The sequence below is a fragment of the Populus trichocarpa genome, chromosome 14, assembly GCF_000002775.5.
Source record: "Populus trichocarpa isolate Nisqually-1 chromosome 14, P.trichocarpa_v4.1, whole genome shotgun sequence".
Taxonomy (NCBI): Eukaryota; Viridiplantae; Streptophyta; class Magnoliopsida; order Malpighiales; family Salicaceae; genus Populus; species Populus trichocarpa.
Window position 1 is genome coordinate 2,474,990 of NC_037298.2, and position 120,659 is coordinate 2,595,648.

At 34.0% G+C, this 120,659-nt stretch overlaps 13 protein-coding genes and 2 long non-coding RNA genes across 38 annotated transcripts; 7 read left to right on the top strand and 8 right to left on the bottom strand.

Moving 5' to 3' along the window:
* Nucleotides 1–5,425: 5,425 nt before the first annotated feature.
* On the top strand, nucleotides 5,426–6,211 carry LOC18104977 (uncharacterized). The gene is made up of 2 exons (XR_002977915.2): nucleotides 5,426–5,652; nucleotides 5,690–6,211. It is a non-coding gene; the product is annotated as an uncharacterized LOC18104977 (long non-coding RNA).
* A 6,583-nt stretch (nucleotides 6,212–12,794) lies between these two features.
* LOC18104978 (wall-associated receptor kinase-like 14) lies at nucleotides 12,795–16,420 on the top strand. Of its 2 annotated transcripts, none has more exons than XM_006374974.3 (3): nucleotides 12,795–13,842; nucleotides 14,806–14,880; nucleotides 15,044–16,420. In XM_006374974.3, exons 1-3 carry the CDS (start codon nucleotides 13,131–13,133, stop codon nucleotides 16,315–16,317), a joined length of 2,061 nt encoding a protein of 686 aa, XP_006375036.2. In that variant the 5' UTR covers nucleotides 12,795–13,130; the 3' UTR covers nucleotides 16,318–16,420. The 2 variants fall into 2 exon arrangements, with proteins under 2 accessions (XP_006375036.2, XP_024440220.1); XM_024584452.2 differs by having other exon boundaries at nucleotides 14,812–14,880.
* Nucleotides 16,421–22,341: 5,921 nt separating this feature from the next.
* On the bottom strand, nucleotides 22,342–24,279 carry LOC18104979 (allene oxide synthase 1, chloroplastic). The gene has a single exon (XM_006374975.3). The coding sequence runs from the start codon at nucleotides 24,198–24,200 to the stop codon at nucleotides 22,620–22,622; it is 1,581 nt and encodes a 526-aa protein (XP_006375037.1). The 5' UTR covers nucleotides 24,201–24,279; the 3' UTR covers nucleotides 22,342–22,619.
* Nucleotides 24,280–29,984: 5,705 nt separating this feature from the next.
* LOC18104980 (uncharacterized) lies at nucleotides 29,985–32,504 on the top strand. 2 transcript variants are annotated; one of them, XM_024584660.2, is made up of 6 exons: nucleotides 29,985–30,163; nucleotides 30,253–30,313; nucleotides 30,406–30,484; nucleotides 30,539–30,789; nucleotides 31,561–31,901; nucleotides 31,982–32,504. In XM_024584660.2, exons 1-6 carry the CDS (start codon nucleotides 30,083–30,085, stop codon nucleotides 32,198–32,200), a joined length of 1,032 nt encoding a protein of 343 aa, XP_024440428.1. In that variant the 5' UTR covers nucleotides 29,985–30,082; the 3' UTR covers nucleotides 32,201–32,504. The 2 variants fall into 2 exon arrangements, with proteins under 2 accessions (XP_024440428.1, XP_006375039.1); XM_006374977.3 differs by having other exon boundaries at nucleotides 29,986–30,163; nucleotides 30,406–30,789.
* Nucleotides 32,505–33,940: 1,436 nt separating this feature from the next.
* LOC18104981 (pentatricopeptide repeat-containing protein At2g15690, mitochondrial) lies at nucleotides 33,941–35,763 on the bottom strand. Its single transcript, XM_006374978.3, has one exon. The coding sequence runs from the start codon at nucleotides 35,527–35,529 to the stop codon at nucleotides 34,240–34,242; it is 1,290 nt and encodes a 429-aa protein (XP_006375040.2). The 5' UTR covers nucleotides 35,530–35,763; the 3' UTR covers nucleotides 33,941–34,239.
* An 8,859-nt stretch (nucleotides 35,764–44,622) lies between these two features.
* Nucleotides 44,623–47,118, top strand: LOC18104982 (uncharacterized). The gene is made up of 5 exons (XM_006374979.3): nucleotides 44,623–45,045; nucleotides 45,735–45,812; nucleotides 46,145–46,244; nucleotides 46,352–46,485; nucleotides 46,573–47,118. The coding sequence occupies exons 1-5, from the start codon at nucleotides 44,683–44,685 to the stop codon at nucleotides 46,795–46,797; spliced, it is 900 nt and encodes a 299-aa protein (XP_006375041.3). The 5' UTR covers nucleotides 44,623–44,682; the 3' UTR covers nucleotides 46,798–47,118.
* A 4,092-nt stretch (nucleotides 47,119–51,210) lies between these two features.
* LOC18104983 (exocyst complex component SEC3A) lies at nucleotides 51,211–60,362 on the bottom strand. Of its 2 annotated transcripts, XM_024585424.2 has the most exons (25): nucleotides 60,051–60,358; nucleotides 59,898–59,968; nucleotides 59,531–59,611; nucleotides 59,344–59,411; nucleotides 58,874–58,976; nucleotides 58,352–58,503; nucleotides 57,560–57,677; nucleotides 57,229–57,333; nucleotides 56,852–56,953; nucleotides 56,629–56,766; nucleotides 56,103–56,231; nucleotides 55,926–56,006; nucleotides 55,748–55,822; nucleotides 55,406–55,579; nucleotides 55,158–55,317; nucleotides 54,982–55,046; nucleotides 54,512–54,682; nucleotides 54,340–54,419; nucleotides 53,733–53,814; nucleotides 53,495–53,592; nucleotides 53,260–53,368; nucleotides 53,050–53,118; nucleotides 52,467–52,532; nucleotides 52,289–52,378; nucleotides 51,211–51,560 (listed from the first exon to the last, which is right to left on the bottom strand). In XM_024585424.2, the coding sequence occupies exons 1-25, from the start codon at nucleotides 60,223–60,225 to the stop codon at nucleotides 51,450–51,452; spliced, it is 2,673 nt and encodes an 890-aa protein (XP_024441192.2). In that variant the 5' UTR covers nucleotides 60,226–60,358; the 3' UTR covers nucleotides 51,211–51,449. The 2 variants fall into 2 exon arrangements, 1 of the variants encoding a protein (XP_024441192.2); XR_008057301.1 differs by lacking the exons at nucleotides 51,211–51,560; nucleotides 52,289–52,378; nucleotides 52,467–52,532 and having other exon boundaries at nucleotides 53,078–53,118; nucleotides 53,260–53,378; nucleotides 60,051–60,362.
* Nucleotides 60,363–64,582: 4,220 nt separating this feature from the next.
* LOC18104984 (uncharacterized) lies at nucleotides 64,583–68,419 on the top strand. 2 transcript variants are annotated; one of them, XM_024585771.2, is made up of 3 exons: nucleotides 64,583–65,645; nucleotides 66,386–67,070; nucleotides 67,808–67,954. In XM_024585771.2, the coding sequence occupies exons 1-3, from the start codon at nucleotides 64,787–64,789 to the stop codon at nucleotides 67,821–67,823; spliced, it is 1,560 nt and encodes a 519-aa protein (XP_024441539.2). In that variant the 5' UTR covers nucleotides 64,583–64,786; the 3' UTR covers nucleotides 67,824–67,954. The 2 variants fall into 2 exon arrangements, with proteins under 2 accessions (XP_024441539.2, XP_006375043.3); XM_006374981.3 differs by having other exon boundaries at nucleotides 64,584–65,645; nucleotides 67,837–68,419.
* Nucleotides 68,420–70,340: 1,921 nt separating this feature from the next.
* Nucleotides 70,341–84,869, bottom strand: LOC18104986 (uncharacterized). Of its 18 annotated transcripts, none has more exons than XR_008057198.1 (4): nucleotides 80,435–83,213; nucleotides 80,296–80,352; nucleotides 71,325–80,181; nucleotides 70,341–70,542 (listed from the first exon to the last, which is right to left on the bottom strand). It is a non-coding gene; the product is annotated as an uncharacterized LOC18104986 (long non-coding RNA). The 18 variants fall into 18 exon arrangements; XR_008057202.1 differs by having other exon boundaries at nucleotides 71,325–77,831; nucleotides 78,257–78,321; nucleotides 79,208–83,213; XR_008057201.1 differs by having other exon boundaries at nucleotides 71,325–78,163; nucleotides 78,257–78,321; nucleotides 79,208–83,213.
* A 2,155-nt stretch (nucleotides 84,870–87,024) lies between these two features.
* On the bottom strand, nucleotides 87,025–88,795 carry LOC18104987 (30S ribosomal protein S9, chloroplastic). Its single transcript, XM_006374984.3, has 2 exons — nucleotides 88,339–88,795; nucleotides 87,025–87,469 (listed from the first exon to the last, which is right to left on the bottom strand). The coding sequence occupies exons 1-2, from the start codon at nucleotides 88,681–88,683 to the stop codon at nucleotides 87,182–87,184; spliced, it is 633 nt and encodes a 210-aa protein (XP_006375046.1). The 5' UTR covers nucleotides 88,684–88,795; the 3' UTR covers nucleotides 87,025–87,181.
* A 1,468-nt stretch (nucleotides 88,796–90,263) lies between these two features.
* LOC18104988 (F-box/FBD/LRR-repeat protein At1g13570) lies at nucleotides 90,264–92,621 on the bottom strand. Of its 2 annotated transcripts, XM_024584588.2 has the most exons (5): nucleotides 92,457–92,584; nucleotides 92,228–92,283; nucleotides 91,282–92,127; nucleotides 90,892–91,047; nucleotides 90,264–90,750 (listed from the first exon to the last, which is right to left on the bottom strand). In XM_024584588.2, exons 3-5 carry the CDS (start codon nucleotides 92,092–92,094, stop codon nucleotides 90,469–90,471), a joined length of 1,251 nt encoding a protein of 416 aa, XP_024440356.2. In that variant the 5' UTR covers nucleotides 92,095–92,127; nucleotides 92,228–92,283; nucleotides 92,457–92,584; the 3' UTR covers nucleotides 90,264–90,468. The 2 variants fall into 2 exon arrangements, with proteins under 2 accessions (XP_024440356.2, XP_006375047.2); XM_006374985.3 differs by lacking the exon at nucleotides 92,228–92,283 and having other exon boundaries at nucleotides 92,457–92,621.
* Nucleotides 92,622–96,528: 3,907 nt separating this feature from the next.
* LOC18104989 (type IV inositol polyphosphate 5-phosphatase 11) lies at nucleotides 96,529–100,321 on the top strand. Of its 2 annotated transcripts, none has more exons than XM_024584733.2 (8): nucleotides 96,529–96,838; nucleotides 96,956–97,103; nucleotides 97,296–97,426; nucleotides 98,306–98,382; nucleotides 98,513–98,638; nucleotides 99,488–99,699; nucleotides 99,783–99,920; nucleotides 100,022–100,321. In XM_024584733.2, exons 1-8 carry the CDS (start codon nucleotides 96,804–96,806, stop codon nucleotides 100,181–100,183), a joined length of 1,029 nt encoding a protein of 342 aa, XP_024440501.2. In that variant the 5' UTR covers nucleotides 96,529–96,803; the 3' UTR covers nucleotides 100,184–100,321. The 2 variants fall into 2 exon arrangements, with proteins under 2 accessions (XP_024440501.2, XP_006375048.3); XM_006374986.3 differs by having other exon boundaries at nucleotides 96,533–96,838; nucleotides 99,512–99,699.
* A 3,084-nt stretch (nucleotides 100,322–103,405) lies between these two features.
* On the top strand, nucleotides 103,406–109,008 carry LOC18104990 (protein DA1). Its single transcript, XM_006374988.3, has 13 exons — nucleotides 103,406–103,602; nucleotides 103,707–103,880; nucleotides 104,513–104,664; nucleotides 104,886–104,976; nucleotides 105,283–105,433; nucleotides 105,595–105,715; nucleotides 105,851–105,934; nucleotides 106,520–106,639; nucleotides 106,764–106,976; nucleotides 107,446–107,508; nucleotides 107,617–107,735; nucleotides 108,036–108,094; nucleotides 108,322–109,008. The coding sequence occupies exons 3-13, from the start codon at nucleotides 104,554–104,556 to the stop codon at nucleotides 108,627–108,629; spliced, it is 1,440 nt and encodes a 479-aa protein (XP_006375050.1). The 5' UTR covers nucleotides 103,406–103,602; nucleotides 103,707–103,880; nucleotides 104,513–104,553; the 3' UTR covers nucleotides 108,630–109,008.
* Nucleotides 109,009–109,050: 42 nt separating this feature from the next.
* LOC18104991 (lysM domain receptor-like kinase 4) lies at nucleotides 109,051–111,516 on the bottom strand. The gene has a single exon (XM_006374989.3). The coding sequence runs from the start codon at nucleotides 111,062–111,064 to the stop codon at nucleotides 109,235–109,237; it is 1,830 nt and encodes a 609-aa protein (XP_006375051.1). The 5' UTR covers nucleotides 111,065–111,516; the 3' UTR covers nucleotides 109,051–109,234.
* Nucleotides 111,517–114,384: 2,868 nt separating this feature from the next.
* On the bottom strand, nucleotides 114,385–119,610 carry LOC18104993 (uncharacterized). The gene is made up of 6 exons (XM_006374991.3): nucleotides 119,041–119,610; nucleotides 118,255–118,730; nucleotides 117,959–118,082; nucleotides 117,382–117,612; nucleotides 117,172–117,296; nucleotides 114,385–115,901 (listed from the first exon to the last, which is right to left on the bottom strand). Exons 1-6 carry the CDS (start codon nucleotides 119,169–119,171, stop codon nucleotides 115,228–115,230), a joined length of 1,761 nt encoding a protein of 586 aa, XP_006375053.3. The 5' UTR covers nucleotides 119,172–119,610; the 3' UTR covers nucleotides 114,385–115,227.
* Between the last annotated feature and the right edge of the window lie 1,049 nt (nucleotides 119,611–120,659).

Genomic DNA, 120,659 nt, shown 5'->3' on the forward strand with positions numbered 1-120,659 from the left:
ATCATATCTCATCTCCTCCATCACACACTATTAATATGTTTTGTTTGGTTTATTGTTTTTATTGAACATGAAATCACCTCTTCTTTAGCAGCTTGTAGGTATAGGGATTGCTCCTGCCACCAGATACATCACAGCGACAGGGTGATCTAGGGCCCAAGAGTTTTGTGTTCTACATTTTAGTTTGGACAAAATCCAATAATTCTTTCTTTCTCAGTTCATTAAAGGCAAAGTAACATTGTTTGTTTTTCTAATGATTTGTCCAACTGTCTTTGGGTTAGGACCAGTTCTGGATCTCTGAATTGGGATAGCAATAGGGCATCTTGACAGTGTTTCATCTTTACCGGGGTTTTTTTTCTGGTTTTGCTGGTTTTTTAACTACATAAATCGAACTAAAATCAATCGTTTAAACTGGTTTTATTTCAGTTTTGATTTTGAATTAAAAAATAATAATTTAATTATTTTTAAAAAATAAAAACTAAATCGAAACCGAAACCGAAAATAGTTGCCCCTACTGTAAATTGTTACCTTCTTCTAGTTGAGAAGTTGTGTAGCCACTAACTAGTACAGTCCTTAATTACCCTATCGTTATAATGCTGTTGATTTAAAACGGCAGTGCTCGAAGCAAGCATGCTCATCGATCACAGGCTACCTAATTACAAAAAAAAAAAAAAAAAAGTCAAAAACATCTCTAACTTAGCTACATCGTTGCCCAATTTGTTAGGGTTCTAACCTTCACCTTGAAAATAAATATTTTAATGTACTATAGAGAAAGCCATGGCTAACAGGAATCTTCGTCATTAAAATCAACATTGGCTGGGTTAGATCTCGAAGAGGAGCTAGCGGGCTTGTTTTGCAATGGAGGCTAGCTGGAGCAAATTTTCCATTATATTTATTTTCCAAAACCACTGTCCTGGCACCTCTACCCCCCCCCCCCCCCCCTCCCCATCTGTCAATATATAATATAAAATCATTTCTGTAATCTCATTTAATAATTTCAGATTTTTTTTTGTTGTTGAAATTGTTTTTGAACATGATATTGATTGTAGTCTTACTATTTTTATTTTATTTTATAAAATCAAGTAATTGTTTTTTACTTTACGGAATGTGTTATGGTTCTTTAACAATAATTAATTAACTCTACCACCTTGTTGAAATGCTAAGGAAAAGGGAAGAAGTGCAATCCCGTTTGTTTATTGGAGAGTAGCTTCATTTTAAAAAATAATTTTTATGAAAAGTTATTTGATATTTGATAGTGTTATGAAAAATAAATTGAAAAATAATTTTTATTATTTGGCTATGTCATGAAAAATAAATTAGAAAATAACTTATTGATGTTTTAATTTTTTAAAAGTTTATTAAAAGAATGAGGATCAAATCTTATAGATAAAAAAGTTAAAAGTTGATGAAATTGAAAAAAAAAATCTAATTTCATAAATTATTTCAAATAAAATAAATATTAATTAAAATAATAAATACCAAATTTTACAGATAAAAATGTTGAAAGATGGTGAAACTTAAAAAAAAATTATAAATTATTTCAAATAAAATAAATAGCAATCAAAGAATGAAATCAAATCTAATAGATAAAAAATTTTAATTAAAAAAATAACAATTAAAAAAATAAGGATCAAAGTTGATATAAAAATCAAATTCTAAGGAATGAAATTAAAAAAAAAACAAAATAAAATATATAGCAATCAAAAAATTAAGGATTAATTTTGATATAATCAATAAATAATAAGACATTTATGAATTTTTCAGAACTTTTAAAAAGTACAAAAATATTTTCCGCAAAAATATTTTTCTAGAAATCAAGTTGAATTTATTTAATTAAAAAATATTTTTTTGTGAATAACTTTTCTAGTACTTAAACAAACACCAAAAAAAAATTAAAAATAGTTTTTAGTAAATTACTTTTGATGGAACAACGATAACATACATACAAAAATGAGATCGTAACATCAAACTGAAAAGATGTAATTAAGACATAAAGAAGTGGAAGATGATGATCGATCGAGGAGAGACAAGATCCGATGCTTTTGCTTTCTTTCTTGAATGTGCTTGCTTTTTAACAAAGCTGCAAGCGCATTATCCAGCTGAAAGTACGAGATTCTCCGAGAATGGTGAAGTCTGTACTTCTAAAATGTAATTTTACAATGAGTTAAAGTTTTAATTTATTCTTCTATCTTTAATTAGATTCCATTGAGTTTACAATCTATATTCAAAAAAAAATATTGTTTAAATTAATTGAATCAACATGACTTAATAATTTATTAAAAATAGCCTTGAGTTTTATGAAAATATTTAATTGTGATATTTTCATATGTTCCAAAGACATATGTCAAAGAAGTGTTGAAAATGGAAATAAATGAAAAAATAAACATTAGAAATTTTAATTTTATAATTTCTCATGTATTATAATGTAAACACTTTTTTTTATAAATAAATATCCAATGTCATTATAATGATAAATATTTGTCTCTTTATTAGAAGAAAAGGAAAAATAACTAGAATTTAATTAAAATAACTAGAATTTAATTATGGTGAAAGATATAAAAAATAAGTTTAACATTAGAGATGTCGTGGGACCTACATCTCATGTATAGTTCGACCTCTAAATATAAATGAATGAAATTTAGCAATACAAACACAACTTGTAAATACTTATAATATTTATATAAAAATTTAGTTCAATTCTATATATTCACAACGTTTAAGTAAAAAAAATAAAAATTGAAGCTTATAATTTATAAAAAATAAAAAATAAAAAATAAAATTGAATATAATTATTATAACAAAATCAAATTTACTATATCCATAAATTATTAGAGAGAGAGGGGGGGGGGGGACTCATGAAGTTTGCAAGATGTTAAAGAGTATTATCATACATGAATATTCAATCGATCAGATAGAAAACTGACACCAATAAATACCATTTCAATTATGGATTATTTTTTAAATTCAATGAATCTGTAGGGACAAAATTCAGTCATGGCTGCTCTCAAAAACAGTAAGAATCTTTGTTGGGCACAAAGGCAATGGCCCTTGAGACATGACAAGTGTAACAGTACAGCAGCCACGTACTAGGATTGAGGAGTGGTGATTTCTCTGTCTCTTTCATTGAAGCAGCCCCATCAGCTCACTGCTTACATCTGCACATTACTGGTTCGAGGACCATATAACAGACCACTGCTCCTCTACCACGTGTCCGACGGCAACAAAAGATATGATAGCATAATGATGCTTGAAATCACAAAAGCTGAGTAAAGTACAGTAACCTCAAGTACGGGCACCTATGACAAAATTCCTGATTCATCAAAACCTGTAGACATTGATAAAAAAAAAATAAAAAAAATTCACAGTTCATAATATTCAATAAAACTTGATTTATTTGTTTGAGTTATTAACAACCCCACCAAAATTAGACAAGTTGATATCATGATTTCTTTATTAAAAAAAACAAAACATTGTTATTTAAGTAGAAATATTGAATCACGTTGATCCAACTATTCACTAATTTACTCGATATATATATATATATATATATATATATATATATATATATATATATATATATATATATATTGGTTTTCTTCGTCAATGATTGTATTGCATTTACATGATCAATGGGTGGATGCCAACCACGTCTCTCCATTGATATAATTAAAAGTAGTCACCTGCACGTATGAGTCTTGAATGTCATGCATGATCCTTGTAATATTTAAGTGCACGTCTTCGGAGGAGGTCGTGAACAGGGTTCGTGGAACAAGATCATCGAGGAAGCGGTCGATCGGTAGGTGAGTTTTAGTTAATGTTCACTTGGCGATACACGATAATTCTTAGATTTTATTTCTATTTCATCCAAATCTTCAACCTGCACTGCAGCTAGGCTAGAATACTTCGTACGTAGCTGTGTTGCTATTTTTGCCATTTTTCTTTTGACAAATATATTAAAATAGAGGGGGGATTAAAACACTATGTTGGCCAAATCTCAACCATAAATGGCTGAAGCCTAGTTTTAGGCCACATTAAAAAAAATTAAAAAAATATATTATTTTAATATATTTTTTAAAAAAAAGCATATTAAAAAAAAAACTATTATCCCCAATTAATGTTATTGCAAGAGAGGTCATTTGTGTTTCCATAGTGTTTATCAATCCCCTTTTTAAACAATTTTCCTTAGTCTTATGAGAGCTATTAATTATTATATACAAAAAAGAAAAAAAACTTTTAAAAGATAAAAAAATATTATTTTAATGCATTTCTGAGTTAAAAAATACTTTAAAAAGTAACCACTACTATACTCTCAAATACCCTCTAAGTATTCTTGCAAGAGAGGCCATTTGTGCTTCCATAGTCTTTATTAATCCCTTTTTTAATCAATTTTTTTAGTCTTACGGGAGCTATTAATTATCATATACAAAAAGAAGAAGAAACTCTTAAAATATAAAATAAAAATATTAATTTAATGCATTTTCGAGTAAAAAACATTTTGAAAAGCAATCGTTACCACACTTCTAAACACCCTCTAAATATTCTTGCCAAAGAGGCCATTTGTGCTTCCATATTCTTTATCAACCCCCTTTTTAATCAATTTTTTTTTTCTCATAGGAGCTATTAATTATCATATACAAAAAAAGAAGAAGAAACTTGCATTTTTCCTTTTCAAAAATTAAAAAGTTGTAGTAGATAACCTTTTTTCCATCTAGAAGAAGAAGGATGGAATGATGTAATGATATGGTAAGTGATAAACAATCACAAACATAACATGATCAAGACAACCACTTCTAGAAAAGATAAAAACATGATATGTTCAGAATCTTTGTGTTTCTTGACATGAAGATTATAATCAAAGACTTTGTCGTGGGAATCAGGTTCCTATAAAGTGGCACCACAACTTTACCAAAAACAGAAGCATCCAATTCCATGTAGATCTTTGCTTTTGGGATGAGGCCCAAAGGGAGATACTGTCACTGTATAAGCTCTAAGGCGACTACCCTATGCTGATCTCAATATTTATTAGCAGTCAACTAAGGGAAAACAGCAAAGCCCAATATTCACATGACGTGGAAGGAATATAAAAAAGGCCCAATCCAATAAAAAAAAATCCTATCTATTTTAAGCATAATTGTCAGACCAATTTTCAGTAATTAACTAGAAAAAATACTTGGGTTGCTGTATCAATAGGTTAATTTGTGAATTATTGTATCAATTATTTTTATTAAAATAATTTTGTTTTGATTTTTTTTTTTTTGAAGTTGATTCGATTTTGTTTTGGATTAAACCCGCCAAACCGACCAAAACTAAACCCCCTCCTTGCCTTTTTTTTATATATATTTAGGGTTAGCTTGCACGCAATCAAATATATACCCTAAATAAGGCTTATAAAACAGAAATTACACTTTGCCTTCAATATTAATGGACAGAGATAATCGAATTGGATACCGTCGAGGAAGCATAACTCTTATAAGTCCTCGTATACTTTACCACCCGAGTCACCCACGTATCTCTTGTATTCTATTGACCAAGATTGGGCCGAGCAAGAGTCTCTTCTATAAATAGACCGCACCAAATGTTCCACTACTCTGTCACACTCTTCCATCTTTCTCTCTATCTTGCTAAGATTCTTTCTAGAATTCTACCGGCAAACAGGTTTTTTTTTTTTTTTTGGTTATTTTGCTATACCAAGTAGTAATGTCTTCTTTAGCGTCTAAAACCCAATCTACGCTCTCAAAATCTGAAAAAATCACAAGCAACACCAGCACTGCCACTAAAGATCAAGAAGACCCAGAAATCTTCAACTCCGTGACTAGCTTTGTCTATATAAAACCAGTACACTCCACTAAAACACGAGATAAGGAGGAGGTTTTGCAGAGGATACGACAACGCAAGGGCGCGAACAAGGTACGAGGTAGTCTGCAAGGTTTTCTTGGATGGTTGTTTTCGTCGAAAAGTGAGAATAAGGTCTCTGCCAAGTGGGTGGATGATGCTTTTGCTGCCCCATGATTCCTACTATCAAAATAAATAGTAGTTATTTCAGGTTTTACAGTAGAGGAATTGATGTTCTTTGTGGATAGAATCGCGAGGGACTAGTGGTGTTTTGCGAATTGATAGTCAGAGTTGTTAGGCAAATCAAAGATCATGTCGCTTAATTTGTACAGGAATCCAATTCCTCCGTCTTCTCTTAATTTTACGGGTTTTTTTTTTTTTCCTTTTTGAAGTTTATATTATTCTTTTACTATTCTATAGCATAAGGTTAGTTTTGGGCTGGCAGTCAACAAATACTTCCTTGATTCAAAGCTTCGAGACGCTGCCATATATAACGTTGATTATTACAAGTTAAAAATTTTAAGAATTAAAAACACAGTAATTATGAGAAAATTCTTAAAATGCTTAATTTTTTTTTTTATTCTAGTTTCACTTCTCAAAAATTATTACAATGTAGAAACCTTTATTAATACTAAATAGAAAAATAGAAAATAGAAAAACTCTCTTAAAGATGAAGGATGTTGTAACTTTAAGAAAAACCAAGACTAAAATTAAAATCTTGGGCTAATACTTGTGGGAATCCCTTTAAATTAAAGTTATAACCAAACATACAAAGTAAAGTTGCTTCTTCTTTTTTTCTTTTTCAAGATGTTCTCTTTTTCATGGGACAAATCTACTTTTAATGAAGCATTAGATTTAATCATATATACTTTTCTATCCGATCATTTTTAATATTGATAGATAAGTGCTAAAGGATGTCTCTCTCCTTACTATTAATTACTAATCAAATTAAATACTAATTGTTTTTGGGATTATCGAGAGTTATACAACTTTGTTTATGCGTTCTCTACCTTACTAAAAAGTTGAGACGTAGGACATATAATTCTTATGAAGATAAAAGAATCTAGTTTGGTTGTTTTGAAGCCCAAAAGCAAATTGAAATACAGAGTCCGAATCAAACTTGAAATTCCTGTGAGCTAGATATTCTATCAGTTTTTAGCCTATATCTCAAGTTTCATGTATCCAAAAAGTACAATATCAGTTTTGTTGGAAAGAAAATTTGATTTTCTATAATTGTTCCAGAAATAAAAAAAGTCTCAATTTACATGTTTTCAATTTCAAAATTAGCTAGCAATATCAGAAAAGAAAATAAAGTTAGAATTTGTGACATAATAATGATAGAGTAGGAAAGTGATTTCCTTTTCTTTAAAGAATAAAGCCAAATTATAAAAATCTTTTTAGAAAGCAACCAATGAATTTTTTTTTAAACTCCAAACATACCACAAAAGAGAGGAGGTAAGCATTTAGGAGCAAAAGCAATCAGAATTGAAAAGAAAGAAGCCAATAGTCTCTTTAGGACGTCCAACTCTCTAATCTTTCAATACTCTTGAGTGATATTCATTATATCATGTTTTTTTATATATTTTTATTTAGTTATGGAATAGTTCTTTATTCTAAGATTTTTGATGTAGCCTAACTATAACTATGCGAATACTTCTTTGATTGAATTAATTCAGTATTTGTTGAGTATTTCATTATAAACTTAATGCTTGTTTACACTTGATCATAGCTTGCATGATTTGGGATTCAGTTTGAAACTGAGAAGTGATAATTGTTTCAGCCATTGTTTGAAATACCATAAAGAATTTATAGAATAGAGATATCTGTGAAACTTGTGTAATCCTTAAAGATTTTATCGTTCCTAATAAATTTTGACTAGTTTAGAATTTTCACAGAGATATAGAAAGTTTGCTTGCTAAAATAATACGTTGATCATCAAGAGAGTTTAGTGATTAAATTAGTAAAACTTGATCATCAACAATAATAAAAAAAATCTCAATAGGATTAATTTAATGGAGAAATTCGCATAGAATTAGTTACAGCGAAGTCAAAAATCCTAGGATCTGTTAAACTTGATTTCAACGCTGTTTAATTATTTGCTTGTTTGTTTTAATTTTTTTAGTTTCCAAACTTTTATAATCAAATCATCAAATAAAAATGGATTTAATAATTTTGGTACTTGTTGATAATTTTTGCAAATCCTCATGGGATAATACTTTACCCATCCACTTTATTACTCATTACGATTAGTGCACTTGCGATTTTGACCAACAAAAACACTATTAAATAAAAAATTATTAATGTTGTTCAAGGGATTAATTAATTAATTTTTTAAACTAAAAGAATTATTCAATTTATATTAAAAAAGTAGAATGATTAATTTATGATTTACTCAACTTTTGATGCAAAATGATTGGGCTAGTTTTCTGCATAAAATCACTAACACGGGTTGGGTCCAATGTTATCCCACAAACCTTGCTTTATAGCCCAATACTAATCCATACCAATATAATACATGCGACCTTCAATTTCAATACTCATGAGCATTCTTCTCTAAGAACCAAAACAAAACAAACAAAATAAATGAATGAAAGAATATAAAATTCCCGTTTCATTCTGTATAGATATAAAGTCTATTATTTTTAATTGAATTAAATTTTTATCTTTACACAAAAGAAAAAATCTAGTTATAAACACCAAAAAAAAAATCACAATAATCAATCCAATCAATTTTATCCTGAAATATTTTTTATTCATGAAAGATTTTATGTAAAATAACGGAGTCTAATTATTCCATCACATTAATAAGAAGAGAGGCGACTAATAGATGGATCAATTATTGGTTATGATCATATTTAGTAGGTGATCCAGTGGTAAGAATTTGAGATTAAGAGGTTTACTCCTCCTGTAGTCTCAGATTCAAGTCTTGTAGTTGCTAATATGATAACCACTGGAGGCTTACATAATCATTAACTTCAGGGCCCGTGGGATTAGTTAAGGTATATGCAAGCTGGTATGGACACCCACATTAATATTATAATAATAATAATAATGGTTATGATAACATTTCAATTAATCCAACCTAGCAAGGCCTGGTTTATGGGAAACTTATTCAACCATTTCCCTAGCATGTCGTGATAGAGCATCCAACACAGCTCCGTGTAGGGTAAGAAATCCACGTCCCTAATCAATGTTTTCTTTTTGGTCAAATGGTTTTATCCATTAATTACTACTATTGCTCGTGACAAATAACTGCCCCCTCTTCTGGTTAATATTATTTAAGTTAAATCACATTAAAAAAATTACTAAGTCGTGGTTCTAACATGATTTTCCATCCCTAATTTCAGGCTTTGGCCACATACATAGTAATGACTTCTGATGCGGTTTTGTTGAATAAGGTTCAAGAAACAAGCAACGATCCGATAGCGACAAATGAGAGAATTAGCGCTCTGCCAGGAAATTGAAAGTGACAAATTCTTATTCAACAACTATAATCTCATTCAAAACAAGACTGATTCACATCAAATTTGTCCCTTTATAGTATGGTCTTCTCTTATGGAATTTTATACATGCCAGCAATTGTTCTTTATGATGTCGTGGTACAGGAAAGAGTGAATTACTCTTCAATCCCTTCGTTTTCAATGGAGTTATAACTTAGCCCTCAATATCTAAGAATCTATGGAGTTATAGTATTTAGTTATTATTTCGAGATAGAAAAAATAGAAAAAAAAAACATGTCTCTTGTACCTTTTGGTTTTTTAAGAATAAAAATTTATTTTATGTCTCTATTTCTGTCTCTTCAACTTTAACCTAAGTGACTAAGTTATAGGTTTTTAAACTTGCAAGACTATGTTGTAACTTCAATCAAAACCTAAGTGACTAAAGAATAACTTACTCTGAGAAAAACGATATTATATAAAAAGATGACACAACTGGGGAGAAAAAAGAGGTCAGATTAGGTTGTGTGTTGAACTTTCAAGACCAAGCGAAGGAATAATTTTGATTTTGGAAGCAATCGTGTGTTTCTAGTCAAGATAATCAATAATGTGACATTATGAATCAATGGTGGGGTGTGAATATTGTGTAATTACAACGATATTTTCAAAAAATGGATGATCAATCTGCTTGCATGTGCTCTGCTTAGATGATCTAGTGCCGTGTATGACAGGAGTGCATGGTATTTAATTATATTTATAGCTTACCTTTTACCCATATTATTTATCATGTGGAACCCAAGGGCTCATGGTCACGGGAAAATATTTGTTATATTGTTCGAGGCATGCTCAGTTTGGGATTTGACTCAGAAAAACGTTTCGCTAGAGGTTAATTTATGAGATCATCGTATCAATTCGGATATATAAACGCCACATTGTTCTATTTTTTTTATTTTTACTTGATTTTATTTTTATTTAAATCATTAAGTTTGACTATATCATAATTACTTGATTTTAACCCAATTAATATCAAAATCAAATCGAACTTCAAGTTATGTATTTACATATTAATTCATCAACCAAATCAAGTTTAATAATTATATTTCAAGTAAATTTAGACCACCCTCAGTAACTAGCCTTCATGGCTGATGAAGCAATAATTAAGAATCACTATACTCTATTTAGTATATGAGAACTACTAATTATGTTTAGGAAAAGAATAGAAACGGGGAATTCATTTATTTATTTTTTATTAAGGTGGTGTTCGGGTTAACTTGTACGTATCTCGACTAATCCTACAGGCTCTGAAATTAACGACCATGTAAGCCTCTAGTAGTTCTAAGATTTGTAAAACTCAAACTAATAATTTTTAAAAAATAAATTTAAAATATAACCAGTTAAATTATACTTTTAGAATTAATTAATTTATTGATGGCGCCGTGGAGCGTTCCATTCAAGATACACGTTTGAAGTAGGTATAGTCGTACAGATATTGATTTCTATCTTACTAATATAAAGTAGTTTTTTATTCCCCCCTCAGTTGCCTTTGGTTAAACGACAAGTGATCTTTAATTCTGCTTTGAGTCATTATGTTCCATTGACTCTTACGCTCCATTTGTTTACTGGAAAGTAGTTTTTTTTTGGAAAGTGAATTCCGGGAAAGTATTTTCTGATGTTTGGTAGTGTAATGAAAAATAAGTTGGAAAACACTTTCCAGTGCTTGGTTATGTCATGGAAAATGAGCTGAAAAGTAACTTATTAATGTTTTATTTTTCTCAAGTTTATTAAAATAATAAGGAACAAATCTTACAAATTAAAAGGTTGAATGAGAATGAAATTGAAAAAAAATATAATTTCATAAATTATCTCAAATAAAATAAATAATAATCAAAATAATAGAGATCAAATCTAAAAAATTAAAAAAAATGAAAGGTGAATAAATTAAAATAATAATAATTAACATTTCATATATTATTTCAAATAAAATAAGTAACAATAAAAAAAATGAGGACCAAATTTGATAGATAAAAAATTTCAATAAAAAAATGATAAAAAAAAAAGCAAATAGCAATTATAAAAATAAGAACCAAAATTAATATAAAAAATAAATTTTAAGAGATGGAATTGAAAAATAAATATTCAAAACAAATTATATATAGCAATCAAAAGTTTGAGGATTAAATTTGATATAATCAGCAAATAATGACATTTCTAAATTTTTCACAACTTCCGGAAAGTGTTTTCCGCCTAAATTTTCCAGGAAAACACTTTCTTGAAAACCAAGCCAAATTTTCCTTTGACTAGAAAGTGTTTTTCATTGACCAACTTTTCTAATGGCAAACAAACACAGGAAAGTTTGGAAAGTGGTTTCCTGGAAACCACTTTCCGGAAAACAAACACAGCCAAAAGGGAAAACATTTTCCTGGAAACCAAACCAAATTTTTCTTTGACTGGAAAGTGTTTTCCGTTGACCGGAAAGTGTTTTTCGTTGACCAACTTTCCTAATGGTAAACAAACACAGGAAAGTTTGGAAAGTGGTTTTCCAGAAAGTGAATTCCAGGAAACAAACATGGCCTTAATTACAATTTGGTTAAAGTAGAAATTTTACTATGCTCAAGCCTTGGCTACTGGGATTTTATAATTTATAGTTTGATTTTATTAACTAATATGCTACGTCATCGTCTAGGTTTTTTTACTAGGATGATACAAAAACAAAGCTTGATATGGATAGTCAATTCTTATTCTAGTTCTGATGTGGAAGATAAAAAAATAATATGAGGATCTAAATAATCAAATGAGAATAAGATTTAAGAAAATCATGGAATATAAATTTATTATGCTTGCCAAAGAATGTAATTATGACTAGTAAAAAATCAGAATCACCCATTTAAAAGAATCCTGGTTTCAAAAAAAAAATTACCCAAAACACAGAATTCTAAAATCTTAATTATATACATCACATTCTTGGACTTTAATCTAGTATATGCACAAAAAGAGAGAGGTTTTCTTCGTATTTAATCCCTTGTAAATGCAAAAATAATGGAAGTTATGCATACAAAATTTCATAGCTAGCGTTGGTTTTCCCTTCATTCTCTTGACAAACCCTACAAATCTCTAATTCTTCACCAATCACCAAAGTACTCTACAATTCTATAAGCACTAGATTAAGCTGTAAACTTAGATGGACGTTTAAGAATATAATTCATGGGGCTTTTAGAAATTTGTTTCTTGTTTTGGAAACTTTTTTCTTTGAAAAATTGAGATTTTTTATAAGGGTGATCTTGATTTCTTATTAGTCATAATTACATTCTTTAAAAAGTTATGTTACATAATTTTCTCAACTCTTTTTTCCTCTTTAATTATTTGGATTCTCTTTCTAAAATAAGATTTGACTATTCAAGCTTCCCTTTTATGTTCATCAACGTCAAAAACTAAAAGATAACGTGACGTTAATGGCAGCTCCATGAAATTTCTTAAAAATTTAACAAAACAACAGTCGATACGAAGATGAAGAATATACATATTGTTATACACACATGAGAAAAGGACAAATAGAGGTGTGAAAAGAAGAAACTCTCTCTCTTATTGCATCTCTTCTTGTATAGATTCCACAGTTTCATCCATCTCTAACCTTAGTTCTATTGTCAAGGCAGAATCACTAACTCAAATGTCCTCAAGATCTTTACTTCTAAAAGTCTCCCCCAAAATCTCAATCTTTCAAGAATTTCCATTTTCTTATCCATTATGAGCACGGCGTCCTTGCTTATGTCTTTCATCTTTAAACACCTCTCCTTTCATTTCCTACCTTTTTTTTTCCTGTATCAGTTTCAGCTGGTTAGTTTCTTTTGAGGCCTGCACAATAAAAATATGATCCTACAACAACATACTATCCTCTTCTTAGCAATCTTTGTTATTTCATTAATCGGAGGTCATGCATCCATCAAGTTCAGCTGCAACAGAACATGTGGCACCAGCCATCTTCCATACCCTTTTGGATTCTCTGCCAATTGTGACATCCATTTAAATTGTAGCCTAAATGGTGAAATGCTTATCAATGATTTCCCAGTCCAGATTGTAGGCCAAGATACAATAAAGATCAATCTTGAACCCAGATGTTACCGTCCTGTCGAAGCCCTTTACAATCTTTCTACCAAAAACTATGCTCCAAAATCAACAAACGCAATTCTTCTAAACAACTGTACCTCTGGATTTTCACCGTGCAATATACCTTCCATAAGCGTGCGGACTCATTTCGAGTCACTTAATTGTTCAAATAACAGCAGCGTAAGTTGTTTTTCTAAGGCGGATACAGCAAATGGATTCTTTGATTATAACATGGCCAATATTAGCCAGTGCAAGTATCTTTTGTCATCGATTTCAGCGGAGTCTTTCACTGGTTCTGGTGTTTCCTTAGAGACTCAGATGATGGAGCTATGGTGGTGGCTTCAAGGGGACTGCCAGTGCTCTAAGGATGCCATTTGTACTAAAGTTGAATCACCTGCAGGGTCAGGATTTCGGTGCCAGTGCAGAGATGGACTAATTGGTGATGGATATCTTGCCGGGGTCGGCTGCCGGAAAGGTCGGTCAGTTTTTGTTGCCAGAACTTACTTGTTACCAAATTAAGTTAAAATATACTTTATGCATTTACTTTTGTCCATAGCTGCCTAGGGTCAAAGATTAGTTCGCTAATCACATCATATGGTCAAGTCTTATAGTTAAAATAATTGTGATTATAACTAAATGATTTCAACATTTTTGTTTTTATTGAGTGGTTAGAAAATCATAAAATAAAATGATTTTCATTTATATGATAGAATTCTTTCAATTATTTTAACTTGAAAATTTAAATTGTTAAATGAAATCTTAATTTAAAAATTTAAGGTATTAGATGAGGTTTCAAGAATAGTTTTATAAACTCACAGTATCTTATGTTTTATTCTTATTAATTAGAATAAAAATGGTGAGATTTGAATTTGTAACTAATTGGTTAAATAAAACTTTGATATTATATCAAAAAATTATCTTAATTTAAAAACTTAAACTATTAAATAAGATTTTAAAATTAATTTTATATTATTTTTTAATATGGAATAGATTCCTTAATAAGCATTAACTAAAACAAGTAGTTTCATCCGATGCATCTCAGGGCCCTTTAGGTATTCTAAAACATGCCCACTTTTGGAGGAATGTAATTGTCCTAATGTGTTTTGAACCATAGAAAATTTCCAATTTAAACACAGTGAAGGAAATGATGGCTTGAATCTCATATTTTGTGTCATGAATCAAGGTTCTGTTCAAACATGAAATAGCTAACTGTTGATGGACTAGTGTTGATTAAGTACAGAACAGAGATCTAGTGCCTAGAGGTTTGGTTTGCCAAAACCTAAAGCAAAATGTCAATGACAAAAACCTTAAAGCATTAAATAGATATTGCTTCTAGAAATTCTTTTAGTTTCACAGTGATACTGTGTATGGGATATGTTCGAATACCGGGAAACCTCCATGTCACGGTTTTAGTAATGTGGTTTTTGTGATGTTGAAGCTGCAGGTTGCAATCCTGCAAAGTACTTGTCTGGTCAATGTGGAGCAGGGGCTAGACCAGCTGTTTTACTTGGAGGTAATCATTTCTTTCTATCACCTATAACTTTCCTGGACTATTCAGAAAGAATAACTCACTACTGATCAATGTGATGAGAAGAATGCAAATGATCTTCGGCATAGAGAATTTTTCTTATATCACAACATAAATTGCAGTCCTAAATTTTGAAATTCTTTCCCAGGCATTGTAGCTGCAGTAGGGGTCGGTCTGGGTCTATTTTGCTGTCTCACGAGGAGGAATTCCATTTCAAAAGCCAAAAGCTTCAGAAAACTCCACCGCGCTGAAGCTGCAGATATCAGCATTCCCATCTATCCTTATAAAGAAATAGAGAAGGCCACAAATAGTTTCTCTGAGAAACAAAGAATTGGGACCGGCGCTTATGGAACTGTTTATGCTGGAAAACTTAGCAGTGATTCATGGGTTGCCATTAAGAGGATCAAACATAGAGACGTGGACAGCATTGAGCAGGTCATTAATGAAATCAAGCTCATTTCTTCTGTGAGTCACCCGAATTTAGTCCGCCTCTTAGGTTGCTCCATAGAAAACGACGAGCAAATTCTTGTCTACGAATTCATGCCCAATGGTACATTGTGCCAGCATTTACAAAGAGTAAGAGGTGATGGACTTGACTGGCCTGTTCGCCTCGCCATTGCTACCGAAACTGCTAAAGCAATAGCCCATCTCCACTCTGCTATTGATCCCCCGATATACCATAGAGATATCAAGTCGAGCAACATACTTTTAGACTTCGACTTCAAGTCCAAAGTTGCAGATTTTGGTCTTTCTAGACATGGCATGACTGACATGTCGCACATCTCTACGGTCCCACAAGGAACTCCAGGGTACCTTGATCCTCAGTACCATCAAAACTTCCATCTTTCGGACAAAACTGACGTTTATAGCTTTGGTGTAGTTCTCATTGAGATCATAACAGCAAAGAAGGTGCTGGACTTTTCGAGGCCTCAAGATGAAGTGAATTTGGCTTCTCTTGCTATTGACAAGATTGGCAGGGGGCTATTGGATGAGATCATAGATCCATTCCTTGATTTACATAATGATGCTTGGACCTTTTCTTCAGTGCATAAAGTGGCAGAACTGGCATTTAGATGCCTCGCTTTTCATAAAGACATCAGGCCTTCGATGATGGAAGTTGCAGCAGAATTAGAGCAGATAATGCTTACCAGATGGCCACCTTCAGAGGAAATAAACTGCACAACTTCATTAGATTTTTCCCAATGCTCTTCTTCATCCCATGTCAGCGAGAAGGCTCTAAACTTAACGGTTAAAAAAACAGAAATAGAGAGAAGAGGTTTGTTGGTTTTGCAGACACAGGCCAGTAGAAAGTCAACTGAAAGGACCGATCATAATTCACCTATGTCTGTTCAAGATCCATGGTTAAGTGAACAAAGCTCTCCTTCATCGAGCAGTTTGCTAAATAACGTTATAGTTGAGTGATTTGAGATCATTTCTTCCTATGATACCATCAATGTATATTAGTTTTTTTGTTCGACAGTTTTGTTTCGCCCCAGTTCCTTAAAATCCTCCTCGTTTAAGCTGCCACTGCTTATCATTCTGTTTCTTTCCAAATCTGCAAGATTGTGCTGGTAATTGTTTCATTGGATAAACCAACAGCACACATCCATATGACAATGGTGGCAACTGGAAATTTTGTGGCATCTTCTAATGTTGCCCTCCTACAATGCCAGGAAGACAGCATTCTTGAGAGTTTAGCTCCGCTTCTCCAAGTCCGAGAGCTTGGTTCTTTGTTATTCGACTCTGTTTGGTTAAGTGGTTGCGTCCACGTTTAGCTGCGTCAATAAGTTGCAATGTGTTTGGTTAACAGAGACCACAGTTTTTTATACATGGATCCCACATAAATATGCGTTCGAAACGCTGGTGTAGGAAAAGCAAGTCTGACTTGCTTTTCACCGTGGTTGCTGTTCAGAAAACGTTGCTTACAATTAATGTTCATTATCCAAAAAATAATTAGCCCAATCTGTCCTCCTCCACTGTCTCCTCCTCCACTGTGGCTTCCATCGTCTGTCCTCCTCCACTGCTTCGCCTCCTCCACTGTGCTTCCATCGTCTGTCCTCCTCCACAGCTTCGACCTCCACTGTGCTTCCCTCGTCTCATGGATTTGTCCTCCTTCACGCAGCTTCCCTCTCTAAACCTCACACAGAACCATCTCCTTTCTGCTGCATTTTCCTCTCTGCAATCTTCCCCTGCTTTCTCCACTCTGCTTCCCTTTGTCATGCCAAGCTCAACTGAGCAAGGTAAGAAAAAAACCAGTAATGTCAGCAGTGGAAACTTCAATCTGGACCAGCCAGAGAATGGAGCATACAAGAAAGCTAAAGGCACAAGCTCCTTTAACTCAAGTAAGAAAGAAAGGAACGACGCCCAGACATGTTTGATGATACTTCCAGACACCACCGAGGAGCTTGAAGTGGACCTAGAAATAGAGCCAGAGGAGGAGCCCGAGTTGTATTCAGAACATCACTGTTCACTAAATAAATTTTTTTTTTTTGAAAAAACCAGTGCAGTTAATTGATTTTACTCGCACTGTTTACGTGAACGTGAACAAGAATTGTTTTTTGTTTTTTTTTAAATTAGTTTAAAGTGAATTAAATTCACTCATACTGTAATCTTAATTTTATTCTTGATAATATTTTATCTAATTTTGTAGTTCTTGTCGGATGAATTTTATACGTAATAGAATTGTAGATAGTTTTTTGTTAATGGAATTTTTTTTATATAAAGTGTGATTTATTTCATGATGTAATAGCAATAGTTAAATCCACAATATTTAAATTAAAAACCATCAATATTAATATATATTTTTTAAAATTATTTTATAACCTCAATTTCAAAAGCATTCTTAACCAAACACATTAAAATTACTTTTTCTACAACCTCAATTTCAACCACAGTTTTAACCAAACACCTATTTTTTCGAACCAACCTCAACTAAAAGTACTTTTTATAAAACAACTTTTTTCAAACCACAACCACAACAGCTACCGCAATACCAAACACACTCAATGTTAAATCACAAGATAATCTAAACTTGGTGCTTACCGGCACTCAGGGTGGTCTCTTTACTCGTTGTTCAACATACAATCAGCTTCATTTAAATTTAATCGAGTCACCCGAGATAATCTCCAAATTAATTCAAAATAAAATAGATTTTAATTCGGTAAGTTATAAAGTTAACTCGACCAAGTTTGGTAAGTATGGCAAACAGTGGTAGTGTGATACTATATCCTCGAGGTTTTTTTTAAAATAATAAAAGAATTTGAGTTACAAGACACAGGAATTTAGTACAAAACCTACATGATTTAGACTTCACGGGCTTTGCAGGCCCATAAATAAAATTCGGAGCATGGAGACACAATTTAGGGAGATGGGCTTGGCATGACTGATCCATAAAACTGCCAATCAGATCATAGTTTTCCTGCTATCTAAACTTTTGTAGTGGATTGCATCACCACACAGTCAGCCCACCAGGATCCTTTCCACAGGATGCATGATGCAGCCTCTGCACAAAGAAGCTCATTTTTTTTAAGAAAGGAAAATCATGATATTTTTTTCCACTTTGCTCAGCGGCTTGACACCCATCCATAGAGACCTAATTTATGGACTAATTAGGGAAAAACAAAAACATGGTTTTTAGATTATTAGAGTAATTCACGGGTAAGCGGTTTATTTTATTTTATTAAAATAGGAGCGTTTCCATGTTTTTTTATCTTGTTATAGAGAGGCTAGGTTTAGAATAAATTTGATAAAGTTTATGAATTTTATTGGATTAATGTTTTTTTTCAATTAAAAAATCAACTTGAATCAGACTCGAAATTAATTTATCAAACCAAGTTAGGTTTAGTGATTATAACCTAAACAAATCCCCACCTGATCCAAGATATTCTTCGCATGAATATGATTGGTAATTTAAAATATTTTTTTATATTTTTTTATATTAATTTATTAAAAATATTAAAAAATCAATTTAATATTTTTTCAAGTAAAATATACTTTAAAAAACCAATAATAATAATAATAAAACACATGAGCCACCACACTCTCGTAATCATTTGCGAATCAAGGTTCTAAGGAAATTCATGATTCATGAAGGTGGGACTTCCATTAGAGTCCTCCACCAAAATGAAAAGCACGTTAAAAATGGGGTGCAATAAAATAAGATTCTGCATATCCTTCAGAGCCTTCATTGCAAACAAGATAATGTTGTTTTTTTCACAGGCCAGGTTCCAGGACATTCGACTATCCAGGATCCAATAAAAAGTTCGATTTCAAGAATCTTTTGCGTGTTTAAACATGATTCTTTCTTAATCCTTCAACTTGTCCTTTGAAAATTATTTTCCAACCTGGCAAGTATTTGCCAGAGGTGGAAAACGTTGTGATCAGGGTTATTATAAAATTCAAGATTGTCGTTGGCTGGTCAGAGCAGATGCTATTTCAAATAGATAAATTGATAAAATAATATTTTAAATAATATAAATATAATTTTTTTTATTTTATACATTTTAATAGAAAAAAACCATTTTAAAAGCCAATTCTATTAAAGTGAAATAAATAAGTGTTTTAATTTTTTTTAATAATTTTAATGTTATTTTTTTCCACATGGCTAGATTTAATTGGCTTATTCTTTTGTTGGCTTCACTTTGTTAGTTTTGGTTTTTTTAAGAGATATGTAGAAATAGCATTTGTGAAAAAGAAAAGATATTTTAGTATTTTATTTGATTTTTTCCTTGAAATATAAAAAACAAACAAATTAAAATTAAAATATTAATTTTTTATTTTTAGCTACCCATTTAGCTAATCCATTAAAAATTTCAATCAGAACATCCACCCTGCTGCCGCAGCATCCAGCCCACCGCTGGCAAATGATCTTTCGTTGACCTTTTTTTAATCCATTTTCCCCAACAGGGAAACATTTTGTAGAGGAGAATCAGTCTTTGACAAAAAGAAACTGTTCCACTGAATCACTGTTAACATATTTTATTTACTCGCAATCGGTAGCAGTGTCCCATCACAATCTCCCGAGCCATAATAGTATCTGCAGAGTAATTACTTCCCTGAATCTCCCCTGGGATAGCTCGAGGGCTACGAATGGAGGAGATGCATAAAAATTACATACATTTAACACACACAAAAAGATCTCTAGAATAAAAATTATTCAAAACTTTACTTGTCAAATATATATAAAAAATAATAAAAAATATTTTTTAAATATTTTTAAATACCTTGTTTATAATTTTGTCCAAAGCTTTCATTATTAAACAAATAGCATAGTAACATGAAGAGTCAATTTAACTCATGCGTCAGGTCATGGATCATGTAAGTTGATTCATAGGTTAACGTGTAAACTTAAACTTTTGTATTTTTGATAAATAGATTGGTTCTTGGAGTTTACAACCAGGCAAAATAATAAGTTTTTTTATGAATAAAATGTGTGGTTCAAGAAAGATCGAAACCAGGAAAAAAAAAAATAGTTGGTGTTCTCCGATTCTTAAAATTCCAAGTTCCAACAAACCTTAAAATTCTAAATGTTTTCACATCTCTGACATTTTCCTAAACACCGCGTGTCGCCGAACTTCAATCTACTCGGTTTCAAGGCTTTTAGAGGTCGCATTGAACTTTAAAAACTGACCTGAAGATGAAAAGTCAATTCAGGACGTCGAAAGAAGTGGAGAACAAAAGGAAGGGGGTCTTGAATTTCAAACGAATCCTCTCAAAATCAAATTGGTCTTTGATTTGACTTTTTGGGCAAATTAAAAAATGTCTCACGACTATATATAGATAGTCTCAGTTTAATCCTTTTATATCGATTTTACTTTCAATATTTATAAATTCTTAATCAATGACTTCCATCCATTTTTAAGGCTTTCCATCCCTGTTTTCTTTCAAAATATCTTCTTCTTCTTTTAAGAAATACATCATTTTATAGGGAATCTGACATTTTTGTTAGGTAATTTTAACACAAATCTTTAATATAAGAATCAAAATAATTCAAAGACAAAATTGATACAATAATAGTTTCGGGGTGAAATTAACACTATCATAATTCTACTTTTCTTTTCCTTTTCACTTGTTTTTTTTATAGAAACCAAAATCACTATGAATTTCAAATAAATTTGATTCACAAAATGTGGGCTTTTTTTTTTGGATTGTGTGTATGAGAGGGAGGGAGGGAGGAGGTGAAATTTTTATCTCTCTCTCTCTCTCTCGCTTTTGTTTTCCAAGTTTTATACTTCTATTAATGAATGGTAAAGTAATGTGTAGTTCCTGTAGTCTCAAAATGTTTCAATTCAGTACTCATAAGTTACCTTTTCAATGTCAACTCCATGGTTTTTGGAAAGGTTGTTGTTTTGATATTACTTTTGTTCTTGTCTTATTTTTATATTTTATATTTTCTTTTTATTTCTTGAAAATGGTACTTATTTTAATAGATTTTTAAAATGATGAAATTAAGATATTTTATTTGATTTTAACACTTAAATTCCCATTATTGAAGCCTCTTTTCCATTCAAACTAGCACCAACAAAACTCACAAGTAATCTGATTTAAGTCAAGTTTATCAGCCTTGTATTTATTGCATGTGTCATCCCTGACCCAATCATCACTCTATTATCCACAACGATTCTTAAGTGCGTTAATCTCAACTCATCCTCCAACTTAATTAATTTTAATCAATCTTGAGGTTTATATTATGTCAATTAATTCAACCAACAAGGTTGTTGGCAGCATTTATATTTCATGCACTTGTTGAGCCTAGCCAGCTTTATGGTACGTAGTTATCTCGATTTTTATCCTGAAAATATCTAAATTTACCATTTTTTTTTAGTTCTTGGATCACTTAATTTTCATCTAATTCGAGGATATTCATTCCACTCTAGATCACCTTTCTATCTAACTTCTAATCGCACCTTATCAGTCTCAACCTATAATGCTTAAATCCATTCTTGCTCTCAAGATAGTCGAAGTCATCCCTCCTTCGAAGTTTATTGTTAACTACCAACATAATAATAAAACAATTAAGGAGAAATTTATTATTTTTAGGTTTAAAAAATAATTTGCTAATTTTCATTTATATGTAAACCAAAAACAAAAACAAAATGTATTTTGTTTAGATTATTTAATTAATAATGTTAATGTATTGCAAGTTGCGTTTTAATAATGATTTTTAATAGAAAATATATTAAAATAATATTTATTTAGATTTGTTTTACATTTTTACATTGTCACGTGAAAATTATATATATAAAAAAAAACAGAAACCACACATCTCAATGCTGAACAGGTGAGGGCATACAACGACAACGGACATGTTTTCTTTTAGACTTATTGCATAATATTAATTAAACCGGGAAATGATATCGATGTCATTATGGAACGCACAAAAAGCTACGGGCACAAGAAAGCAGGACCGCTCCCTCCTCCACCCACATTATACACTTCAAGAACTCCTTTTTCAAAAAGTCACCATTGCAAAAGAGCAAAGCCTCCAATTATCTCAAAAGGAGTGGTGCGACTCTAGCAACATGCTTCTTATTTCATTATTCACAGAATGCAGTACTGTATCATCATTGTTTTTTCTATCGACTTAGCTAAGAAAAGGACTACAACATGATGATATCAATGCCATTATGCATTACAGAAAGCTACTGCCCTTGAAAGCAGGCATTGGCATCCCCACTACCCACGTTATACTCTTCCCACAACAAGAAACCAAAATCTCTAATTATCTAAAACCTTGCCCTCTTTAATGAAGTGACCGTCACAGCAGCTCCCAGGGATGACTTGCCAACCTCTATCTCAAAAGAATCATACCTTAAAAACAATTCCACGACAAGCAGCCTAGCCACGAGTACAACAAAATCCTTCCCTGCACACTGTTTATTTCCCAACGTTGGCTTCTCTGTCTCAGGCCCATTAGACCACAGCACATGCTTCAACAACTCCTCTCCCTCCCCAATAAACCTGTCAGCAACAAACTCTTCAGCCCGAGTAAATATTTTCGGGTCTTTAGTAGCAAATGGTTGAAACCCGAATAACAGCTCCCCTTCTTTGACTTCGAAAGCAGCATCGTGGCTTTCAATTATCAGATCACGCTTTGCTTTACCGTACTGTAGAGGGACTGGTGGTTCAATCCGGAGTGCTTCATAGACTGCTGATTTCATCAACGGCATCTGTTCCATACCCCTCATTGTAACATTTCCACCGTCGGATTGAACAACTGATCTGATCTCTTCGGCTAACTGAGCGTGGAGTTTGGCCCCGGCACGGCCTAGCCATTTCATCATGTTTGGAAATAAAATCTTCATTCCACCGAACGAGTTAAAGCATGTGGAGAAGAGAAGATTATGGCATGCCTCCTCTCGTGAAATTCCTAAATTCTCTGCTTCATCGAGCAGGAAGCTTGACGAAGCATAGAAGAAATCGTAAAGGCGCTGGTAGTTTTTTTTAATCATTGATGGTGGTAGACGGAAGGAGTGGATTGTAAGATCTTCGAGATATTTTGGAAGACCGAGAGAAAGGACCGGACCAAGGTTAAAGAGCACCCATTTTGAAACTAGACCAGGTCCGTCAAGGCCAAGACTGGTCTGTGCCGGTTCAGTACCAAACCAAGCCCGAGCCAAGAAGTTAAAAGCTGCTTGATCATTAGCAGCGACGAAATTAGCTTTCCCTTTGAGAGCCAAATCTTTTTCAAGACTCGTAAAGAGTTCTGTGTAACTGGCTTTGAATTCAGGGATTACGTGATCACGGCGTGACTTGAGGAGATAGAACATGAATTTCTTCAATTTGGCGTGCATTGGCTCGGATGGATCGAGATAGGACAGAATTCGATAGCCACCAGTGAGTTCTGTTGAAGGCATGTAAGTACCTGTAAAAAGGTCTTTCTTTTCAACTTTTGTCACGTCAAATAGAACCGGAAAGCTCTTGCCGTCAAGTAAAACCACAACCTGTGGATTTGGAGCAATAAAAGGACCTGGTCCCATGTTGGCTCTAAACACCGTTGATCCGTATTTCAGAACTTTGGATTTGAAGAAATTGTCTCTGCCCTGGTTATAAAAATAATCCATACGATCTTTAAAGGGACCGACAAGAGGAAGGCCATAATCACCAGGGATTTTACGGATCGGGAGTTTGGTGTTTTCAGGTGGTGAAACAGTAACACCTGGAGCCGAAACTGATGGTTTTTCTGATACTGATGCTCTGATGGTACGGAAGGACAGTCTACGAGTTGAGGGCTTGGAAGTAGATTTGTTTTTTAGTGACTGGAATTGGGGTTGAAGGGTTGGAAAAGCTAGAGAAGATGAAGCCATGTTTGTGCTTTGGCTAATCTACCTGGCTATTCTTGAGAAAAATGGGGTGTGGGGAGCAAGTGGAGTGCCGAGTCTTTATTTATAGCAGTACTGGGTTTTATGAGTGCGGGTGGTCCATTGACGACCACCACAAGCCTAAAATTTGTGCTCTGATAGAGTCGTGAAAAGAATGCTTTAATAGTAATTAATACTCGGTATCTGTTTTACTTTTCGACTTGGATTTTTTCCCTTCTTGAATGGCACCTAAAGAAAATTCTCGAGGAAAGGAAGCATGCGTGTATACATGTCATTTCCTCAATTTTCTTTTAAGTCTGAACAGTGCATGTGTTTTACCATGGATCAATATTTATTGTTTTATTCTTAGATCTGCCTTTCAAAAATTGATTAAAGAGAAAGTAATAATTAATCATCTTTAGTCTGAGGCTATATTTGTTTTTATATTTTAAAAATATTTTTTAAAAAATTTGAATTTATTTTATTTTTTTGCTTCAAATTAATATTTTTTTGGTGTTTTTAGATCATTTTAATACGCTGATTTTAAAAATAATTTTTAAAAAATAAAAAAATATTATTTTGATACAAAGTGAAAAACACTTTGAAAAACAACCGCAACCACATTTTCAAACAAGCATTTAGACAAGATCTTATCCATCTATATACGGACCGGGCATGCTGTTAGATTCATTATTTCTAGGTTTGGCCTATCCTTGAGTTCATGTTTTTTTTTTTCATAAATATATCATAAATATTTTATCCACACAAGTTAAAAATATTTTATTAATACTTTAATAAAAAAATTTAATAAAGAGTAAGGGTATAAAAGAGGTATACTTTAATAATTTAAATTTATTAAAGTATCCTTTCAAATAAGGTTTATTTTTTTTCATGAAAAATAACATATATATTTTAAAACTTTCTTTTAAATTGTAACATTTTTTTTTAAACAATGCTTATTTAATTATCGAAAAATTTTCAAATACATAAATTTTTTTTTACAGGTATTAAACATGATCCACCAGCCCCTTTGCAAAAATAAATAAATTAAATTGTTAAAATTAAGAGATTAATTAAACATCTTAAATACCAACTTGGCTCACAAACCGACATCATGACTTTGAAAGATTTTTTTCTTTTGATAAATCCAATAGATGAATGATAGCATCACTTTGTTTCTTTAATTATCCATTCACCTTTCTTGTTGCATTCTTTACACTATTTTTGTTCTACATTTGATGTTAATTGATCACCTAGCAGGATGAGTTGTCTTTAGAGAATACGAGTAATTATAAATCCTTGTCTATGTTCATGTAAATCATATTGTCAATTATATGAATCATAGAATAATTGTATTAATGAATCTAATATCAATTTTTAAAAAATAATATGATGTGATGAATAGTGTGTTTATAATATTAGTTGTAAGATGCTTTGCAAAAATATTTTTTATTTAAAAATATATTAAAATGATTTTTTTAAAAACAATATATCAAAACTATAAAAAAAACACTAAAATAATATTAATTTAATTTTTTTAAAATAAAATATATTTTTATAATATATTCAAAAACAAAAACTAACACACTCGCTAAATGGCTTGATCTGCCACCTTTGCCCATGCGATGGTCGACTCTCTATTGTTCAAATTTGATAATGTATTCTAATTAAATATTCAGTAATATTTTGTTTTTATAAAATTAATCCAGTTAGATAAACAATTTTCACATGAAATGAGACTAAAACCACATGCATATATCATATGATCTACGCGTAATCATCTACACACGTAATCAATGAAAAAAAACGAATTCTCTTATATAAACTTTAAGTTACTTGTACGCTAATCATGTGATCAATCCGTCCCTAATTTTTTATTAGATTTCGAGACTAGTCAACTTTATCTCAAAATCTAAAGCCTAATTTATTCCTTGAATTAATTAAAAACTCTTCTAAATTTCATCAAATCGCCATGCGACTTGAATCCATGACTTTTGAAGAATATTTTTATTTTCATGAAAGTGATTCCACACAAGTTCAATCCATGCAACATCATTTATTTAGTATATGAATTTATTACTGAAAACATATTTTTCGACCAAGGTATTTCTATTATTATTTGCTAATTTTTTGGCCGTGACTAGTGACTAGAAGTGAATTAAACTACAGCTAACTATTAACTTCAACTGAGCCAATTTTATTGTTTTAAATAAATTATTAACACAAAGATATATAATTTTGAATAATCTAAACAAACATAATAGTAAAATGATCATAGATTGAGCCATAATTAAATCAGTAAGTTCCTCGTAGTTAATACTCCTGAAGTAGCAGAGCCTTTCCCAATCTACCATAGTGTATTTTATGAAGGTCTAATCTTATTTTAACCATGATGGGCATCCATAAAAGATAACCGATCTGCATCGATGATTCGTCAATGGCAGTCTAATTCTAGACTACACAACAAGCTACCCCACCCCATCCCATGCTTTCCCATCCCATGCTTACTGGGCAACTATCGTGGTTAGCTAGTTGCGACAATCCATCATCTTATCATCGTTTTCTTGGAACCAATAACTATCCATTTTGCAAATCATGTGAAGACAACGAACCCCAAAAAGAGGCCGTCCTTCGATTCTCATCCACGTTGGGGATTTAGTTTCCAGAGAGCGGGTCGTCACATCCTGTGGACTGTGGCCGCCTTGTCCACAGTGACAAAGGAAAGCCAAAATATGCTTCATAATTACATTGATTTGCTTCTTACTCGTGTTGTCGAGTTGCAATATGCCATTTCAAGTTAATTAAGCAACATGTATAAAATCTTAGAAACAGAAAGTGCGGCTGTTAGGGTGTCACGGTCACCGGCTTTATGCTGCGCATGTGTTAAATTTTGTATGGAGTAGCCAGTAGCTGAGATGAATGGGACATGACGGTGGTTGCGGCTGCGGCTGTGGCTGTGGCTGTGGCTGTGGCTGTGGCTGTGGCTGGGCTGTGGCTGTGCTGTGGCTGAGGGTTGAGGGTCAATTTCATGAATATTTTCAATGCCTAATTCTACCAAAGAATGGTAAGGTTAAGGTCCACAACATACTGCCAAAAGCAGGAAAGAGTCAAACCGTTGTCCTTTCAGCTTCCGACCACTGTTACTATTACCGCGTTTTCTAACGGTCAAATGCACGTGTGTAGTAACCTTAAAGCTATTCCAATAATAATAACAAACAAGCATTTAGCTGGATCAGCAAGCATTTAAGGATTGAAAAGGGACAAACTTTATTTTATAATTCAAAATTCATTACACCTTGCATTAACTGGAAAAAAAAAAAAACAACAACAAAGAAACACGATAGGTGCTGCTTCCATTTGTATAGTTTCCATGCAATATATAATATATATTCAGATTATTGACCATTTATTCAGATTTTTTTCAGACAACTTCAAATTTACTATTCAAGTTAATGCTATCTGTACATTCAAATAATTTCTGTATTAATTGTGCAATAAATTAAAATATCTTATTTTTCTCAAGAAGATACGTGATGTGAGAGAAAGATACCTGAATGAATACCATTTAGAGAATTTGGGATTTTAGAAACTCAACAATTTCATTACTTATATTTAATAGAATGATCCATTAAAACAAAAAATTCTTTAATAATATAAGTAATTTGAAAAATACCTTTGATGTTTAATCGAGACAGCCCTAATACCTGAATGATAATTTCAAGCTTCATCAAGAAGAATTTATGTAAAAAATGGACAGGACAGTAAGGATTTAGCTCATTGAGACGTGGTTAATCCCTACATGGATTCACAATTTAATATGAATTTGTTTCCATAGAAAAGGTAAGATATAGGCGCTACTGAGACAAATCAACAAGGAATCCCATCAACGCATCAATTTTGCTTTGATAATCGAAGCAAAAAATCTTCTTGTAAAGGACCGAGAGGTTCAGATTCAGCACATATAACGAGAAGTTGCGTGCCGTTTGTAACCGCGTTTTAAAGGTGTTCTATCAGATAAAAAGTTTTTACTTAAATTTTTATATATAATCTTGAATTATTTTAATTTATTGATATTAAAAATAATTTTAAAAATATTATTTTAATATATTTTCAAATAAAAATATTTTAAAAAATAATTACCTGAAATTCCCAAACACCCTTAACTAAAATCTTTTAATAAAATACTTCATTATTGTTTTTTTTCTTGTATGGTTGTATTTAATTTTGTATTATAAAATTAATTGAGTCTGCTTTACCTTTTATATATATATATATAGCATGGCCTGATTTCTGAAAAGAAAGAAGTAAGGAATTCCATCAACGCATCAACTTTTTAAGTAGAGCTTTTTTATAGAATTCTTAAAAAAATGATAAATTGTGTGCTAACAACATCGTGTATTATGAAAAAAAATATATTAGCCTAGTGATAAGAGTTTGAGATAAAAAAATTTACTCTTTTATAAACTCAAGTTTAAATCCTGTAGTTGCTAATATAATGATCACTGGAGGTTTATGGTCGTTAATTTCAGGGTTCGTGAAATTAGTCGAGGTGTGTACAAGCTGATCCAGACACCCACGTTAATAATATATATATATATATATATATATATATATATATATATATATATATATAAACTTGAATCGATTCTATGATTGAATAGCAGAAGTGCTACTTAGGCGAGTGAAAAGAATTGATAAATATTGATATAATCTGGAGGATAGAAAAAATTGTCATGGCAAAAAATGATTGTTTTGTTTTTTAATGCGTTTTTACTTTGAGATGGGTTGGGGTTTTCGAGTGTTTCCAGGCCTGGGTATGCATACTTGTTTCTCGAGGCCATTTTGGCATTTCTATGCTTCTGGGTATAGCATGGGCCTTGGCCGATATTTTTATTTAATGAAACTCTTGTTTGTTCGAAAAGAAAAAAGAAATGGAGATTCTTCGGCTGTGTTTCAAGATTTTAAAACTGTAACTCGTGAGATTTTATATGTTCCGGGATTCTGACAGTAATTATGGTTAAAAATATTTTTTTAAAAAAATATATTAAAATAATATTTTTTATTTTTTTAAAATTATTTTTGATATATCACATCAAAATTTCAACTGCGTTTCTAAAAATATTCTTAATTAAACTCATGTCTCATAAATTAACATGTCATGTCATTAATTCATTTCACATCAGTAACTCTATTTAAACTTATATTTTGTTGATTCTGAGTATATTTTATAAATATATTTGGTTTTAAAAAATATTAAATATTTTTTTAATATTTTCTAATAATTAAATAATAATGCACTACATACTAAAAACACTATAATTTATGAGTTGTAATTCATAAAATGTCACTAATTATATTTTAAACATTATAAAATTTCTCATGTTTCATGATGGATGGTGTTTTATATAATTCTATATAACATGTTTATGTAGTGGAGTTTTATAATATATTTTTCTAATGAAAAAAATAAAAATAAAAACATGTACACACAATTACAATTACAATATCATTTTATTTTATTATTTTTTAACCAGAATAATATTATTTCAAAATTAAACTTTTTTGCTTAACTTAATTGTCCCAGTAATACATAGATTAACCCGGACTCTGTCATAATCCAGCTACGATCTGACAACTATAGTTAGTTTACATAAATTTTCGTTCTGTTTCATTTAGGTTGGGCTAGCTGAATATTAGATATTGGGCCAGAACAAGTTGTGATGGGCCCAATGGATGTAGAAAAAACATCCAATCACATATTAACAAATAACACACACGTGTTCATCTCCTTAAAAGGAACAGACTTTTATTGAGGTTAGTGGATTAGGCCTTAGGGTTTAAGCACCTGTAAAACCTTAAAACCTAACTTCCTACCAACAACACAAAACATGGAAATGCAATCAGTTTGCACTGGAATTACTGCCCCAAAACTCAGATTATCAACTAATCGTTTGTTATCAAACGAAATTGTAAGTACATTTGCTCAAATTTATGCTTGGATTGTGTCTTCTTATACCTAGACTTTTTCTAACTCATCATCTATGTTTCGAAATTTAAGATATCTGCAAGCCATGTTGGGTTGAGATGTCCAAGAATCCTGCTTAAGAACCCATCAAAATGTATGTTTCGCTTTCTCACACTAGTTGGTTGATGATTAAAATCAGTTTCCATGTTCTAAGTAATGGGTTTTTTTTTTTTTGTCTTATTGCAGTGTGTGTGAAGCCTGGTTTTAAGAATATATTTAAGGGGATTTCTTGGTCAAGCTTGAACAGAGGAGTTGTGATATGTGGTTCTTCTATTTCTAATTCTAATGCTGATGCGGATTTAAAGATTTCGAGAAGGAAAAGTTCGGGTGTGCCTGCTAGTAGTTCTAATGGGGTGGAGCCATTTAATGGTAAATCAGGTTCTGTTTCTTTTCATGGGTTGACTCACCAGTCTGTGGAAGAAGGGAGATTGGTCTCAGCACCTTTTAACGAAGAAAAAGGCTCGTTTGTCTGGTTATTGGGACCAGTTGCGTTGGTATTGTCTTTGATTGTGCCTCAGTTTTTCCTTGGCTCTGCCATTGAGGCTTTCCTCAAGGATGAAGTTCTTGTAGGTACTTATCAGTTTGAGTTCTTGCAATATTTGCTCTTAAAAAGTGGCGTGGAACTGGAATATTTGACTGAGCACAAAAAAGAAATGCGGAAATTAACCGCCTCTTAATTTTCTTGCTTGCTTCATATGTGTGCGATGCTCTTTTGGTTTTTAGCCAATTAACTCGATTTGAACACCATTAATTTATCATGACAGATTATGTTTAATAGGAATATAGATAGCATTGCAAATTGTAAGTGCCTATTGTCAATTTCGAGCATGATTTATTTGGATTTCAGTGATATGTTTTTTAGGGTGGGGGAGTGGGGAGCCTAGTTGCTCCCACATTTGTGTACACTAACTATCATTAGTGAGTTTGTGGGAAGTGCTTGTGCTCAATAAGAACCGAGTTCGCTTTTAAGACTTTGGAAGACCCTAACCAAGCTAGTCTGTGAGGTCCGGGAAAGTCACCGAGGTTATTGGATCAATATCAGAGTGCCAAACTGGTGTTACAGGAAAATGCAATGGATTTCACTTCTTTGATTAGATGTTTATTGTGCTATGTGGCCTTGCAATTGAATTGATTGTTGTCTTGTCAACAACTTTCAGGGTAAACCTGGTTGGTCATTTCAATATGATGATCTACTGTTGATACTTTGTATGGGAAAAAAGAGTACCCGAATCTTGTCAAAATAATATCATGATTTATTTATGCTGCTTCAGTGTGCATTTATTATGATTAAGATGGGAAAAAGAAATCTACAAAGCATCTTATATGCCAATTATTTTGCAGAGATTGCGACATCATTATCTTTCGAGGCCATGTTTTACTTTGGTCTTGCAACCTTCTTGACTGTGACTGATCGCATTCAGAGGCCTTATCTGCAATTTAGCTCAAAGAGGTGGGGTCTTATAACAGGCCTCAGAGGATACCTGACATCTGCCTTCTTTGTCATGGGCTTCAAGGTTATTGCCCCTCTCTTTGCTGTGTTTGTGACCTGGCCAGTTCTTGGCTTGCCAGCGTTGGTTGCTGTGCTTCCCTTCCTAGTTGGCTGCCTTGCTCAGCGTCTGTTTGAGACTTATCTGGACAAGCGTGGTTCATCTTGTTGGCCTCTAGTCCCCATCATATTTGAGGTATATGACTTCATTTACTGCAATCCTACGCTCTTGAAGCCAAAATTTGTGGGTTTTAACAGTTTGAATTGGTTTGACAGGTTTATAGGCTATATCAGCTGACAAAAGCTGCTCATTTTATTGAGAAATTGATGTTCACTTTGAGAGGGGTTCCTGAATCTGCCCTGCTACTGGAAAGAAGCAATGCCTTAGTTTCGATGATAGTGACCTTCCAAGTCCTTGGTTTGGTTTGCCTATGGTCATTGACGACATTTCTTTTGAGGCTCTTTCCTTCTAGACCTGTAGCAGAGAACTATTGATGTTTTGCAATGAAGATCGCATATCAGTTCCAATTCCAAAGAATCTACATCTGTACTTGATCAGGCTTTATCATTCAGCTCTTTAGCTCACTCCAAACGTTTCCAAACCCCAAAAAGTGAGGACACCAGCTAAAAGTTTAGTGAAAGTTTTTCATAGAACTGTACTGTAAAGTTCCATTGCATCACTTTATGATCAGCACATAACAAATTCTTCTTTTTCTTTTTATTTTTTTTCTAGACGAGACTTGTTGTACATTTTTTTAGATTGACAATTAAATCAATCAGCATTCATCTTGCTTGCTACTGTCTTGTGCATCTTATTCTGGGTTTCCTACCTTTCCTTAATAGCATTACTCCATGAACAGATTATCAATGGTATAGTTTGAATCACTCTGGAGTGCAATCAAATAGTCTATCTCAGCTACTTGTTAAATAGAAACCGTGTTTACTGTTTACTACTGATAAATAATTTGTAATTTTAACATCTTGTCATTTTCAGCTCATCTTTTAATTTGTACCTTGGGTAAGAACTCGAAGGTTGAGTCCTGCACTCTCACAGATAAATAACCGAGTCCCTAGAATCTGGAAACCCAGATTATTAGGGGCTGGGCTATTTTTTATGGTATTATATTCGTACAGTTAAAACCTTGTTTGGTTGTGGGTTGACTCGAAAAAACTAGGGACTCGGAATCTAAATTGGACTGGGTTTTTAGTTAAACTATAAAATATTAATTTAGCTAAACCTATTTGATTTGATTGACATGGTTAAATTAATCCAAACTAAATTAATTAACCTGGGTTGATTGGGTTGAATATACTGGATTAATGTTTTCGGGTCTATGATGTGCACTGTTTACTCAAATTTTTCTGAATTTGTCGCTAGATTTCAATCTCGGGACAGAATTCTATGTGAAAAATCTTCTATTCAATGATTAACCTTTCTTTATTCAGCATTCTACTTCATGGTGAATCTTCTTTAGAATGCGCCACTGTGCACTATAACCAGGTCGTCGCTTGCTGTCTCAAGTTCCAATTCTGGAAAATGATCCAATGGCTCTCGCAACGAAGGAAGTTGATTGCTATAAAAAAATTTAGTACTTGCATCTCGTAGTTCTGCTTTCAAGAGATATAGAGGTTAGTGTAGTTGTCATTGTAAATATTAGTATTTTTTTTCTGTTTGCATACACTCACATGATCAATGTATGAAAGAAAAAAATTAACAGTTAAAACGATTTTTCTCATAGAATTATGTCCCAAGATTGAAATCTTGGAGTAAATTCAACGAAAATTTGAGTGAACAAAGCACATCAATGACCCAAAAAAGCATTGATCCAACACACATTTAATAAAATCAGAGGTTTGGATTCCCAAGAACCCTTTTTTCTGTTAAAGAGAGAGTAATCAGTCAAGTTGATACAAGAAATTAAAAGGACAAAACCCAAAAGACCAAGATCCCAGAACTTCTCAAGAAAAAATGCCTAAGAAATTATCTTGTGTAATGCCTCCAATTCAAATTCAACCAGCACCGCGCTCTGAATTTGTGTCAAAGAAATCAGGAAAGTAATGTATATCTTCTAATGATTGATGCTGTAAAGTAGGACGAGAATTAGAGACAGGTTATGCCAGCAGGATAGCGAAATGGATGAGATCATGAGACAAGTTAAGGCCATGGGATTGAAAAGACGTGCAGGGGCACATCAACTTGTGGGGGGTGAGAACAAGTTGATGGAGATGCAAATATTCTATGCTGAACACAAGGAGTTTTTTTCTCTTTTATAACTTAAACTTGAACACAGCCTTGAGTAGAACAGAACTTATGGCCAATCTCTACTGCACTGCAATGCCAAGAGAAAGAAAGCCAAGTTGTTGTCACCCATGTGATGATCATGTTGATGACTTATGAAATACAAGCAGAGTCTCTATTTGAGTCAATAACTTGTAATGAACCAATGTGAAGCAACATTATGCTTCGTTATGCTAAGACAAAACCAGTTTGCCATCACCAAATCATAGAGTAAATATTGTGAAGATTTGGTAGTCTACCAGTAATCCCGACAGGAACAGTTTCCAGCCTTGAAATGATGAAACCTCTTGTTGTCTCTCACGATAAACTCTCGGTCCTCGATTTTGGAGAGGATCTTGATGAAATTATGACAGTCCCCACAAATCCTTAGGTTTTTCATTATCCTTAAAGTGGTCCCAGGAGATGTATTGATAAGCCCATAAGCAATGGCTAGCCTTTCACTGTGGTAGAACAATGCCTTCTCCTTCGCTTCTTGGTCAAGATCATGAAGCACAAACCTTGTGTCCGGCACATATCCAGCATCCCTTACCTCCTTACTCAAAGACCTCAACTTTTCATATGCCTTGCTTCTGTCTGAAGTCACTCTTCTATGATTTGTGTTGATGTTGTCCTTTGCCCTTTTCATATCACCAAGTTTCAATCCAGGTGGTGATACTGGATAACCCAGTTGCCCTTGTGTTCTGGCTTTTGAGTACTTCTGTAGAGTCTCCCAAATTCTGGAGTTTGGATCAATTGGCATATTTGAAACTAACTCCTTTGCCTCCGCTATCTTTCCTGTTCTTCCAAGAAGATCAACGAAAACTTCATAATGCTCTACCGTGGGAGTGATTCCATAATCCCTGCTCATTGACTCGAAATGTTTCTGTCCTTCCTTCTCTGCTCCTAAGCATACACAAGCCATTAAAACACCAACAAAGCTAGAACCATCTGGCCTAATCCCATCTCCTTTCATCTGGGAAAAGATTTCAAGAGCCTTTTCTCCTTCCTTGTTCTCTGCTAAACCCAACAGCATCTTGTTCCAAGAATCCAAATTTCTCACTCCCATTTGCTCAAATATTTCTCTTGCTCCATTTGTATCGCCCAGTTTACAGTACATCTCCACTAGATTATTCAGCACAACAACACTGGACTTGAACTTTGATGAAGACCTCATAACATACTCATCTACCTTTTTCCCTGCTTCCAGCAATTTCAAATCAGCACAAACTTGTATCAACTTTACAATATCGAGCAAGTCTGCATAATCTCCATTCCTCTCCTTTTCATCCATGATTTCAAGAGCTGCCTCCACTTTCCCCTCTTTGCATAAACGCTCAAAATCTGGCCTCACCAGATTCTCTCCTTGAACACCAGCAATTTCTCGTTGATAAGCTCTTGAAACCACAGCTAAATCTTTATTCTTTGTTACTTGTAAACTGTTACCGCTAACACTCAATAGTTCAAGAAACGAGCTTGAGGGATTGGGAGGACGTTTGGTTACAGGTCTAATTCTGGGCTGTGACAAGAAGCTCAGAGAACTAGCCATTACATGAGATATGGCGAAAACTGAAGAATATATTTCTTTGGGTTCTTGGTTTTCAAATTCCTTTTAAGCTTCAATTGGCGAATTCCACTATCAAAGGTGTTCTAATTTAGAGCAAGGCACAAACTCTGCTTTGAAACCATAACTCCAAGATGCTCAGGCCTTATCCACAAAGGAGCAGCCCCATCTCACAAATATCTTCCTGAAGCCTCACATGATCAGTGCTATTGAAAAGGCCCTGGGACCCTAGGGCCTGAATTAGATAACAAAAAAGAAAAGAAAAACGGAAATTAGTAACAGTGATGTGACTCTTATAGTCTAAAGGTGTGAAAACTTTCATAACCGATGGAGTAAATGGTGAGTGGAAGATAATACATGGTATACATCTAGAAATAACCGTGTAACATGTTGATAGATGTATCTAATGCAAGAGCATTCTTAACAAATCCAAAATCCACGTGGAAACATGTAGATGAGATAAGAGGTGCTCAACAAGGATTGAGCAAGCTGAAAATGCTCATAACTCAGAAATCAAGAATGTCATTAAAGGCAACCCTGTATCGATTCTGCAGAGAACACTAGGCAAGCCATGCATAGCGAGAAAGATATAGGCGTCTAGTTTCCAAAGCATGAAACGGTGCATGATTTAGAGCTTTCTATTAAGAGTTATGGTCATTTTACTCCCAAGAGCAGGCTGTCAGCAGAGCTGAAAATCCTGCTGCCATATTTTGCAACTTGCAAGACTGCCATCTTCTTCAACTAGCATTTAATGGAGCTTTTACAATCTTGCTCCCTGTTTAGCTGCGCATGAAAAGCTTTGCTAGGCAATAAAAAGATAAGATTTCCTTCCATAAATCTTATCTCTAGACCAAACAAAAGTGACTTCCTTTAGGAAATCATTGGATGACAGATTTTGCAGAAACTTGTTTCCTACAACTATGTTAGCCACTCTAGAGCTCTAGCTAGACGATAAAACGTGTGTAGGTGTAGATAATCTGGTCTTCATGTTTTGTGATTTTACTGGCCTTACTAGCTTGGAGGGATTATTCCAATCAAAATTAGTGTGTACTCATTGTAGAAGATAGAGACTTGGTTGAAGTTAAGATCAAGTTAAGCTTGTTAGCTTCTTTTACTTTTATCTCTTTGGTAGGTTCCATTGAGTGGTGAGCTATCCTAAACACTAATTTCTTTATAATGTCTCTGTATCAATGAGATTTGAGAGTTTAAATCCTTGTTCATCCTCTCTATAGTGGTATGTCTGTATCTCTAAAGGGTTGAACATCATCTATCCGTCCTCCCATCCATTTCCACAACCTTCCCTGGTTAGAATTTTGCTGTCATCAGCCTTTGAAATTTTACTGTATCAGTATCATCATCTAATATTATTTGATATTTGATAACCATTTCCTTGAAAATGCAATGTCACTTTTTTCCTGATAAACTAACACAGGTCGCTAATGATATGAGTTTAGGATTGTGGCCAGGCACCATAAAGGTGACACAGCTAAGCTTTGAGGAACCTCTCACACTATCAGAAGACAGAAACTCCCAGAGATTTTTAACCCAGAATGGGTCCTATGACAAATCTCTGGTATTGATTATTTTGAAGAAGGGAGTTTGGATCAGAGCTATTTCTGAGCCTGTAGACCTTGACCGGATAAGGGCTTGGATAAAATTTTCCGGCCTGATAAATTGGTCCAATTCCCAAAGCCCAAACTGCATTTCAAGTCCTGGTCTTTGCCTATCTCCAAGCTGGAAAACAGGACATATATTCTTTTTAACGATCACCATACTCTAGCTGGTCAATTCTTAAATTTGAAAAATCAACATACAGTAATTAGAATTCCAAGAGCAAAATAAAAGGAGAAGAGAGAAAAGCCCGATTTTTATAGCTGGAATAAAAATCAATCTAGAAGAGCAATAATCGTGTTTCGAATCCTTGGTACTTCGACATGACATCAGGCCTTCACGGGAAAAAAACAAAAGAAATCGTAAGATAAGATAGGAGTTGGCACTTTTTTGGGCCGTAAATGACAATGGATGGTGAATATGGGCATGCGCGTTCGTCTGGCACCGTAAATCACTCTGTCCCATGACTGTACTATGGGAAAGGTCCGGATGTTCACACTTGGCTTCAGTATGATTGTTTGCCAACACAAGATGATATGCTTGGGAGAAGTGTTTGTTTTGATATTGCTTTACCTTGATTGCCGTTTGGAGCTCATAGATTTCATGAAATAAAAATTCTTATTTATAAAAAGTTTCAGTTCTTGTAAAATTATTTTTGATTTTTTTCTAAATGATGATCCACTGTAGGAGATTGTAAAAGAGTTGAGCTGTCAAATACAAAATTGATGATATTAAATTAAGTAAAATGTTTAACAAATATGTTTATGTAAATTAAAAAGATTAAGGTTAAAAAAATATATGAATATGTCAAACTAATTCACAATATGATGTAGGAGATTATAAAAGAGTTGAGTTGTCATATACACTTGATGATGTTAAATTAAATGAAATGTGTATCAAATATGTTTATTTACTAATTAAAAAGATAAAGGTCAAGAAAATGTTTAGATATGTCAAACTATTTTTTTTTTTTGACAAAAACATACCTTGAAATTTTGAAGTGAAAAGATTTTAGTTTCAAATGAAAGGATGGAAATTTGGCAATCAAGAGAAGATTATTTTTATTGTGTAGTTCAAGATTCTTTTCGTTATTATTAATATTAAAAAAAAAATTGGCTACTTTTCTTTTTATGAAGTGTTGTTGTGTCTTCTTGAAGACATGAATTTTTTTTCCTATTAAATTTTGAAGTCACTTAAAAAAATGATATCAAATCACTTTTAAAACAATAAAATTCTATAAACATTTCTAAAAAAATTTGTATTTATTTTTAATTTTTATTAACGCATAGATCGTATTAAGAACATAATGGACATACAATCCGAGCGCATCAGTCGAACTAATCATTTTGCCTTTCCTTGAAAAGAGTAATAATAATCATATTTTGATGTGACTAGTAGTCTTCCCTAACGTTAGAGAGAATAATATAAATTATATCATAGGATCTCATCTAAAAACTTAAGCTTTTAAATTGAATTTGTTTTTTGACATGGTATCAGATCCTTACTTACCAAGCGATCACGAGTTTGAATCTCACCATCCTTATTTATCTGATAGAAAATAAGCACAAGGTAGTGTGGACCTGTGCAAGTTTCAAGCCCAAAGAGCTTTCACTTGAAAGGTGTGCTAGAGAGAATAATATAAATCATATCATGGGACCTCACCTAAAAACTTAAGATTTTAGGTTGAATTGATTCTTTGAAATGGTTCAAAGTCTTGCTGACCAAGCGATCACGAGTTTGAATCTCACAATCCTCATTTATCTGATAAAAATTAAGCACAAGGTAGTGTAAGCCTATGCAAGTTTCAAGCCCAAAGGGTTTTCACTTGAGGGGGTGTGTTAAAAAGAATAATATAAATCATATCATGGAACCTCACCTAAAAGTTTAAGTTTTTGGGTTGAATTAGTTTTTTGACATCTAATCCTTAATCCTAAGGAAAAAAAAATAAGGAGCAGCTACCTTTGGTTGTGCTCTCAAGCCATCACAACAAATATACGAGATTGCTGAACAAATGATGCCATAACTAATGTTCTTGTTCCTTCAACTATGGGCATGTGCGCTGATAACTATTCCTCGACGAAAGCATTTTGTTCATTCTGCAAGTTAAAATTAGAAGAACTATACAAGATATTATTTTTCTACTTATGTCTTTATCTCCTTTATTATAAATTTCTAGAGAGTAATATAGAACTACTACTGAAAACTCATCTAAAAGCTTAAGTTTTTAAAATGAAATGATTATTTGATATGGTATCAAAGCCTTAATAATCAAGTGATTTCGAGTTCAAATCTCATCTTCTCATTTTAATTAATAAAAATTAAGCACAAGGTAGTGTGAGTCTATGTAAGTTTTAAGCCTAAAGAGCTTTTACTTGAGGTGATATGTTAAAGAGTAATATATAACTATTCTTCACCTAAAAACTTGACCTTTTGGGTTAAGATGATTTTTAATGTAAATATATAATGATTACAGCTTCAATATTATAAAAATTTTCATTAATTGGTTGGCATGCCGAGAAAGACCCGAAACTTGAAATTTGTGCAAAGATCATAACTTTGCTTTTAGAGTCGAGAATATACATTTTTATCTTATCGATCATGCAATTATTTTAAAAAGAGTCTGGATTAGAACTCATAAAATCTCTGCTCTTGATTTTGAGCTTGTAGAACTTTATTGTATAAGGGCCTGGATAATTCTATTTATCCTCATAGACTAGTCCAATTTCAAAGCCCAAGCTACATTTCAAGTTCATGATAGAATATAAACACTCATTATACTCTTTTCAATTGTTAAATATCAAGTTTCAACATAATTATCATAATTATAAAATACATGTTTACCCATCAATAAAATTGAATTGGTAAAAACCAGGTGACATGATAATTTAATCCATAATTATAGTTAAATTTAGTTAAACTCAAATGATACTCGACCAAGTCATCTTCAAGAGTATTTTTTAAAAAACTATTTAAAATGATATTGTTTTAGTCTTTAATTATTATTTTTTGTAAATGATGTTGTTTTATTTTAAAAAATTGAAATGACATTCTCTTGAGATAAATCTGAATTGACTCATCAACCTACAATCAAGTCGAACAATTATGACAATTAGAATTTATACTGTAAAATAAAAAGGAGAAGAAAGAAAAAACCAATGTTTTAGCTTTGGAATAAAAATCAATATAGAAAAGCAATATTTGTGTTTTAAATCCTTGATATTTCAACATGACATAAGGTGTAAGACCTATATTTTTGACTTATCAGACCCAAGCCCAAACTCAACCCAACTAACCTAGATATTTAAAGAAAAAATTGTTAGGGAATTGTTTTTCTCTCTTTTTCTCTTTTATTCTCTCTACCGTAACTTTCTCCCAAAATACCAAGAAAATAAGCTTTGAACTTAAGTTTTAGTTCAAGGAGGGTTAAAGAAACAAATATCTTCCTCTTTTGTTATTTTTTATTAGGAAATTGATTAAGAATCAGTTTGGCTTTATAATTATGTTTTGGTCTCTCAGTTTAGACTTTTAATCTTTTATGTTATTTTTTCTTCAAGTTGTTTTTTAGTGTTATCCATCTTCGTTATAGGTTCTGTAATGTTCTTCTTAATGATCTTTAGTAATTTCCGATTATGTATTTGTTTGTCTTTTGCTTTTGTTTTCTGGGTGAGTGAGATAATCTTTAATATGCATGTAATATAAATAATATATGTACGTTGATTATATGATGACTACAATTAATTAATTCTTGAATATTTATTATGTTATTTTATTATCTAAGTACTCATCTATTTTTGAATTTACACTCGCATTCTGTTGAATTAAATTCTATTCAATATGACATTCGTTTGCTTTGATAATTATACGAACATCTATTATGTCTTGATATAGGACTTGTCAGTAACTCCATACTAACATAACGTAATTAGTCTATGTGCACATAGTATTCTGTATACTTAGCTGGTAAGAGAGGCATCAGCTTGTGGCGACTGATCCTTCTACGGTGATCATTTTCGGATGTCATCTAGTCACTTTCGAGTGTTAACTAATCTTTGACATATATTTCACTATTTTATGTTAATATGTTTAGTATGTATATTTATATCAAGATATGTATGACTTGCAAATTATTAATATCTAAGATGTATATTAAATGTTATTCTCTCATTGAATTGATTGAACTCACCCCTCTATTTTAATATTATTCTAGACTCTTAGTTTCTGTTAGCAAGGAACTTTGTTGAGTGTTCCTGGTTTTTTAATTTTGGTATGTATACCTTGCTTGTTCCGCGAGGTTTTCCTTTTAGTTTTGATTCGTTGTCTTAGACGTTCCACTATTATATTTTTCTTTGTTTAATGATTGGATTTTATCTAATGTAATAAGTTTTATGGATTATTTGATTTTTCTATTTTGATGATAATGAGTTTTAAAGTATTATTTGATTTTATTACTTTAAGAAATATTATATTTTAAAAGATTATGAAATGTTGTAAAATTCTTATATAATTTGTTTTATGATATGTATGTTATGAAGCTTAGCGCAGGTATGGTGTTTTTATGATATTGTTTTTGCGTTATTGGTCATGGACCTAGGATCTAGGTCATGACATAAGGCCTTTAATTTTAGAAAGAAAAAAAAAAACAAAAGAAATTAAAACAAAAGAAATTGTAACATTAGGTAGAACTGGGGAAAAAAAATTAGGCTATAAATTACAATGGAGGGTGAATATGGATATGTGTGTTTGTCTCTGGCACTGTCAATTAATCTATAACATGATTGTACTATGGAAAAGGGTCGGAGGTTAACATTGAAGGAGTGTTTGACACAACTTTAATTTATGTTTTTGTTTTTAGATGCTCTTTAAAAAAAAATTATTTTAAAAAATTATTAAAATGACATTTTTTTTTTTAGTGTTTTCTAGTGGTTTTATTGTGTTAATGTCAAAAATAAAAAAAATTATTTTAATATATTTTCAAGTAAAACATTATTTTAAAAAACACTGCATCACAATCTTAAATACCACCCTCTTGGTAAGATTGTTTGCCAACACAAGATGATATGCTTGTGAGAAGTTTTTATTTTGTGTTTTATAAGATATTGTTTTAACTTGATTATCACTTAGAGGTCATGGATGACACAAAAATTCATAAAAAAAAAGGGTTCAATTAGCTCTCCTTGAAGAGTTTTGTTTTTATTATTTTGGCTATATAAGTAGTGTTTGGTATTGTTATATAACGGTAATTGATTTTTAAAGTATTTTTTACTTGAAAATATATTAAAATAATATATTTTTTATTTTTAAAATTTATATTTTTGATATTAACATATCAAAAAGATAAAAAAAAAAAAGACACAATTTTTTTTTAATTTTTAAACAAACATGACATGGCCACAAACAGGGTGTTTCAATTTTTAAAAATCAAACTGCATTTGTTTTTATGAAGTGTGCATACATATATATATAAATTATAAGTTCATTAAATTATCATGTTGGGTTTGTTTTTAAACTATGTCAGAGTCAAATTAGTTAATCTAAGTGATATGATATATTAATCTATGATTTAATTATCATCAAATTTGAGTGAGACTTGACCCCTTTAATTTTAGGTTTTTTTGAAAAACTACTACAAAAGTAGAAAGAAAAAACCATTTTTTTAGCTGGAATAAAAATAAATATCTAGAAGAGCAATTGTCGTGTTTTGGATCTGTGGTACTTCAACATGACATAAGGCCTTCTTAGGAAAAAACAAAAGAAATCGTAAGACAAGGTAGAACTGAAGAACATCTGGGGCCGTAAATTACAATGGAGGGTGAATATGGATCTGCGCGTTCGTCTATGGCACCGTCAATTAATCCATCCCATGGCTCTGCTATGGGAAAGGTCCGGATGTTGACATTGGCTTGTGCATGTAGCCAGATTTTTTTGCCAGTCCAAGATGATGTGCTTGTGAGATGTGTGTATAGTTTGCTTTCTTGTAAGAAATTGTTTTAACTTGATTACTTCTTATGTAGAGGTCATGGGATTCATGAAACAAAAATTCATAAAAATGGTGACTGTTGTATTTTAATTTAAATCTTGTGTCTAAGTGAATGCCTTGGGACTTGGGAATTTCAAGGGAGTGGATGGAAATTTGGAAATTAAGAGAAGGTTTTCTCTAGTTCAAAAATTCTTTTTTCCAATGATTAATATTGAAAAAAAAAATGACTTTTTCTTTTCTTTTTATAGAGTGTTGTTTCTTTTACGCTTGAAATCTTTTTTTATTTAACTTGACTTTTGAAGACACGAAATAACATGATATTAAACCACTATTTAATCAATAAAATTCTATGACATTTCTTAAAGAAAAATGTTATCTATTTCTAATTTTTAATTTCGCATACATGGTGTTAAAAACTTAATACACATACAATCCAATTGCATCAGTCAAGCCAATTCTTTTGTCTTTTTTTTTAAGAAAATAATAGTTTGATCGACGAGTAGCCCGGTCTTGTTTGGAAACGTTGTGCAAACCATATTACCTTAAATTTTAAAAATTTTTTGTTTAAAATTAATTTATTTTATATTTTCAGATCGTTTTGATTTACTGATGTTAGAAATAATTTTTAAAAAAATAAAAAAATTATTTTAATATATTTCTAAATAAAAAACATTTTAAATCACAAGACTATAATTCCAAACTTCCCTTAAACATTAATCCTTAATCCTAAGGGGAAAAAAAACAAGGAACAGCTAGCTTAGCTTTGGTTGTGTTCGCATGCCATCACGACAAGTATACGAGCTTCCCAGGCAAATGGTGGCAAAACTAACATTCTTGTTCGTTCAACTATTGGCATGTGCGCCGACAACTATTCCTCGACGGAAGCATCCTGTTCATTCTGCACGCCAGAGTTCGAAGAACCAAACAAATTATTCTTCTTCATGGAAAACCGACCCCGAGTACTATACCCTGTAAAAGTCCCCAAAAAGATGCTGTTTGACAAGTGTTCGGCTAACAACTCATTTGAACCCACACGTTGTAGAACGAAGGTTGAAACTTCAACAAATCAAACCCAACCTCTCCAAGGAAACAAGGGGGACAAAAAAATCTCAAATTTATTACGTTCTCAATTTTATCTAAAACTAAAACATTCATCAATTAGGCCCCTGATTACTCAGGATTTTATACTTTTATTTGTACTCACCGATATTTTCTCGAGAGATCACCGTTCTATTGAATAAAACATGCACACTAGATAGAAAATGAAGGAGCTCGAGAAAGGTGTGAGAACGTTAGAGGACCCAATTGGTAAAAAAACTCTTTATTTCAGAATGAAATTAAAAGAATTGATTATTTATAGGTTATGGGCAAAATTGTGGTGTCCTAAAAGAAAAAAGTGTAAAAGCCCCACCTTCATGTAGCGACACTAAGAGCTAATATGCCTCGAATCTTCTCTTCTCAACGTTCTACATGCTTATATATAGCCCACCGAACCCTCAAAAGCCACCAAAACATAATTAAACCCAAAAAAGAGCAACCACGTAGAAAGAATGATGTCAACCACAAGGTTGTTACGTTCGTCTAAGCCTTTGCGTCATGTTGGTCCTCCTAGCGCAACTTCTTCACCATTTTCTACGGTAAAATGTGCTGGCAAGGCTACAGGGTTGAATGGGGAGAAGATGGTTTCTGGGGATCATGGTGATCATAAAAGGAAATCCACGGTAGCTGTCAAAGCATCTGTGGCTACTTCACAGGGCTCTTTGCTCACCGTAGAGCCACCAAGGGTTGAGCGAGGATTAATAGATTTGGCTTCTTTACTTGCTACAGTTAGTAATGCTTTGCTTAAGGTGTTGAGGCCACCGGCTTCGAAATCAAAGCAGTGGAAATTCCAGGTCCAGAAGCTCATTGAGAAGGTAATTTCTTTTTTATTAGTAATTAATTTGTAGCTTTTTTTTCTTCTAAAAAAATTAATCAATGAACCTTTTTGGTTTGATTTATTTATTTTTGGTAAGACTTTTTCATGTACGCTTCACAATTTAGTTGTTAAAGACCCAAAAAGTGTGGAGGTGTGAAAGGTTCAAAACTTCAATGGGAAAATCTTGCAGAAAATCATAGTTGTATGATCGCCCATCTGGCACCCTTGTGTTTCTTTTTGTGTTTCTTTTATATATATATTTTATTTTTTAAAATTATTTTAATTTACTAATATTAAAAATAAATTTAAAAAAATAAAAAAATTATTATTTTAATATATTTTTAAATAAACAATATTTTAAAAAACAATCATTACTAAAATACCAATTTAGCTATTAAAGATTTTACACTTTCAGTGCACACTCTATTCACACACATGCTTTCATGTTACGTTAGGATAGCCTTTGACCAAATACAATAGCGGGGATCTGCAGCTTTTTCCTATGCATTCATTATATATCATATAATTTCTGAGTTTCTGCAATTGATTTTATTTCCTCAATATGCTTGCATGCAAACTTTATTTTAGTAAATTTGCTTGGCATACATGAATTTGCATTTTGTGGGGCAAAAAACTTATGATTATAAAGCAATGATAAATTTAAATTGATCGACTGCAACTGCGCAGGCTATAATTGATTGTCGATTCTTCACGTTATTTGCTGTTGCGGGGTCTTTGCTTGGTTCAACATTGTGTTTTGTGGAGGTAAATATTATTTTCTCTATCTTATTTCTATTTTTGATTGTCCTAAAATATTTGTCTAATTATATTACAAAAGTATTTATTTTTTTTTATTAAAATCTTATTTATTAATTATGTTTTTTAATCTTCGGTAAAGTTAAAATATATATGTAAAAGGATATTAGTAGAAGGTTGGAGCAATTTTGAATGATATGGTACATATTTATTGGTTTTAATTAATTCTATTTTTGAGTGATATTTTCTTTCTTGTAAACAAGAGATATTTTCTTTGAACATATATTCCAATATTGCTGATAATTAATTAATACCACCTTTTTTGAATCTTAATATTGCAGGGTTGCTTTCTTATTCTGGAGTCATATTTTCAGTATTTCAACACACTATCTCGAGTTTCAGATCAAGGACACTTGGTGCATCTACTTATAGAAGCCATAGGTAGATATTCTCCCTCTTGTTTTCTTAGAATTAAAACCAAGTTTATGCTTCTGTTTCTTCTCTCTTTTTTCTAACTACATCGTGCTCCATTATTATTTTGAATGCAGACTCGTTTCTGGTAGGAACTGCCATGCTTATTTTTGGAGTCGGGCTGTACGTCATGTTTGTGGGATCAAAGAATCCAAAAGATGAAGCGTTATCGCTGCCAGACTCAAACTTGTTTGGCCTCTTCTCTTTGAAGGTGAGTCTTTTTTTTTTTTTTCAATTATTAATCCAAAATAATTCATTCATAAATTCCAAATATTGATTTTTTTGGTTCTTCTTGCAGTCCCTCCCAACATGGGTTGAAATGCGATCAGTTTCACAAGCAAAGTCTAAAATCGGGCATGCCATTATGATGATACTTCAAGTGGGAATGTTGGAGAAATTCAAGAATATACCATTGGCTACCAGTTTGGATCTTGCCTGTTTTGCTGGAGCAGTCATGTTTTCGTCAGCTTGTATATTCCTACTCTCAAGACTCTCTCCTGGTGCCATGGAAGATAGGTGGTAGGCAGGTAGCTACAGGATGGATGGATGGATGGATGCTATGTCTTTTTGCCCCTCCTCATAGCATGCATAGAATTAAGGAAGCATAGATGAGAGCAATTTTTTTTTTTTTTTTATCTTAACCCATTCTTTTATATGTGCTGCCACTATGAACTATACAGTACTAAAATTGTCAGGAAGTGAGCTAAGGGGACCTGAAGTTACATGCATGGGACTCGTAGTGGAAAAGCACGGTGTTCCTTGTATGCAAGCTTCTTTGATGTATGATTAGCAGTTCCTTTCTTTAATTTGAATAAAATTCTCAGTACTTGAAGAAGTTGCAAAATCAGTGATTGTTTCTTCTTCAATAGATACCATCCCCCCTTCCCCAACTCAATTCCCAAAACAAATAAAATGCATTCTCCTAGAAATATGAACAATTTATACTGATAGCATTTTGGCTTCAAATAGGCTGTTTGTCTACGCGGCTGCGGTTGTGTTTTATTTAAAATGCAGTCCGCAGCCGTTTGGTAATAACAAAACTTACTTTATTGTGCATGGGGTCCACATGTTTTTTGCGTTTAAAACGCTGGAAAGAAAAGGCAACGAAAACCTGCTTCGCATGCACTGTAGAAACCTGCGGACAGTGCAATTCACTGCTGTTCACGAGTGAATTGCACTGTTCACGTGAACAGTGCAATTCACTTGCACTGTTCTCGGTTTTTTTTTTTTTTTTTAGTGTGTTAATTGTATTAATTTTTTTTAAAAAAAAAACTAGTTTAGAAAATATTCATTCGCGATGTGAACAATATTTTTTTCTCGAAAAACTAGTATAGAGTGAATTAAATTTACGCGCAGAGTAATATCAATTTTATATCTGATAATATTTTATCTAATTTTATTACACGCTCAAAAAGTTATGAAAACTGTAGTTTTTATCGGATGAATTTTGGACGCAATGGAATTATAAATAGTTTAATGGAATAATAAAAAATATTTTATATAAAGTATTATTTTTTTCATGATGTAATAAGAGTAATTAATTTTACAATATTTAAATTTAAAACCATCAATATTAATATATTTTTTAAAAAATTATTTTATAACCTCAATTTCAAAAACATTCTTAACCAAACACATTAAACTACTTTTTCTTAAACCTCAATTTCAAACACAGTTTTAACCAAACACCTATTTTTTCAAATCAACTTCAACTAAAAGTACTTTTTATAGAATAATTTTTTAAAAATTATAACCACAACAGCTACCGCAATACCAAATACTCTCCTTGGTTGACACCAAACGTGAAAGTTATGGTTCCAACCAACAAGCCGACTTTTTCACGGACGTGAGACTCATCAGTAAACCATTAGCCATTAACTTTACTGACAGACCGATTGTAATGTCAGAGTAAGATGCTTGCCTCACCTTCTGATATAGAGAGGACGGGAGATATACAGTCCAGCGACATCATGCTCCATGCAATGACGTCGAAATCTCTGCTGTGTTCAGGATTTTGTAGTCTTGTGTTGCTTCTGCTTGAGGAGATCAATTTCATCCTCTTTTTTATCTTCCAAGAGGGCATCGACAGCACCATCGTCATCATCACCAGCAAAATCTTCCAAGAAAATGGTTTATATTATATTATGAAACAGTAATCTTGAAATTTCTTTGTATTTGAAACTGGTATATAACTATATTAAGAAAAATCCAGTACTCTACTATAAAACATTAAAATATGATTTATATTGTGTTCTGACACTAAATATCATCAAACCGATCACTGTAGCACTTGATGGTTAACTCCTCTTTGATGCTGTCGCTTGAAGGGTTTATTTCGTTCATGGCTAGGAAATTCCTGGAAGAAAAATATTAAGAGCCTTAAACTACTCCACTATAAAACAAAACCCTAAACTAACTACAATTTATTAAGTTATTACGGTGGTTCTATGGTCATATTAGTAATTTTCTGTAAATTTCTCTCCATTTGTGATCGTGAATTTCTTTTTCAGAGGGCCTTGGAAATTCTTTTCCTACTAGAAGTCTTCCCCTCCCTGTAGTCATTAATTTTTTATTGCCTCCCGAGAAAATCTTCTCTGAAAAGCTAAAAAAAGCCCAACGTCACATCCCATGTAACGTAAGCTCTCAGCATCAGAAGTTACTGGACATTAAACACAAGTTTGGCTTGTTCTTTGTCCAGATTCATAGCTAATCACTTTGTCGTAGACCCAACTCAATTATCAGTTGCAACTTTTAAAAGTCGGGAATGAGCTGTACTCCATAAATATGATGACTTGTGAGACAAGCATGAATATAGGTGTACTCCAGATTCATAGGGAATGAGTTTAGAGCTCATTTGGTGCCCATGCCGCTCTCTCTAGAGGTCTTACACATGCCTTGCATTTCTCCTTTCTAACGAAAAGTAGATAGCTTATAGACTTTTCAAAATGACCCAATAATTGAGTAGACCAAAATGCAATTTTACACGATCGTTGGTCAAGTCCCCAAACCATTTCTCCATTTTGAGCAATAATTCAAGAGGTGAAGCAAAGTACTATTTGCCAGTCCCTGGTGGAATAGTATTAGAATGTTGAAAAGGCAATTCAAATTCGCGAAAAATATCGATGCCCAAGTCTTCTGCCTTCTTATTTCCACTTGCTGCAAAACACCCTCTGCTCTTATATAGCGAAACCAACTCTTTGTCGTCAAATTCGTGCTCTTTTTGGAAAAACTGCACAGTAAGCAAAGTATTGCTTCAAATGGGAAGGAAGATCACGAGAGCTCAATCCTTGAAACAGAAATCCAGAACTAAAGGAATGCAACTCTACTCTGAAGACAAACATGGCATTAAGCGACAAACCAAGTCCAGGGCAATAGAGATTCATTTCCTTACATGCTGAAGCGAACATAACACTAAAATGGGAGCAAACCTAGATCCGTGGGCCAACAGTACAAAAAATCACAGTTATAAAACTTGATATAGGATCAACCAGCACAAGTGCAGGTCACTTGGGTTAATCCAGGTTAATACAACTTTTAGAAAATCTATGTAACGTGACATCCCAAACGCGGACTCAGAACCAGCTATAGGTGTAAATAAACAAAAACCTTGCCCTAATAAGAATGGAGCCCATTAGCCGAAGCACTCATACCAATCGAATTAACTTTTATAACATTTGCTCAATAATTTCTGTTGCAAATTTAGTTTTTTTTTTTTTTTTTGGCAACCTAAACTCGGAGAAGACACCAATTTCCTTCAAACATCATGAATCAGTTCACTTCCATTGTGTCCGCCTTCATAATTTCATTATTTTCGTTCGTCCTCTGTTACTCAAGATTACAGAACAAAGCACACGCCCCCAAATATCTATGGCTTTCAATTGTAAACCAACTTCTCATTCCAAGGCTACTTGCTGAGAGATGTCGATGGTGAGAAAAAAGAATACGAGGTATGATGCATTCGTGGCTAATAATACATAAAAAAAAATTTCCCGTCCACGACTCCTCGAACTCAGTTAATTGAATATAGATATTGATGAGCCAACAAAACTTGTTTGTGGTGAAAAACTACCGAGTTGAGAAAGACAGTTTCATGATATTGCAAACATGCCTATGGAGTCTGGAACTTGATTCACAATCATTGTTTTCCAGGAGCAATCATAATGACTGGGGTTTTAGGGCACACGACATCAACCTCCACAACTGTTAATGTGTTTTGCTATATATGGCAAAGAAGAGCTCACGAACCAAAGCTGCATTGATGATTCTAAGCATGTAAATCTTGCCATATTCCACAATGTATGAAATTATCTCCAAAATAAGATCAACAAACCAATTCAGATAATCCTTGTGCATGTAAAATAAGCTGTTATCCCTTTAGTTCCTGAAAAATGTAAGGAGAGTGATGTTACTTACAATCAGTGAGGTTGAGCAGGAGCATGTCCCCTCTCTCTCCGCGATTCAGACAACACAAGATCCCTTTTACCCTTCCCGTCTATTTTGAGCTCGCACCATGCAAATAAATTTGAGAAACCTTTTTCCCTCATGCGGATCCCTTTTTTCACTTGAGTTTTTTTTAACAATAATGGTCAGACTTGAATCAAAATATGCAATTTATATTTGAGTATTAATCGAATCAGACAAGCATATATTTGAAATAAACAGTTTTAGATAAACGCTTTCAATAAGGTGATTTATTTATTTAGCTTCTCATCAAATTATGTCGGGCGGGTCTCGGTAAACACAACCGGATAATCTCCAGTTGTAAAGCCTTTGAGCCCAAATTCAATCTGATCAAAGCCCACTCGGCTGCCTCTCCCATCATACACTGGAAACTGGAAGGGGAACCTTATAGGCCGAGTATCTAATGTCCCACTGGCTGTGATTTCTGTGCTTCGACTACGACCAAACGAATCAAATACAAGATTGAGACATGACATTACAAGAAATCAAAATTTGCTAGACAGAAAAGAGGGACGTCTACAAATTGGATCCGTTTATATAATGCACCAGGAACAAAGTTCCACTCAACCCAGTTCAACTAGAGACTCTGAGATTGGGAAAATGAATCGAATAAGGGGAAAACTAGAAAACAAGAACCAAAAAGAATAATTACAGTATGTTAACATAGTCCTATTTAAGAATAAGAATTATACAGCAGAAAACCCTTTACAAAGTTCACATGGAAGCCAGAAGCTCTCTCATTTCTGACACTGAAGGGATGCTCTCGTTGGGATAGATCTTTGCAACGAGTTGTGCAAAACTTTCATACTTGTCCAAGAACTCTTTCTGTCAAATTAAGATAAAAGTAGATCTATTAACTATATGGCTTTATTAGCAGTTTACTGAATGAGACGCAAAACACAATTAATTATTTCATCAGAAGATGAATCCGAGCACAAACTGTTTGCAATAAGAAAAAAAATGATTCCCTTGGCCAGCATCAACAAGTTCCATAATAAGGAAGATTTTTTCAGGGTAAGGAAAGGAAATAGTACCACTAGCATTCCCCTGTTTGGATGTGCAAGGGAAAGCGAGCAAACGAGAAAGGAATGCGAGTGTTAATAAATATATGATCAATTACTGAACTACAAAAATATTCTTAATGAGGGGGCTGTAATTACTATGTAATTTCAAACTGAGGGCATTTGTTTCATTTAAGAATCTAACAAACCTCAACACCGAAAGGGTAAGATGGATGGATGACAATTTCTATTATTTGTGGGTTTTCTATCCTCCAAAGTGCTTACCCTCCCTTCATCAAGAATGAAAATCGAATAAAGGTTGGGGGTTCTAAACCCACCTTTCCCTTCCATTACCCCCAAAAACTCTCAAGAACAAACTACGTAAGTTGAGTTTCCATTTGTAGGTTACTACATGCTTTGCTCATAACTCAAATTCTTTGTTGATCAAGAACTTTCCAACGATCAAACACCCATTACTTGCTCCATGCTCCACCAGATGACTTTCAAGAAACATTAAAGACCTAATCCTCAAATATTAAGCAAGTGAATTACCTTGCACTTATCCCACAGAGAAGGTAATAGTTCTTCTGAAGTTAAGTTCTTCTGTAACCTCTTATACATTGCACTAATAGACTTGTCAACCTGTGGCAGAAAAACAATGTTATCACAACACTAGATTCGAGACCAGACTCCAGAGACAAATCAGATTATAGTGGATGCGTTAACTTACCCCAGATAAACTAGATTTTAACATCTTTCGGAGATCCATTTTTGACAATCCAAGCTGGAATGGGATCTAAAAGGAAAAAAATAAAAGGCAAAGACATTAAGCATTTTAACAGTTTGAGCTGAAACTCGTAAATCTTAAACCATTGACAGTGATGTGATAGTATGGCTTCAAGCAGTTCTTTGCTGGAACCATGTTAGCATCAACCGTATCCATATAACTGGCAAACTTCTTGCCAAATCAATTAGATCTTAGGAGCTGAGCATGCAACACTGCAATTCTTGTGCTAACCAGCAGAGGCTTGCAGAACTCAAAAACAACATTTTGAGTATAGCCACAGGTTGCCCAGCAAGCAAGGCCAGGGAGAAAAGATGTAAAAAAGACATGTTTTTGTTCCATTTATCATTGTTTTGATGACTGGATTAGTATCTTCCATCTTATGCAAATCATGGCAACAAAAAGAAAAGAAAGAAAGGAAAAGGAGGTATAACACAATATCATATCTTTCATAGAAGTTCATAACAAACTCTGGGAAGCTAATATGATGGGGTGTACTATGTATGACATTTGATCACCACAAACTAACCTCTTCTGGTGTTATGGTGTACATCAAATCCTCAATCTTGCGAGCAAACTGGAAAAGTTTCTCAAATTGCTGCAGAAACCAAACTTGATGAGGACAAGCACCATCCAAAAGTTAAGGCAAAAATCATTTAACTTTCAGCGAAACATTAGAAACCAGAAAGACAACTGGAATAAAGACTGGCAAAAAGAGACCAGGAATACGATTGCTTACATAGAAAATAATCATGCTGATATGACGTGTACAAGCTTGTTCATAAGCTTCGCTTGCCTGGTGATAGAATTTGGCTAAAGTTGGCACAACATTGGCTAGGTCATACAAGCTGCATGCAACTGTTTCTAATCAGCAGACTTGATGATGAAGGGGAAAAATATTTTTCCTGAATCAAGATTTTTCACAAAAAGAGGAAAGTTTCCAAAACAAGAGAGAGAGAGAGAGAGAGATGCACCTATTTTGAAATGCTGCATAGTTTTCCAAAAGGAAGACATCCGCATATTTTGGATCTGTTTGTGCAATTTTCTCCAAAGTCACAAACATAATACTAACCTGTCAAATAACATCCACATTGTAAATTTCATTTCAACTTGTACTTAAAAGAGGGGGGGAATAAGAAACAACACCACACTGTCTGATTCTCTTTATGAAAAAAAAAAACACAAAGAAACGCTTAAGAAAAGACTACTCACAAATTTTGTGTATGCCTGATCAACCAAATCCCTAGATTGTCCCTGGATATACTGCTCCATACGAGTTGCAAGAGTTGCAAATCTGTGCAAGACAAGGTTACATCATTTTTATGATAAAAATAAAAGTTCAATCAATGTTACATATCATATAGCATGAAACAAAAGAACTTATCATAGCACGCAATGTAAACAAACTGCAAAATCATTGCAAAGATCCAAGTATAGTTAGTTTAAAATACAGCTCCTGCTGTTAATCGTAAACATAAGCAGCCAAGCACATCCAACTTGAACTCAGTAAAATATGCAAGTCAATTATAGTCACAGGCAAGAGTTAAGAGTAGCAATTAGTTCCTGAACACAATAGCAGTGAGCATAATACACTTAAAGAGTTCACAGCAAATCACCAAGTGAAATAAGTATCATAAAAGTTGGCTACTTTGATCATTTCGCAGCAAATGTTAGCTAGATGGTCCATATCTGTTAGGATACACATTTATAATTAATTAGTTCTTGTGGCATATAATATTCTTGTATCTTAATTTGACAGACTGAAAAGATGCAAGTTCACCCTGAACAACATGAAACACATCCATCAGATCCAAATTACCTTGGGATGTAGGATAAAACCCCTGTCTGCCGCACATTACGCTCATTTCTTTCAATTTGGTGGCAAGCTTCATCAACAAACTGCAATATAGATATCAAGGTAAACAAGCTATTAAAGAAGCTTGGAATGTGTATGGATATCACTTGTTTTAAGTTGAATGTTAAGCACGTACACGACTGAATTGCATAGAAATTCTTGACTCTAGGTCACCAAGCAAGAGACGCACAAATCCTGCAGCATCAGCTTTCTGACCAGAGAGATAGCGCTCTGTAATCCCATGCATTGATATGCAGCGCAGGGGATCTATCTTGTATGCCCAATCAACCACAGCATAAAAATCATCCTAAAAATCCATGACCCTCCACAAATCAGCACTCGGAGGTTATAATAGTATTTAAAATTAAGCAATGAATCACTCAGCAATACCTACTGCTAGTAAGCAATATAATAGCCATAAAAAGAGGCGTGAAGATGCTGAGAAGCACCAACCAACAACAAGAAAAGTTTAAACATGGCATACATACATTCATTCAAAAAATAAAAAAGTGCACATGCATATGCAAGGGCATCTCTCTTTATGTATGTAAGGTGCATGCAAGAATGCATACACACATATAAGGAACGATGCAAAGTATACATTACTTGGATTCCATTAAGCAAATCCTGAAGAGATTCATTTAGTGCTGCCAGATCTGCAGAATTTTTACCTACAAAATCAAGTAAATTATCACTGTTTAACTTCTAGAAGTGACAGAGCTTTCATGGCAAACTTCTATACATATTTGAAGTGGGATGAATACAGATCTAAGAGGTGTTACCAGCTTTGCCATCATTCTCATCAATGTCCATAATACCCAAATCATCATCGTCATCGTCATCAGCATCATTGTAATTCCCACCTTTATTTCCATTAACCACACCTCCTGGGGGAACAAGTGCAGGAACCTCGAAGCACATGAAGTGTGCAAAAAAAGAACTCTGCAGTTTGAATTGCAAAGCAATAAATCATTCATGGAAGAGGCAACAACATTAATGATTTCCAACATATGTATGCAGATATTGTAACCTCATCTACAAGGAGTGGGATGAATATTGTCAGCATTTTTGCATAAGCTTCAGAAACTGAAGATGTATCTGTATTATGTGCACTTTGACTCGAGCCTGTAGAAGCTTCCAGCCAGACAGTTGGATTTCTTGATGCTTTTGTACTAGCACGAAGCTCATTAGCAAATTCACGAGCCTGCATATGAATGAGATAACTCTTAAAATGGTATATTTGAAATACCATAAATGCAGCAAAAAAAAAAACAGAATAAACTAAATGAAAATGGCACCACTAAACCCAAATAAATTCATAAACAATTAAGTAAAAACTAAATGTTTAGTCAATAAAAAGATGTGGCTTGACCTCCCGGCGAAGAAGCAGGTTAAGGGAGCTACAATATGCTTTCCTCAAAGGACCCAAGCAATTCTTATCGAGACTCTGGTGACAGAAACAGGGAAATGTTAGTAAAGAGCAACTGAGAGAGAGAGAGAGAGAACACAAGTAAACTTATGAGATTTATTGCAAAAGGTTTGTCATGAACCTTTAAATGCTGTAGAAGGCGAGCATATGTCCTGCATTTGTACCTTAAGTCAGCATGATCAGGCCTCTTCAACTGTCCACGCTGTTTCATGCAAAGCACACAAGCAAATATTAGAATTCCAAGACCCAATAATAATCTTTGTGATCTGTATAAAAAGATCAGAAAGCTGAAAAATACTTGTGAAAAATAACTCTTGTCGCTTATCATGAAATCCACCAAACTTGCGAAGTAGTTTCTCAAGAACTCAGAAGCTCTCCTGACAAATGTAGTTTTTAATTTTTCAAGTTCTGTCCGCTTTTCTTTAACCTGTAATAATATCATCCACTATTTTAGAAAAAGACAGTACACAAAATGTACTCACATTAACAAATAACTCTGTTATCTAGCTCCATTCTAAAATCTGAATTCAAAAGAATGTCAAAAATTACTACCCACCAGACAAGGGTCCTTCAATTTGTGTTCTTGGGATCATTTTGGAAATCATAAAGCATGGTGCATCACATCATTAACAATAGGAGAGAGAATTGCCATGCATGTGTAGTGAGTAATTCAGATAACTTTTACACAGATGACTAATCAGCAAAAAAAAGCTCGTGCATCTAGATGCATAGCCAATTATTCTCTTACATAATCTTCTAAACAACCTAGTTAATCATTTTGTTAGTAGAAAAAATCAGGGAGAAGAAAGTGGCTCGGAGCATACAGCACACATATTTGCATAGATTGGATCCAAATTAGGCACTTGAAGACCACGTAAAGCACCAGTCAACCACTCACATGCTTCAATGTTTTGAAGCATGCGTTCCTCATCAAACGAACCCCCTGTTAGACAAGCTGCATACTACAACCAACAGAACATGATTAGAGGAAAGCAAAATTTGAATGTATTGCCACTAAAAGTGATATCAAAGTGATGAACAACATACTTCAGAAGGGACACGCAGTCGTTCAAGAAGCTTATCGAGTTCTTCAATGAGTGATACATTATTTACAGACTGCATCTCCAACTTGTTATTGCGGGTTTCTATCTGGATTCATAAAATGGATAATCATGCAGCAGCAGAGAAAGATGTAGGGCATACGTTTGAATATATGCATGGATCCAAAACATGTGTCTTGCTAGGTAATTTGAGATATTTTTTGAAGCAGACATATGAAAGTAACGAAACCATTAACATGCAAGTTGAACAATTTCTCCTCATAGCATGCACATTTTCCTAGAAAACTGACATGGTATAATAAAAACAGGGGGGGTACTATAGAAACCCTACTTGGGCAGACTTTCATGTAAGCATACACTTACCGACTCAATGTCTTCTCTCATATGTCTAAGTTTCACGTTGAAGATGCCTAGCCATTCATCCATGTCATCAACACAATTTGTTGCTGCCTCAAGCCCTTGCAACACCTGAAAGGACAAGCAATCAATTTACAAGAGCAAGAGCTGTCACTATGACAGCTCCACAGGCTGTGGCAAAGCACATCACAGACTAATGAAAAAGCTTAATCTTCAAAAAGTCAACCAGATAAAATTTCACGAAGTATAATACAGACCAAGAGTGAAAGGGAAAAGGACTCTGCAAGAGAGAAACAACAATAAACTCATACACAAAATTAAGTCTTTGTGGACATACCTCTTCTACTAAAGGTTCACTTTCTAAAATGGCATGCACATTTGCAGCTTCCAGGGCAAGAAGCTCACGCTTCAACCTTTCTGAAAATGCCTCTGCTTCACCAATACCCATTACATAACTGCATTTCATTGTATCTTGAAATCATCAGGTAGATTAAAAAAAATTAAAAACAAAAGGTGACACAAAAGAGTTACTATTGTTTGCCATTATTTCCATAAAGGAGATGTATTTGATACCAGGAAAAACAATCATATTTAGCATAAAGAAAAAGTAAAAATAAAAAAGCACAAACAGACTTTCACAGAACCTACACATGCTAACCTTGAACAAGAATACTATTTTGGTTGTGTTACGGGATCTAAGAGGATATTCATTAAAAAATTTGATCAACACAAACAGAAGTCATATAAATGCAGGTCATAACCAGCGTGGGCCATTTATTGCACGGTAACGAGCACTTTCTGATGTAAATTAAGTTTTGAGTTTTTTAAATTAAAATATGGAAAATTTTCAAGCAAATGAAACACTTGGGATAGATCCACTGCCCATCTACTGAAACTTTGGAGGGTGAAAGTGCAGACAGTAAATGATGGGTGAGTTAAAGGATGTTTGCTTTTTAAGTCAGAAATCAAGGCTACTCGATAAAAATATTCAAACATCTAGACCAAAAACATGTTGTTCCTTTCCCTCCTTTTGCTAAAACCTTTCACAGTATAGTGCTTTTCTGTCAAAAATATGTGTCAACTCTCTACCTGACTGAAAAGCTTTGGAATAAAGAAAGGAAAGACTTACGTGCCAAGAAGAGCCTCCATGTCCTCTTCCTCAGCTTGAGAGACCAGTTCTCTTTCAACAGACACTTTCAAGTCACTTTCTGTAACTGTAGCTTCAACAGGCCCTCCTCCATCTTGCTGATTCGTTTGCTTGGGAACGGTGGGTGTATTTTCCTTTTTTCAAGTATTAAATCAAAAGCAAGTTTGAGAACAAAGGCATCCATCATGATCTAAGATAACCAATCATTTCTAAGTTTGAGAGCAACATGCGCTTCAATTCAATCTCACCAATAACATCCAAAATGTGAAATATTGCTGTGCCAATTTGATTATACATTATTGCATTCAGAACACAGTGTCTAGAAAGTTGCTGCGACAGCAAAATAACTAGCAGCACTACTGATTCAACAGGCAAGAAAATCAAAAAGTTCCCTTCGAGTAGGTTAATCATAAGATAGAACACTGTAATACTTAAAGATGGAGAAGAAACCAATCATCACTCTTAAAACAAATAAATAGAGAGGTAGAAAATCATCATTCACACCTTAGCCCAAAGTGCCATTTCCACAACATCTATGCCAACAACTTTTGGAAGACGTCCAAGTACATCCTTACAGATGTTTAGGATGCAAAATAAAAGGCGGTTCCTTCAACAAAAAAAATAAGAAAGAAAATGAAAAATGAAAGCACTAGCCAGTTAGTAAAATAAATTCATAAAAAATCAGTATTAAACAGACAAAATCTTGAATTGTTTATCCATTAGGTGTGTTTAGTAATGTATTTTTGTAAAAGTGCTTTTCAGCAGAAAAAGCATCTAATTAATCCGTTTTGGGATGCTTTTTTATAGTTTTGACATCCTCGTATCACAATCATCCAAACGCACCCAAAAAAGCACTAATTTTTTCAGCCCCAAACTGACTTTGAAGAGCACTTTCAAGAGCGGTGCAACCACACTACCAAACAAGCACTAAGAAAAGAAGCAGAAAATGAAGTGGAGTTTCCAACCCCGCTCACCTATCATCAACATTGCGCATAGTCCATTGTGGCGGAGCAACACTCTGGCTTCTAAGGTTATCAAATCCCTGTGAGAAGTTCAGTCAGAAATATAAAAAATAAAAAGTTCCCCATTTCCTCCCAAAGTCCTTCCTTAATGCAGCAAGTCAGTAAACAACAACCCCATGTAAGAATGCTGAAGCATTACCAGGGTAAACGTGCATCCGCTGGGATCATTAGCTATAACCTCAACTTTCGAAAGATGCTTGAGTTTGTATAACTTTGCCGGCTGCATAATTAAGTCAAAACACAAGCTTGAGACATGTATCTATAACCTTTTGAATCAAAATCAGTAAGATATCATATACAACATTTAAAATAGCTTTCCTTTTTTATATACAAATTAAATTTATTTTCCTTCCCAACCATTTACAGCCCATTATTTCTTTTTCAAAACCACATATTGATCACCTACGCTTCGCTTCGTTCGTAGTGGATAAGACATGTAGATAATATTTACTATAATAACAAAAAAAAAGAACAGGCATATCTCCATAAAAGTAAACATTATTCACCTCGAGGACTCCTCCATTTGAATATTTTAATACTCGAAGAAAGGCTTTCGTCCTCTGACCCTTAGATTTTGCTGCAAAAAAAAATGCTTTCAATTGAAAAGAAATTAATGAATGATGTGAAAATGAGAGAAAGGGGGGTCGGGTTTGGCGTACTGGAGAGAGCGAGAACCCTAGGTTTGGCCATGTGACGGCCTAATTTGCCAGATTTGCCCCAGATCCCTTGGCTCTTGGCGACACGGATCGACAATACGATCTTCTGTTTTGTGCCTTCAATTGCTGCTTCGCAGGCTCTCCTGAGCTCCTCGTCGTCGGCGCTCGATTTCGCCATTTCTCCTCCTCTTTGATTTTTCTTTCTTTTAGTTGCTTAGAGAAAGAGAGAGATCAGCATGCGCGTCAATTTGTGGATGTTGTTTTCTACCTTTCTTTTCTTTTCTTCTGTTTCTCTTCTCTGGTTAATAATTAACTTTGTTTTTAATGATTTGCTTATTCTCTCTCATGGACCATTTTCTCTCTTGTTATGGGTCCCATAACCAAGTCTTTGTGGGCATAGTTTTCCCCCATAGTTTCGAGAACCGTTCCGGATCACTACTCAGATGGGTTTCCCTGGAAACTTGGTTCAATTTATTTATTTTTATTTTATATGAAAGAAAAGTAAAAATGACATTGTCTTAAAAAATTGACATTATATTAAAAAATTGACATTATATCTAAACCTATCATCACTACAAATATAATCTCTTTACCATTAAATTTGGAACCCCCTCCACAAAATCCATATAACTCTAAGTTTATATGCCACTACATCTATGTATTTAATGATTTTATAAGGACCATAAACATCAAAAAATCAAGAACAACTGCTAGATACAAGTGAGAACAAAAATAATGACAATGACCAGTGACCATTTGAATTTGAAAGAATCAAAACACACAGCATGACCATTGGAAGAATTGGAATTACAAAGCTGCACTAAATGAGTCGTTTCATTTATTCATCCACACGCACCGTTTTGTTATGTTCTTTTCAGTTAGTAGAATTAGTTAAGTTGTCTTTCCACGTGTCCATCGAGGCATAAATCATGTAATGTCTGGTATTTCCTTGGCTTATATGTAACAAAAATGATAGAGGAAAAGGGCATGGAAAAAAAATGAATTGACCAATTATGTCGTCTTCTCCATTCTCTTATTCTATTTTAATCTATAATGTTCTATTATGTTTTTCTTCCCTTCTAAGTTTCTTGATTTTTGGTCTACAAACTGTATTGTTTAATCAGCTGCAACATTACTCTACTAGATTCCTTCTTGGTTGGGGATCATTCCATTAAACTTACAACAAGCGCTACAGTGGGAATATGCAAGAGTTGTAGCAAACTAGGGCTTAAGACATTTTCTGGCTTGTTCTTCTAGCAAATAAGGCATTCCTTTGTATATTACCTCACATGCTTTTATTGTTTATTCCAATAAAAAAAGACTACATGCCCTCTTTGTTGTGACTGTAGCTCTGAAGTGTCCTCTAACAATCGAGTCATTGTACATTGTCACCAGTTTGTTTTGCAAATCCTCATTATTACCCATAAAAATCTTGTCTTTCTTGTTGAAGTGATTGTTCATCCACTTATAATATAGGTGTGTTCTTGGGTCATGTTATAAGTCCCTTATAGTAGTTTGAATAAACCAATTATTTGCCCATGACTCCCTGATTTGCTCTATAATGTTGGTGGTTATAATAGATATTGCCATAATAAATACCTCACCACTTGAATTCCTAAACAATGTATCAGCTGTAGCATTGTCTTTTCCTTTTCTGTACTCAATGTCAAAATCAAATCCCAGTAACTTAGCTAACCAAAAGTGTTGAGAGGAAAAAATTACCTTATGTTTTAGGATGTATTTGAGGCTAACTTGATCAGTTCTGATTGTAAAGTGCATTCCTCAATGATATTGTTTCCATTTAGCCGTTACATGTAGTATGACCATCATCTTCCTTTTATAGGTAGATAACACTTGTTGTCGTGGTCTTAGAAACTTGCTGATAAAATAATAGGGTGCCCCTCCTGCATTAGAATAACTTTGAAACTAGTTCCTGAGGCATCAATCTCTATGATGAAGGGCTTATTGAGGTTAGGTAGTGCCAGCATAGGAGGCTTGGTCATGGCTTTTTTTAAGAGTTTGAAGACCTTTATTGCTTCCTCATTCCAGTTGAATGCTTCCTCCTTGAGTAATTGTGTTAGTGGTTTGCAAATGGTGTCATATCCCTTCACAACCCTTTTGTAGTAGCTTGTGAGCCCTAGGAATCCTCTTAACTACCTAATATTCTTTGGTAAAGGCCATTCCTTTACTTTTTGGATTTTTTTGTAGGTCTTTAGACACTCTTTCTTTAGTGATTATATGCCCTAGGTATGTCATTTGGTAGCTACCAAAAACACACTTGCTTTCCTTTGCCATCAGTCCATGAAGCTCTAAAAATGCAAACAACACCTTCAAATGCTCTAGATGTTTCTTCATTGACTTACTATATATCATAATATTATCAAAGAACACCAACACGAACCTCCTAGGATGTGGCCCGAATACATTGTTCATTAGACTTTGGAATGTTACAGGTGCATTAAATAACCCAAAGGGAAATTCACAATGACCATTATAAGTTCAAAATGTAGTTTTAAATACATCTTAGGGCCCATTCTGATATGGTGGTATCAATATCTTAAATCCATCTTAGAAAAAACAGTAGCCCCTGTCAACTCTTCAAACAATTCATCTACCAAAGGAATTAGAAATTTGTCCGTAACAGTAAGTCGATTAAAAGCTTTGTAGTCCACACATAATCCCAAGGATTTATCTTTCTTATTTACCACCACTACTGGTGATGTAAAAAGGTTGTTAGTAGGTCTAATGATTCCCGCTTCTAGTATTTTTTTGATCATTTTCTCCAGGACATTTTTCTATAAGCCTGAATACTTGTAAGGCCTCGAGTTGACAGGTTATAAACCCTTTTTTAGTTGTATTAAATGATCTTGGCCTCTCTATGAGGGCAACCTTTTTGGCTCCTTGAATACATCTTGATGTTTCATTAGCAGTTCCTTCAAGGCAAGATCCTTTTTCTATCTTAGAAATAAGCATAGTTTTAAAACTAGGCCCGGCCCGGCGGGTTGACCCGAGACCCGGCTGACCCAAGGCAGAAACCAGGCCGAGTTTATGAAAAAATATGTGGTATGCAACACAAGGCGGAGTTGCATGTGTAAAACATACAGAAGAGGTTCTTGTATGCCTATGAAAAAAATAAGTATACCAAAGCACAAATTGCTGTAAATTTGCTTAAACAGTTACACAAACACAAAAATTTTTTCTAAGAAAACCATCAAAACCTCAATAATAAATGACTTTAGGATTTCCTTCTAGAAGCCTGTTTGTGAATATAATAGAGGTTGTTTTTCAAAGTGTTTTTCACATTAAAATGCATCAAAAATATATATATTTCATGATTTGTTTTTCATTTTTTACATTAGTACATAAAAAAACACTAAAAAATATTAATTTTAAGTTTTTTTTTTCAAAAATAAAGACTAAAAACTTGAAAAAAATATGATTCAATCATACTCTCAAATGATGCCTTCGAACAACACTTTGACTGTATTTATAACACTTTGAAAATAAAAAATTGTTTGCTTTAAAAAAAATCAACAAAACTACAAGATGGATAGACTCTTAATAGCACCATTATAAAACTTGACTCGACCCAGCCGGCTAATCAAATAACTAGGTTAAGTTATAAAACAAAAACATTTAATAAAAAAATAATGTTATTTCAATTTTTTTATTTTAATCAAAGTTTAAGAGTCAACCTAGTTATCTTAGTATATGTTTGATGTTATAGTAAACACATATAAAATAATATGTATATTAATTAATCAAACAATTTCAAATTGATAGTTGAATGCTTGAAGTAAAATACGCACCGCACCACATGAACAAATAAACCTGCAACCCGAGCCAAGTTTTTTTTTTTTTTCACTACACTTAAAAGCCTAAAAATACAACCCGTACTAAATACAAGAGAATGAGGAAAAGCAGAGAGAGGTACTCTTTGTTTTTATAGTGGCATATGTTTTTGAAAAAAAGTAAGATTTTTTTATTTTAAATTAATTTTTTTTATTTTTATATTATTTTAATGTATTGATATTAAAAATAAAATTTAAAAAATAATAAATAATATTTTAATATATTTTACAAAACATTCATCATCGCGTATGATATTGGGTGTTTGAGAGTGATAGCTGTTATTTTTCAAAGTGTTTTTTATTCTAAAACACATTAAAATAATATTTTTTTATTTTTTTAAAATTATTTTTTGACATTAGCACATCAAAATGATCTAAAAACATTAAAAATATATTAATTTAAAGCAAAAAAAATAAAAAAAAATTTCAAAATTTTTTAAAAGTACTTTCAAAACGCAATGTTATAGACTATTTAAGGGTTTGTTTGAGATTATGGTAGCGGTTGGAATTCAAAATATTTTTTAATTAGAAATCTATTAAAATAATATTTTTTTTATTTTTAAAAAATTATTTTTAATATTAATACATTAAAATAATTTAAAAATATATAAAAAATATTTTTAATTAAAAAAAATAATTTAAGATTTTTAGGAACACGGTTGATGTTACAAAACAGGCACTAAATCCGTACTTCAGGTAGCGAAAGAGACTGAAACCCACAAGAAAAGAACTCTTCATTTTCCAACACTAAAAACATGTAAAGAAACACCTTGAACCGTTGATTATCTCTGTTTTTTTTTATGAATGAAAACATCTGACTCTGTTCTGGGTTTTCTTTAAAATTGCAAAGACTCCAGCTTTTTGTGTGTTTGTATATTTCTCTTAAATATGGCTTCTGGGTCACATTCACAAGGTGTTGAAGAAGGTGTTACTGATAAAAGTATAAAGGAAAAGGTTTGGTCTTTAAAATCAGCTTTCATGTCTCAGCATTTTGCGGAAATTGAAGGACTTTTGCTGGCCATGAAAGAAGAAACGGAAATTGAGAAGAAGTCATTGAAGAAAGAGAAGGAATCGATGGAAGAAAAGGCTCGGAGCGAGAGATCGGAGAGATTGAAAGCTGAGATTGAGCTGAAGGAGTGTAAAAGAGAGTGTTTGCAGTTGAAGAAAGAGAAAGGAGGGTTTAATGAGTTATTGAGGATTAGTGGAGAGGATAAGAGGATAATAAGAGAGCTCAGAGAGGAAATTTGTGAGTTGAAGTGTGCGAAATTGAAGGTAGAGACTGAAGTTGATGCGTACAAGAGTAAGTTTCAGGAGCTGGAGATGAGGGTTTTCCTTTTAGAGAAGGATTTGATGTTGTTGATTCCCGAGGAGCCTGTAAATAATGTTAGGGTTTCTAGGGGGGTTGTGGAAGAGAAGGTTATTCTGAATGAGAATGTTGTCACTGTGAAAACTGAGGTGGTTTGCAGTGATTCCAATGATACTATTGCCGTTGAGGCAAATGGTGATCCTAGGTCTCACTCACCAGAGAGCAGAAACGGTGATGTGGGGGGCCCAGGTTCGGTTTCTGGTGAGGGTGAGGGTTTGGGAGAGAGGGCTATGATGGAAAATGGAAACGGCAGTGACAGGGTTGGTAATGTGAAAGCTGAGACGATTGCTGTTGATAATCATGAGAACATGGTTTTAGGGGCAAGTGGAGGTTCTGGGAGCAACTTGCCGGAGAATGGAGATGGAAACATTGGTGCTTCAGGTATCGCTATGATCCTTGTATCTGTATCTGTTAATTTGATTATATTTGTTTATATTCGTTTGCTCGTGTTTTGGTCAGAGAACTATAAGAATACATTAGTTAAGTTGATTATGCATGCTTTAGTTTTTCACTCATATTTTGTTTAGAGAATGTGTGGTCCGTCATATTCAGTGTACTGTTTCTGTCATATGTGATTTCGGAACTCTATTGAATTTAAATTTCTCCGTGCGACTCCACTGAAGTTCTTTGTCAAAATAAACTATGCTGCAAAATCCTTTGTAGTCCAAGAAAATTCTTGTTCATCTCTGACTCCCGTGAGCAAATGAACTTTAAAAGAACTATGAGCCTTAAAGAGACAGAGAATAAGTGAATTGGATTAAACCATCTCAATCTCATCTGGAAAAATATCTTTCAAACTACTCAGAACATTAACATCAGGGAACTAATCAAACAACCTGTATATCTACCTGGATTACCAATAACTCATGACAACCTCATACAAGCTTAAATGCACTAGCAATTACACTAGGCAGACTACTAAACTGACTAGTATATGTGTGATACTACCTACTGGGTATCAGGGGCACATCAAATTATGGAATGGTCTAGTGTTGCGTGGGGTATTGAGGGTATCATCTGCCACTTGAACTGGAGAGCATTTCTACAAGATGATATCACGTGATTATAATTAGCAATGTTTATGACAACCAGATATTGATAGTGCATTTTTTTCTTGCCAGGTGGATGGACACGTCAGTCACCAGACATTATAGAGATTAATGACAGTGATGATGACTCTTCTTCGAGTGCAACTTTGAGTAGAAAAAAATTGACCAAGCAAGGATATCAGCATGAAGCAGATTTAGGTCTGGAAGATGTCAACAATGAGACCATATTGCTCAAAAGAAAACGAAACTCCCCTTCAAATTCTAAGGATGATAGTGGTGGTATCAAAGAGCCCAGGGCAACAAAATGCCAAGTGTTGATTCAAGGCCCTGAAAGTGCTCCTGTCAATTATTGTGCAGCAACAACCATGTTTTCTGGAAGTGATGACAGAAGAAATATTTTTAATCAATCAAGGCAATCTCCAGCAATTTTGAGACAATGTGGGGAGAAAATTACGGTTGGACAGAATTCCCAAATACAGCGGGAGCTTGTTTTGGATGGTTCTGATGGTGAGCAGAGTTCCGGCTCCTCCGACTCTGATGATTTTGATTTTCCAACTGACTTCTCTACAACGCAAGCAAATAGAATCCATAAAAAGTGGAAATCTGAAGCCGACATGGTTGCTGCTCTAGAGCAAGATGTAGAACTACGTTTAAGGGCTGTTTGTGCTCTGTTCGGACAGCAGGCTGCTGTGCAGAAATCATCGAACTTCGCGTCAACTTTCCAAAATCAAGGATTTGACGAGGTTGATGCAGCCAGGTATGGCAAATTGTGCACATTGTTCTGTCTTTATGTGCCACTGGGATTATATGATTGATGGTTTTTTATTTCAGAATCATTTTCTACAATGAGGATTATTTGACCCTACTCTGTCGTGTCGAAACATTTCTTTCAGCGATGAACTACACATTCGTTCTCAGGAGTTTCTCTATGTTCTGAAGCAATTAATTTTGTAAAATAATAGAAGCAAACTGGCTTGGTGCTCATTACTCGACTGACACAGGAAAGGCTTGGACATATATGCATGTGTGCCATTATTTTTTCTGTTTTGGTCGACAACTTGTACTCTTGTAAATTAGAGAGAGAAGGAATTGGGGCTTTTGGATTGAAATTTGAGTTGAATGTAGAAGTGCAAGCATAAATTGGGTGTTACTTTACCAGGAGCAAGGAAGAGAGTGGAAAAGAATATGATGCTAGTCCTTGTAAGAACCCCACATGCATAAGTAATTGTATTGATCAACTTGCTATAATCAGCTGGTACGTTTTAAAATTCAGGTGGTCTGTTTGACAAATGGATGAGTTAGTATTTCTCTCAGTAACCCTAGAAGAAGAATAAAATCTGCCGCTAGTTGTACTCTTAAGTAACTGCTCTATCTTGGTTTGTGATCATTATTTACGGCTCCTGCACCAGTATTATAACTTCTCTGAAAATATCTTTCTATGCTTTTCTATTTTAACTTCCACTTGTTGCTTGTTACCATTGTTCATAATAACAGGCTTTGCTATGCCTAACACATTTCTCCAGGGGTACTGCTTTGGTTGAGTTTCTCACCAATGGGGATCCCCAAGGGAAGCTGAAGAAATCAACTTTGGAGTTGGCTGCAGATGACCCAGGAGGCTTCCGTGATTGCAAGAGACTGGCCATCAAGTATTCCAAGCAATTATTTGAGATGTGGCAGGTGAAAGGGGATCCTCTGTTCTTCAAATGAATAGCAAATGCTGTTATCAGAAGTTCGCCGCGATGGTAGCTGCTAATCCAGTGACCTAGAAGGATTGATCTTTTAGGTATTTAACTTTTCACCGTGCCGTCACCTTGAGGCATTTACAGTCTGGTGTGCATAACTATATGTTTTACCAGCTACAATTAGCAGTACTTTAGGTATGACTGGATCCATCTGCATGTAGGTCAGTCTTGAGATCTTGAAAGGAGTAAGGAATAGAAAAGATGGAGTGCTGATGTTTATATGGATCTTATTTTGCTAATGAATCTTGAAGTTATTATAGTAATGTCCTGTACTTGGTAATCAAGCTTAGTTACATGGATGTCTTGTAAAGTTTGAAATTATTTCGCTGATGAATCTTGAAGTCATTATAGTACTGTTGCTCTTCGTTATTTCTTTTTAACCCTTTTAAAAATCATTTTAAAACTAAGTTCATGTTTTTATAGGGTATTTAAAGAGATTATTATATATTAATGCATTGTTTCTACTTTCACATAAAAATAAGATCTGTCATGATGATTACTCATAGATTATCAGTGTCTTTTGTTCAATCAATTTTTTGTTATTATGAAATCTACATGTATAAATTACAAATTCAAATGAACACATTTATCATTAATCGTATTTATTTTAAATTTATAATTTATATACCAAATTTGTCTTGTTATTATTTTTATATTTTGCATAATTTTGGTTCATGGATTGCTTGAGGCAGTTATAAGATCCAACTCAGTTGAAATCCAAGTTCAAGGAATCAAATCAATTTTTGACATTTTTTTTTTAAAAAAAGTCTGAAACTACATTGTTTTAATAAAAAGAAACCAGGTTTTTTTTACCGACATACTCTTTCGAGTTAGGGAACGTTTGGGAACTGCGTTCTCAAAAAATTTGAATTTTTTTTTTTGCTAAAATTTAAAATGGTTTGTATGTTTTGGATTGTTTTGATGTGCTGATGTCAAAAATGATTTTTAAAAAATGAAAAAACATCATTGGCATGTATTTTGACACGAAAAGTTATTTAAAAAGCACTCGCAACCACACTTCCAAACACGCTCTTTACCTACTTGCCTGGTCGAATCTTGTAAGTTATAACTTGAGTAGACAACTTGGATTCTCTGAAAGTCTTCATTATATAAAAAAAGGTTCCATTCATGTCTATTCTGAAACACCAAAGCCTCTCCAGTCTAATGGAAGTCAAGAGGAATTGGGTGTCCCATGGGTGTCTGGGACAGGGATATTACTGTCAAAGGCAGCGAGTTCCACCTACTCATTTGAAGGTTTTTAGATTAATACAAAACAAAATAGACCCAAAAATATTAAATAGTTAGGTCAAAATAATTATAAGTTTGCAATTTTGTTGATTATAACAAAGAAGAAATGGACCGAATCATCATGTTTGCCTCCATAGATTATTATTAATAATCTTAAAAAAACTTTTAAAGTTTAATAAAGTTGAATTTAACTATTCTACGGTGGTTTTACAATTGCCGTCATAACCAAATAATAGACTAGTAGTTAATCTACAACATCTTTCTTCCACGTCTCAATCACGATTTTACAATTAGGAGAACTTCTGCGTTGACTGCATTTTGACCGGAAAGGCTTGAGGGTAACTTGGAAAACCTTTTTTCTTTTTCTGATAATATACATGAAAATGGATCTACAAAGATACTAATTCTTCACATAATGGGGATAGCCCAGAAAGAGTAGGAAGAGGTCTATTATCCTGAAGAACAATTAATATTGTGAAGCCTAAAAAAGGCAATATTTCAATTCTGACAGGAGCTGAAACCCGCTTTCAACCATCAGGGCCCTTCCTCTTTCTTTTCGTTCAAAACCTGCAGAGTTTGTATTGTCCAGTAGTATATTATTGCGCTTCCAGACTGCGTTTGATTCCATTGGGAACTAAAACTGGAACACGAATATTCTTATATATTCTGAAAACCAACTAAAAAAGATAGATTTTTCCCTCATAAAATCGAAATAGTGTTTATTTAGAGAGGGAATCATGGCAGCACAAAACCCTTTTCAAGCAAATTTAACGACTCTTAAGGAGAATCTTTCGTCCACCGCACCAAGCGGGACAGAGCTAGATCCATAAACAATTGGAGGTTCTCGCTCATCTCTTGGGGTCCATATCATCTGAAAACTTTTCCTGTTCCATTAGCATAGCTAAATTTGAATAGGATGACTCAGTGTCAGGAAAAGTAAGCCCCCCTTGCCTGGGCTAAAGCTAAAGCAAACGACAAGGAATTGAACAAACATAAGATCAAATATTCAAATAAAAACAAAGAATCTTCCAAAAGAATAAGAAAAAATTACTTTCTATTGATTTAATCGTGCGTGCAGTGCACAGATAAATACAACAGTAAATCGAGTATTAATATATACATGGAAAAAAAAAACACGCCATCGCCTTCAAGTTCCAGCATCACGGTCTTCCATTACTTACTGGTTGGCAGAAAGAGCCTTGACCATCCCATGAGTTCTCATCCAGTGAGCTGAATCAACTGGAAGCAAAAAAAATATTGTCAAGGCAAAACCACGGATAAGCCTTGGCAGAAAAGAAAGAGAATATATATAAGCAAATACATTTACATGCAGGGTAAAAAGGGGTATCACATTCTTTGTAACTGAGTTAAGAATGCGCAGAGTATAGAAAAAGCTGAACAACTCTTTCCAGCAAAGCATACCCCTTCTAGGCGAGGACACCACATAAGTTAGCCCCCCAGACCAAGGGAAATCTAAAGAACCCTGATGCCACAAATTTGAATCAAGATATTTAAAGGCCAATCTATAACCCCAGCAAAAGATTTAAAGATGCCATGGCCATTTACAAGAAAAAATCACCCAACAAACTGGTGACTTGACCACTCATGCGGTGACCCAAATCAATTTTAACATCTCGTTATTCCACATTTAGTGTCCCAAATCAATGGGGACATATAAGCAGCAGACCAGACATGCCCTGATCCGATATATCCACAAAGCAAAAGTAAAGATAAGCACTTGGGTGTGCAGCATGGGTTAATAATAATATAACTCCATCACCATACATTACATGGCATGCATCTCTCCTCCTTAACCCGGGCTTGAGACCGGCTGTGTGCTATGAAATGCAGCACAGGCGGAGTTACATGCATTCAACCACACACAGGTACCAACAAGCACTCAACAGAGAAATAAGCATGCAGAAGCAAACTCTTCCAAAAAGACAGGCCTAAGCACATCATAAAAGCAATGGATATCAAACGAACCCCAGTACAGATTATAGAATCGAGCATTCAAAAACCTTGAGCTGTAAAATCATATTTGCTGCATACTTTGCAAAACTGTAGCTCCTCTTAGAACAACACTTTGACAGATCAACGTTCACTACCACAATCTGAAACCACGGAACCAAAATTCAAGGACAAACAGAAACCTCGATCCATGCAAAGCAACTTGACAATTCCAACAACAATAGCTTTGTTTTTCACACGTACTTAATGCGGGAGATATCAAACACCTTCGAAAACCATCAGATTGGTACACAGGTATTCAGAAGTGAAAGAATATTTTACAAGATCCAACACATTACCAAAGGCAATCTTAACCCAAACCATGAAGTAAATTCAGTATTTGATATGGCAACATGATTCGACCACAACTTCAAATAGCAGAAGCTCAGGCAAAAAACAAAAAGCCAAAATACCAAAGTGAAGCACAGCTGGTAATCCCTGCAAACCAAATTCACCAAACAATAACCAGCCATCCATCAACAACTCCAACAGCCAAGTAGACACTGCCATTTAATAGGAAGACTAAGCCAGACTCAGCCATAAACTGAGCAGCCAGCAAGACTTTCAATGGGTCAATAGCCATCCACTGGTTCCTAAAACACAATGAGCATAGGCAACAGAGACACAGGTCTGCAGGTCAAGCCTACCACATGCGTCAAGTATAGCCAACATCAGAACACCACCATTACTTAGCAAAGACAAATGGACATGAAACTACCATTTCTAAAATTCACAAACCCGAAACATTGAGAATATCCAAGACTTGACCAGCATCCGCTGATCCAAAAAAAACACAGTACAAGGCACCGCATGGTAGACAAGTGTTTTAACGAGAAAGGAGAAGACATTCCAGCTGTTGAAATGTCAGTAGCTAGCAGCTTCATCCATGTTCATCAGCCCCAGAAAAGACTCAAAGCCAAGAAATATTGATGAAAAGAACAAGAGTTGACGCAAAGGAAATCAATTAAAAGCAAAGGAACCTTCTAGAAACACTTGCCATCTGATCTTTACATGTATCTCCAAAAGAAGCTGATCCATCAATTACCCTCCTATAAAAGAACAATTTCGCAGGAAAGATTACAACCAGAACAGAAACTCATCTAGTATCCCAAAGCAACCCCAAGCATCAAGGACTCGCTTCACCATTCTCATTCCTGTTGAAGTTTCAGGATTTTATAAAAATAAACTTAAACAAGAGCACACCAACAAAAACCAACTTGACCTTGTTACTCAGAACTTGAAAAGGAGGAGCCATTTGGAAAAACCTATAACAGCACAATGAAGGCAGAGCAGATAGCAACATGGGAAAATTTGCAGATCCATAGCATTAGTGAAACAATAGTTGGCTCACTTGTAACTTTCTAATCAAATTGCAAAAGCAGAGGATCAGACAACTTCGAGAGAGAATCTGAAATAAGAGCTTTGAGGAAAAAATATGATTAACCAGATGTCACATCACCAAGACCCTGAAGAAACACTCCTCATAAATGAGCCTTGGGACCCTGAAAAGATGAAAGGTAAAAACAAATTCAGCCAATCACTTCATATGTACAAAGAGAGAGTTAAAGAGGATGAACCCAAAGCAAACTAGACGCGTATAGAACCGAGTTACACACACTCCCCAGTCTGAGAAAGGAAAGAAGTACTTCATGTATCAGCAAAAGCAAAAGACATTACTCAATGCCCAACAATTTTGAGCTTTGCCCTGCCTGCAAAATAGATGGCCCGACAATTTTGAAGGAACAAAACCTAAACCAAGAGCATATAGAAGAAAAAGCAGAGCAATCAGAAGTCACACATTACTAAGACCCAAAAGCAACAAATTCCCTTGTAAGTTTAAGACCACCCAAAAACACAGAAAAGCTTAGAATCGATGTAAGTAGAAGCGGATTATTTTCATTTATATTGCACAACCAAAATTAAGGAAACAACATGTTTACAAGTTGTTGGGAAAATAATTATCTTTGAAAACATCTGTAATGTGTAGAATAAATAACCGCTGACAGGGGAAAATATTTATGAGAGAATAACATGTCAAGACAAAATAATTGAAAACAAATTTCCATAAAAAATGCGCAAACCTAGTTACAGATTTTACCTCTATTTGATAATTAGTAAGCATAGATGTAAAGCAAATTAAAGCAAATTAAAACGCATCTGGTGCTTTGCCAGTTGTGGAGAGCTGTTATCATTTGATTACACTTGAAAACAAACCATTGTAATTCTTGAAGACACCCTGAGAAACATAGTCAAAGAGATCCTCCTTGATGCTGAAACAAATGGGTATGTTGTCGATGGTACAAATAGAAACAACAAGAATCAAAAGCAAGAGGAACACTCCTTGGTATATCTTGGCCGGAATTTATTTAATTAAGAAAAACAAAGAGATCCTATAAACATGCAAACAGAGCTTAGACTCTAGTTTTGTTAAGTAAAAAAAAAGGTGATTAAAATGCAAAAACAATTTTGAACAGACAATTTAACAACTCACAAGCTTCTGAAAGCAAAATAAGAAAGAATGCTCAAGAAATATTTAGCAAGAAGATATAGAGGAAGAAGCAGGGGAAGAAGCAAAGAAAAACCTCAAGAACAAGGCAAAGGAGACCTGCTGTAGTAAGACAAGCATACTAATAACCTCCCATTCACTGAAAAAACATACAACCAAATCATAAGTTAAAAAACACAACTTAAATGCAAAAAAACACATGCTGGCATCACAATTAGTGATATAGCAAATCGCATATAAAGTCACCCTGTTCACTCTTTAACTTAATTTCATTTTAATAGGAGATTGTATAAAGTCAAATACTACTTACTACTATTACCACCACCACCACTACTAGTAATAATAGCAGCAGTAATAAAAATAATAAATAAATAACAGAAGAACAACAAACATGAAGAGAGTGCAGAGAAGCTCTCAAAAGCATCAATCATCTGATCACAAAGAATATAAACACCCTCCAATCCATGCCCTAAAAATGCTTGATGAGATCCCATTAAAACACACAATTAAAACACAGACACTAGCTCTATTGTTTTAGAATCAAAAGAAAAGTGGTGGTTTAAAATGTAGAAACAAGGTAAGAAGACACTTGGCATACAACATCATCTAGAAAACACCTGCACAAAATAGAATTAAAATTAACGAGAATAAAAGATTTCGATATACTCAAGGAAGAATGTATCAAGAAAACAAGAGTACAGAAAAATGTCCCCTATTGGAAAACAACTGCACAAAATAGAATTAAAATTAACAAGAATAAAAGATTTTGATATACTCAAGGAAGAATGTATCAAGAAAACAATAGTACAGAAAAATGTCCCCTATTGGTAAACCTTTGACTTGGAGCTGGTAGAACCTGCCTTGAGCAGACTGCACCGTGTTACAATTCCTTGTTTAATTTTAGTCCATGCCCTAAAGGGTTGATGAGATCCAACAAAAACACACAATTAAAACAAGGACTCTAGCTCTATTAAACAGGTGGAAATTTAATACGACAAAAAGGAGTTGAAGAGGGACTTAAGTAGCGCAAAATTCTGAAACATCATATATAAAAGACTAGTGTTGCTTGAACTTCATGTTCCTGGAATGACACAAAATAAGGTTCTTAGACCAAACACTCAAAATGCAATGCAACATAAAAAAATACAAGAAAAGGCAAAAAACAAAAGCAGGTAATGAATTAAACAATCCTTGGTTGATTCTAGTCCAAATATGTTCCTTCATTTATTTGGAGAGATCCTAGATGAGAAGGTACCACTAAAGGTCAGACACTAGCAGCATGAATAAACTTGGGACTGTAGCTCCATTACACAAATGAATGTGTTTAAAACAGCTACGCAGAAACTTAGCTCACTGCAAATTTCAGAGGCTCAAGTGCAGAAGACTCCAATGTTCGAAGTCCTAACACAAATTGGAACTGAAACTTAAGACTATATATCATAAGCAGGTGAAAGAAAGGAGTAGGAAATATTATCAAGCACTCCCCAGCTTAAGCCTGATTAGCATATATCCCTTGACACAGCTTAAGGATCCTGAAAAAATACACAAGCAAGCAGCAGAACAGACACCAGTCACAATTTCACAGAATCAAGGATTAAAATGTAAAAATAGTCACAAAATACGTGTACATTGTTCTTGAAAACATCCTTGCCTACAAACCACTACACCGAGTTAAAAGAGGACTGCAAGCTCAAAAGCCTCATGTAAGAAAAAAAAAATACAAAAAACTCATTATCAACTTCATTCTCCAGAAAAGACACATCTTAGTAAAAGACAAAAATACTAGCAAAGAAAGGAAAGGGTAGGTAATGAAATAAACACTCCCAGATAATTGTAGTCCACATCCTCGTTAAATTGGAAGGATCCTAGAAAAAAGTTTAATGTCAGACACTAGTCATTCTCCAGAAAAGACACATCTTAGTAAAAGACAAAAATACTAGCAAAGAAAGGAAAGGGTAGGTAATGAAATAAACACTCCCAGATAATTGTAGTCCACATCCTCGTTAAATTGGAAGGATCCTAGAAAAAAGTTTAATGTCAAACACTAGTTATATTTTAGTGAATATAAGAACTTACTAGAATGAAAAGGCAAAGTTTAACAAAAACTCGTTTTGATCTAAAATGGAAAGGCATCTTAAGAAACTCTTTATGTAATCTTGTTGAAAACACTATCAGCCAGAAAGTATCTGCACAAAATAAAAGAAAATTAAGCAAGCAGAAGAATGGTCAGAAGTTGAAATGGGGAAATAAGAGAGATAAAAAACAGCACCATTGGTGAAGTTCATTTGAAGTTGGTAAGAAAGTAACAACAAGCCAATGCAAAAGGCACAAGCAAACTACACCAAATTTCCTCAAAACAGTTGATGATAGATTAGGGGGAGAAGACACGATTAATATCAAAAGCTAGCTATTTAACCCATATAAATTATATAAGACTTGGAAAAGGAATTAAAGATGAATTTAATCTCCAGTGGAAGTTTCAAAAGCACCATTTAAGCGCTCTCATCGCACGGAGTCGATGACCCTGAAAACAAAACTTGTACATTGTTCTTGAAAACATCCTTGCCTACAAACCACTACACCGAGTTAAAAGGGGACTGCAAGCTCCAAAGCTTCATGTAAGGAAAAAAAACTCATTATCAACTTCATTCTCCAGAAACGACACAACTAGCAAGACAAAAATACCAGAACATAAAGGAAAGGGTAGGTAATGAAATAAACACTCCCAGATAACTGCAGTCCACATCCTTGATAAATTGGAGGGATCCTAGAAAAAAGTTTGCAAGTAAAGGTCAGACTCTAGTTATATTTTAATAAATATAAGAACTTGTTGACTAGAATGAAAAGGCAACGTTTAACAAAAACTTGTTTTGATCTAAAATGGAAAGGCATCTTAAGAAACTGTGTAATCTTGTTGGAAACACTATCAGCCAGAATGTATCTGCACAAAATAAAAGAAAATTAAGCAGGCAGAAGAATGGTCAGAAGTTAATGGGGAAATAAGAGAGATAAAAAACAGCACTATTGGTGAAGTTGATTTGAAGTTGGTAGAAAGTAACAAGAAGCCACTGCAAAAAGCACAAGCAAACTACACCAAGTTTCCTCAAAACAGTTGATGATAGATTAGGGGAAGAAGACATGATTAATATCAAAAGCTAGTTATTTAACCCATATAAACTATATAAGACTTGGAAAAGGAATTAAAGATGAATTTAGTCTCCAGTCGAAGTTTCAAAAGCACCATTTAAGCGCTCTCATCGCACGGAGTCGATGACCCTGAAAACAAAACTTGTACATTGTTCTTGAAAACATCCTTGCCTACAAACCACTACACCGAGTTAAAAGGGGACTGCAAGCTCCAAAGCTTCATGTAAGGAAAAAAAACTCATTATCAACTTCATTCTCCAGAAACGACACAACTAGCAAGACAAAAATACCAGAACATAAAGGAAAGGGTAGGTAATGAAATAAACACTCCCAGATAACTGCAGTCCACATCCTTGATAAATTGGAGGGATCCTAGAAAAAAGTTTGCAAGTAAAGGTCAGACTCTAGTTATATTTTAATAAATATAAGAACTTGTTGACTAGAATGAAAAGGCAACGTTTAACAAAAACTTGTTTTGATCTAAAATGGAAAGGCATCTTAAGAAACTGTGTAATCTTGTTGGAAACACTATCAGCCAGAATGTATCTGCACAAAATAAAAGAAAATTAAGCAGGCAGAAGAATGGTCAGAAGTTAATGGGGAAATAAGAGAGATAAAAAACAGCACTATTGGTGAAGTTGATTTGAAGTTGGTAGAAAGTAACAAGAAGCCACTGCAAAAAGCACAAGCAAACTACACCAAGTTTCCTCAAAACAGTTGATGATAGATTAGGGGAAGAAGACATGATTAATATCAAAAGCTAGTTATTTAACCCATATAAACTATATAAGACTTGGAAAAGGAATTAAAGATGAATTTAGTCTCCAGTCGAAGTTTCAAAAGCACCATATATGCCTCCATGAACCTGAAAACCAAAAGCTTACAAATAAGCACACTCTAGTATGTCCCAGTGCCACGCAGAAAAATACAAAAAGCATTAAATTGAAGGGTAATCCTAGTGTTATATGTTCCTTTCAAACTGAACAAATCCTGAAGAAAATGCAAACAAAAAGCAGACACAAATTTAACGATTGAAATGAGAAAACAAAGGAAAAGGCACTTGATCCATCACTGTTGAAAACTGATAATGAAAACAATAGGAAAGAAAAATGGATCCTCTTGGTGGAGCTTAGCTTGGAGCTGGAATTATAATTCCTTGTTTACTTTCAAACCATTGCCTAAATGCTTGATGGCATCCTAAAAGAACACAAAATTAAAACTCAAAGCCTAGCTCCTTTTAAACAAGTACAAATTTTATTAAAAGATACAAAGGCAGAGAGAAAGAATCACTTATGAGCACTCCAAAGTTTGAAGCATCACGTATAAAAGACGTTCATAGTTCCAACTTCATGCACCTGGAAAGACAGGAAGTTGGAATCTTAAATCATACATAAAGGAAAAAAAATGTAAGCAGAGAAAGGAAAAGATGTAGGCAATGAATCCGGATCTAATTGTCATCCAAATATGGTTCTTGATACATTTTGGAAGGATCCTACACAAACATGCAACTGAAGGTAAAATTCTAGTTACACAAGTAATCTGGAACTGTAGCTCTATTAAACAGATGGAAGCATTTAAAACAGCAAAGCAGAAACTTAGTTCACTGCAAGTTCATGAGCATCAAGCAAAAGACTCAATTGTTCACTGGAATAACACAAACAAAAACTTACTACAGTACAATAAAGCACGTACACCACTCCCTGACTTAAACTCGAGTTCATATGCATTCCTTGACAACAAGAAGGATACTGGAAAAATAAACAACAGTAATATTTTGTAGAGTCAAGAAAAACGGTGGATTGAAATGTAAAATAATATTACAAGACACTAGATGCATTTTTCTCAGAAAACTCCATCTAGATGTCTGCCCAAAATGGAATTAAAGTAATGAACATAAGAAAATGTTGAGAGAGAGATTCCAAAGCAAGGCAAAAAAAGAATTTATAAGAAAAACAAGGTAAAGCAAGATGGCTCCTACTGATAAAGCTTAGACCCAGTAACAAAAACCATTGCCTTGAGCAGACAGCACCGAGTTGCCCATTCCCTAGAATGCTTGCTACTATCCTAAAAGAATTAAAGAAGAAATTGTATACACAAATACAGATTTAAAATAGAAGTGCAAGTTGCAAAGAATCACCATTGTCCAACTATAAGCTTCTAGAAAAAAAAATCAATCAGAATGTTCGTCTGAACACTCAAATTTAATGCAAGGCAGAGGAAAGAGTACTCTGAAATAAACACCTCCAAGCAATCATAATCCATATATGTTCCTTGATAACTTGGAGGGATCCTGGAAAAACATGCAAGCAAACATCGGACACAAGTTATATTTTAGTATAAATTAAAACTTGTTGACTAGAATGAAAAAAACAAAGTTAAGAAACACTAATTTTGAAATAAATGAAAGGGAAAAGTTAGGAAACACTTGGTGCTATCTTATTGAAAATATTATCTAGAAAAATCTGCAAAAAATAAAACAAAAATAAGCAAGCATAACTACTGTTGACACAGTTGTCAGAAGTTGAAAGTGATGTGGAGAGAAATGAGCAAAGAAAACAGCCCCATTGCAAGTAAAATTTGAAGCAGCTCGGAGGTAACAAAAAAACCACTGCAAAAATCTCAAGCTCTTGGAAGGACACACAATAATACCCAAATGCTACCTATTTAACCAGTGTAGATTATACAGGACTCAGAGGAACTTAGTCTCCAATGCAAGTTTCAAAAGCTTCATAGCATAACTCTCATTGCACGAAGTCCATGACTGAATGGATCCAGGAAAAACATGCAAAGAAAAAAGCCAAGACAAAAGTATTGATTGAAATGAGAGAAGAAAGTTGAAGACACCTGATCTATTACTGTTGAAAAGTTATTGGTTCAATCAATGTCAAGTTAGTTCCAGAACTTTGCCAGCCAAACATTCATTACAGCAAGCCACACTTTGTTTTCCATTACAAAACAAATGGGGTCCTAGGAAACCTCAAACAAACAGAATCTAAAACAAATGGTGAAAAATAAGAATGTTGACTGCAATACCAAAATAAAGTTAAGAGACACCGTGCCCTCCTGAAAGCAACATGATCAGTACAAATGCACAGAGTATAACAGCATTCAGCCAAGAATAGCTTTATTTAATTCAGAACAGTGCAATCTGAAGAGAAAGAAAGGAAATCAAACCAGCTAGGCTAGAATTTCTCCCATGGCAAGCACTCCAATCACTGTCAAGTAGGGTCCAAAAAGAATCTGACTTGTATGAGAATAGCAGAATAATCTTTCCAAAATAAATCTGACTCGTATGTTTTCTCAAATTGACAGCTTGATTAGCCTCCTACCATTAATTCCCTGTTAGTCAGGGATTCTCTTGAAACATCCAATGCCACTGAGCGAAACTAGGACAAAAAAATTGATGAAAGCATATGAAAAACCGGGTAAGGAAGATCAAGGACACAAAACTTGTCAAAACTGTTATACCATTCTCTATCACAAAAACACATGGCAGAAACTTCTCCACGCCAAGATTCCAATAGAATATATATATCCAATTAATTTCAATCCTGGAAGTAGTAGAATCAAAAGCAAATTAAACAAAACAGCCTCACGATGATCCAAACTCCATTCATAAGCAAAATGAACCAAAAATATTCATCATCACTAAAAAAAACTTCATAGTTCAAGAAACCCTAAATTTCCTTCATCACTGAAACCATGGTCTTCACAGTTTGCAGAAGATTGCAGAAAGCTACAAAGACCAAAAGAAAGAAACGATGAAAAGAGAGAAGATGGCTGCCAAGAATCTGAAACCAAAAGGGTAAAGAAAGACATAGTTCCATAATTTTGCAGTTGCATGTAATGGATTGTGAGGATGATGATCTCTATTTATAGAATGAAGACTGGCCAGGGTTAATTTTTTTTTAATTAATCTTGAACCAGACACTCATTGCTCGAACATCATGCTCTTGGAAAGACATAAATTAGAATCTTAAACCAGACACTCAAAATCTTGATGCAAGATAAAAGGAAAATACAAGCAAAGAAAGGAAAAGAAGTAGGTAATGCTTCCTGGGTTGAATGTAGTTCAAACATGGTCCTTGATAAATTTAAAAGGATCCTAGAAAAGTGTCCAACTAAAGGTCAAACACTAACATAAATGATCGAAGCAAAAACTTAGGTCACTGCAATTTTGTTAGCACAAGTAAAAGACTCAAATGCTCAAAGTCCATGCTCCTGGAATAACACAAACTCAAAACTTGAGACTAAAATATAATAACCAGGTAAAGAAAAGGAGAAGTTAACATAATGAACACTCCCAGGGCTTAACTCTAGATCATGGTTTCCTTAACAAGCATGAATGGTCCTGGAAAATAACACAAACGAGGAGATAAAAGTTACTGTTTTGTAAAACCAAGAACAAATTGTAGATTAAAATGTAAAAAAACAATTAGAAGACACTGGGTGCATTGTTCTTGAAAACATCATCATCTAGAAACATCTGCACAAAATGAAATAAAATTAACATAGAAATATTTTAAAAAAACGAGAGAATATAAAAAATGGATCCTAGTGGTAAAGCTTTGAAGCTGGTAGAACCAGTAACAAGAAACCACCTCCTTTAAGCAGCCCGCTAGGAAAAGGGTAAGGCAGCTCAAAATGGAGGCTTGGCTTGAAACGACTGCGCCAAGTTATAATTCCTCGTTTACTTTGAGGGCATTCCCTATAATGCTTGATAGATCCCTAAAAGAACACACGATTACAATTCTCACCCAACCTCTATTAAAGTAGTAGAACTGGGTAATGTACAAATATAGAAACTGAGTAAGTTACAAATACAAAATTAGAAAGAGGACAGCAGGTTCCAAAGCATCATGTAATAAAAAAAAAACCCCATCGTTCAACTCCATGCTCCTGGAAAACACATAATTGGAATCTTAGGCTAAACAATCAAAATTTAATGCAAGACAGAATAATACAAGCTGAGGAAGGACAAGGGTAGTTAATGGAATAAATACTCCCAAAAAATTGCAGCCCATATATGTTCCTTGATAAATTGCAAGGATCCTAGAAAAACAAGTGGGAGATGGTTAGACCCTAGTTATGTTTTGGTAAATTAAACTTGTTGACTAGAATGAAACATTTGTTTTGATCTGCGATCGGAAGCTGAATCAGAAAAGCAAAGTAAGGAAATACTTGGTGATCTTGTGGAAAACATAATCATCTAGAAAATATCTGCACAAAATAAAACAAATAAAAGGATTGTTGAGAGAGAGCTGTCAGCAGTTGAAAAGGATATGGAGATAAAAGAGCAAAGAAAACAGTCCTGTTGCTGAAGTTGGAAATAGAGATAAAACCACTGACAAAAGGCCAAGAAAACATGCAAAACAAAAGGCCAACATAAAATTATTGATCAAAATGAGAAATCGAAGTTAAAGATGCTTGGTCCATAAGTGTTGAAAAGTGATCAGCTATAAAAAATCTTGGCGGGGTGAAAATGAAAAGAAGCAGCCCAAGCAACGCCGAGGTAATTACGAAATATGCCAGCTCAAACATTCCTTACAGCACTGAAAAAGCAGACGTCATTTTCCATTCGAAAACTAAAGGGGTCCTGGGAGCCACAAACAAACAGCATCTAGGATAAGTGGGTTAGGAATGAGAATTGTTGACTGCAATCCAAAATAAAGTAAGGGGACACCATGCCCTGCTATATAAGCATCATGACCGCACAAGTGTTGATTCCGAAATATGCCAGCCCAAACATTCCTTGAAGCACTGAAAAAGCAGACTTCATTTTTCATTCGAAAACTAAAGGGGTCCTGGGAGCCACAAACAAACAGCATCTAAAATAAGTGGAGCAAACGAATGAAAATTGTTGACTGCAAGCCAGAATTAAGTTAGGGGACACCATGCCCTGCTATAAGCATCATGACCGCACAAATGAGGAGGAAGCCATTTGCAAAAAAGACTAGTTAAATTAATTCAGAATCGTGCAAACTGAAGAGGAAGTAAAGGAAGCAAACCAGCCAGACTACATTTTCTCACATCACTCGCCTTCCAGAACTGTCACAGGTTCCCAAAAAATATTATAAAGTTAAGTGACACCATGCCAGATATAAGCATCATGATCGCACAAATGAGAAGAGTATGATACCAATTTGCAAAAAAGACTAGTTAAATTAATTCAGAATCGCGCAAACTGGAGGAAATAAAGGAACCAAACCAGCCAGACAAAGTTTTCTCACATAACTCGCCCTCCAGCACTGTCACAGGTTCCAAAAAGATTAATTATAAAGTTAGGGGTCACCATGCCCTGCTATAAGCATCATGATCGCACAAATGAGGAGTGGGTGACACCATTTTGCAAAAAAGACTTGATAAATTAATTCAGAATCGCGCAAACTGAAGAGGAAGTAAAGGAACCAAACCAGCCAGACAAAATGTTCTCAACATAACTCGCCCTCCAGCACTGTCACAGGTTCCAAAAAGATTAATTATAAAGTCAGGGGTCACCATGCCCTGCTATAAGCATCAAGATCGCACAAATGAGGAGTGGGTGACACCAATTTGCAAAAAAGACTTGATAAATTAATTCAGAATCGCGCAAACTGAAGAGGAAGTAAAGGAACCAAACCAGCCAGACAAAATGTTCTCAACATAACTCGCCCTCCAGCACTGTCACAGGTTCCAAAAAGATTAATTATAAAGTCAGGGGTCACCATGCCCTGCTATAAGCATCATGATCGCACAAATGAGGAGTGTGTGACACCATTTTGCAAAAAAGACTTGATAAATTAATTCAGAATCGCGCAAAATAAAGGAACCAAACCAGCCAGACAAAGTTTTCTCACATAACTCGCCCTCCAGCACTGTCACAGGTTCCAAAAAGATTAATTATAAAGTTAGGGGTCACCATGCCCTGCTATAAGCATCATGACCGCACAAATGAGGAGTGTGTGTGTCCATTTTGCAAAAAAGACTTGTTAAATTAATTCAGAATCGCGCAAACTGAAGAGGAAGTAAAGGAACCAAACCAGCCAGACAAAATGTTCTCAACATAACTCGCCCTCCAGCACTGTCACAGGTTCCAAAAAGATTAATTATAAAGTCAGGGGTCACCATGCCCTGCTATAAGCATCATGATCGCACAAATGAGGAGTGTGTGACACCATTTTCAAAAAAGACTTGATAAATTAATTCAGAATCGCGCAAACTGAAGAGGAAGTAACGGAACCAAACCACCCAGACAATATTTTCTCACGTAACTCGCCCTCCAGCACTGTCACGTGTTCCCAAAAAAATATGATGTAGAAAATAATTCTTTGAATCCATGTTTCCTCAAACATTAGCTTAAAGCTTCCAAATAGAGCCGCACCAAAAACCAAAAGCAGAACTATAATAAATTGCTGAGAGGATGAAATCCAACGCAAGGAAAGGCAAAATTCAAGGCAGGATCTTCTACACGTCAAGATTAGAACACATATCCAAACGATTTCAATCCTGGAAGTGACAAAATCAACTGTCTATCATGTGAATTTGAGTAATTAAGCCAAATTCATAGTAAAGATTTAAAGGCAAATCAAACACGAGAGGCACAGAAGATGATCCAAACTCCAAACATATGCAACACGATCTAAAACTATTCAATATCAGGACAAGATTTCGCAAATCGAGAAACCCTACTTGCGTAGAGCAGGAGAACAAAATCATAATTTACGGATCGTATGACAAAACCTAGTTTCCCCTCGTCGCTGAAACCCTGCATCCACAAGTCGCTGAAACCATAGCACCCACGGATTGATGATACCCTAATTAGCAAAAAGATCGAAAGAAGTAAAAGAAGAAGAAAGATACCAAGAACTTGAAGCCGAAGGAAATACCAAGAGAGAAACTAGATCAATGCCTCGCAGGATGGCTGGCAGGTAAAGAATTGTATGAATGGGTGCCTCTATTTATATATCGAAGAGCTGGAGTTAATGGCTGGGATTAATTTCTTAATTACAAGATATACGGCCAAGATTTATTCTTATATTAAGAGACGGTTAGGTGGACCGCCAGCTTGCTTTATATTGACGCGGTCCCCTGACAACTTTTAAGAAAGTTCGTAAATATAGTAATGATTATTATTTAGAATATTTTTTATTTATAAATATATTAAAATAATATTGTTTTATTTTTTAAAAATTATTTTTTATATTAATATATTAAAATAATTTAAAATGAGTGCCTCTATTTATAGATAGAAAAGCTGGAGTTAATGGCTGGGATTAATTTCTTAATTACAAGATATACGGCCAAGATTTATTCTTCTATTAAGAGACGGTTAGGTGGACCGTCAGCTTGCTTTATATTTACGCGGTCCACTGACAACTTTATTTAAAATGTTTTTTATTTATAAATATATTAAAATAATATTATTTTATTTTTAAAAATTATTTTTGATATTGATATATTAAAACAATTTAAAAACATAAAAAATAAAATTTAAAAATAAATAAATTTTTAAAAAATATTATTTTAATAACATTTTCAAACATTACGGAAATCAAGTTCCACACGTCTCAGCGTTTTACGCGTTCCTGATCTTAAGATTAAAAAATGTAGGGACTTTTTTATTATGGAGGGTCGGTTTAAGATTAAAAAGTAATTAGAAAAACATTATTTTGAGATCTTGTGGTTGTATCGGTAACTTGAATTTTGTATAGATTAAATAGATATTATAAGGCTGGTGTGAAACCCGACTTGCCTTTTCAAGTCGTCGGAGACACTTTCTGAGATTGTTCTGCCCTGCGGGGACCACCCCTCTCCCTTTCTGATTAGTGATGAAAGTGTCTCTGCACACAATAAAAACAAATACTAGGTGGTGTACGCACTATTCTGTGGGTTTGTATTATTTATTCATTAAAATATTCAGACGCGTTGCAGATATGTTTTAAAAGAAAAGACAAATTTAATAATATAGGTTATAGTGGCTTTATAAAATTGAAAAATATAAATAATAAAACTTTTATAAAAATATTAAAAAAAACTAAAAAATCTTTAAAATAAAGTCAGATTAAAAACATAAGTACATCAGAAAACTTTTAGCATGTAGAATTTTTTACCATGTTTCCTCACATGGTAAAAAATGGTTTAGATTTTTTTAGATAATTCTGGTTTAGATTTAAAAAAAAAAATTATGTTTGGTTTTATTCTGATTTTAGAATATTATTTTAAAACTAATAAGCCGAACCAATAGAATCATATAAGGATACCGCAAGGAAGTGAGCATTATGGGCCTGGATTTACCAATACCCGAGATCCTCGCCTATTCTATTCCCGGGAGGGGCTAACAAGCAAGCCCCATTATCAAAGTCAACAATATGCCTAAACTCTATCGCTCACCCTGTTTTACAGTAGACTGTAGCAGTGAACTTCCATATCTTCATGGCTCCTTGCTGTTTCAATAATTTATTAAAACATCTTACCTGTTGATATGATATCAGTCTAACCTTAGCCACTCATCTAATCAAAGGTGATAAAGAGATGTATCTTGAAGCTAAGTTACAGTGACAAGTCATAAGAGATGTTTAAGAACAAGCTAACAAACTCAAACTCTGTGATACAAATGGTGTTTGCATCTGCCATCGGACAGGAGCACAAAGTGACCTCTCTTTTCCCGTCTGGGTGATCAACCTTTTTCAGGTGTGCTTTTCCTCTATAAACTTTTGATGCATGTAAGCATCGTGTTTATTTTCATTTGCCCATTTTCTCTCCTGTCATTGTGCCTGCAGCAGTTATATTTCTCCACTGCAGATGCAGTATCCCCTTGGTACTAATTCATGGTAATGCAAGTTGATTTCCTCAACGAAGCAACTGCTGGTATAATTCACAACTATTCTGGCAAATTCTTTTTCCGTATCAAACTCAGCCTTCAATGAAAAAGCACGAGCATCTCTAACCAAAAACAAGATGAAAAAAATCCGCTTCCCCCACTCCTGTGGATGGGTCTGGGAGGTAAAAATCCACACCCCTCAGTTCTACAGGCATTTCTAACCTAAGATGAACAATTCAAGGTTCAACAGACCTCCAAATGAAAAACAAAATCACTGAAAATAAATTCCTTCTGCTCACCCAAAAATCATATTGTATCTGATGCTGAAATACATGGAATTTTTTTAACAGACCAAGCTACAAGAACATGTACAAACAAAGCCAGATAAGCGGAGACTTGAGGAATAATTTCCAACCTTAACGTTTGGAAAATTGTGGGGCCTTGCGAGCTTTCTTGAGACCAACCTTCTTCCTCTCAACTATTCTCGAGTCTCTGGTTAGAAGGCCTTCCCTCTTCAAAGGGATTCTGTGGTCCTGACTCACCTTTAGCAATGCGCGGGCAACACCAAGGGAGATTGCTTGAGCCTGACCAGCGAGGCCACCTCCATGAGCTTTGACAAACACGTCATAGCTGCTCTCATACCCCAAAGTTACCAGTGGGACTTTCACATATTGAAGCCACAATGGATTGCCTTGAAGATATTCCTATACAGTGATAGAAAGCCCCATCACAAAGGATGCATAACATGCAGGGAAAAAAAAAACGAATGCAAAAGAGTAGCATGATCACAGCAATAATCAGAACTCAAAGGCCAGATTATGGTATAACAAGTACATGCTGTGCAACAGGGCTGCAATGCAGATATAAATTGCCATCCTCATTTGTGGACATGGAACTTTGGTATCTATTGTATCACTTAGAATTAGGATGAACGCATGAAAAATGAACTTCTGCTCATTGAAAGGTATGTACTCATTCAAAAAATCTACTGCTTTGATTTAACTCACAAGTCCTTGGATTTGCAGTCAGAGAGGTGCAGGTTTTTACTACTGACAACACTTTGTCCATCCAAAAAAAGTATTGCAACTTCCCTAAACCTGCTTCATGGGGACTGGAACTAGATCATCGGCAATGTATCTCAAGAAAGATGAAAACTGTACTGGAACAAGGACCAGTACAGTTGCAATGAGCAATAACTATAACAATCATAATCTTAATTCAGTTTTTATTTCTCTCAAATGTTTGTGTATTGGAGAATTGACAAGAATCAAACACACTCATTGCTCATAAAACAGCTTGCTGTACCATGTACAAAAATGGATATTTACTGATAAAATCCTGAAAACCCGTTTCAGTGCGGCTGCAATCACTAGAGAAGCATACAATAAAATGAGAATATAAAGAACAATCCAGCAACCAAAAAGCCATAGTTCCCAGAAAGTTTATTAACTTATACGATGATAAAATTGGGATAAAATCATTAAATGATTAAAACCCATTTTTTAAAACAATCATATAGCAAGAAAATTGAGAGAAAATGTAAAAGAGATGGAGAATTGGCATTGTCATTGACCTTGGCATCGCGGTAATTGATGATAACCTTGCCAGTGCCTTCCTGAAGAACAACACGCGCAATAGCGCATTTACGGCGGCCAGTGCCGTGAATAGTTTGAGCGGCGAAACCACCAGGAAGTCTCGATTTCACTAATTTCTTGAGGTCCGTGGTGGTGGTGGTGGTTTCAGGCGAGGCAACGGTGGCGGAAACACGGAGAGTAAGGGGTTGTTTGGAGGGGTGGGAGAGCGGGAAAGAAAGAGAATTGGACCGGGAAAATGAGAGGGTGTTTGGTTTCTGGGAGATTTGAGAGGAAAATGAGAGTGAAGAGAGTGATGTTGTGAGAGAGGCGATTGAGATTGCCATTTTCCCGGTTTCAAACTTCCATTAGCCAAAGGGAAAGGTTTTAGCGATGGCTTCTTGAGAGGGTGAAGACGGACGTTGAGCGAAGGGGATAATGTTTCTTGAATTGACGATAATACCCATTATTTTTTTCTTAACCCTTTTTACTTCTTTTCAATAACAACAATAATGTTTTTTTCCAAAAAACAAATAACAATAATGATGTTTTGACTTTTGATTATCTAATTTATTTATTTTTTCACAGTCAATAAAACTATATTCAATTTGAGTTTTTATTATTAGGTGTCATTATCCAATTAAACAATTTCTATGATTAATAAAACAAAAATAATTAAATATGATATATTTATTTAATCAAATACTTTTTTTAATCACATTCTCATGTTGAATTTAATTGATTAATTTTTTATATGATTTTTTATTTTTATAATTGATTTAAATATGTGTGTTTTCTAAAAAGAGATAGGAGAAAAGGCAATAGGTAAAAAAAATATTCTAAGTGATCTAAAGTATTTGAAATTATATCTTGATCTAAATTTTTTTGATATAATATGTGTGAAAGATAAAATAAAATTTTCTATAAAAAAATAAACTACATGATAAAAAAAAATAAAATTATAATTACCCAAAGGTGAAGTTTGTATCTAGTAGAAATTATATCTTGATCTAAGAAATTTTGATATAATTTGTGTGAAAGATAAAATAAAATTGATTCTCTGTAAAAAATAATAAAAAAAAAAACTACACGATAAAAAAAATGAAATTATAATTATACAAAGGTGAAGAAATCGTTTGGTTCCAAAAATTTCAAATTTTTTTTTATTAAAATTTAATATGTTTTATATGTTTTGGATTGTTTTGATGTGCTGATATCAAAAATAATTTTTAAAAAATAAAAAAACATCATTGACATGTATTTCGGTACAAAAAGTTATTTGAAAATAACCACAACTATTCTGTCAAATATACTTTCGAATCGAAGTGTGGATGTAGTAGATTTGAATTTAGTTGCTGCTAGATTTCACAAGTAAAAGTTTTTCAGAAGAGACATTCCAAATTTGTTTAAATTTTTAATTATTAAGAGCCATCCTTTGGCTTCCTTTAAGTGAGTGTTTATGAGTATATTTTAATTAAAATATATATATATATATATATATATATATATATATATATTTAAAATAATTTTAATTGATATACCGATATAAAAAAATAAATAAAAATTTGAGACGGATGGCCTTTGCTAGGAGAGCAGATGGAGATCTACCAAAGCAAATGAAAGAATGTTCAATCAAATCCAATCATGCAATTCAATTTCACTCTAAAAGAATTAAGGTGGATGAGTTTCCAACATAAAAAGGAGACAACACACGGCTAATTCTATCAAAAGAGACCATGTAAGCTTAAATTTAGAAGTAAAAAGATATGTTCTTTGGACATCGTGATATCCAATACCACCATTGATGCACAAGAGGAGAAGCTCATTAAGCTGAAAAGAAAATGTTAGCACAAAACAATTTCACCCCGACTGCTAAACATGAAAACACTGTAAGACAGTTAAAGAGCTCGCACAACCAACCATAAAATGGCAGCAAAAACCAGAAGCTAAGTCATGCACTCAAGCACATGATTTCAGATTAATAGATAATAACAACTTGCTAATTGTAACAGGCCAGTGTTTTAATCAAAACATAAATGGATGGTGCAGACACAGAAAAGGTTTATTTTCTATTTACATTTAGATGGGAAGTATTTTCAGTAACAGTGCCTGCCCAACTCCCACATTCATAGTTATGGCTCCAGATAAATGACTTCTGCTTGTATTGAGGCTCGCCGAAAGCGCAGCAATTCTTTTACCAACTCCCATCCCCCCTCGATGGAAGCAGGCTTAACAGTCATCTGCTCAAGCACAGGAGAGTTTGAAAGCAGAAACTTAATGCAATCAAGTTCAGATCTGATGCCAGAGATGCCAACTATTTTCACTAGTCGCAGTTGGCCAAATAGGCACTTCCATTGGTCATCTCCCCAGAAACCAGTTTGTGGTTCCACATCAGCTTGTTCCTCTGGGCGACCCTGCATGGATGCTAGATATCAGAAACTTGTAGTTTCCCCACGTAGTGGCATCGGATATAAACTGATCAGACAATTTTTTTTAAAAAAAATCACGATGCAACCAACATAAAATTTCACATAAGCACATAAGAGGTCACTTACCAACATCTCTATTTCTTGCAAATTGGGGCAGCTTTTCAAGATGCACAAGGCAGCGGAATTCTCTTCAAAGTCATTGAAATTTATGCGTATAGAAATGTAGTTCAAATCCATGCATGGTTTTGGCAACCTGCTTGGAACTTTGCTGATAGCCAAATACTGGAGGACAGAAGAGAGACAAAATGATGGAATAACCTGGAAATCTTATAATAAGGTGGCGTTTTTCCACTGACCCTTAAAAAAAAAAAACTAAATTATCAAATCTTAATATTACGAGTATTGAAAACAAAGGCACAAATTGATGCAGTTCAAAAACAATTAAATTACATTAGATGCTCTTTATAATTTCAAGGGAGACTGATGTACTAAAAATAAGATTGGTGGAGAAATTACCTTAATAAAGTAACTCTGAATCTCAAGCCTTCGAAGATGGGGCAGATTAACAAAAAACCTGAGCAATTTACTAGAACTCCCACGAGACACATGCCGGTCATTTTTGACATTCGCATACAATCCAATGGAAACCAGAGTCAACAGAGAAGTATTATGGAAACTAACATCATCGAAAATACCTCCAATGTCAAAAAATTGAAGATTGGGAGCATTGATTTTAAGATGAGTAAAACCATCAAAGTTCATCAACGTCAACCTCTCAAGCAGAGCACAGCTAGAAATTAGATTCTCAAACACCTCCTGTGCCAGGGTAACATGCTGAAGGTCAAGGCTCTTCAAATTCCGGAATCCTTTGAAAGCCGAAGGAGGTTTCAGCAAACAATTAAATAATTCCAGATGAGTCAAGTTCTCAAACGAGAACAAACAAGAAGGCAACTTATAACGCTGCCCTTTCCATATCTCAAGTACAAATTCCTTGGTAGAACCTCTAGATAAATGAAGAATCCATCGATCAATATCACTAACACCTAAGAGGTCACGGTGAGATAGTTTGAACTTGTAAATTGGACCATTGTGAAGTAAAAGCACATTATCGATAATATTGACAAGGTTATTCTTGGCTATAGTTTGATCCTGTGAGGTTATCGAGGCGCATTGAGTATCGAACACAAGATGAGGAATTTGAGACCATTGGTACCTCCACTTTCTTGATAAAGCACTAGTTCTCACTGCATCTCTAATCGGCAAAACTGATAAAATTTGGTCTAAAACATGCCCAGGCAAGCTGCTAATTCGGTCCAGCTCTGTGTCCATTTCACATGGGAAGTTGGGTGGTTCTCTTTGCTTCTAATATATTAACAAGAAAGAAACAAATTCAGCAATCAGGTATCGAGACACAGTGAACGTTAACACGAGTTCAACAGTCACAAGAACAGGAGCAACTTACAACAATACTAATGTTAAGCTAGATTTTCTCAAGGACAATTCCAAACTCAACAAAATCTGATTCACCAACGAAAGCAAGACGAGAGCTAAACTGGGTATTTTAGGGTTTAAAATCTTGAAGGCAGAATGATTGAAAATGCAATAAAGAGTAGAATTTGTGTGTTTTACGGTATGAAATGGAACTGGTTTATGTTGCACAGTAACTGAATGGAGTTATTTTGATGACTTACCTGGAACAGCAGCAATTTCAGTGGAACTGGACAGAGAGAGCAAAGGCGCAACAGCACCGAGCTCTTCGTGGAGTCCTCTAACGTGGAAAATCCTCATACTTGGTTGTCACTTGTCACTAGACAAAGTTAAACTTGGAAAAAAGTGAAAAGGCAGAGGCTATTGGCGATATAGACATTCCGTTCGAAATTTCTATCTCCTACCTAAGAAGTAACTAATAATATTAACTACTAGCTAGATATATTCTAAAGGAAAAAAACACTAGAGATACTATTTACATGCCCCGTAATATTTCTCTTACCCTACCTATTGTTTTTAATAGTTATCAAATTCAGAGCTATTTTATAAGTTTTTCGGGTGGGTTAGTTTTTAATTTATTTAAATATTGATGATTAAACAGGCCAATACATAACTTGATTAATTTAGTGAAGTGATTAGTTTACTGAGTTTCACTCTAATTAAATTTTTTTTATCTAAAATAAAATAATATTGTTTTGAAATAGATTTGAGTTAATTCATTCAAACCTTAAAGAGTTGGTCTAACAGTATTTAAATAGGGTTTTTTCCTGATCTTAAGTTTGAATCTCACTAGCATTAAATCTTTTGAGGTCATGAGATATAAGACTTAGATCTTGTTTGTTTTTGTTTTTATATTTTAAAAGTATTTTTGAAAAAAATTTAATTTTTTATTTACTTTGAGTTAATTTTTTTATATTTTCATATCATTTTAATATATTAATATCAAAAATAATTTTTTAAAAATAAAAAATATTATTTTAATATTTCCAAATAACCCTTTGAGCATGTATAAAAACGATTTTGAACGGTAAAAACTTACGGGAAGTTAGCTCAAATACTTTATATTTAAATAATAATAATAATAATAACTCCCTAAACGTACATGTTGACCCAGTCAACTCACGCGTAATAATTGTACAAAGAAGAAAAATAGAAAAGGTTGTGCCCATAAACACAAATGGTGTGCTAATAGCAAACTCCCGAACAAGAAGCATTCCAATGTCGGGATATGAAAACGGGTCGGGCTGGGTGAAAGCCAGGTGTCCTAAACCGAACTTGTCGATGGATAAATACCCAGGGTAGATAAAGCAACAACATCATTTTTCGTTTTGTGCTCACTACAAAAGTCTGCTCGGTTCATTAATTTTGGGCTTTTAATATTGTATGCCGTTTAATACAATGGAAGCCCATTTCTTACTGAAGATGCCCAGCCAGCTCATTGGGCTCGAGCAAATAACTAGAATAAACCCATCCAGACCAATCTTCACGGATCACGGTCCTGACTCTAAGAGACTTGCCGAGCACGAAGGGCTACTTGTATGTCATGACTCTCTGGTGTTCGAAAAGACACATTCAAACCCCAGACTTTTAGGCGAAAGGTGGGGGTGTGAATGTGAGCCACGTATAAGCTTCCATGTCTAAACATTACAAAGAAAACAAGAGAACTTTGAGTTGGTTGTTTAATGCATTGTTTGCCTGTTTTGATTTCGTTTCGGCTAATAAGTTTAAAACAATTTTGAATCTATGGTCGTTGGGAAATCAGTCTTTAACCAATTTTTATTCTACTTTTCTTGCCAATAAAGTTGTTCATCCAATAGACATCAGTTGATATGAGATATTTATGATCTTCAACATGATAAGAATATGTTTTCAATTTGAATTCAAAAGATATTACTCTAATTAAACTTGGTTAATCTAGTATGTGGGTTTGTGATCTGATTAATCCAGTTAAACACCAATTCAGACATGAACAAGTTAATATTAATAATTTTTTTTAAAAATAAAATAATAAATATATCATCGATATAGGTTGATTTGGTAACCCATGAATTGACCTTGCGACATAGTGATTCGAGCCTTTTTCCTAACTCATACCCACAACCAGGAATGACAATCATTGTACAATCACGCAACTATATGCATCCATTAGGGCCTCGCTTGTTCGTCAAAAAATAGTTTTTTTAAGTGATTCTCTAGAAAACAGATTATTTTCTTATGCTTGACAATGTCATGAAAATAAGTTAGAAAATATATTTCAATATTTGGTTATGTTATAAAAAATAAGCTGAAAAATCACTCATTAATGATTTGATTTTTTTATGTTTAAATTTATCAAAAGAATGAGAACCAAGTATGAAAAATAAAAAAGTTAAGGAAGATGAAATTGAAAGTGCGAAAGTAGGAGAAAAGAAAAAAGAGGGGGGGGGGAGGGGAGAGAAAATAAGAAAAAAAGAGAAAAGATCATCAACGCTAAATTAAAAACTAGGACACCATGCTCGTCATCTAGAAAGAAAGAGGTTGCAAAGATGCATGATTCTAACCACATTAAAAAATGTCATTTTCAAACATTGTATGTGGTTTCACGCATGTGCTGTCTAAATACAACAGCAGTTTAGCACACTGATGAGTCAAATATACACGTTAAACCACCTTTTATTTTTAAATTATATTTAATATTTATCAAAATAACAAGTTATCTCTTAGTCAACTCAATTATTACTAAAAAAAAAAAAATATGAAAAGTTCATAAACTCCGGTTTAACAATTTTTTATTTTAAAAATAATTTAGTTATTTCATTTTTTTTTTTTTTTGTTAAACATCAGAAAGTGTTTTCTGGAATTGAGATAAGTATTTTCTTTGACCGAAAAACATATGATCAACTTATAAGAAAGTTTGAATAGTATTTTCCATAAAACAAACGTCGCCTAATATTGTGACAGGTGTCCTGCAAAAAAAACAAGATAAACTGAAAACCAAACAGAGACGTCTTAATTTCTACTCTCCCAACAATCCCAGTTCACATACAATTAATCCTCGCCTTCTCTCCAAGCATGTTCTTCATTCTTAAGCAACAATTCCAACTTAGCCACATGTCCTCATTTTGTTCTTCATTCTTAAGCCAGTAAGCCACATAATCTGCGGGTTCTTGAGTCAACTACGAACCATCGTTCACTCTCACTCTTGAATTCAAGATATTTAGATAATCCAACTTTGCACCTATAACCCACAAATTAATACCGTCTCCACCTATCTGCTTCGATGGTCGTCAGTAGTAACAGAGGCAACTATGGCTGCCACCACCATCGCAAGCTTGCGAGACACCCAACCATGCGAACAACCATTACATCCACCAAGGCGAACTCAACCTCCACGTGCATTCTTAGACCCTGTTAATTTCTGTTGTGCGATTCGGTGCAGTACGCAGTCTGCACTTTACTCAAACAATAAATTTAGAAGGATTTGGTTAATTATCGCTCATCATATTTTTTTACAAGCACTCTTTTAAAAATCATTTCATTAAAAAAACTATAATTTATATATTTTTAAACGACAATAATAAAAACTATTATAATATTAAACACCCATTTAGGTTTTTTTTATCGAAACCTTATCATAACATTGTTAACAAAATTTTTTTGACTTAAATTAAAATAAAAATAGGTTAAGGATTGATTTCCTAACTGATTTTTTATCGACTAAGAGTTCACCTTTTGATTTTAATTTAAATATGGTTGATTTGTGCAGGAGAGCTGGTCAGGTATATAAACCACACAAAACACAAATAATCTGTCTTGCATATTAGCTAGATTTGGAAGCCGTGCGTATTTGGACGTGTTTGGCAATCTCCCATCCACACGTTTTCACGTCTAAAGTCGAGCTCAACACGACAAATCATGGAAATTCATATGCTTCTACAACTTCTCTTTTTCGAATTAAAGACAAAATCTTGAACGAGCTCCTTCCCTAGCTAGCTAGCAACCACAAAGATGGATCCCTATATGGCAATAAATGGGATCGAAAGCTTTCGAGATTTAAGACATTTTATCAAGTGTGTTTGCTCATTGACATGCACTTGAGAATTAAGTAGTTCCTTTGCTCGAAGATCTTTTAATCTCTCCTGTTCATCGACGTTCACTAGATTTGCTAGTAGCTAGCTACATGATTGTAGAGGATGTACGTGGACCAAAGGGGTAAACAAGATGTGGTCCTTTTTAAGATAAAAGTTGCTTCCAAAGTCAATAATGCCTGGCTAACCTAACACTGTGAGAAATTTGTAATAAAATAAGGGAGACTTTCCGAAGATATGAGATGCTTGACTTCTTATAATTTCTCCAACTTCACCGCCAAAAGGCCGAAATCTCTCCACTTATATATGTAACTAGTTCTCATTTTACGTAAAGTCAAATGAGCTAGCAAATTGTCCCTCTCTCCATCTACCTAGCTAGCTCCATCAAAAAATTTCTGCGTTCTGTCCAGGTACTGCATGGACTTTACAACTTAGGAACAGCTAGCTGCCTCTGTAGTCTGGTGGATCAAGAGAAAGAAAGAAATGGGAAATTGGAACACAACTTGTGCTTGTAAGAGGTATGCATCAAGCTCTCTCGGCTTCATTTTTTCTTCCTCGTATAGTACTTAAAGGAGTACTGATCATTCCTCGGTTTGTTCACGCTTATATACATATATATAATCTGTATATATTAGATCTAAGTTGATGAGGAAGCAAATGGATTCCATGAATCATAATACTCATCATGAAGGAATAAGGACTGTAAAGGTGAACAAGGTCTGCGACTTCTCTGGAAACTCAGACCTTTGCATTTGCGCAGTGACCTGGAACATGAATGGAAAGGTAAAATTCCCAACGCCTGAGAAAAAATGACTATGCTGCTCTCTCTCTCTCTCTCTCTCTCTCTCTCTCTCTCTCTCTCTCTCTCACACACACACACACACACACACACACACACACACACACACTGTCTGTTAATTTTCGTAATTAATATGCTCGTTGATAATTCTCCATGATCTATTCGTATTGCTTTAGGTGGTTTATGAAGACTTGGTGGAGCTGGTTGGGAGCAACTCCAAGTCTGATCTACTGGTGGTAGGTTTGCAAGAGGTGCCTCGGAAAAACATCGCACGGTTATTGGAAACAGCACTTGTGGATACTCATGTGTAAGCCAGCCACCCAGCTTTTCCTTTTTTTCTGCTAAAAGCTCCTTAATTTTGTTCTCTTGAGCATCTCTTGCCTCGAGAAGCAGGAAACCGTACACCGTGGATCGAGTGGATCAAGACCACAAAATAGATATGAAGTGTTCTTTAGAATGATAAAGCCATATAAATTTCTATGGCTTCCGATTTTTCTGATTTTTTGTGATAGCTTCTGGCCATGGACATGCTTTTAATTTTCTTTTTTACATGTGTCGTCACCATCTGCATGAACAAACTCAATATAACCACTCAATTTACAGTGGCCCATTACTAGCCCAATATTGTATAGAGATGGGTCCAAAAACTATTTGTTTCATGCCATCCACGTCTTGGGTCAGTGGTTGTTTGATCAAAGCCTGTCAAATGGATTGCAAATCCAAAATCCTATCAACGTCCCAACAAATAATTCTAAATGGTGATTCATAGATTTAGTTGTGGTCTGAATTTTAAATTAAATTAAATAAAAGTTCAACAAATTAAATAATATTATTTTAGATTGATTTAATTATATTAATCTATTTGAATCGAATCTTTTGCTAGACTCTTGTTAGATTGTTAATTTATTGATAATGACATTTATATGGTCATGCCAGATCTATAATATATTATATGGTGTAAGGATATACTTATTGTTAGAATAAAATAGAAAAAACTAGATGTTATTAGATGTTATTAGATATACTTATACGAGAAAAGCCACTGTAGTAGTTTATTAGATGTTCAAACTTCAAACTATTGGAAGCACTTTACTTTGATGAATCTTTAATTTTTCTCCACCATCATCGTTAATAATTTTCTACGAAACTATTTGCACTGAGAAAAAAACTTTACTTTTAAATGAAGCCTGCTAGGAAAGGCAATCATGCAATCTCTTCAACTTTATGTATTTGGACCTCAGAACTCGGGGTTTTCCATCAAAGGTGAGTTTAACTTAACTTCCAAGGTTGAAATTACCTCTCTCTCTCTCTCTCTCTCTCTCTCTATATATATATATATATATATATATATATATATATCCTGTGAATTTGTATCTTGACGCCCTTGGTTCAGAATTGAAGGTGGATAAGCATTCTGTTGGTGGTTGTGGAGGATTAATTAGGAGAAAGAAAGGAGCTGTGGCCATCTGCATGAGCTACAATGGCATCCGAATGGTATTCATCTCTTGCCATCTTTCTGGTACGAGCTCGATTTCATTCATGAGTTCCTCATCTCAATTTATGTCAATCCCAGTACACGCATGGGCAGAGCCCTCTGCTCAAATTTTTTCCTTAGAGTGATCCCTTGAAAATGCCTACATATATTTCAATTCTCTTTTTACAAATTATAAATTACATTGCAAGGAAGAATCTAAAACCAAATATGGTTTTAATAAAACCCCGTTTTACCAAAAAAATCTAAGTGATTTTTGAAAATTTTGTGTGATTTTATACACTTTGGTCCTTTAAATTATAATTTTGTATAAAACGATCAATGTCCCCAAATAATGAGAGAGGGGAATTCATTTTTTTTTGGATTTCTAGGATATATGACAACATGTTTTAAGATTCAAAATAGATTTTTTTTTCCATGTCTTTAGGATGATTCCTAAAGTATTTCTAGGTGAAAACAGTGTCAAAATTAGATTGAGGTGGGAAAAAATACTTATCAGAAATAATGAGATTTTTTAATCAATGGTTATAGATTCACTTGTTAAAATCACTATGATCCAGCATTAGATTGCCAAAGCATCCTTGCATTGTTGATTTTTGCGTTCTTCCAATAATTAATTAGTTCTTTTAATTAGATCTTATTAGGTGATATAGGTAATTAATTGCATTTTTTTTCACTTATCATTTCATGATATATATTTAAACTTAAAACTAAAAACACATATGATCATATTAAATACTAAAAAATAATATTTAATTAAAAAACACACACAATTAATGTTTATTAATTTATTTTAATTTTATTGACTTGAAATTAATTTATGGCTAGTAGTTACTTTTGATATATGAACTATGCCAATCGATGATCTATATACAGTCTGGATTGGTGTAATATATGCAGCTCATGCTCGTAACGTGGAAGAGAGGAATTCACAATGCAGACATATATCACACAACCTTTTCTCTAAGTATATGAATCCTTACAGCAAGCCTGCTCAAGTCACGGTATGGCTGGGAGATCTTAACTACAGAATACAAGGGATAGAAACACATCCAGTCAGAAATCTTATACAGAAAAACCTTCACAGAGTAAGTTGAATCTTAACGTGACAATACTGTCATCGCATATCAATCATAATCCGACGAGATCTCAAATTTTGATAATGGCGCAGTTCCTCACCAGCAAAGATCAACTTCTACAAGAAGCTGAAAGAGGACAGGTGTTTGATGGATACTGCGAAGGGACATTGACCTTTAAACCAACATACAAGTACGATGTTGGAAGCAGCAATTACGATACAAGTTACAAGGTCACCGAATTTTCTCTTTTTAGCTGTTTCTTTGACTCGATCGATGGTTGATGATGATCAGTGCATAAATTTGGTTCTCTTGCATGTTAACGTCTTCACAGGTGCGAGTCCCATCATGGACAGATCGAATCTTGTTCAAGATTCAAGACATGGAGGAAATCAGGGCAAGTTTGCATTCTTACGAGTCAGTTGATGACATTCACAGTTCGGATCACAAGCCAGTGAAAGCTCACCTCTGCTTGAAAGTTAATGAACAGCCATAACCTGCCAATAGAAATCAATTTTTCTTTTCTTTGTGATATCAGCTTGTGTTTTTTCGTGTCATCCCACTTACGCAGATTGAGTGTACTTAACATGATTTTAGGGATAAGAAATTAATGCATGCAGGGCCTTTTCTTTTATTTTTTTTGGTCCTAATCCTGATTACAGGGTAATTGATATGTATAGTAATGAGAGAGTGGTTTAAAGTAATTTTTGTTTTGAAATGTATTAAAATAATATATTTTTAAAATTATTTTTTATATTAAAATAATCTAAAAATATAAAAAAATAATTTTAAATTTTTAAAAAACGTGATTTAAACTGTGTTCCAAGCACACTTTATAATTAAGAGATACATTAATCTTTCTTAATTATTTCAGCCCATCCATTTCATAATATAAATGTAGAACCTCCAAATTGAAATATCAAACCATAATTGTTAGGCTGTCCTCGAGAATGGAATGAAGTGCTTAGTTGTTAGCTGCCGGTACTGATATATCAAACATAGTTGTGCTCATACGATGTTCGTGCTTTTGAAACCACCCACCGACCAAATTTAGCCCTAAATGTTATTTTATTACGCAACCTATAGTAAATTAAATTAAATTAAATTAAATTAAAGTTTTTCTAGCTCTAATATTACAACTCCTTTAATGTTGAGAAATCTATAAAAACTCAAATACATTCTAAAACGTTTATAATTAATAAAATTATGATAAAAAATAAAACATAATTTGTTTATATAGTGATAATTAAGAACAAGCATAAGAAATCCAAAAACAAACAAGAAAATAATTAAAATAAAAAAGATTGATAATAATTAAAAATACAACAACAACATATTCTAAGACTTATTTGAAGGTATTCTCAATCTTGACCGTTAATTACCTCTATAAAACCGAGATTATATTAGCTTGTGATCGAATTTGAATCCAATTAAATTATTAAATCTAAAATTAAAATTGTTTTTTTCTCCAAACTAATGGTTTGATGCGTTCAAATATTGTTTAGACTTTATCATATCCATATAGTTAATAATCATATCCGTTCTAAATTGTTCCCCTGAAGCCATGTTGCCGACATCGGCTAAACTGCCACCGAGACATTTCAAATTGGATCACCTGGCTGACCAAAATTGAAAACTGGGTCATTTGACCTCTTCTGATGGATGGAGAAATGCACAACATGTAGTTAATTGTATGAAAATCGTTTTTTCTATAGTTTAATTTCCTCGTATTTTAGGCAAAAATTTGAACCCTTTCATTCCCGAATAGTCTAGAAAAGAAAAAAAATGCAAACAAAATGGACGCGTTGGTTGTTTTGACCGATAGATGAAGACATCGACGTGTGAAAAGAAGAGCTACGAAGTTTGCACGACTAAAAATCCGGCTGCTTGTATTTTTCAATCTTAAAGGACAAAAATTATAGTGCTTTAATTGTTGTCGAAGAGAAAAGGTACCGTCCGTACCTTTTGTTTCGAGAAGAACACCGCTGTTTTATTTTAACTTTGGTTATAAAAGGGTACCCTGGCGGTTGTACCCGGAATCCGGCTATTTTGAGGTCTGAACTGAATTAGTTGGGGTTGGAAACAAAATAGGTTAAGGTATAGACCCTGTTTAATCTAGTCTAGACTAGAAGTGACCAGTGATTTAAGGTAAAACTCAGTCAAAATTCAATCCTTAACCTATAGATTTTTTTTTTTAATATTTTATCACATGGTGTTGTTTTGATTATTTAAAATAAAAATTGAATTAAATCCTGATTTGTAACATGGATTTTATCTTGGGTTCATACTCATTAAATTTTAAAACTATGATTTGAACACCCAAATACTAAACCTGATAAAATTGATTTAGATGGGCTTGGATAGAGAGGTAATTTACTTTATATGATAAGATTAAAGTAAAATTATTAGAGAACAATGAGTGGTAGTTTTTTTTTTTCTGTCAAGCAGAGGGCTTAACTCTTTAACATTTTAATTATTTTTATGCGCATTAAGATAAAATTTCAATATTAAATTATTGAAAGAAAAGTATTGAAAAAATGGGAATACCTAGAAATACCTTACTAGACACTTAAAATCCTTGAAAAGGTAGAGAGAAAAAAGTTTTTGATCAACACCTGTCCAATGTAAATGATGTTTTTGATGGAAAAAATCATGTGTAAAAATCAATTTTCTTTTACTTTCCTCGGAAGAAACTAAGTTTAAAGTCATGCATCATGCTTTGATTTTCATGTCCCCAGTTATGTTGTCGTGGCCACGAATTTTGTATCCGGCGTTGCAATTTCAAAAGATATATATTTAAAAATGTGAAAGATTATTTTTTAAAATATTTTTTTAATTAAAAATAAATTAAAATAATATTTTTTTAAATTTATTTTCGATACCAAACTATTTTTGCAAACAATCTCGATTCCCAATACTTTATTTCTCGACCACACCCGACGTAGCATCATCCTTAACATGTCCGAACGGACTTCAGTATCTTTTCTCACCTTTTTCTTTCAAAAACTATCTTTATTTTCTAAAAAAGGAGAACATTTCTTCTTCTTTTTTTAAGAAAAAAAAATCAGATTCTGTCCATTTTTTTCCTCTTTTGCTCACATGAAACACCTTCAGTACTCCGGGAGGAGTAATTATCATTTTAAAATTTATTCATTTAAATTAAGCTATATATTCCGATTGATAATTGATATATTTAAGTGATTTACTGAAATGAGAATAATGTACAGAAATAGCAATAAAAAGCATATTAGCTTTAGCATATAATTACAAATTAAGACTTGTATTTTAATTTAAATAAATGAAATATAGAGCAATGGATACTCATGGAACAATTATTTATCTTTATCAGTTTTAAAGACTTTTTTAAAAGTTGAAATGTGATTGTTATAGGAATTTTTGTTTTAAAGTCAAGATTGTTTTTGAAAGAATGTGGTTTTGGTTATTTTTTAAAGTATTTTTTATTTAGAAATATATTTAAATAATATTTTTTTAAAATTATTTTTAATATTAATATATCAAAATGATCAAAAACAATAAAAAATATTAATTTAAAATAAAAAAATTTAAAAATATAAAAACAAACATGCTGTAAATCAAATTCCATCCAAGTTTGTCAAAACTGTAAACCCATGGAACACGCGCCAACTAGACAAATCTTTTTTTGGTTGGTCTCCTTGTTGAAGAATTAGCATGGACCCTACATGCAAATATATGTTCTGCAAATTAAATCACTGTTGTGAATTCTGAGTCTTTGTTAGATTATCCCAATCGGGTTTCGATGATCCTTCGTCAATCATCGGACTCTTTTGGGCTTATTAACAAAAATTCTAAATAAATAAACCCAACACGTTATGTTTCTCTGTACAAATTTGACTTTGAAATTGCGTTCAATTCAAGCAGTTCTCAATTCTTAGCGTATTTGTCTCTCATATTTCTTAACTCTATACACTATCTTCAATTCACTCTCCAAATCCCAAATCTTCTGCACATAACAATTCTGTTCATTGGTTTTCTTGTAGATATTTTTCTTTTATACACAAAAGAGACGGAGAAAGACAGAGAGAGAAATGGTGTTGTTAGCAGCAAGAAAATAGCTTTTTCTTTTTGAGACTGCAAATTTTGTAGCTTTTGAGCAAATTGGGGTCTAATCTGATCTGGGTTTTTCCTGCCTCAACTGTTTTTTTCTGTTAGAGGTGAATATCTTCCACTATTTGGTTCTTTCCTCACCTTTCTTTTTTCTTTCTCTTTAGAACCTGAAATCAAAAGGTTACGTGTCATGAATTTTATGGGCATGTTGAGCTGGAAGAATCAATCTTTGTATCTCCCCTTTTCTCTCTTATATTGATTTGAGCTGGTGGGCGTTGGGGACTCTTGATGTTCAGCTACATATTTTGTAGCTGAAACATTCCGGGGCATTACAGTGCCTGTTTGGTGATTTTGCTTGATATAGCTTATTCGTGTTTTTGCATTGGTTGTTGAATAGGAAGCCAATATAGCTATAGAGTTGGCTATCCTAGTATTGGAATTTAAGTTTCCTGGAAACATATAATCAGTGTGCAGGGATGCTTAACTGCCCTATTCATATTGAATTTTTGTACTGCTTGCAATGTAAAATGTAAACCAAGTTTGAAGCTTTTATGTCAAGTTGGAAATTGCTTGCAAGCTGAGGCTTTTCTTCCTTCCCTCTTATGAATAATCCCGCGAGTTTCATGTCGTGCCAGTATCATTGTATGAATGCTTTCTGTTTGTTGGTGATTGCTGAGCCTGCTGCATTTTGCGTCTTTTATTTTGGTTCATTTGATTGACTGATTGCTTTATTTTGCAGTTAAGAAATTTGATGATCATGAGCAAATAAACATACACGATATGGGTTGGCTTAGCAAGATTTTTAAAGGGTCCCGCCATAATATTTCAAGAGGGCATTATCATGGGAATCGTGGACAGGATGCTAATTATAATGCGCCTTCTACTTCAAGGGTATTCACCCACTTGATTTAATCTTTCTTGTTAAACCGTTGCTAATTGCAGCAGGAGATGCATAAAATAATACTTCTCTTTTGCTGGCAGCCTGTAGCTTTTACATCAACTATTACCTATAGAATGTTAGTAGCCTTGGTTGAAAATTTTATGGTAGTTAAGTCCAGTCCCTGATCTGCTCTTTATGCTTTGACATTTTTCAGTTTGGATATTGAATGTAGGAAGCATGGTTGGAGCAGGAAAATGAAGATATAGATCGTGCTATTGCATTATCCCTTTTAGAGGACAGTCAAAATGGAAACATTGTCATTGGTGAGTAATATTGCAGTCTGATGCTATCAGCAGAACTAAATGGTTCTCTCACTACACTCATGCTGCTATTCCTATACTTTTTTTATTCATCTTCTGGATTCCTTTGCCAATAACTTTTATTTGTTATTTGATTTTCTGAATTGGTTTATTTATTTTTTCTTCATCCAGTGTAATTATATCAACCAATTATTTTGTAGTGTCATCATTGCCTTTTCAGCTCTGTTTTATCATATTGTTTCATTCTCTTTACATCTTATGATCCAATACACCACAGCTTATTAATAAGTTTCTTGAATTAATGGATAGATAATGAGATTCAAGTAAAAGAAGATGAACAACTTGCCAAAGCCTTACAAGAAAGTTTGAATGTTGAATCTCCTACTCGATATGGAAATGGAATTCCATATCAAGGGAACACATATCAGCCTTATCCTGTTCACTTTCCAATGGGGTTCAGGTATCTTATTTCTATAGCAGATTAAGTCTGGTCCTTGATTCATTGTCAATTTTCCACACCTCAATGTTATTTTTTATTCTGTGCATTCATTTTATTCATTTTTTATTTATTTACTTCTTTGGGCACTAGCATGTGTAAAGAATTTCTTAATTCTTGGCTAGGATATGCGCTGGTTGCAATACAGAGATTGGCCAGGGAAGATTTCTAAATTGCCTCAATGCATTTTGGCATCCAGAATGTTTCCGTTGCCATGCTTGCAGCCTACCAATTTCTGACAATGAGGTGCAAAATGAAATTCCGAATTATCTGCTTATATATTAGATTGTTGATTCCATGGACCCCACCATCGGTTGCTTTCTTGAGTTGTTATTTTAGTGATATGCAAGGGCTAACTTTATGTGCATTCTTTCAATATAGTTCTCAATGACTGGAAATCACCCTTATCATAAGTCTTGCTACAAAGAGCGTTACCACCCACGATGTGAAGTCTGTAAACTCTTTGTAAGTATCTCTCCTAGAAATCTTCTGTTTATTTGTCTTCTTCAAGTTGTGTGTTTCATTCCATTGTATGAATGGGCAAGTTTTGGGCAAATAAATTATTTGAACTATGTGTCACCAGAAACTACTCTACTTTTATAAATGCTTAAACTAAAAAATGTTGTCCTTAGAATTTTTGTCCTACCTTGTTTTTTTGTTTTTATTGTAAATGAACACTTCTCTACCGATGTAATAGATCAAAACTACTTGTGAATGCTCTTGAAGGTCAAGCCAAAGGATACTCATTAGAACATTTTGTTTTTAAATGAGCCCATACTTCATTGTTTTAAGAAACATTGATGCGTACTGTACTTGGATGATGACTGTTAATGAGATTGGTGAGGTTATGTTTACGAGTTGAGGGAGACAGAGAGAATTTGTAGAGGCTATAGATCCAAAAGGTGTTAACCATATTTAAAATCAATGTGATATGCTTATCATGTTTTATATTGATAAAACTGCAATTTGTAAATGTACTTCTCTTAGAATTTCAGATATATTACTCATATACAATTGGTGTTGCTTTTTTGTATATATATCCTTTGACAGATTCCAACAAACCCAGCTGGTCTTATTGAATATAGGGCAAGTCCTTTTTGGACCCAGAAGTACTGTCCTTCTCACGAACATGATGGTACTCCTCGGTGCTGCAGCTGTGAGCGAATGGAGGTTAGTCTGGATGAATTCCTTACACTTGCAAAAACTTCTTTTTAAGCTTTCTAAGGAAAATCCTGGTGAACTGGCTTTCTGAAAAGTAATTCATGAGTATAATGCATCTTCTCATCACATGCAGCCAAGAGACACTGGATATATTTCCCTTAATGATGGTCGGAAGCTCTGTCTTGAGTGCCTGGACTCAGCAATCATGGATACCAAGGAGTGCCAACCTCTTTATCTTGATATACAAGAATTTTATGAACGTTTAAATATGAAAGTGGAGCAGCATGTTCCACTACTCTTGGTTGAAAGACAAGCACTAAATGAAGCCCGGGGTGGAGAAAAAAATGTAAGGGCAAATGCATTGAAAAGATTTTGTATCACCTACCTGACTCTTTTCTTTGGAAATAATTGGCTAACTACACATTGAAGCTATTATCAATTAATTTAGTTATCTTCTCTCCAAGTTTATTCTGCCCATGTACAAATCAAGCCATTATTAACGATCTTCTGATATATCAAGTCATAAAAACACCTGTTACGCTATCAGGGTAGTTGCCATCCACTGATCCTGAAAGGTATTGTTGGCTCAAACCTCAGAAAAGGCAGTTTTACATTTAAAATAAAAGATTAAAGAAAGAAAAAGGAAAAGGAAAATCATTGCCCCTCTGTCTACATCTCACTGGGTTATAATGTCAAACATTATTGAATACGTTAAAAATTGAGAAATTACTTATTCCATGAATTTTAGTAGTGGAATTTCTTTTCAAGCAATTTAATTTGCTAAGTTGGTTTTGTAATTTCTAACTCTTGGACAGGGCCATTACCACATACCAGAGACTAGAGGACTTTGCCTTTCTGAGGAACAAACCATTAGCACTGTAAGAAATTTTGGAATCTTCCATTTTCATTTTGTAATGGACTGATTCATTTTGGTTTCTTTAGTTGGCAGTTAGGAAATTTATATTGCAATGACCATGAATCATCAGGTATCAAGGCGACCAAGGTTTGGAGCAGGGAACCGAGCCATGGGTATGATAACAGAGCCTTACAAACTAACACGTCGTTGTGAGGTTACTGCAATTCTGATTTTGTATGGCCTCCCAAGGTATATCTTTAGTCACTTTTCTGCTACACTTTCACCTGAGGGACCCATGGAAATACTGAAGAACAAGCAGATAATAGGAAATAGAAACGAATATTCATTGTCTGTATGCGTGTATTTAAATACTAAATAGTTCAGCCACAATTTATAACAAGAAGATGCAGTGAGGAACAAGAAACTAGCACATCTCTTCATTTCTTTGACATGCTGCATGGATATTTAGTGGAAGATTTTTTTTCTGCATTAGTTATGTATTTTAATAGCAGATGTTTTATGCATGTCTTGAAATCTTGATCAATACAGGTTGCTTACGGGGTCAATCCTAGCTCATGAGATGATGCATGCATGGATGCGGCTGAAAGGTGCTTCTACACCCCATGCTTTGTAGAGTCAGTTTTTTTTTATCTTTCATATATTAGCATCAGGATTTGAAGATTTGACCTTTAAATGATGGTTTATTTTCCTTGTAATTTGCTTAAGCAAATGTTAATTGATGGATGACCTTAAATAATTTCACCTATGCAATTGTTTCTTTTAAAGTATTTGGGACTGTTTTTTTAGATTCTGACATTTTCTGTTTTTCTGCAAGGTATCCAAACTCTCAGTCAAGATGTTGAAGAGGGCATTTGTCAGGTGCTTGCACACATGTGGTTAGATTCGGAGCTCAGATCCACTTCAGGCAGCAATGTTGCATCATCCTCTGCTTCCAGAACAACAAAAAAGGGTACAAGATCTCCATTTGAGAGAAAGCTTGGGGAGTATTTCAAGCATCAAATTGAATCAGATACTTCCCCGGTGTATGGAAATGGATATAGGGCTGGTCAGCAAGCAGTGAGGAAATATGGCCTCGAAAGGACACTTGATCATATACGAATGACAGGGAAGTTTCCATATTGAAGTTCTAAGCTTGAAGTTGCCCTTGCACTATCTGACGTCTCATATTGAATCACGCACTTAGGTGCATGGAAATGGATAAAGAGCCAATGAGCAAGTTTGGAACAAATATAGCCTTTGACGGACAGCTGACCATAGTTAAATGACACAGAGCATTCCATGTTGAGTTTTTGAACAGTGACTTCTCACTATACGCTTCTATCCGTAGTTAAAGCTTGGCCTTTTCCTATATGAGCCCAGGGCCGAAGCACATAGGAATTGATTCTCTATAGAGTAGCTTCAAGAGAGTGATTTTTAAGCCTCTTAAGCTATAGTGACACATTGAATAGGTTCTTTTTTGTTTGATATAATAGTAATCTTATGATAGAATTTCATTCTCTCATCTCTGTCTTCACTTTGGAACTCTGAAATGAGAAAAGCTATATGCAGGAGCAATCACCATCATTTTGTACATGTGAAAAAAGAATCGGCGGGGATACAATGGTGGAAATAAGAAAACCTACATGCAAATGACTTTTACTTTGAAATGGTTTCTTCTTTCCAAGTAGTTTCACCTAGTGATGGACACCATAGTTGGGCTGCTTCAACAACAGAGTGAAGTTTAATAATTATGATTTCTGTACATTTGCCTGAATTTTCAACAGAACTGATACCACTTCCTCCATACTAGGTCTCCTTGCTGGTTCTTTCATCAAGCAGGCTACGCTTACTTTAGCCAAGCATAATGCGAAGTTTGTTCCACAACTTCCTTTTAGAGCAGGATCGACAAAGAAATCCAGCTCAACTTCAGGGTTTTTATTCTCCATGATAGAAAATATTTCCGTTGAAAGGAGGGCTTCCCTGCCATCCTGTGTGAAAACAGCATCTTTCCCTGTGATCAGTTCCAGCAAAATGACTCCAAAAGCATAAACATCAATCTTGGGGGTCACTTGTCCTTCCCGTACGTACTCAGGCGCCATGTAACCTATAGAGCCCACAACATGTTTTGTCATGGCAGCGCTTGTCGCTGCTCTCGCAAGACTGAAATTTGCAATCTTGGCCCTTAGATTGCCGTTTAACAGAACATTGCTGCTTTTGATGTCCTTGTGCACATAGGCAGGTTCGGTGAAGCTGTGAAGATAGTAAAGTCCATTAGCAACATCCAGAGCAATCTGAATTCTCTGTGCCCAATTTCCAGTTTCTTCGAACTTTTTACAGGACAGCCACTCTCTAAGGGACCCATTTTCCATATACTCCAAAACAAGGTAGAAACAGCCACGATTTTCGCATACACCTTCAAGCTTAATCAAATTGAAGTGGTTGATCCTCTTCAAAATGTTCACTTCCTTTGTTACATCTCTACTCATCTTCTTGACAGCTAAGATCTCCCCACCAAACTCTCCACGATACACAGAGCCATTTATTCTACTTTCTGAACTGAGATTTTCAGTAGCTTTCCTTACCTCTTCGAATTTGAAGACTTTTAAAACTTGCTCATAGCTTGCAATTTCGACACGAATGTCTTCTGGCACTGCCTGTTTTCTTTCTCTACCTCTCCCAGAAACCTTTTCTCTTGTCTTTTTGCAAGAGAGAAAAACGACAGCTGTAATGATACTGATGACTAGCAAAGAGCAAGCTGCAGCAAGCCCAGCAGACTCATAATGTTTTTTCTTTGATCCTCTATTTCTAGGACTCAAAGCTGATGGAGGAGAAATGTTTGGGTTGCTGTGAATTATTGTTTGTGAACTTGTAGGTTGAGTAGGCAGAGGTATGAGAATTGTTGTATCAGGATAAAGAGTTGGATTTTCTTCCATACCATTTGCATCAAGTATATCCTTGGTGCTTACTTTGAATCTGTCAGCAATATCAGGAATGTTATCATCTGAGCTAAGAGGGTAAGTCACTAGATACTTTGTTCCTCTTATCATTTGATTCGTTGTAGGGCAAGCACATCGAAGTGGTACTTGCAGTTCCTCACCAGGCAACAAATCATATTCACCATGTATATTCAAATGCTTAAGCGCAGCACAAGTAGATAATCCCTCGTAAGTTTCATTCGCTATGACATAGTAGGTTCCACGAGTAGTCGTGACCTGAATTGTAGTGTTGGCCTGGTAATATTGGCCAAAACAAAAACAATTTACAGGAACAATCACCTCATTGTTGGTAGGGAACTCTGATAGCCTTGTAACATTGTTGATTCTTGCCAGCTCTTCTTGGTTTGCCGACGTAAGGGCTGAGATTGAAGGCACCGAGTTAAAAGAAGGTTGAGATTTGAAGATCAGAAAGGCCTGGCAAGATTGGTCCTGGCCATTGTAGGTGTAAAGAAATGCAGAGGATGGTCCTGCATCATCATTGGCGTTGCAGTCTAGTGCTGAATCCTTCGAGTAGTTTTGTTGAGCATTAGCATATGAAGTGAGAAAACTGAGAGTGAGCAAACTGAGAAAGAAGTTTGCCATGGTTAACGTTGTTCAGGTGAGGAAACAAACGATGAGTAGACAAATTTCAGAAATACGAGAATGATAAGGAATATATGGACTCATGCTAGGGCTATCAATAAGCGCGTTAAGGATTAAAAAATCCTTGAAATCGACAAGTTTCGTTTACTTTTGTTTCCAAAAATCAAGCCCTTGATAACAAAAAATAATTTTGTCCGAATCTATAAAATGTACAACAGTGATCTTGACTTGACCAAGTTTTATTGTTCCGTATTAACGTTGTTTTTTAATGAGAGGATCATTCTATCTTGGCTTGACAAGTTGACATGATTATGTAATAAGGTATGTTAATCCATGCGAGGCAGACTTCGGGCTGGCCCGGGAAACATGTCTTAGCAAGTTCGGACAGCGGCCCGACCACCCCGGCTGGTCAAGCATTTAAATTTCTATTTCGTCTTGAAAACGCGTTTTTTCAATTCTAGCTAGCAGCTAGCTTGCATTTGACGTCCTTAGCATTCGGATCGGTGAGTCAGCCCAAGTCTATTATTATTTTAATTTTTGTTTGAAATAATGTTATTTTGAATAAGTTTTTTTAAAAAATAAAATGATATTATTTTAAATAAAAATTATATAAAAAAATGACTAATTAAATCATTTAGATCGAAAATTGAGTCATCAAATCATCTAATTTTGAGTAGATCAACTTTTTAAATGATTCAAAAACAAATAGATTAGATCCAAAGTCATCGAATTTATTCACAAAGTCATAACTATGTTATAGGTTATAGAATTATTTTTTTTTTAATCAAGTAGTAACTATGTCATCCAGGGGCGGACTTGCAACAAGTTTCGAGGAAGCTCGACACCCCTAGAGTTTAAAATAATAATAATTTTAGTTGTTAAATTTTTAATAGTTGTGCATTTAGTCCCTCCAATTTATTTTCAAACCTTATTATAGTTTTGATGATGATACCCAGTTAGAATTTTCTAATTCCCCTCCCAGCGTCACCGATCATCGAATACACTGGCTGTTTATTCATGCATGGGTGCATATACAGTATTATTGAGTATCCCCGGATTATTGATGGAGGATCACCTGTCAAATTATAAGAAATTACTTGGAATGGCTGGGCCTGGAAATGATCAACGTTGGACCAGGTCGTAATGTAATTTTCCAGTTTTTAGTGAGAACCAGTCAAATATTCTGGTGTGGGGAACGCCCTGCAACGTGCTGTTAGCAAAATGCTAGAGAAGATCAAGAGGAAAAGGGTGTCAACTCTCCAAGAGATACGAGTAACTTTACATATTAAAATCCGAGGAGGACTAGGAGAGGTTCAGGCGAGATTCGGAGACAAGGGAGGCTCACCTCCAGGCTCCAGTATACATCCCAGTTCTCCTTCCTTTCAAGTATTTTTTTATTTAAAAATATATTAAAATAATATATTTTAAAAAAATTATTTTTTAACAATCTATAAACATATAAAAATTTAATTTTAAAAAATTTAAATTTTAATCAACTTTCGTTTGGATCCTATTTTCAAACATGAGTTTAATTTGCTACTTGATCGGCCCAAAATAGTCATTAAGTTTGACAGTTTCATCTTATAGACTGATTTTTTAGTTAAATTGAGTTAACCTAATAAAATCTAATTGATCTAGTCAAGTTTTTAGTTATAAAAGTTGATCAGTCAAAATCTAATTGTGCCAACATTAAAAAAAAAACAAAACAATATTGTTTCATTAAAAAATAATAATATTTTTTTTGTTTATAATAACGAATAACAGAGCTTGTGTTCATCACGACTATAAACTCGAAAATCAAGATAAATCTTTTATAAGAATATAAAAAATAAATGGCTGTAAATTTCAATTTTCCATTAAAAAAAATAAAACTGATTATAATAATCATTTTAATTTTTATATTTATGAAAAATTAAATAAAAAACTGTTTACTTTTATTTCTTTTAATTAAGATTATCATAAAAGTATTTATTAATTGAAAAAAGGAAAAATATTTTATATTATATTTATAGTAAAAAGTAAATTTATGATATTAACTAAATATAAAAATATTTAAAAATATAATTTTAATGTTTTATATTAATAAAAATACATTTTATATTTTTCAAAAAAAAATGGAGGGAAATATTCCTTCAAAACTATTTTTCTATGTCATTAGTACCATGTCATCACTAATTTGTCATATCATCTCTTGGTATTTAGGCCATAAGTGGTCATTATCACTTAAATAACACATCAATAATGTTTTTGTACCATACATCTCAGCTTTTCGATTGTTACAATTTTTAAAAAACATTCATTTAATATAAATAAATAAATTTTAATACACTTGATTTTTTTTTAAAAAAAAAAAACACGTATTTATTGTGTTATTATCTCCTTGGAAGGTAAGCAGCTTTTGATGATGATCTTCCATTAAAGTAAATTAAATTCAATTTTTTAGCAACCCTATTTCTTCACGTATCAAACAGTTTGGAGTTCATATTTCTAATAAAATTAACATGATTATCAGGGTGAACGGCCTTAAGATAGATGTTCATCTTCTGCTTCTTTCAAGCACACACACCTGGAAAAAGGAGGAGTGTTGTTTTTAAGAGCTCCCCACAAATTTAGAATTTGTTTCTTGCACAATAACAGGAAATATTTTTTTTCAATTTTGTATTTTTTTTTCTTCGAAAATACTCAAGTAATTAGATTATTACATTACTATAACATCTCTAATATTGGATTTCTCCTAGGGCTAAATCAACATCAACCATCAATTATACTATCAGCAATACTCTATTTTTTTTGTGTTTGACTTTTTTTTCTTTTTAATAGGGTTGTAAGCTGAATATACAGATATAATTAGATCCAACTCGGGTTAAATGACTAATTCGTCTAGAACTTGACTTGGATTAGATTTTAAAATAAACTATTTAAAAATTAACTCGGTAAAATTCAATTAAGCTTGAAAAAAAAAACCTTGAAACCGCAGTGTTACGAGTGCACCCAACCTCTTACCTAAGTCTTAGGCTAAGTCATTGGTCAGTTTAATACTTCCCAGATTGTGAAGTTATTTAGGATGTATTTTTGTGGTTACATGAAGTTCCACACGTAACAAAATTGCCATGATTTTGCCTTTATCATTTTTTATGAATAAAAAGCAAATTTGATTTGCATGCCGACTCCGACTCCCATTTGGTAGGGAAAATAAAAAATTAGCATGGCAACATATCAATTAATTTGCAGCTAATTAGCAAATCATATTAGAGGTAGGCCATGCACCTTCCTTGACACTGCCAGCTCCGAAGCTAAACAAGGCAAGCAACGGGCTTGAACGCAGAAACAGATATAAACTTCTGCTGTTGTAGCGATTCACAAGCACAATCATATCCTACGTGTGCATTTGACCCTATTTTCACCTCTTGCATTCAAGACCGCACGGTGCCGTCGAGGCTAAACAAGAGCAAGCATTTAGTCACGGCTGACCAATCAACTGCAAAAGATCAAGGTGTTTGTTTCACCTCACCTGAATTTGGATAAGAAAAGGATATTGCAGATGCAATTTCAGCGAGGGGGATTTAAAAGTTGGTTTCCAAATAGGATGGAGCTGATATATTCAAATAAATATATCCCGTATATTTTTAAAGCTATGTCTATGGAACCTATCCGTTCAGACTAAAATTTGTTAATTAGTTCTCACTTTTTTCCCTTCAAATCAACCTATAGCTGGATATTTTCTTGAGCTTTTTACAACTAAGACTGACAACCAATTCCCCCACAGAATCTTTGTGCCCAAAATACACCGGGAGGCTGGCTATTTGTAGAGGGTAACTTCCAATGAAAGGTTTTCAAAGTTAGCTGCTACGGCCTTCGCGGCCAAGTTCGCTTCTCTGTCGATATATTCAACTTTGCAATCCCATTTGCGCTTGATAAGATTAATGCAGCAGTTAATGAGTTCTCTATTAGGATCAAATGCATCAGGGGCTCTCTTCAGAGACTCAACTGCCACACGAGAATCAGACTGCACCAATACTTTCCTAATTCCCTCTTCCCATGCAAACATTAAGCCCTCAAATATACCCCACAACTCAGATGACATGAAGCTCCTTCGCTTACCCAGATTGAGCGTGAAGCCTGGAATCCAATTTCCAGATGTCCCTTCAAAACCCCAGCCACGTTCAGCCTGACTCCATCATCTGCGGATCCTGCCTTGGTGATTTGGTATGCAATTTAGGACTGAAATCTTGTTCAAGATTATCAGAATTTTGCAATTTTGTTTTAACCTCCATAGGGTAAGATTTAAGATATCTATCTCCATCTCCATTCACCCTCTCAAGTGCGTTCTCCTGTAAAATGTTGCTGAATTTCAGCTTCAACGACTCTACAAATCCTGGGGGAACACCTGCATCATCCATAGCATCAGATAACTTTCCAAGACAGCTCTGCAAGGGATCCAGAGAGGCCATATCACCTCTTATCTTCTTAGCAACTAAATGGTGAGCTTGTTCAGGTTTAGAAATTGCATGTTCGACAGTGGAATCCAAATCCTTGAAAGAATATAAGATATTGGATTTCGAGGCATCTTCATCAACAGTTTCCTTGTTAGACTCCACACAGAACCTACTGGATGATTCTTTTGAAACAGCCACATCAATCCTACCTATAACAGTTCCACCTACCATGTCAATTTCCATGTCAACAGCCTCATCTCTACCCATGTTGGCATGGTCATCATGTTCACTTCCCAAAGCAGTAGCCAATGAAGGGAATTTGTTACAAATAATTTTATCATGTTTTGCATGCCGGAAAACTCCCCATAAGAAGTTTCCCATGCCTGACCTTGCAATAATATCTGTGGAAGACAAATTCAAATCATGACAATGAAGGCATCAACAAAATTATGCAAATCTCGCGCATGTTCAGCAACAAAGACTATTGGACATTCAGAACGATAACATGGCCACCAAGAGCCTTCCAATAATCTGAATAAAGCCTAATGTTTTTCATGCAATCTCCAATTGCTTTTATATTTTCAATTCATAACAGGCCATAGATTTGAAATGAATGTTTTGCTGAATGCCTAAATCTAAGCCAGAGATTTGAAGCATAGTCATAAAGGAATTTATTGGTATAAACCACTAGACTCTAATTCCCTTTTCCTCTTTCTTGATACCTCAACACTGCAACCATTAATGAAAGAGGACTATGGGATGCATGTTTTGGGCTTTAACATAGACCATTTCAGATATTTTAAAAGCTATCAATTATAGACCAAATCTCTTTATCTCCGAGTGACCAATGTGAAAGTTAAAAATAGTGTGTTCTGTTAGTTCATCAATTTATGTCTGTCCATCAACACACGTCACTATGTTGTTGACAAGTAAATTTTTTGAAGAGCATAAAAGTAAAGGGAAATGAATAGTACAAGTAGTTCATTGGTTATATCTCTGTTCATAATTTGATTACTAGAATTGGAGTACCTATTAGTAAACAAATTTAAAACTAGGCATGCAAAGATAAGACAAAAAGATGAAGCATGTGGCTTCTCTCATGTTTGTTAAATCTAAACTGTTAATTTCAAATGAGAATCTTGGATTTTTTTCAGTAAATGAATTTAACACATGCTGAATTCTATGTAAGAAAATATCCTGACCACCTAATGAAGGAAAAATACTAACCATTGACTTCAAATCTCTGGCTTAGATTTAGCAAATATGACAAATCATGCTCTAAGAAATATGAGGATCCCAGTCAAAAGATAAAATAACCAAGATGGTAAATGCACAAATCTAAACAAGCACAACATAATCATTTCCTTTCTCAACTTGGTGCTTTGTCCTTTATCTCCTGTTTCCCCTTCCCCCTACTCACAGTACCACTACAAAAGGTTGATTTTAGCACTTCATTTAGTGGTGTGAGCTTCCAGTCCGATCACAAAAAGGACAAATAACAATATAGTTATGGTTGATGCAATAATTCAATACAAGTGTTCTAGATATTCACAAAGAAAAGATACTCTAGTTAAGATCTCAAACAAGAAAGATAAGGGATGAGAAGATTAACTTGAACATACTCATTCACTGATAGCTAAGAAAAACTGAAAAAAGAGACAGAAAGCTTACCCTGCGATTCCACATGCAGCTGTTTAGATGTGAATATCAACAACTCTACACCATCAATGTAACTTCTCATCACTGCATTTTCTGTTTCCATAAGCCGGAATAGGCTAGCATGGTTCTCTTTTGATCTGCAAATCAATGCGAAATATTTAGTACGTGCTAATAATATGTCCCAAAACAAATCTACAGAGCTAAATTCCAAAAACTATGTACCTCTCAATATTAGCAGAAGGGAAAAAATAAAGTGCAATATCACAGAAATCTGGACAACTGTCTTGGAATAGGTCTTCCCAAATATCACATTGTGGAAGTAATTTAACTTGAAGGATTAATGGAATCTTCCGTGAAGACTCGTAAGCTTTCCTATGTACTCTGCATGGCAGCTGAGCCTGGAATCCACCATAAAACATTTGTTGTGTGGCAACATCAAACTTGAAGCCTCCCCTTGAGAAAAGAGAGGAGAAATCAATAGAAATTATAAAATGAGTTTCTAAGTGAGCGTGGAATGCTTTAGAGAATGCTGTAAAATGCATATCAGTAATATAAATAGGGACCTCAGAAACCATTCTACAAATCCAAAACTCCAAGTAAAATGTTATATAAACAAAAACAGTTATAACTAAACCACTCTACAAAGCCAAACCAAGTAACAGAAGGCCCCTGCTAAAAGAAAAGGCAGGTCCCAGAAACCTTTTAGCTACTGAAATTGGTCTGTCAATTGTGGCAAAATTAGATTCCAAGCAAGATATACATCACATTAAGAAAGACATAATAGAGATGAGCAGCGTACTTCCAAGTCACATGCAAAGCAGGGAAATGAGGATGATACAGCCTAAGCTTAGGCAGAATATTCGGCAGGTCTCTCTCTTCAACATCAGAATTTATAGCTACAGTAACGGGGCAAGAGTTCTTTCCTGTAAATAGAAAAGAAGAAAGAAAAAGAAATCAAATTGCTGCCAAGTATGGTTTGAAGTACAAGGAAGAGCTTACACGCTGATTGCCTCAAGTTTTCCAGGTCGTTATCTTTTCAGCCATTTACACAAAATGTTCTGTGCAAAAAGTAAATGAAAAGAAAGCACTTATCACCTTTTGATGTTCTCGGAGACTGTTGATTATTAGTTGTTGAACTGGTTTGCATTCTGCCATGTCCATAGGGCTTTATAGGACATGAAGGGATAATTCTGGGGGGGTTCGGAGGCACCCTGGTAGGAGAGATTTTTGAAGTGACAGAAGAATGACTAGTTGTGCATCTGAAGTTACTTCTTGAAGAAGGTTCCTTTTTAGTGGTTCCTGATGATAATCTAATGACTTCTTCAGCAGTAAGAAACTTCACTTTTCCAGATTTTACTGCATGCTGCCTTTTAGAATGATGCGGCCCTCGCAAATCATCAGAAATTATCAGAGCATCATGTGATTCATGTCGCAAAGCATCAGAGCAATTCTGTGAGTCTTCCTTCCTGCCACATCCTAGCGAAACTGGTGAAGCTATGTCTGTGCATGATGTACACGTTTCACATATCCAATCTTCTATGGTATCCTTGAACAAAACCCTCGTGCAATAACTGGAAAAGAAGAAGTGTCAGCATAATTCTCATGACATCGTAAAACAGAATAATAAATTTAAGATACCACTTGAGTATACTGAAAGCATAGGGATCATTTTATATGAGGCTTGGAAGCAAAATAAATAAATGAAGGGGCAAACAATTGAAATTGTAGCCTAGCCAATTTACAAAAGTAAATTTTGCCCCGCTCGGTGATAAAATGTAACGTTCCACAACAACTAGGTGTATTTTGAGCATTAATCATTCAGCCATATATATGGAAATACAAGCAAATGAGCATGCACAGGAGGAGAGAGGGTCATCTTACAGATGTTCTTGAGATATTCCACATTTAGAGCAGGTTGCTATAAGCTCCCCGAAACCACCATTACCACATATGTCACAGAGCTTCACCTGCAAGGTGGAAAAGATCACATGAGAGTTGTGATCCAATATCATTGAATGGCAGCAATTAATGAAATCTTTTGCCCAAGTAACAAACAATGCTATCAACTTTGAGCATCATAATTAATTAACTTGTTTGCTTCATGAGTATGGCCAATAGCTCTTAGCAAATCGCAAAGCAGACAAGATGCATTGATACAAATACACCATTTGGCAAATTATTGATTTGAACCCCATGGATATCCATAGATTAAAGATATATTCAAAATGCTTGTTAGAGATCCCATGTTTTACCAAAGATCCGGCAAATTGGATTGCTCCAAATCTTTCTTCTTAATATGATTATTTACACCAGTTAGACCATGCCTCGGGCACAAAATTGCCCCAAATAATTGATTCTTTGTCAACTTGATATAACAAAACTTCGCTATAGATTGTTCTATACATTGGCCCCTTCCCCTGGTCGAGAATTCCCCTAAAAAAAACCTCTTGGTTCACCACCTCCTCAGAAAAGCCCAAGCAAGCTCCACATTGTCACTTGTCAGGTAATACTCATTAATTAATATGCAACGCATGTTTTATGTGACGATTACTCTTCCAAAAAAAAAAAATTGAAATTAGTAGTGAGAAAAAAACCATGCCCTAACTTCAAACATATCAAATGAATTGTGTTGAGAAAATATATAAAATAAACCATGGAATTTTCAAAAACATCAACACCATTTGAGGCTTTTTGAAAGAATATCGTAACAAGTGAGTATCATGTACAAACCCCAAAACTCACTTGTTAATATATCCTTGCACCAAATAAAGAAATGAAATGTATTAGAATCTGAAATTATAATTTCCAAGGAAAACAACAATAGCAGTAATAAGTTGTATATTGCACATTTGCACCTCACATGAAGTTTTAAAAAAATGTAAATAAATAAAAAAGAAGCTGCCACGCTAAAATACATAGCAACTCTCATTCCTTGCAAGCAACTCTTAAGCTTAGCTCAAGATAATATACTTTTCGAAATGAATTGCAACAGGTCAACAGCTTTTCACGAGTTTTTTTTCTTTCTTTGAGAAACTTTTTACAAGCTAATAGTAAAAAAAAAGGGGGCCAAAAAAAAAAAATTGCAGAGGTTATGGCTCGAGACTCAAGAAATGAACACTCAAGAAAAATCCCACAAGAATCCACCATTACCATTGTCATATCATCATCAGGGGTAAAAGGGAAGAAGAAAAGGTTGTTACTTTGCTCTCTTCTTTTAAATATATGGAAAATCGAAACAAAGTGTAAATTAATATTTGTTTTCTTGGGTTGGCTTAAAGTAAGATTTTTTATGAAAGTGTGGGACTTTGGTAGGGTAAAAGACGATAAGAGAGACAAAATGGAGGATCCTTTTACCAGGTCAAGGTGGGTCTTTTCCTCCATTGTTGTGCTGGTCTGGGGTAGTGCTGGGACCCCTTTGGCTTCTTTTTCTTGGAAGTTTAAAGAGAGTAAAAAAATAAAAGGAACCACTGGCCACTACCACCACTATCACAGTAACCAAC

Bases quoted from the DNA above. Each gene is read 5' to 3' on its own strand.
- LOC18104984 (XM_006374981.3), top strand. From the start codon at position 64,787: ATGGCTTCTGGGTCACATTCACAAGGTGTTGAAGAAGGTGTTACTGAT. The intron at 65,646-66,385 runs GTATCGCTATGA...TTTTCTTGCCAG, and splicing joins TGGAAACATTGGTGCTTCAG to GTGGATGGACACGTCAGTCA. The intron at 67,071-67,836 runs GTATGGCAAATT...ACATTTCTCCAG, and splicing joins GACGAGGTTGATGCAGCCAG to GGGTACTGCTTTGGTTGAGT.
- LOC18104989 (XM_024584733.2), top strand. From the start codon at position 96,804: ATGGGAAATTGGAACACAACTTGTGCTTGTAAGAG. The intron at 97,427-98,305 runs GTAAGCCAGCCA...TTTTAAATGAAG, and splicing joins GCACTTGTGGATACTCATGT to CCTGCTAGGAAAGGCAATCA. The intron at 98,639-99,487 runs GTACGAGCTCGA...ATCTATATACAG, and splicing joins CATCTCTTGCCATCTTTCTG to TCTGGATTGGTGTAATATAT.
- LOC18104990 (XM_006374988.3), top strand. From the start codon at position 104,554: ATGGGTTGGCTTAGCAAGATTTTTAAAGGGTCCCGCCATAATATTTCA. The intron at 105,716-105,850 runs GTGCAAAATGAA...CTTTCAATATAG, and splicing joins TACCAATTTCTGACAATGAG to TTCTCAATGACTGGAAATCA. The intron at 106,977-107,445 runs GTAAGGGCAAAT...ACTCTTGGACAG, and splicing joins CCCGGGGTGGAGAAAAAAAT to GGCCATTACCACATACCAGA.
- LOC18104982 (XM_006374979.3), top strand. From the start codon at position 44,683: ATGATGTCAACCACAAGGTTGTTACGTTCGTCTAAGCCTTTGCGTCAT. The intron at 45,046-45,734 runs GTAATTTCTTTT...GCAACTGCGCAG, and splicing joins TCCAGAAGCTCATTGAGAAG to GCTATAATTGATTGTCGATT. The intron at 46,486-46,572 runs GTGAGTCTTTTT...TTCTTCTTGCAG, and splicing joins TTGGCCTCTTCTCTTTGAAG to TCCCTCCCAACATGGGTTGA.
- LOC18104981 (XM_006374978.3), bottom strand. From the start codon at position 35,529: ATGGCTAGTTCTCTGAGCTTCTTGTCACAGCCCAGAATTAGACCTGTA.
- LOC18104988 (XM_006374985.3), bottom strand. From the start codon at position 92,094: ATGGACACAGAGCTGGACCGAATTAGCAGCTTGCCTGGGCATGTTTTA. The intron at 91,048-91,281 runs GTAATTTCTCCA...TCTGTCCTCCAG, and splicing joins TTCAGAGTTACTTTATTAAG to TATTTGGCTATCAGCAAAGT. The intron at 90,751-90,891 runs GTAAGTGACCTC...GCATCCATGCAG, and splicing joins TGCAAGAAATAGAGATGTTG to GGTCGCCCAGAGGAACAAGC.
- LOC18104987 (XM_006374984.3), bottom strand. From the start codon at position 88,683: ATGGCAATCTCAATCGCCTCTCTCACAACATCACTCTCTTCACTCTCA. The intron at 87,470-88,338 runs GTCAATGACAAT...ATCACTGTATAG, and splicing joins TCAATTACCGCGATGCCAAG to GAATATCTTCAAGGCAATCC.
- LOC18104980 (XM_006374977.3), top strand. From the start codon at position 30,083: ATGGAAATGCAATCAGTTTGCACTGGAATTACTGCCCCAAAACTCAGA. The intron at 30,164-30,252 runs GTAAGTACATTT...TCGAAATTTAAG, and splicing joins GTTTGTTATCAAACGAAATT to ATATCTGCAAGCCATGTTGG. The intron at 31,902-31,981 runs GTATATGACTTC...TTGGTTTGACAG, and splicing joins TAGTCCCCATCATATTTGAG to GTTTATAGGCTATATCAGCT.
- LOC18104983 (XM_024585424.2), bottom strand. From the start codon at position 60,225: ATGGCGAAATCGAGCGCCGACGACGAGGAGCTCAGGAGAGCCTGCGAA. The intron at 56,007-56,102 runs GTATTTTTCAGC...TGCATGAAACAG, and splicing joins ACAAGAGTTATTTTTCACAA to CGTGGACAGTTGAAGAGGCC. The intron at 53,593-53,732 runs GTGAGTAGTCTT...GTTATTTGACAG, and splicing joins ATCAGGCATACACAAAATTT to GTTAGTATTATGTTTGTGAC.
- LOC18104978 (XM_006374974.3), top strand. From the start codon at position 13,131: ATGATCCTACAACAACATACTATCCTCTTCTTAGCAATCTTTGTTATT. The intron at 13,843-14,805 runs GTCGGTCAGTTT...GTGATGTTGAAG, and splicing joins CGGGGTCGGCTGCCGGAAAG to CTGCAGGTTGCAATCCTGCA. The intron at 14,881-15,043 runs GTAATCATTTCT...ATTCTTTCCCAG, and splicing joins ACCAGCTGTTTTACTTGGAG to GCATTGTAGCTGCAGTAGGG.
- LOC18104991 (XM_006374989.3), bottom strand. From the start codon at position 111,064: ATGGCAAACTTCTTTCTCAGTTTGCTCACTCTCAGTTTTCTCACTTCA.
- LOC18104993 (XM_006374991.3), bottom strand. From the start codon at position 119,171: ATGATATTGGATCACAACTCTCATGTGATCTTTTCCACCTTGCAGGTG. The intron at 117,613-117,958 runs GTACGCTGCTCA...TCTTTTCTCAAG, and splicing joins GCTTTGCATGTGACTTGGAA to GGGAGGCTTCAAGTTTGATG. The intron at 115,902-117,171 runs GTAAGCTTTCTG...TGTCTTCCACAG, and splicing joins GCTGCATGTGGAATCGCAGG to ATATTATTGCAAGGTCAGGC.
- LOC18104979 (XM_006374975.3), bottom strand. From the start codon at position 24,200: ATGGCTTCATCTTCTCTAGCTTTTCCAACCCTTCAACCCCAATTCCAG.